This window comes from Diospyros lotus, chromosome 7 (genome assembly GCF_014633365.1).
Source record: "Diospyros lotus cultivar Yz01 chromosome 7, ASM1463336v1, whole genome shotgun sequence".
In the NCBI taxonomy this organism is placed as follows: Eukaryota; Viridiplantae; Streptophyta; class Magnoliopsida; order Ericales; family Ebenaceae; genus Diospyros; species Diospyros lotus.
This window is the reverse complement of record NC_068344.1, coordinates 18887115-19030471: the sequence shown is the minus strand read 5'-3', so window position 1 is coordinate 19030471 and position 143357 is coordinate 18887115. Positions and strand designations below refer to the sequence as shown.

General features: G+C 37.1%; 4 protein-coding genes, 1 long non-coding RNA gene and 1 other non-coding gene across 11 annotated transcripts; 4 read left to right on the top strand and 2 right to left on the bottom strand.

Moving 5' to 3' along the window:
* Positions 1-30303: 30303 nt before the first annotated feature.
* LOC127806628 (neutral/alkaline invertase 3, chloroplastic-like) lies at positions 30304-43021 on the top strand. 2 transcript variants are annotated; one of them, XM_052344028.1, is made up of 7 exons: positions 30304-30450; positions 34268-35070; positions 37938-38103; positions 38206-38417; positions 41167-41660; positions 41749-41797; positions 42433-43021. In XM_052344028.1, the coding sequence occupies exons 2-7, from the start codon at positions 34339-34341 to the stop codon at positions 42757-42759; spliced, it is 1980 nt and encodes a 659-aa protein (XP_052199988.1). In that variant the 5' UTR covers positions 30304-30450; positions 34268-34338; the 3' UTR covers positions 42760-43021. The 2 variants fall into 2 exon arrangements, with proteins under 2 accessions (XP_052199988.1, XP_052199989.1); XM_052344029.1 differs by having other exon boundaries at positions 30304-30486.
* A 4301-nt stretch (positions 43022-47322) lies between these two features.
* On the top strand, positions 47323-49779 carry LOC127806515 (serine/threonine-protein kinase D6PKL2-like). The gene is made up of 2 exons (XM_052343865.1): positions 47323-48011; positions 48934-49779. The coding sequence occupies exons 1-2, from the start codon at positions 47527-47529 to the stop codon at positions 49685-49687; spliced, it is 1239 nt and encodes a 412-aa protein (XP_052199825.1). The 5' UTR covers positions 47323-47526; the 3' UTR covers positions 49688-49779.
* A 6940-nt stretch (positions 49780-56719) lies between these two features.
* LOC127805741 (uncharacterized) lies at positions 56720-107762 on the top strand. The gene is made up of 6 exons (XM_052342499.1): positions 56720-56905; positions 57000-57130; positions 57236-57304; positions 58804-58875; positions 80310-80382; positions 107444-107762. The coding sequence occupies exons 1-6, from the start codon at positions 56846-56848 to the stop codon at positions 107471-107473; spliced, it is 435 nt and encodes a 144-aa protein (XP_052198459.1). The 5' UTR covers positions 56720-56845; the 3' UTR covers positions 107474-107762.
* Positions 107763-109320: 1558 nt separating this feature from the next.
* On the bottom strand, positions 109321-122581 carry LOC127806817 (uncharacterized). Of its 5 annotated transcripts, none has more exons than XR_008024504.1 (5): positions 122138-122581; positions 121543-121814; positions 121300-121425; positions 121061-121168; positions 109321-109960 (listed from the first exon to the last, which is right to left on the bottom strand). It is a non-coding gene; the product is annotated as an uncharacterized LOC127806817 (long non-coding RNA). The 5 variants fall into 5 exon arrangements; XR_008024503.1 differs by having other exon boundaries at positions 122326-122581; XR_008024506.1 differs by lacking the exon at positions 122138-122581 and adding an exon at positions 121926-122060.
* A 26-nt stretch (positions 122582-122607) lies between these two features.
* Positions 122608-124880, bottom strand: LOC127806816 (pentatricopeptide repeat-containing protein At2g27610-like). Its single transcript, XM_052344345.1, has one exon. It carries the CDS (start codon positions 124764-124766, stop codon positions 122649-122651), a length of 2118 nt encoding a protein of 705 aa, XP_052200305.1. The 5' UTR covers positions 124767-124880; the 3' UTR covers positions 122608-122648.
* Positions 124881-129487: 4607 nt separating this feature from the next.
* Positions 129488-129594, top strand: LOC127807042 (small nucleolar RNA R71). The gene has a single exon (XR_008024580.1). It is a non-coding gene; the product is annotated as a small nucleolar RNA R71 (small nucleolar RNA).
* The last annotated feature ends 13763 nt before the right edge of the window (positions 129595-143357 follow it).

The following is a 143357-nucleotide window of genomic DNA, read 5'->3' as shown; positions in this document are numbered from 1 at the left end:
GGCCTATTACCACATATATGCACAAATAGAAGGACGAATTCATCCATAGAACACTAAATCGCTTATAAAAGCTTTGCGTAAGTCTATACCAAATGTGAATTGCATCAAAAACTCTGAATGAAGACACGTTTTCACAAATTTATCTTGTGAATTCAAACACTGAAAGCATTCAAGGCTTGCTTACACCAATACACACGCAGATAGACGATTTGCAAATACATAAAACACCTAATAAATTTGTTGTACAACCACTACGAAACCTGAATTCCTTGAAAACAATGTCTAAGCCAAGAAAAATATAGTGTATGTAAGTTATGTTACTTTTCTTTTAATTCCCATAAAAGAAAAAAAAAATCCTCATTCTAAAACATAAGGCTAACATTTAAGGTTCATTCACAGAGATGCACGCATATAGATAAAAGTTCCGACATATCGACAGAAGACCGATAACCACATGACCACGCTCACGAGTTTTCCCAAATAGTTTCACTCAATTAGAACAACCAAAAATATCAATGTTTATTCATATAAAAAAATAAGCAAATAGATGACAGATAAAACATTCAATGAATGTTATTTATAAGGCAATAAATAGAATGAACAAACTTTGAATTCCGTTTAGAAAAAAGAAGAAAAATTGAATTCCGTCAAAATAGAGACTATATGATTGGTGAAATTTGTCTCCAGAAGTAATATCATGCAATTAGAACATTTAACATTAAGGCCTATTGCCCTATATATACACAAATAGAACGACGACTTCATCCATGGAAAACTAAATCACTTAGAAAAGCATTCCGTAAGTCAATACCAAATTTGAATTGCATCAAAACCTCTAAATGAAGACACATCTTCACAAATGTATCTTACAAATTCAGACACTGAAAGCATTCAATGCTCGCTTACACAGATACACACACAGATAGACGGTTTGCAAATACATAAAACACCTAATAAATTTGTTGTACAACCACTACGAAACCTGAATTCCTTGAAAACAATGTCTAAGCCAAGAAAAATATAGTGTATGTAAGTTATGTTATTTTTCTTTTAATTCCCATAAAAGAAAAAAAAAATCCTCATTCTAAAACATAGGGCTAACATTTAAGGTTCATTCACAGAGATGCACGCATATAGATAAAAGTTCCGACATATTGACAGAAGACCGATAACCACATGACCACGCTCACGAGTTTTCCCAAATAGTTTCACTCAATTAGAACAACTAAAAATATCAATGTTTATTCATATAAAAAAATAAGCAGATAGATGACAGATAAAACATTCAATGAATGTTATTTATAAGGCAATAAATAGAATGAACAAACTTTGAATTCCGTTTAGAAAAAAGAAGAAAAATTGAATTCCGTCAAAATAGAGACTATATGATTGGTGAAATTTGTCTCCAGAAGTAATATCATGCAATTAGAACATTTAACATTAAGGCCTATTGCCCTATATATGCACAAATAGAACGATGACTTCATCCATGGAAAACTAAATCACTTAGAAAAGCATTCCGTAAGTCTATACCAAATTTGAATTGCATCAAAACCTCTAAATGAAGACACATCTTCACAAATGTATCTTACAAATTCAGACACTGAAAGCATTCAATGCTCGCTTACACAGATACACACACAGATAGACGGTTTGCAAATACATAAAACACCTAATAAATTTGTTGTACAACCACTACGAAACCTGAATTCCTTGAAAACAATGTCTAAGCCAAGAAAAATATAGTGTATGTAAGTTATGTTATTTTTCTTTTAATTCCCATAAAAGAAAAAAAAATCCTCATTCTAAAACATAGGGCTAACATTTAAGGTTCATTCACAGAGATGCACGCATATAGATAAAAGTCTGACAGATCGACAGAAGACGGATAACCACATGACCACGCGCACGAGTTTTCCCAAATAGTTTCACTCAATTAGAACAATTAACAACATCAATGTTTATTCATATAAAAAAATAAACAGATAGATGACAAATAAAACATTCAATGAATGTTATTTATAAGGCAATAAATAGAATGAACAAACTTTGAATTCCGTTTAGAAAAAAAGAAAAAAGTAGAAAATTTGAATTCCGTCAAAATAGAGACTATATGAATGGTGAAATTTGTTTCCGAAAGTAATGTCATGCAATTAGAACATTTAATATTTAAGGCCTATTTCCATATATATGCACAAATAAAACGACGAATTCATCCATGGACCACTAAATCACTTATAAAAGCATTCTGTAAGTCTATACCAAGTTTGAATTGCATCAAAACCTCTAAATGAAGACACATTTTCACAAATGTATCTTGCGAATTCAGACACTGAAAGCATTTAATGCTCGTTTACACAGATACACACACAGATAGACGGTTTGCAAATACATAAAACACCTAATAAATTTGTTGTACAACCACTACGAAACCTGAATTCCTTGAAAACAATGTCTAAGCCAAGAAAAATATAGTGTATGTAAGTTATGTTATTTTTCTTTTAATTCTCATAAAAGAAAAAAAAATCCTCATTCTAAAACATAAGACTAACATTTAAGGTTCATTCACAGAGATGCACGCATATAGATAAAAGTTCCGACATATCGACAGAAGACCGATAACCACATGACCACGCGCACGAGTTTTCCCAAATAGTTTCACTCAATTAGAACAATTAACAACATCAATGTTTATTCATATAAAAAAATAAGTAGATAGATGGCAAATAAAACATTCAATGAATGTTATTTATAAGGCAATAAATAGAATGAACAAACTTTGAATTCCGTTTAGAAAAAAAGAAAAAAGTAGAAAATTTGAATTCCGTCAAAATAGAGACTATATGAATGGTGAAATTTGTTTCCAAAAGTAATGTCATGCAATTAGAACATTTAATATTTAAGGCCTATTGCCATATATATGCACAAATAAAATGACGAATTCATCCATGGACCACTAAATCACTTATAAAAGCATTCCGTAAGTCTATACCAAGTTTGAATTCCATCAAAACCTCTAAATGAAGACACATTTTCACAAATGTATCTTGCAAATTCAGACACTGAAAGCATTCAATGCTCGCTTACACAGATACACACACAGATAGACGGTTTGCAAATACATAAAACACCTAATAAATTTGTTGTACAACCACTACGAAACCTGAATTCCTTGAAAACAATGTCTAAGCCAAGAAAAATATAGTGTATGTAAGTTATGTTATTTTTATTTTAATTCCCATGAAAGAAAAAAAAAAAAATCCTCATTCTAAAACATAGGGCTAACATTTAAGGTTCATCCACAAAGATGCACGCATATAGATAAAAGTTTCGACATATCGACAAAAGACCGATAACCACATGACCACGCGCCTGAGTTTTCCCAAATAGTTTCACTCAATTAGAACAATTAACAACATCACTGTTTATTCATATAAAAAAATAAGCAGATAGATGGATGATTCGCTGACAGATAAAACATTTAACGAATGCTATGTGTAAGGCAATAAATAGAATGAACAAACTTTGAATTCCCTTTACAAAAAAGAACAAAAAGAAAATTTGAATTCCGTCAAAATAGAGTCTGCATGAATGGTGAAATTTGTTTCTAAAAGTAACATGATGCAATTAGAACGTTTAATATTTAAGGCCTATTGCCATGTATATGCACAAAAGAAGGACAAATTCATCGATAGAACACTAAATCGCTATTAAAAGCTTTGCATAGGTCTATACCAAATTTGAATTCCACCAAAACCTTCTAAATGAAGTTGATCGCACGCTTTCACAAATGTATCTTGGGAATTCAAACACTAAAAGCATTCAGGACTTACTTACACCGATACACACACAGATATACGATTCGCAAATACATGAAACACCTAATAAATTTGTTATACAACCACTGCGAAACCTGAATTCCTTGAAAACGATGTCTAAGCGGTGATGCTCAAACAGGGGTTTTCCCTTTTGCAAAATTAGGAAACTTAACAAGCAAGTCTTGCTAACACAGAGACTGATGAAATCACAGGCAAAATCCAACACAACCACTCATAAATTCTGAGTAGAAGGCAACAATTCAAGTCAATTAAACTTCAATTCCATCAAAAAACCAAAAAGCACAACAAAAAAGAAAGAAAGTTGCAAATGTGCAGATATAAGATCCACCGAACACATATCCGAGCAAAACAAAAGGACAAAATCCGCAGCACCACGCACAAATTGTAAAGAAATTCTTCAGAATTCAGAGATTACCTTGATAGCAGGTGCTCCTCCTCATATCTAACCTTGCAAGAAAATGCAATTCTGATAAGAACACAGAGAGAGAGAGAGAGAGAGAGAGAGAGAGAGAGAGAGGAGATAAAAGGGAAATGGATGCCGCTGAACACTTGCCTATTACTTGAATGAATGGACTTTGAGTTTGAGAGAGAGAGAGAGAGATGCATGTAACGGCAGAGTCTGTTGCAATATAATATATATAAATATATACGTGGATTTTGCGTACATCGGCCAGAGCCTCAAGTGGGTCCCACTAAGTGACGCCAGCCATGCAATCCAACCTTTTCAAGTTTTTCCAGACGGTGGCGCGCGCGATCCTCAATTAACTAACATAGGCGATCCTAACATATTACTGCCACACCAAAATCTTAGGCCTTGTTTGGAATGAATTATTTTGAAGCCTGTGATTCATTTATCATTACACCTTTATTTACTCTTATTTTAATAAATGAAAATCATTTTTTTCATTCCACACATAAAAAAATATATATATCTTTAATACATAGAAAATTAGATAAATATTTGACCAAATTTTATAAAATTCATTTCGAAAAATATCTTTAATGTTGGAGTCGACAAGTTAATTTTTATTTGCTGTCGTCCAAACACCACCGAAAAATAAGGTAAAATTTCTAAACAAATAAAATCTCGAGAAGTGTGCAAGCAATACTTTTTGGGCCTCTTATTATCGTATTTTTTTCTAAAAATGATATAAATTATTAAAATAAAATTCCGATGATTTTTTTGTTACACTAAATGATCATTAATGAGTGGTATAATTTCTTTACTTAATTATTTACAAGGAAAAGGATAATTATGGATGGTGATGAATGAATCTCAGTCCCTATTGTAAGCAAAATGGCATCTTTGTAGTTTGTTTAATTAAAGGTACCACATTAATAAGTCACTCCTTATGTTAAAATTTATTTTATTTCTATTTTTTTTTTCCAAATGTACATTAATAATTTATGAAAGAGCATATGGTTAAAGATTTTTCTATAAATAAATATAACCTCACAAAAGGGATATAAGTAACTTAATTGGCGGGCAACTACATTGAGTTGAGTAGGAGCATGCAATGGTTTCTTTGAACAACTTAGAATGTATTTTTCAAATTGAATCAATATTAACGATTTATCTATCTTATAGATCATAACTTGAACCCTCATATGTTTGAAATCATTCAAATCACAACTTATAGTGCTCTAGATAGTTTGGACAGTTTAAATTATAATAATAAGAATGACAACTAATAAAAAAAAATGAAATATACCAACAATTATAATATCGTTTATTTTTAATTTTAAATAAGAAAAACTAAAAAAAAAAAAAGATATGTTATTTTCTTGGGGGAAGAGTTCATCCAAGAGGGTAGCATGGATAAGAAAATAAATTTAGCAAAACATGAGTTTTTTGTTTTACAAATATCTGAACATGTTATTGAGCAAAGTAAACCAAGTCAAATTAAATCATTCACAGGTTTCCTATAAGTCTTGTAGAGTATCTCATCCTCCAAATCGATGGTATGACTTATTGATGGAAGAGATACAGGAATTGTATAAATAGGAAAAGGAGCTGATTGAAGAATGTTATCATAAATTCTTGCACTATCTATACAACTTCTAAGAGCTTCAAAAATTCTTCCTATTCTTCAATCATGCTTCTCACATGCTTCTATTTAATATCTTTCTGTGAGAATTCTTAGAGAGTGAGTTGTATTCAAAAATCTTGTAACTCTCTATCAAGAGAAAAGCATTTGATCTTACTATTCTATTCATTTTTCTCTTGAGATATTCTTTCACAATCTTTTGTGAATTTGTAAAAGGTTCCACCTTAGCCTTTAAAAAGTAATGGTTCTAGATTAACCTATTTGAAAAGCCAAGTGTAAAGGTTTGTAATGAGTCTGCTAAAACTATAAGGTAATAGAATATACTAGTGGGTGTGGTTACAAAATCCTTGGTCACGGATCAAGGTAGCGAACTGAGTAGTTGAGGTTGAACCACTCTACATCACGTGTACTATTTTCTTTATTTCATTTACAACATTTCTTTTTTTATTTCTTTTTGTCAAGTTTATTTTTGAAAAAGGGTGAAAAAGCTTAATTCACCCCTCCTCTTAAGCTAACTATTCTATCAACTATCTTTTATATTATCTTGAATCGCTATTAGACCCTTATCATAACATCTCTAATCTTCACTGAGATATGGAGAGATTCTTATGATGGGTCAAGGTGTTGGCCGGTACCAAACGGGATTTGGCGCTATCTATTTGCTAGCAGGCAGTGAACCTAGAAAGTCACACACCATGTAGTGTTGCATCTAGTGTCAACATTATGTACTCATTGTGTCCCAGATATGTCATCAAGTGTTAATGACAACAACAGGTCAAAAGTTAACTTGTTGGTGTTAGTATTGTGTGTCCTAATACTATATTTGGATGACATTTAGTGGACTTGTAATGTATACATTTATTGTATTTTTGTATCTATTAATAAAAGGCAAGTCATTATCATTCATAAACTCTCCAGTTTGATACATGAATGAATCCCTAGTTCTCCTATTTGAGAATCTTATTCTCAAGATGTTGAGACTGTGTGATAGGGCTTCTTAAATGATTATTGATCCTTAGGGTAATCAAATGGGGCTCTGATTAATCAAGTATGGATTAGCACAATGTTTACTATCTTGTCTAGTATGAGATATTAATAGAATGATGGTGTGTCACATGACATATGACATAGAGATGTCTCTAGTAAACCTGTAGGTGGTTGTTAGGGAACAACGCACTAAATGTGACACTAATGACTGATCACATGGTATTGTGAAAAATGGTCATGTCGTCTAGTTGTTATAGTGTAGCTGATCTTTAGATTTGAACCGACATGGTTGTTTTATATAATAGTGTCCAGGATTTCCTAATGAGCCAAACCATCCAATTGCGAGGTGGAAAGGTTCATTCATGTGATTCCATATTACTGGTATATGGAGACAAGTGTTGGGGATAGGATTTGTCACCCTCGTCATAACTGATGGGGTGAATGTCCTATGTGATCTACTATTAATGTGAAGGGACAATCTCTGGTCAGGGCAGATTGGTTATCAGGAAAGGTGTTTCCTAAGGTGTCCTCTAGTCACATTGACAAGGTTAGACACATAATTATTGAGTTTGTGAATTTATCACTCCATAGCTCTCGCTCAGTTGGGACATCAGGTGATGAAAGAATTATTACACACGGTAATTGTCAACTGTAATAAGTTCAATTGAAGTGAGACTTCACTATCACCTATATTGTCCTAGATCATTGCTAGGCACTATCCAAGACCTCTTGGATCATTATCGGGATATAGAAATATTCCTGTGATGGGTCAAGGTGTTGACTGGTACCAAAATATGTTTTGGTGCTATTTATTTACTAATGGATAGTGGACCTAGAAAGTCACACACCATATAGTGTTGCACCTGGTACCAACATCGTACATTCAATGTGTCTCGGTTATGTCATTAAGCATTGATGACGTGGTGGGTCAAAAGTTAACTTGCTAGAGCACTAAGAGTTGATTGCCCCATGTTTGGGTGTCAACTATTGTGGCAGTCGATTGCCTAATGGACAGGAGTCGACTCTCGATGTTGCCTTAGCCAAAATTGGTGCGCTCCATGTTGCACGCAATTGGGGCTACTTGTTGGATTTACTAGAGACGGTGAATTGAGGCATGAATGTTGAAGGAAATAACATAAGCCATGGACTGCTTGCTGCTCTCTATAATTCTTCTTTCGTTCTTCTTCTGCTCAGATCTGTTGAGATTAATTGTGCGTGATTGTCACGCTAGAAATTTAAGGCACATGTGCTGAAGATACAAGGAACCTCTGGTCTAGCATAGGTAGTGGTGACCAGAATGGTACCAAAATGCATACTAGGTGTGGACAGCCTAGAACCACCACAGTTTGATGTGGAATCAGTCTTAGTACAAAAACAAGTTTATGTACCCTAACCTGATATCGGACTTCAAGTCTTCATATATTGTATTTCATTTTGTGAAATGACGTGTTTCTTAAATATCCAAGCTGTGTATGGTGTGTGTTTATTACTTTCGTTGTGTGTATCTGATGCATGTAAAATTTTTATTTTTACTCGTATCACCATACGTGTATTCCTTTCAGCTGGAGCACTGAGAGTCAACTACTCCGGGTCTGACATCAAGCTTTAAGTGTTTATTTATTGTATTTCATATGATGAATTAATGTGTTGCTTAAATATCCAAGCTATATATGGTGTGTGTATTTATTGATTCCGCTATGTATATATGATGAACATAAAATTTTTAATTTTACCCACACCACCATATGTGAATTCCTTCACCACTGGGGTGACCAAGAACAACAACTCTTCTAGAGGGACGTCCTCCCTGTTTCAAAGATTTCCCAAGCTGTGAAAAATGAGGGTGAGCAAGGGAAGTATGCCTTGGAGGTGGATGATCGATGGACCAACTTGCTCTGGAGAATACTATTGGTTGGTATCTAGGTTCTCCTGCCTTTGTTGAGAAAGACTTGCTATAGGGCCCAATACACATGGCCCTGGGGAGATGACTGAAGGATATTTCTTAGTGGTGGTCCCCTATTGTCTAAGAGGACTAGTATGAGTAGCTTCAAGTTGTGACTCTCTTACATGAGATGACTTCACTATTCTCACCATCTCAAAAGACTTTGGGTGCCTTTCCCACAGATGACACCAAATTGTTGGTATTAGAATACAACAATCAAAACTTGTTTGTTTTGGAGAAGCTCAACAAGGAGTCAGCAGAGCCCAGTGAGAAGATAGATGAAACTTATGCTATAATATGGTGTTGGAAAGGGCCAAGAGCTACTCGAGGGATAACTTGATCCGTTGTCTTAAAGAACAAGAGAATACACAGGGTAGGGCTCAAATTCACTATTTGGGAGAACATGAAGGATACCTAGGAAATCACTCCAAGGAAGTCACTCAAAGAAGGGTCTTCAGAAGAGAGGGGACTCGAAGGGTTTTCAGAGGGTGTCAAACTTAATGAAGGTACCGGGAGTTGAGTCTCTAGGAGAGCTATGAAGGCTTCCAAGATGGGCCTTCCAAAAGAGTCTCTGCAGTTTGAGAAAGCTATTGGTGTCTGGAGGTGATGCTTGGTCTTCAAATCTACGAGGCATGAAGCAGTCAGAAGGCACGTGGGAATCTCTCTTGCGCAGGCCTTTCAATGCCTTAGTTAGGTGTAGCCATGATGCTGAAAAGATGATGCAAGTGCAGTATGATATGCGAATGTGGGTTTCAGAAGAGTAAAGACTCTTTGGAATAGGTGTTGTTGAGGTGTATATGTGTCTGGTCTTAGGTTTCAAAATCAAGATCCCTGAAAATGTAGGGTCACAGAGTATTTTTACTCATTGAATGACTGGGATGCATGGCACGCATGCACAAAGACATGTGGCAGGACCCTTCAAGTGAGGGTACACTAGTCTTTGGGTGTTTCGAGTTAGACTTAAAGGCAAGAAAAGACCCTTTCGAAGACTAGTCTTCAAAAGAAGAAATCTCGGAAGAGGGCATGCCATGTTACTAAGGAATAACCTAAGTCTAGTTATGGGAGAAAGGTCTCCCAAAGTCCTCCAAGAAGTAGCTTGACTGAATGGCTAGTTAGGCGGATGTGCTTAGCCTTCGGGGAAGCAAGTCCTCAAATGGTCTTTGGTAGTGCCCCAAAGACCTCCCGAGTAATGCAACCATCTCTGGGACAGGGGAGTGTTGCCTTTCTGAAAGGGTCCCCCGAAAGCTATGTAACAACACTACCAATGGACAAGGGTCATCACAACACATTCATGGCATTGAACTTTCACTACCAATAGATATTAAACCCATAATTTCAAGCAATATGTCCACATTATATACACATATTATGCATACAAGATGTCACAGTACACATTGTGCTAGCATGAAAATATTAATTACATACATCATAACATTATGAAAGAGTCATAATTGAGATCTTATGTCAATCAAGATAACAAATTCTCAAGCTCTTCTCAAGTTAAGCATAATTTTTTCACTTTCTTAATCTTTCTTTCATCTTCTAGCTATTTTTAAACACTTTCTCTCTATAAAATACTTCTTCTTTGAGAGACTCCCATTTTACACTTTCTCATCTAAGTATAGTGGATGGAAGAAGCTGGATAAAACTGTCATTTTCCTTGCATGCATATGAAAACACTTCTCCCTTGAGAAACTCTCATTTTACACTTTCTTATGTTAATGGAAGTAATTGGGCACAACTGTCCATTGTCATTTCCCCCTCTTGTCCTTTCATGTTATTCATTCAGGGAAATACTTCACTAGTTTGCTTCAACTTTTCTTCTGCCTCATGCTACTTCTAGAAACTCTTACAAACCTCTATAGGTTTGTCCACTTTTCTACATATGGGCATGTTTGGTGTTTGTTGTGTTGTAGTTGGTGTATTGTGCTATGCTTTGTATAAAAGTAGGGTTAATAAAAGTACCATTTGGTAACCGAGTATACTACCGTACTTACTAATGCTAGAAGCATGTAACAAGTGTTTAGTTAACATTTTCTTATTATTTTGTAGATATACAAAATAATGAAAGAGGACACAAGTGTTCACTAAGCATTTAAATAATTACTTTAAACTAAAGCTCTATTTGGTTTGACATAAAATATTAAATAAATGACCTAATATTATCCATGCACACAAAATAAACAATTTAATTCAAAGAGAATAACATAATTAAACACAAAAGGGTTAATTGGAACAACTAATTATGACAACAAGTAAACAATAATTGTTATCTCCCAACTCCCTCTTAATAGTCAAATAAAACATCTTACAAAATAATCAATCTCAAACCTAATATTCTCAACATATGTACATTTCTACTTCTCATTAAGTTAAATGTATTAATGTCTCCAACTGGTGTGGATGCACTAGGTTCGTCCCACATTGGTTGCCCAGAGGGTAACCACTAAGGGGCTCATAAGTGCGATGGGGCTCCTGACCGTTGAAAAGTGAGAGCTAAGAGTTGACCGGCAGTTGTGGGCCCCATGATGATGACACCATGTGTGTAATACCCCAAGAGCCCAGAGAAGGGTGTTATATATCGAGAATAATTAAGAAAGAAAATAACACCAACCGGATACCTTTTGGGCTGAATGTAGGCAAAGAACTCCAGGGTTAAGCGTGCTTAACCTAGGGAAGCCCAAGGATGGGTGACCCCCCTGGAAAGTTCGTATAAGCCCATCAGGGTAAATTGTCTCGGACCTTCCTATCGCTTGATGTAGGGTGTTACAAAAATATGTGTAAACATTTGGCGCCGTCTATGGGAATTCCCCCTAATGGTCCCTACAACCCCCGATAAGAGAGGGGTCGATAGAGCCCCACCACACCTGTCGTCGTTGAAGGACGAGAGCTAAGAGTTGACCCGCAGTTGTGGGGCCCATGATGATAACACGATGTGTGTAATACCCCAAGAGTTTAGAGAAGGGTAGTATATATCGAGAATAAGTAAGGAATGAAACAACACCAGCTGGATACCTTTTGGGGTGAATGTAGGCAAAGAACTCCAGGTTTAAGCGTGCTTGACCTGGGGAAGCCCAAGGATGGGTGACCCCTCTGGGAAGTTCGTGTAAGCCCATTAGGGTAAGTTGTCCTGGACCTTCTTATAGCTCGATGCGGGGTGTTACAAAAATGTGTGTCAACATTTGGTGCTGTCTGTGGGAATTCCCCCTAATGGTCCTTACAACCCTCAATAAGGGAGGGGCCGATAAAGCCCCACCACACCGCCAGGGGGGATGATGTGGATACACCGAGTTCGTCCCACATTGGTTGCCTAGAGGGTAACCACTGAGGGGCTCATAAGTGTGGTGGGGCTCCTGGCCGTTAAAGGGTGAGAGCTAAGAGTTGACCCGTAACTGTGGGCCCCATGATGATGACACGATGTGTGTAATACCCCAAGAGCCTAGAGAAAGGTAGTATATATCGAGAATAAGTGAAGAATGAAACAACACTAGCTAGATACCTTTTGGGCTAAATGTAGCCAAAAAACTCCAGGGTTAATCGTGCTTGACCTGGGGAAGCCCAAGGATGGGTGACCTCCCTAAGAAGTTCGCGTAAGCCCATCAGGGTAAGTTGTCTCGGACCTTCCTATCACTCGATGCGAGGTGTTACAAAAATGTGTGTCAACATAATATCCAATTGAACACAATAAGTCAAATTCAACACAATTAAATAGAAAAAAGTTAAATTAGAAGCATATATATAGCAAATGAAGAAGCATGTCCAACAAATCATTATTGAAATGCTATATATGAATGTGTAGCAAGTTGAATCTTTAATCCAACGTTGGGTTTATATGTGAATAAGTATGCATTGCGGACTATCAAATAATGTTAAGCCCAATTAAAAGTGATATATTAAGTTTTGGACTAATTGGGCTTTAATGTATCTGATAAGGTGTGGGTCTTTAATGTGTAAAGATTTAAAGGGTAATTTCTTTTTTGTTGATGGGTTGAAATAGAAAGGTCGAATAGAGTAATATATCCTGAACTTTAAATCAATTTTCAATTTTTTCAGTTTTGACCTTTGCTTCAATTTGATCATTGAACTTTCGCATTTGTTTCAATTTTATCCCCGATTGGCTAAGCGTGTGTCCCAACTTATGTGGCGATTGATATGGCTTACTGATGTGTCCATAACAAAACATCTGACCCAACCCGTCCTGCCTCACCCTGTTCGCTTAAAACCTATTATCTTCATCATTTAACTAGGGTTTTAACCCTTCTGAACAGCCGCCAATTCCTTCAATCCAGCCTATGTGCAAAGAGAGCCCTAGAGATCCAAGCTCCCTTCCTCTTCTCTACATCAGTCGTCAATTTCTTCCTTAGAGGCGTGGATCAAGTTTCCTCCTTCTCATCCCCCATTCACAAATTGGCAATCTGGCACTTTTCCTTCCATGGCAGCAACATCTTCCTCTCTTGCAAGATTTATTCAGCAATCAACTATATCTTTCTTGTGATATCTCTCTCTCTATCGCTTTCTCTCTCTCGATTTCTTCTTCTCAATGCTGTGGACGGTGGCAAAAAATTACAGGTAATCTTGCTCCTCAACAACACATCCATAATCTTGATAACCTCGTCGTTTCTTTGCTATCCTAATTGAGACGAAATCCCTTGCTGACCAAGGACTCAAATAACGATTATGATTGGGGATGGGGATCGAATTGGGATTCGGACGGAACCCTTATCCAATTGGGGTCGGGTTTATGTTTTGTTGTTAGGAATTCAACAATTTCTCAATTGTGCCTTCACGACGGGGTTGGAGAAGCTGGTTTCGAGCATGACGTGGCTGATGCTTGGGTCAATGCCCCTATAAGTGCATTGGAAATGGGTGGCTCGACGCCGAAGACGGCGACCTGGCTGGTGAGGAGTCACTCTAACGCCATGCTAAAGCAGAGCTCAAGCACGTGGCACTGGAGCGAGTGGGAAGAATTTGGGTGAGACCGAATGAAGGCTTGCTTGAGGAACTTGGACGATAAGCCCAGGACTATCGCCGCCACGTGCAGCGGTGGCGTCTGGCAGTGGTTCCGGTGACCAGCCTCCGCAATCAACAAGTTCAGCACGCTTGTCGCCTCCAGCGTTAAGGTTTGCAAGATCGTGCTTAGTCCGGCTCTCATCTCTTCTCAAACCTTCTCAGAAAATCTAGAACTTCTAGGAAGAGCAATCTACTCACCATTTTGTGTCATCTTTTCAATTTTTTATTCTTGTTTGTTTCTTTGACTAAATCAACCATAAACAATCCAAAAATAGTGTTGTTTTGCTAACGTGTTCATTATTGGGCACGTCAGCATGCCACATCTGCTACCACATAAGATGGGACACACGCTTGACCAGTCAAGGATAAAATTGAAACAAATGTGAAAGTTCAATGACCAAATTGAACCAAAGGTCAAAACTGGATAAAATTAAAAATTGACCCAAAGTACAGGATATATTAGTCTATTTGGCCAAATAGAAATACCAAAAAATAACAGGAAAGTTATCTATATACAAATAGCGGTTATGGTCCCTGGATCACATGAATCATTTTTTACTGTTTTTGTATCCCATCATTAGAGACAGGTTGCAAAGAAAAAGTTAAAGGGTTTTCTCAAAATTCGTGTTAATCTGGAAGGCTAACTGCAAGGCTCTAGAGAGAATAATCTTCATGGATTCAAGTACATTTCCACCTATTGTTTTATTTATTCTTGGTGGTTTGACATGAATATTCTTGGGATTTGGGTGATAGTTTTCACAAAGGTTTATTTCTCTCCAACAAGTGGTATCAGAGCCCTTTTCATGTTGAATCATTGAGAATCGTATTATTTTTCGATCTATGATTTACTTTTGGTGTCATGGTATTTGAGTTCTTTTTTGATATACCAATTTTTAAAATAAATTTTTGGATTCAGTAACTGCACAGGCCTCTAGCCATGCCAAAAAGGAAAAGTTACGGCCATCTGGCCATGATATAAGAAAAAAAAAACTTAAGAAAGTTGCAGCCAGTGGTCACATCAAGGAAAATTGTGGCCATCTGGCTGCGGCATTAAGCAGAGTCGTGGCCATGTGGCTACGGTGCTGAAGTCTCCCTAAGGAAGGAACCCCTAGGGTTTCCAAACACGGGTCCATGAGGCCCATGAAGCTTTAGGGTTGCGGGCTAAGCCCGGAGTAAATTAATTAATTAAATTCAGTAAATTAGTTTAAAACAGTTTTTTTATTAATTACTTTTTCACCATTTTTTTTAAAATATTGTTTATTTAAAAAAACTGTTTTAAGGAAATAAGGGATTGAGCGAGGCTGGTGCAAGATTCGGGACGGGTTGACCCGACCCTCTCTAGTCCTGACATTGTCAACAGTCAACCCAATCAATGTTTGACCGTTGACTGTGACCCATTTTTTTTTTAATTAAGGGATTATTTTGGTGCAATTTTAAATTCGGATATTGGCATAGTTTTATATATTTTTTTTGAAATAAATTAATTGAAACAACATGTCACCAAAGTGACCTCTCTTGTGAAAATTAATTTGTTTTGAAATATTAACAGTTGTGTGCATGTAACTTGTGTGAATATTTATCATCCCAAATGAAGGTTGATGTTTAATAGAATTGCATATGCACCTGTGGTAATAAATGTGTGATAATTGTTCGGTTTTACATGTGACCAATAAATCGACCCAAAGGAAGATTTATTGTTTGATATGTTATTATTATTAGTGTTTGATTACTACACCAAGATATCACTTACAAGTTAATAATTTGTCAAAAGACGAAATTATTAATGGAGTGTCCAGTATCTTGAGATGGATTTGCCTTTATTTGAATTTATTTTTGTTTTGAGTTATATGAGCTTGTTTTGTTTGTTTGTTGTTCTCTATTCAGAAATCACTCCTGCTAATATCACTGCCACCATCAATTCTATTCCAATGTTAAATGGCTCTAACTTCAAGTCATGGCAAGAGAACCTCAAGATAGTTCTCGAAGTCATGGATCTTAACCTTGTGATAAGGGTTGATTATCTCGCACCTCTTACGGATATGAGTACCTATGATCAAAAGATGGAGATGGAAAAATGGGAGAGATCGAATCGCATATGCATGATGATCATCAAGAAGGTCATTTCAGAAGCATTCAGGGGCACAATATCTGAAAAGATCACTATGGCTAAAGATTTCCTTGCGGACATTGAAAAAAAAATTGCCAAGAATGAAAAGGATGAAATTGGTACACTCTTGACAAACCTAATTTTAATGAGGTATAGGGGCAAAGGCAATATCAGGGAGTATATCATGGAGATGTCTCATCTTGCTTCTAAGTTGAAAGCACTCAACCTTGAACTCTCAGAGGAATTGCTGGTGCATCTAGTTTTAATTTCACTTCCAACATAGTTTAACTAGTTTAAGGTAAGCTATAACTGTCAGAAAGAGACTTGGTCTCTGAATAAGCTTATCTCACACTGTGTTCAAGAAGATGAAAAACTGAAACAAGATAAGGCAAAGAGTGCTTACCTAGCCTCAACCTCTAAGGACAAAGCAAGGAAATGGGAGAATGATATGGAAGTTGCAGGTACAACACCTCACAAGAATAAACAAAAGAAACCGACTGACTTAGTTGGTAAGGGTTGTTTCTTCTATGGAGCTGAAGGGCATTAGGAGAAACATTGCACCAACTATCATGCATGGCGTGCTAAGAAATGTATGCTTCTTAATTTGGTTTGTTTTGAGGTTAATTTAACTTCAGTACCTAGACACATGTGATGGATAGATTCTGGTGCTATAACTCACATTAGTGTGTCTATGTAGGGTTGGCTTAGTTGTTGAAAGCCAAATGATGCTGAAAGATACATCTATGTGGGCTATGGCAAGACGGTTCAAGTTGAGGCAATAAGAAAATTTAGATTATTGTTAAATATTGGATTTTATTTAGATCTTGATGAAACATTTATTATATCATCTTTTAGACTAAATTTGATTTATGTTTCTACTTTGGACGAATCTGGTTATTCTTGTTCATTTGGAAATGAAAATTTTAGTTTGTTTCACGATTCAAAATTTGTTGGTTCCAGATCTTTGTCAGGCTACGATAATCTTTATTTAATTGATACAATTGCTTTATATAATGAATCCCTACAATTAAGTACACGAGGTGTAAAGAGAAAATTAACCACTAAGAATTTGGCTACGTTATAGCACAAGAGATTAGGTCATATCTCCAAATGGAGAATAGAAAGACTCGTGTCAGACGAAATTCTAGATCCCTTAGATTTCACAAATGATGTTTGTGTTAACTATATAAAGGGAAAACAAACCAACAAAAGGAGATTTCAAGCCAACAAAACTATAGATGTCTTAGAACTTATACATACGGATATTTATGGGTCATTCCCTATGATTGCTTGGAATGGTCAACAATATTTTATAATGTTCAGAGATGATTTTTCTATATATGGCTACATATATCTCATTCATGAAAAGTCATAGCCACTAGACGTGTTCAAAAATTATAAGGCTGAAGTTGAGAACCAACTCAACAAGAGGATCAAAAGCATCAGATCTGATCGTGGTGGTGAGTACTATAGCAGATATGACGGTTCAGGAGAACAACGTCTAGGCCCGTTTGCTAAGTTCCCAAAGGAATGCAATATTGTCCCACTGTACACCATGTCAAGTTCGCCTACTATGAATGCTGTTGTTGAAAGACGAAACATGACACTTGAGGACATGATGAGGAGTATAATTAGTTATTCTACCTTACCGGAATCACTCTGGGAAGAAACACTTAAGACTGCAGCATATATCCTTAACAAAGTTCCAACTAAAGCGACTGTCAAAACCCCTTATGAACTCTGGATGAGCAAGAAGCCTAGTCTAAAGCACTTGCACATCTGGGGATGTCTAGCTAAGGCTAGGCCTTCTAGGCCAAATGAAACGAAATTGAACTCAAGGATGGTGAGTTGCTATTTTACTGGACAATTTGAAAGATCTAGGGGGTACAAGTTTAATGATCCCACGACTAAGTCGATTTGAGTCAGGAAATGCTCGATTCTTTGAGGATGTTGATTTTACGAGGAGAGATATAGGTAGGGACATTGTATTTGAAGAGGAATATGTTGATATTCCCACAAGTGTTATTGGTGTTGATCAAGATTGCATTCCTGATCTTATTCAAGACACAACAGATCAAGATAATGTCAGAGAACCTCCCATTCAAGAAATTATTCTAAAAGAACAAACTCTAAGACCTTAAGAACCTATTCCATTAATAAAATCCACCAGAGAGAGGAGAAGTGCAATGTCGAATGACTACATTATATTTCTTCAAGAACATGAGGTGGACATTGGAGTGATGGGAGATGATCCGATCAACTTTCATCAAGCCATGGAAAGTTCTAACTCTCAAAAGTGAATTAATACCATGAATGAGGAGATTAAGTCCATGAAGGACAATAACGTGTGGGATCTTATCCCATTTCTAGAAGCTACGAAATCCATTGGTTGCAAATGGATATTTAAGACCAAAAGGGATTCGAAAGGCGATGTGGAAAGGTACAAAGCTTGTCTTGTCGCAAAGGGCTTTACACAGAAAGAAGGCATCGAATATAAAGAGACTTTTTCTCCAGTATCTTCGAAAGACTCTTCCAAGATTATAATTGTATTGGTGGCGCATTTCAATCTTGAGTTACACCAAATGGATGTGAAGACAGCTTTTCTCAATGGTAATATTGATGAGACGATCTAGATGGTGTAGCCAGAAATCTTTGTATCAGGAGACCCAAAGAATATGGTTTGCAAACTTAAGAAATTCATTTATGAACTCAAATAGACATCTTAACAAGGGTATTTCAAGTTTCATCAAGTGATCATCTCGTTTGGTTTTGAGATGAATTTGGTTGATGATTGTATATACCATAAGTTCTATGGAAGCAAACATATTTTTTTGGTTTTATATGTCGATGACATCTTGTTTGCCAGCAATGATATAGGCTTATTGCACAAAACTAAGAGATTTCTATCTAAGAATTTTGAGATGAAAGATCTTGGTGACACCTCTTTTGTATTGGGCATTCAGATACACCGAGATCGCTCTCGAGGTATTCTTGGATTATCACAAAATGGTTATATCAAAAAGGTTCTCAAAAGGTATGGCATGCAAAATTGCAAACCAGGTGATCCCCTGTGGCTAAGGGAAACAAGTTTAGTCTGAATCAATGCCCTAAGAATGATTTTGAGAACAAGAAAATGTAAAAGATTCCCTATGCCTCAACAATAGAAGTCTAATGTATACTCAAGTTTGTACACGTCCAGTTATTGCGTACATTATTGGGATGTTGGGAATATGTTTAAGCAATCCAGAAGTAGACCATTGAAAAGCAGCTAAACGGGTCTTGCGATACTTATAGAGAACAAAAGACTACATGCTCAAGTATCGGAGGTCGGGTCAACTTGAGATCGTTGGATATACTGACTCCGATTTTGCTAGATTCCAAGATAGTATGAAATCTACGTCGGGCTATGTCTACCTGCTTACTGGAGGTGTTATCTCTTAGAAGAATGCTAAACAGTCAATTATAGCCTCTTCTACCATGGCAGCAGAATTCATAGCATGTTATGAGACGTCCAATCATGGAATATGGCTGTAGAATTTTGTCACGGGACTACGCATAGTGGATGGTGTTGAAAGACCACTCAAATTATTTTGTGACAATAAGTCAACAATTCTGTATTCCAACAACAATAGGAGCTCGACAAAGTCAAAGCATATAGACATCAAGTTCCTAGTTGTTAAAGAAAGAGGTCAAAGTGGACAGTTGTCTATAGAGCACATTGGAACAAACTCCATGGTTGCGGATCTGCTTACTAAGGGATTACCACCCAAAGTGTTTCATGAGCACACTACTCATATGGGTGTCATGTCAATCTAGGATATTCAGATTTAATGGGAGTTTGTAATTTTATATGCTTTTATGATATAAACACATTTTCAGTTATTTCAGTTTATGGATATGTTAAGGTTATTTTCTGCAGAAATAAAATTTCAATTTATTCACACTCTGATTTTGGTATGGTTTGATCTCACTAAGGTTTAAGGGTGGACCAGATGGAAATAGGCATGTTAAGATCACATTACATGAAATTTCCATGCTACACATCCACATCATGATCCATGTCATTTAGTTGTATCGGCATACGTGACCATTGATGGGTTGAGTTACGACAACTGTAACAAAGGTCGTTTTGATCCTATGTTGGTATGATTGATGGACGAGATTGGTTATAGATACATTTCGACAATGGCAACAAAGTTGAGCTCATTCGGTTATTTTTGTAAAGCATAATTATGAGGTTACACATATGGCCCAAGTGGGGGATTGTTAGATCTTTAATCCAACGTTGGGCTTATATGTGAATAATTATGCATTGCAGACAGTCAAATAATGTTAGGCCCAATTAAAAGTGAAATATTAAGTTTTGGGCTATTTGGGCATTAATGTATCTGACAAGGTGTGGGTCTTTAATGTGTAGAGACTTAAAGGGTAATTTCTATTTTGTTTATGGGAAGTTATCTATATATAAATAACGATTATGGTCCCCGAATCACACGAATCATTTTTTATTATTTTTATATCCCATCATCAAAGACAGGTTGCTAAGAGAAAGTTAAAGGGTTCTCTCAAAAATCGTATTGATCTAGAAGGCTAACTGCACAGCTTGAGAGAGAATAATCTTTATGGATTCAGGTACACTTCCGCCTATTGTTTTATTTATTCTTAGTGATTTGACATAAATATTCTTGAGATTTGGGTAATAGTTTTCACAAAGGTTTATTTCTCTCCAACATACCATTGTACTATATATACATATACATATATATATATATATTAAATAAAGAAGTATGTATTTATCAGTATTAAAAAAGCAAATATAATTTTCAATCAAAGTAAAAACAACTTCTAATTGAACCATAAAAAGAAATCAAAAAATAGCATTATACTAATAGTCATCCCAATTTAAGGAAAAATCTCTACACTTACTTAGAAAGGTTAAAAAACAAACAAGAGTGGAAGTAAAAAACATACCTATTTCGTTGCTTGTGAGAGATTCACAAAGATGAAAAAACGAGGAGAAGATTGTGGAAATAAAGATAAAGTTTGAATGACTTTTCATTTACTTGTAAATATGTTAAAAGATTACAAGTAAAATTGTAATATATGATCTTTAAAAGTGATAAGTCTCGCCAAAAGTTGTTGTGTTTTTGTTTAAATGTAGCTTAACTTGCTTTTAAAAAAAAAATAATTATGATTCAAAAGTACTACATTTTATCGAACAGTCATTTTCAAAAAGAATAGATAAAAGAACGATTATACTTCAAAAGCACAACAATATAAAACAGACTTTGGACCTTCACTAATCTTGTTTAATGAAATATATCAATTACCTTAATTAGGCCTTCAATCCAATTTTCACAAATCTCAACCAAGATTAATGATTTTTACATCATTATAATTCTCTCATTATGTCTAATAACATATTCCAACTAATTATCTTTTCATTTAGTCTCTCAGATTTGACTTTAAAGTCAAATACTTGAGTTTTAATCTATCTATTTCCTAAGTCGACTTTTCATTGTTGCACATAAACCATCACAATTAATCTTCTAGTAGTCAATTATAAGTCAACTCCCAACTTTCCTACCACTTATTTTCTTCTCTTTTTCTGATAGCAACGGCCAGGGTGTCACAATAAATTTTGGAAACTATTTCAACCACTCTAGTTATTTACAATCAAACTCCAACCTTCTTAGGAGATGTCCCAAATGCCCATGAGTTACTATTTCCTTCACTAAAAGTGCTTTCATTCTTTGTCAAATATAAGTTCATTATTTGAATAGCTTGGGTTGTAACATTAATACATTGGAGAAATATTGATGATGATGTTTGTGTAGCCCAAATTAACCTTAAGTTTAAGAAAGGAGGCCAACCCCCGAGTAGCTCAAATGGTCAGTCACATGGGATTTAGGTGTTAAGTGTCATAAGGTTGTGTATTTGATTCCCAAGAATGATGCAGTATCTGTATCATTTGCACTACATGGAGGGTCACGGGCACGGATCTTTGACCCGAATTAACTTGGCCTAGTTGCATTGCCTGGTTTAGTCAGTTGTCCGTAGATTATAAGGGAAAGTCGGGGTCTCTGCCAAATGTGCAAGTATAGGGCTTTTTTGATTCTTAAATTAGAAAAAAAAAAAAGTTTAAGAAATAAAGCCACAATTATAAGTCAATTTTGATAGAAATCCTAGAAAAGCCTTATTTTTGGTCTCAATATGAGGTGTTTTGTAATGTCTTAAAAGAGTCTATATTAGGTTGAAATGACTCGAGCGTGGGACTTAAATGGGAAAAAAATGTGTAAAAGACATGAGTTAAATGGGTGAAATTGGGCCAATTAAGGTCTTCTAGAATGGGCTGGCCCGAATTGGGAAAGGAGAGGGACAACCCCCAATTTGAATTGTATGGCCCAATTTCTAAATAAAGATATGAGAAGGTCAAGTGGTCCAACTTGGGGCCCAAAAAATATAACACTAAACTCAGAGTGAAATAAAAAGAGATTGAAGACCTAATTGGGTAAGGATACGAGAGTCCAATGTTCTTTGTTAAAAAAGAAAATGAAAATAAAATAGTAAAAGCCTCTCAAAATAACTAAACAGGTCGAGTCATGATTTGTTACTCTTATTTGATCTGTTAACTTATTGAGTTAAAGAACCTTCAATCATAACTTGAATCTATTAATTAAATAAATAAACAACTTAACTTGTTAAATACTTATTAAGATTAACATGTACAAATCAGTTTGATCTATTAATTTGTTTAATAATTTATTTAAATTTAAATACTAATTAAGATATTAAAACTAATAATAAAATAAAGTAACTCATAAATTACTAATTAAGTGATTTTTTGAACAATCCAAAATAGTCAATACTTAAAAGCAAGAACAATACATCTATCATCCATAATATAATTTGAAAAATAATCAAAATCCTACCTTATTATCGGATCGATTTTGTGTTTTTTTGAGTTGATTTATTATCAATTCAAATTCATTAAGTTATTACTAGGTCATCCTAATAAGAATTTGTCGACGTTCGAAATTGGTCGACCGTAGTTCGTCAGCCCACACTGAGAGAATAAACACAAATGCAAAGGAAAGAAACAAATAGAACAAATAACAAGCTGCACGCAAGAAAGTTTTACGTGATTTCTCCGGAATGATGATTAATCCACGACTGTTCTCTGGTTATTTCGGCAAAGTAACAGTATATTATTGCTCGTCCCTATACAATGGTTTTCGACCCATATTTATAGTATGGGGTGTTTACAATTTAAATAAAAATACCAAATGAAACGATAATATCATGAAAATAGTATTTCCTTATCATCTCCACACAATTAGGAATGGATTCCGCATTAGCAAGGATCTGATTTGCCTTAGATTGGGAAGGTTGACTCTTTCTCTAACTGTTTCCAATAAATTCACCATCTCTTCGTGACGCAAGCTGAGTAGCCTAGCGGCGGTGTGTCTCGCAACTTAAGACTTTCCGCGATCTGACTCAGTTGAATCAACTTGCGACCTCGCCATGACATCTTCAACCCGGGACTTACTGGGCTTTTGAGAAATTGGGTCGATCCACTGGATTGTTTCTAGCCCATAAAAATGGTCTAAAAAATACCCGTAACACAATCCAAATCCACTAATTTCATGTCAAATTTTGGTTGAATTATAGAGTCATGTGATCTTTTGATCATTTTAAAAATAACACAATTAATTTAAGACCAATATAAGATATACTCTAAGTCCAAACAAAGCCATGCGGGATGGATGGGCCTAAAAGTCAAAGCCTAGCGAACTTATGATGGAGGGGAAGGTTGGTGGGGGTGTGGTCGGTTGTGTAATATAAAATGAAAGTATTAGGACGAAAACTCTCCATTGAAGTTAAACACTTGTGTAGTTAGGATAAGGCTAAAATTGAAATATAGACACAATAAAATTTTAAGTTAAAAATTAAAAAAATATTTTTCACATCTAAATAGGCTCTGAAGTTGTAGATTTAATTTAAAATTTAATTTTTTTTTTTTATAAAACATTCATCTCTAGTCATCACATGATCGTTATAGAATGTTACAACACACCACATGCTCCAAATAGAATCTCGTCTTGCACCCTATGTGAGCTTTTATTGCTTAAATAGATACTTGATAAAATATAGATGATTAATATTTTTTAAAAATTATTATGTAGAGCTGGTCTGCCTTCAAATTTCATTGCGGTATGAGTGTTGTCTTTGGCGAAGAGCGATTGTCGACTTAGTTCATTTCTCTCAAGACTATTCTACTATTCTCTCTGACCCCTTTACTTTTTTGGAGCGGTTGTTGCTGGTCTCCTTTGTATTTTGTTTTCTTCATTACATATGGTTTTTGCCTCACATATTTGAGCATCGCTTTGTTGTTAGTTGTTGCTTCCTGTTTTAGCTAGTGTATTGTTGTATTGTCTTTTTGTTCTAAGCGGGGTATGCCCTAATTGGTTATTGTAAATATTTTAATATTTTTTTATTTAATAAATTTCTTATTTATAGAAAAAAGAAAAATAAAAACTCTATTTTTTTCACCATCAAAGTAATTGCAAGCACCATTCATATCTCTGTATCAACCAAAATTTAGAAAAATAAATTTAACCACATTAATCAAAATTAGTGAAAATAACTGAAATAATATAAAATTTTAAGTGCTAATGCCTAAAGGGCCTCTCACATCACATCATGTGTTTCAAATTTTGTAAATAAAGTTAGATATTAGGGATATTTTAATAAATGAATATAAATCTCAAATTATTTGATATCTTCACTCAAAATCCAACTATTATTTCTAAAATCAGAAACCAAATCAAACATTAAACATGTAATGACACTAATAACTAATCTTTGGCTAATTTAAAAGGTTAGTTGAATCAACTCTGTTCTATTCAAGAAAATGGACTTATTCTTGAGGATAGGCCCAAATCTAAAGAAAGAGACTCAAAAGCCTATTAGAAAAAGAAATTCATATAAACAAGTTACAAGAACATGAGGTCATGGTGAAGGAAATCTCATATATGGTGGTACGAGTAAAAATACAATTTTTATCATGTATTAAATACACATAGTGAAATAAAACATACACGTCATACACTGTTTGAATATTTAAACAACACGCATATTCATTACATGAATATAAATAAATATATACATGTAGTCCGATGTAAAGATGGAGTACAAAAATTGTTTCTGTACTAAAACCGATTTCACCTCAAGCTGTGGTAATCTTAGTCTGTCAACACCTAGTATATAGTCCAATATCATTCCAATCACATCTTCCCATACTAGACACAAAGGTTCCTCGTATCACCAGTACCCGTGTCTCAAAATTTCAATATGACAATCATGCACTTGAAATTAATCAGAAGTAGAAACAAAAAAAGGTTGAAGCAAAAATTGTAGAGTTGGGAAGAAAAAGCAAGCAATAACATATATATATATATATATTGAATTTAACCTGTGTTTAATTTTATCGCCCACCCCCACCAACCTATCCAATTTTGTGCCACGTGACAACCTAATTGATTGGAAGCTAGAGAATCGAAAATTGACTTTCCTAACTAGAAAAGTTGACTTTCGTTACTCATGAAAGTTGACTTTTTTGAAGGTAAGATATAACACCCCACTTTCTCGGGCATGTTATAAATTTAAGAAATTTGGGATATTTTTTTTTTTCCTTAAGAACAATCTCAACATTATATTAATTCCCAAACTTTTCATTTACTTACCTAGCATCATACATCATAAATGCTAGGCTAAGTATTCACCAATAGCGAAAGCATAAATCGAACCTAAGCATATATCGAACCATATTAATAATACATGATTGCTTCGGACATATTCCATAACACAAAACTGTTCGTTAACATAGCATAAGTTTTTTAACATGACTTGAAACCTAACATCACATAACCAAATCTTCATAAATAAGCAGAATATCGGATCTACATGTAGAATCCATTGGCCATGTCATCACGTGCCTTGAACCTTAACTTTATTATTAACCTTAAATAAGGTTGTATATCATCATTTCTCAAAACGTTCTTTATTTCGAAGCAGCAAAACTTAAACACATGGGCTACATAACATTCAATCATTTCATCTTGCACTTTCCTAAGTGTCATATCATGCCTCATTCATCCTCGTTTCTGCTATAATCTCTATCTAGAACGTTTGAATATTCCAAGGGCAAAACCCAAGTTAGATGATAAATCATCTAAGTAAAGGTACATAAACATATTTCGTGCATGAATGCAAAATGCAATATAACATCATTCCTTTTGTTTGAGTCAATCGCAGCTAACTGCTACTCTCCATTTTAACAACCTCTTTACCAGACCGAGGTGTATGGGTTCACCCTTGGCAGAATAGCGACACCAGTCCATAATCCCAAACCCCTATATGTGGCATGATCAATAATATCATCATGAACTTATGCATAATTCATCATCAATACATGTAAATGCACTATATATGATGCGTAACCTAACATAGCATGTTAATATGATATAATCATTTGCATAAAATTGATTTTGGGTTGAACCACTTACCTTTTGCACTAAGTTTAGAACACCTCGAAAAACGTGCATTTCCTCGATTTGCATGTCCGACCTCGATTTTTGTGCCAAACTTAGAAATCGCTTAATCTCAAGCCACAATGATCCCTAGACACCATATTTATTTCAAAGGAATATAAATATCTATTTGTCATAATTTTCCCATGATTTCTTCTATTTTTCTCCCATTTTTCTCTCTAAAATTTCAAATAAATACCTTTTTAACTATTTTCCCCAATCTTTTTCCACAATAATTCATGATATTCTAAGAACTTCAAAAGAAAATTCCAAAACTTACCTCAAACCTTCGTTTGCCCACAAAATAAGGCTGGTTGTTGTGGAAACCGAGAAATCAAGAAGGCAAACATCAAAACCTTGAACACAAACCCCCCTTAATTTATTTTTCTTGATTTTTTGGGATTTTTTCAAATGTTTTTAGCATGGCACACTCCCCCGTGCGCCATTTTTTGGTCTTCCACACGTCCCCACTCGCGGGGGCTGGCTAGCGCGTGCATTGCACGCGCCAGTTGTCTTTCTTGGGTAGATTCCGAACAACCCTAGTTTTTTGGTATTTTCTCCTTCGTTTGAGATCCGTTTCTCCCCCCGTTTGAACCTACGCCTTCCTCTCTTCATCCTCTACAAGATAATAGCTTCAAATCGCTCCATCGGAGACATTTTTTGACTGCTCAACTCAATTTTCTGTCAAAACTCCATATCTCCTTCATCTCTCAACGAAAATTGCTCAAATTTCACAAGAATGATCCTTTAGACTTGGGGAACAAAAGCCCCTTATCTGTTGCCCTCAATTTATTCCTAAACTCTTAGATCTGAGAGTTTAATTTTTCTTCTTTATTTCGGCATCTCTGAATACCTCTATTTATAAGCAATTTCGAGCCTCCAAATGCTCTTTCCCAACCAACCCAAAGCCCTTAGAGCTTGTACCTTCCTCAGATCGACCAAAAAGCATCAAAATCCAACCAAAATCGCCACTTGCAAAGCTTCAACAAAATGACAAAATTTTTGATCGATTTTTTTTGTCAAAATCCTGCCACTCTCGTGGCTGTTGTTGGCCAAGCTTTGACCACTAAGGCATCCCCGACCAAGCCCCATGGCTAAAATAGGCGGTCAGTGATCGGCAAGGCTGCTGGTCAGTTTCCCATTGCCAATATTTTCTGGATTTTGCACTTTTGCCTCTCCAATTTTGTCTCTTATGCTTTGGCCCATTTTCACCATGCCCCTGAACTTTCCATAATTGCCATTAAGACCCTCAAGTCCTAAAAATTCCATTTCACTCCCGAAGATTCCAAAAAAACATCATTTCGACCTCCCTCCAACAATTTCATAAAATTGTACTTAGGCCCGAATATTTATTTTGGCCGTAAACCCTTTTGTTTCTTCCTGAAACTGTTGAAGGGTTGTTCTACATGCCGAATATGAATCTCCCCAAAGTTCCTTTGATTTCCCGGAAGTCCCCTAAAATTATTCGGTTTCTTAACCTAAATCGCAACTATATTTTAGCTGTATCGAAAATCGTTTCTGATTCAATTTCTTTCGATGCCATAAATCATGCCTCAAAATACTCGTTAATACCATATTGATTTCCTTAGACATCTTAGCTCCAGGGTACTCCCTATAGTCAATTCGGTCGCTCATATTTGTATGGAAATTGTCCTAGAACCTCAATTTATCTACAAATTACATTTTTACCCCTAAGATATATTACTCTTAAGCCCTTTAAAAATTCTTAGGTATTACACAAGAGACGACTCTTGTGGCCTGTTGATCAATTTTTTATCAGCTAATCCCTGAGACGTTCGAAATACACAATGTCGATACTAAACGCAACACTATATGGTGTGTGACTTTCTAGATTCACTATTCGTTAGCAATCAGATAGTATCGAAAACCTTTTCAATAATGGTCAACCTCTTGACCCATCATCAGAATTTCTCCATATCTTGATAACAATCTGAGAGTTCCTAAATAGTGCTTAGCAGCGATTCAGGATAGTACAAGTGGTAGTGAAGTCTCACTTCAAGTGAACCTATTACAGTTGATGATTACCATCTGTTATAATCCTTTCATCACCTAACGTCCCAACTAAGGGAGAGTCATGGAGTGATAAACTCAAAAATTTAGTAACTATGTATCTGACCTCGTCAATATGACTAGATGATACCTTAGGAAACTCATTTCTTGACATTCAATCTATCTTCACCAGAGACTGTCCCATTACATTAATAGTAGATCATATAGGACGTTCCCCTCATCAATTACTGACAAGGGTAACAGATCCTATCCCCAACACCTGTCTCCATATACCACTAATATGAAACCACATAGATGAACGCTCTTACCTCCCAATTGGATGGTTCGACTCATTAGCAAATCTCGCACACCAATATATAAAACAACAGTGCCGATTCAAGTCCAAGGATTAGCAACACCATCATAATTTGATGACTTGACCATTATTTCTCATGCCATGTGGTTAGTTATCGGCGTCACATTTTGTTTATCGTTCCCTAACGACCACTCACAAGTTTATTAGTAATATCTTATGTCATATGGTTTGTGACACACTATCCTCCCATCAGCATCTCATACTAAATGAGGTAGCAACCCTTGTACTAATCCATACTCAACTAATTGGAGTCCCTATCCAAAGAATATAAGAACTATGAAAGTTTAAAAAGTTTTGTTACCAGATAATCCTATCATACAATCTCAACATCTTGAAAATAAGATTTTCAAACAGAAGATTTAGGAACTCATTCATATAATTGATTGGAGAGAATATGAATGAAGAAAATATTACCTTTTATTAATATATGCAAAGATACAATAAATGCATTAATTACAAACCCATTAAATGTCATCTAAATCTAACATTAAGGAACACAACACTAACATATGGGATGATCGACATTGAAAGACACCACTTCAAGTAACTAAGGGACCTAAATGAGATTTGTGAGAAACTAAAGTGGAAGACTCATAGGTGACCCATGAGAGACGTGAGATAATTGCTTTGTGAGAAACTTGCAAAAGACTGAAGCAAGAGATTTGGTTGAGGGACTAGTATGGCTAAGAGGCTAGTGAGGCCACTTGAGGACTAGTATGATCGAGTGACTGGGAATATTGAGCCAAACTTACCTTCGATTCTCTCGCTTACAAATCCAAAAGAGAGTCCAAAATATTCACAGAAGATTGTGTCTCTTTTTCCACCTGTCAATCTCTTCTCCCTTATAAATAAGAGACTCATTTTCTACTTAATGAACGCTCACAACTCTATAGAGATTATAACTTTACTTGCATTCTACATTCTATACTCTCATTCGAGTATTGATTTAAACATCGGAGGGTTTACAAGTGAAGCTAATCCGCACCCCTAACTAGTTATTTTCTTTGTAAGTCTCCAAGAGACTATACTTGAGATACTTTCTCATACTAGAAAATTTATTATTATATCTTAATTAAAAAAAACTCAAAAATTATTATTTAATGTATAAAATTGAACTTTTAGATACTTAAAACTGAATTTAACAAAATTTTAAAAAAGAAAAGATTGAATCAAATTAAATGAAATTTATCAAATGACAGTGATGTGCAGTAGTTATCCATGAAAATATAAGGGGAAACATGAGAGGCCAAGAACATGCCCCGTCCGACCATGCTATTCGTCTGACACGTGGCATGTGCTGCACTTTTCGATCCCACGTGAAAGTAAGTACCCTATAAATAAATATCTCTATACATTATTTGTGGCCCAAAATACAAAAAATTTAATCAACTGTTGAACGCTCACATCACCAAATCGCGTGCACTTGTAAGAAAGATTCATAAATCCACGCATTGTTGCTTGTTACGCTTTCTGATCTCCGATTTCCGATTGCTTCACGCGGCCCATTACTTCGTTTCGTCCCAGTTGGTCTTCGATCAGGTGCCGAGGGAAACTCCTTTTGCTTTTAATTTTCCGGTAAAATTGTCGTTTGTTCTCTTTCTGGAACAATTTTGGTGCATGGGTTGGGACAATGCATGCTTCTGTTACTTCTTTCTTTGTTGAATTTTACCGTGGATTGGTTTTTGTGTTACCTTCGTTGAATCAAATGTTGGTGAACGTGAAATGGTTATGCTGCTGCTTGCAGGTTTTCCTGAAGTAAGATGGAGACGGGTTTACTGCAAATCTGTACCCATTTGGGTTTACTTTTTCTAATAACTTCTCTTATAAATCATTTATTGGTCGTGTGATTGATAAATCTCTTTATAGTTGTAAATGTGAAGGTCTAGTTTTGAAACCCTGTGAAGTATGTGATGGATATGTTGGTAATATATTCTCTGGGAGTTGAAAAAATTGGGCTTTTTGCTAAGCTGTGTTTGGTTGAAAAAAAAAAATTAAGGAAAACCGAAGGAAGTAAAATGTTTGTTCCATGTCTATATTACTTTTGGAAAATTCGCCTCTGCAAAGGCATGTTGCTTTATTTGGCTCATTATAAAGTGTGGAATAGCAGAATTGCTCGAGTACAACGGAAAATGGGCGAGAGCCACTGCATTGGCACCCTGGATGTGGCATTACATTTCTATGGTTTTCTTGCATTTTTGCAGATTGATGCAGGTAAAGAAGTTAGTCCATGATCAAAAGTTCAGGATCAAATCATAGGATATTGGAACCTTTCCATGATCAAAAGTTCAGGATCAAATCATAGGATATTGGAACCTTTATAGGGAAATCAAGGGATGTTGTAGATGTGATAATTTGGAGAAAAATTAATATCATTTGCCTCCAAGAGGTGAATGTGTTGATTAGAACACTAAAACATTAGCTGAGCCTAGATATAAATTTTGGTACCCAAGGACAGACCTTATGAGAAATGAAGTGCCGATTATTATGGATAAAACTTTAAAGGATTATGTAGTAGATGTAAAAAGATAGGGAGATAGGATTATTGCATTTAAAGTGGTTTTAGGAGAGGCAACTATAAATATTATCAATGCACATGCACCACAAATTGAATGGGAAGAAGAGATAAAGGCAAGATCTTGAAAGGATTTAGAGAGTTCATTGCAAGGAATATCTAGAATCTGGAAGTTCATTACAGGAGGTGACTTGGATGGCCATCTAGGTAGAGAGGTGAATGAATATAAAGATGTGCAAAAAGCTATTTGGATAAAGAAACAATGAGCAAAAAGCTATTTGGATTTTGCCATGGCATATGATCTCATTATAACTAATGCCATTTTCAAGCAACATGATGAACATTTGATCAAGTATAAAAAAATGGCTTGTCAATTACTCAAATAGACTTCTTTCTTATGGGACAAACAGATTGCTTATTTTGTAAGGATTCTAAAGTTTTACTAGGAGAGTGCCTAAGCATTCACGATGGACTTATTTTTCTAGATTTCCATATAAAGAAATGGATAAGGAAGGATGATAAGAAGCAAAGCTCAAGAATCAAATGGTGGGATTAAAAGCCAAAAAACAAGTTAATGTCAAGAAAAAAGCGTGACATTAAAGATTGGATTGTGGATCGTGACACAATTCTGATGTGGAATGAGATGCTACTATAATTCGACATACAACAAAAATTAGTCCAAGAGAGTCAAAAGTAAAAGGTTTATAACCCTAAAGAAACTGTGGACTGTGGTGGTGTAGTAAAGAGGTACAAGAAAAAATCATGACTGATAAAACTTGCCATAAGTTTCGGCATACACACCCGAATGAGAAATTTTCAAGATGTATATTGTAGCTATAGAGAAGGAAAAGGAGACCATCGTCAGTGTAGCAAGGTTAAAAGTTTATAAGAATTGTACGACTGACTTGATACAAAAGAAGGAAGAAAATATATACATAAATTTGCTCTAGTTAAAGAAAAAGATAAAAATAAACTTCTCAAAGTTAAGGAGAGATGGAGTGTTTCTCAAAGTTATTTGATGAATGAGGAGAAACGAAAATTATGTTTGGACATCTTAATAATTGTAAAAAAGATAGAAATTATATGTTTTGTAGATGCATGTATTTGAAAGAAGTGAGACAAGCCATAAGAAAGATGAAGAATGATAAAGAAATTGGACTGTACAATATCTCGATAGAGGCATGAAAATGCATGGGAGATGAAAGTGTTTTGTAATCAGTAAAATTATTTGATGTTATCCTTAAATCTAAGACGATGCTTGACAAATGGAGGACTCTACTGCTTATTTATAAGAGCAAAAGAAATATTCAAAGTTATAGAAATTATAGATGGATTAAGTTAATGAGTCACACTATGAAATTTTGGAAGAAGGTAATTGAGTAAAGGTTAAGAAGAGAAACTGAGGTGTCTAAAAATTAATTTAGTTTCTGCATGGCTGGTTTTAAATGGAAGCTACCTGTATATATGCATAGGCCCCTAATGGAAAAGTCTAAAATAAACAAAGGGACATATAATATTTATAGATTTAGAAATTACAAAATTCTTGGAGAAGTGTTATAGAAGGTTTAAAAGAAGAAAAGTGTTTGAATTGCTTCTATACAAATTATTGACATATATCACGGACCAGAAATGCATGTTAAAACATTTGGACGAGATACTAATGCATTTCCAATCACAATTTGAGCCCTTATCTATTTGCCCTAGTGATGGATGAATTAACTAAACACATCCAAAACAAAGATACCTTGGTGTGTTGTAGATGACATTGTTTTGGTGGATAAGACAAAAGAAGACATGATACTAAGCTCGAGATATGAAGAGGAACATTAGAATGTAAAGGCTTTATGTTAAGTAGATCGAAAACTAAACATTTAGAATGTCAATTTGTTGAAAATATAAGTTTTGATGATGTTATGGTGAGACTTGAAGATCAAGTCATTTTGAGAAGAAATTAGTTCAAATATTTTCAAGCAATTGTCCCAAAAAATGAGGAGATCACATATGCTACTTATGGAATTAAGACAGGATGGTTAAATGGAGAAGCGTGTTTGGTGTTTTATGGAATAATAATATCCCATTAAATTTAAAAAAGAATTTTATTAAACAACTATAATTTCAATTTTATTTGTATATTATGAAATATTGGATAGTAAAACACTAACATATGTAAAATAGGATTGTAATGAAGATGAGGAAGTTATGATGAACGTATGACCATACAAGAAATGATAAAATTAAAAATAAGGTTATATATTATAAGGCCTGAATGGCTCCCATTGAAGATAAGATGCGTAAGCAATGATTAAAATGATTTGGTCTCATGAGAAGAAGATTGACAAATGCTCCTGTGAGGAGAGTGGATTGAATAGAAGAAGATTTTATTCAAAGAGGTAAAGGAAGGCCAAAAAATAACTTTGCAGGAAATTCTTAGGTATGATATGCATAATAATGACCTTATAGAAGATATGAGTTGTATGACCATGGATAGAGATTATTGTCTTGCTAGGATCCATATAGACGACTCCATCTAGTGGGTTTAGGGTTGATATGTTGTTATTGTTATTGTTGTTTAGTAGTTTTCTCTGTTTGCAAATAGTGAGAGGATTACTTGAAATTCATCTTATTTTCCTTCGCACTTGTTTTCCCTTGATCTAAAATGCAACTCTGCATTGTTTTATGTACTAATATCCATGTATGTTTACTCTTTCTGGTATCAATGATGTACTGTGATCCTACTTGCTGATACTCTAATTTGTTGGTTTTATACTTCATAGCTTTTACTTTTATCTTTCTTGATATTTTTCTAATTTGAGTTTTATTTCTTCCTTTTTCTTGTTTCCTAAGGTCGCTTATTCAGGGATATTGCATTGCCTTCAGCGTAAAGGATCAAAGTTGGTTACTGTTAACTTGATTAAATGGCAGTTATGTCAATGGGCACTTCTGAAGCAGTTCTGTACATGTCAGGGGATGCTGTACCTCGTTTTTTGTCTTCTGACCAATGCAATAGTGTACCAGACACAAAATTTCTTTCTAAATCCTTTCTTGAACATAGAAAGAAAAGGGGTTCAAGGAATATGCAACTTCTCATTTGTTCAAGCAAGTTGCGGAGTAGTTTTGGTAATCAGCATTATCCAGGCCTGGGCAGAGCCAGTTATAGAAATGTTTTCATAGATAGATCTGATATTTTCAGTTGCAACTGCCAGCAGGCTGAAGGTATGAGTGGAGTAACTGCTGGGAATGGAAACGGGACATGGTATGTGGATAATGCAAAGAAATTAAATACAATTAATGGTATAGTAAATGGATCAAACATTTTGGACTTCGAGAAGGTTCAGGAATCAAAGCAGGAAAAAGAAGTCCTTAATTCCAATGGTAATGAGCCTGCATTTGAAACGATCAGAGATGCTTCACACAACATTTATGTTGACTCTATTGAGGATGAGGCATGGGAACTGCTCAGGGAATCTGTGGTTTATTATTGTGGCAGTCCTATAGGAACAATAGCTGCAAAAGACCCTACCAGTTCCAATGTTTTGAATTATGACCAAGTTTTTATCCGTGATTTTATACCATCTGGCATAGCTTTCTTGTTGAAGGGAGAGTATGACATTGTTCGGAACTTCATCCTTCATACATTACAGCTGCAGGTAAGTTTGTGCTAATGATTCTGTTACCCACTTCGTCCTACAGACATTTTTTGTGGTTCTTTTTTTTTCCCCTGTTTTGCCTTTTTCTTTGTCTCTTTTTTATTGCATCTTGTTTTGTGGTATTATAACTCTTGTCACTTATGGAATGGTAAGTAGCAGCCCTGTCTTGTCAGTTTAATATGCTTTTGTTGTTTCTCCTGATGTATCAGCACTTCTGTATTATTGCCATGAATTTTTGTCAAGAATGTAATTATTTATTATTGAAGGCATATGGTTTCCAAAACAAAGATGTCTGGCAGTACTCTTCTTCTCTCTAACTCCTCTACTTGTGATCTGCATGCTTGTTATCTTCTTTGGACAGTGTCATGGTGGGAGCCATGTCATTTAGCAGCCCCATTTTAAGAAATAAGCATCTAAATTCATGAGTCTATTTTATTTGTCCTTGTTAGAAGTCAAATAACAATTTTATTTTGAATTGGTTAATTGGGGCAAACTAATAACTCTAGAGGCAGGTCCTAGATTTAACTAGATATTTGTTGGTTTTGGTGCAAAGATACAATCTACAATGATCACAGTCTAAGATACCAAGTGTTTTCCCAGAAGCTCATTTAGTAGCATGTGCCTATTTCCTTGCAAGATGCAGACGTCCATAGAACGAGAAAAGGGTAAAACTCCATATTTTCACTTCTGTACTATGCTATATGAACTTTTAATCTGTAATTTACCCATAAGCTCAAAATTTAGTTTCAAGGTATGTGTGGGTGTCTGCGTGGTTCTCAAAGGCTCAAGGCACACTTTAGGTGCAAGAGTGCTTGGAGCCTAGGCATGAGGTGTGTGCAGGCGTGAGCCTTTTGGATGTAAGGCGCACATTTATTAAAAATCTGTATGGAAATACTTATGCATCATTATTTTTAATATATACCTATAAAGAGGTAAATGCAAACTTATAAAATCATAAATAACAAATAACAAACACTATATTACTATAATAACAACTGATATTATTTCGACCACTATAACCAGTTAATAACAACTATGTTATTTCAAAAAAGTACTAGAAGTCTAAAACATTAACACAAAGCATTGTTTCGAATTGAAGTTTCAACACAAAAGACAAATTCATAAAATGACGTACAATTTGCAAACATAGCAAATCACAAGTAATATTTAGATCATTCTATCATAACAAAACATCAGAAAGAAGCATTGTTTCAAGTCTTTAAAGTTAAAACTACACTCATTCCTCATTCCTCATCAAAATAAAAAAGAAAAAAAAAACATATATATGTGATTATTTGTGCTTTCAGATTAATAAAAAACAGATTCTCAAATGACAATCATGCTAAAAAGTTTCCAAAATAAAAAAGAAAAAACAAAAAGAAAACCTCTCAAGTTTGCATCGACAAGTTTAATTTTGAGATTTGATGGTCAAATATGTTATTAGATCTCTTTCAATACTTTCTCCTTTCTCACTTTAGGGTTTAGGGTTTTATGTTAAATAGCTATTGAGATTTGAGAGGTTTTGTTTTAATGTTAGGGTTTTTTTATTAAGAGCTAATGAGATTTTATTGTTTATGCAAATTTCTTTTAATTTTTTTTTCTAGTTATTACTAGTTAGATTTTAACAAGTTTGTTAGGAAAAAAAAGAAAAGAAAAATGACATAGATGCAAAAGGTATGTGCCTTAGGGAAAGACGTTTGCCTTAGCCTAGGTGCATGTCTCATAGAGTGAAGCGCCCTGCTAAGACTTGAGCCTACCATCACAACCCTAGTGTTCAAGCCTCGCCAGCACCTGACCCCTAGAGGCTGAGGGGCAGAGCCAACCTTACCCCTTGGGTGACAAGCAATAATAACACAAATAGGCATCTTGGTAAAGCCACATACCTGCACCCATGCGGATATATATATATATAATATATATATATCAATAGGATAATGGAGACCACCCTTGGTTTATGACTACCTCTTGCACTGGGGAGTGTGGGGATGAGATACTACATGTACCTTTGACAACTATGGTTGGATCTCATCATTCTCTTGTTAGACGGTTGTGTTGGGAAGGGCATCCAGCATAAAACATTTTCACATTATTCTTTTGATTGCATTTGTATTGTCAATGTGACTTCTAGACATCAATTGACATTATAAATGTTGTGCCACAAACTCTAACTTGGTTAGAATAAGGTGTAGTTGATGATGAGGATGACAAAAAGTTCATTGAGCTATTTTATATACTAGCATTGATAAATGACAAATAAAAAATAATGTTGCATTGTACCAATGCCAATAATTGATATAAAACTTAAAACAAAAGGAAAAAAATAAAAAATAAAAAAGAGACTGCTCGGGGGAAAGTTTTGCATCTTGAACTATGGGGTTCAGACTAGTTAGCATCTAGTGAATACATATTTGTAAGGTATGTGCCACGTTCCTGCACCTATCCAATCAGTGCAGAAAAGATTTGCATGATGGTTTTTGTACTTAATGAGTCCTATCCCTTCCTATAGAGAACCTGCTTTTCTGGTAATATAATTACACACTGCTCACAATTGGTTTTGCTACAAGATAGATGAACATAGGAACATTTGTGCAGAAGATGTGGCTTTTGCTAAAGATAAGTCAATAAGGAACATTTTTCTGCTTATTTTAAATTTGAAGTTATATGGAAGCAGAGATCACACTAGATGCTAATGCACCTGCGTAGAACATTCCTAGTTGAGTATATGGATTTATTAGATATTTTCAGGTAACACGTACAACTGAAAATAGATGATGACATGGCTTAAGGATTACTTCATGAACATATATATCATATATTGATCATCCTAGTGTAGACCTGTACATGACTCCATGAGACTTATTTCACAGAGCTGGGAGAAAACTATGGATTGCCATAGTCCTGGTCAAGGATTGATGCCTGCTAGTTTCAAGGTGCGCACAGTCCCCTTGGAAGGTGATGACTCAGCAATGGAGGAGGTATTAGATCCAGACTTTGGAGAGGCAGCAATTGGTCGTGTTGCACCAGTTGATTCTGGTAAATAAAACATATATTTTAAAGGAGCTTACTGAAGAAAATAAAGATCAGTATTAGGACTTCACAAATGAACTTTTATGCATTTTATGATAACAATTGTAGGACTATGGTGGATTATACTGTTACGCGCTTATGGAAAATGCTCTGGCGATCTCAGTGTTCAGGAGAGAATCGATGTCCAGACTGGAATTAAGATGATTCTGAGGCTATGTCTTGCTGATGGCTTTGATATGTTCCCAACTTTATTAGTGACAGATGGTTCTTGTATGATAGATCGCCGCATGGGGATTCATGGTCACCCTCTGGAAATTCAGGTAAATAAATTGTTCAAGTAGTTCTTGATGCATCAATAGTCATCAAAAGAAAATTTTCTGGATATAGCTATTATGTTTATGTATACGCATCAGTCTGCTGCATCTGTTAACGTCTAATGTGATTGTCTATTTGCCTTTGGAATACAAAAAGACCCTTTTGCCGTAAATGGATACTCTGATATATGTTGATTGATAGGGAAGTTGACATACATCTGGGTTTCAAACAATATAGGAAAAAAAAATAAGAAAGAAAACAGAGACAGAATGAGAAACGACCAGTACTTAATAAAATGTTTTGTAAATAAATAAATTGTAATCAGTTGGAAACAGATCGCCTCTTTTTATGTCACACTGAAATTCTAATAAATTTGAATATATTAACTTTTACTTTTGGCCATTTTGATTATATTTTCATCTGTTCTTTCCTTGAAACTGTTGGCAATTTGAATATATTACTTTCGGCAATTTGCCAACTTCATGCAAGCATTAGATTCTCATTGGGGTCTTCTTTTGACTAGAATGGTGATATGCACACAGCACGAGCTCAACTACTCAATAAAGGCACATTGTCAATGCACAAGCACACACAATATTATGGAAGTTTCCTTTCATTTTATTTTTTTGTGCACCCTTCCTAGGTTCAAGCCTCATTTTCCCCTCGGCATGATTGTCACATTATTCGGCCCTAGGCCTTAGGCTTACATTAGCTAACATTTTCTACCATTACACAAGGGGACATTACTTCGCATTCATGGCACTGAAACCCTTTTACCAACATGTGCTACATTCAAAATTTCCAGCATACCCACATTATGCATACATATCATATTACACATTAGACTGCCATAAAACCATTTCATGCATAAATAACTCAACATGCCACATTTTAGAAACCATATAATGCTCCTTACCTTAGCCAACACGAGCTTTCTACCTTGGCTCCTTGATTCTCCCAACAAGCTCTCCTTTCTTGCAGAAATACTTTTTTCTATCCTCAGTTTTTCTCCCACTTTTCTCTTCTTTCCCTATATTTTCTACATCACGTTGGGAGCCTCTCTCTAGCTTGGAGAGCTTCTCTCTCTACCACATTGTTCTGAGACCAAAATGGTTGAGGCCTATTTATGGGAGAGTTCAAGCAGCTGAAGCTGACGACTGCTTATTATGCTATGCTGCCACACGTCCCTTTAAGGTGGCACTCTCCTATCTTGACACAGTATTCTGATTTGTAATTTTCTTTCCCACATAGAACCTTCTAGAAGCCTCCCATACATTCTAGAATAGCCTTAATTACCCTTAATTACTTTAATTATCTACTAATCTAAATTTCACAAATCTCAACCAAAATTAAATATATTTATCCCATTGAAAAGCTCATTATGCTCGACAACATATCTGAAATTCACTTAATTATCTCTTCATTTAATCACCCAAAATTGAGTTCAGATTCAGCTGCTTACCTGGACTTTATCCTGCTTCCAACAGTCTATCCAAAAGTCATTTGATGGTAGACTCTGCACATTAGTTCTCGCTAAACTCGGCCCTCCAGTTGACTCTCAACCTGTGCTCCATCTTTTTTCTTCTTTTAATCCTCAATTGAAGTATGGGTTGTAACAATAACAGCCTATGGGGTAGGTCATTATATGTGCTGCCTTTGAGTGTCCTTAGGGAAATAGGTGCCAACTTATCATGATTGAATCTGGAGAGACATGATGGACGGCTCAATCCAATGGTGGAGAGATTAAGAGATTCATGTTCCACCTCAACAAAGTTGGCATTTTGAGGATCATACATGGAGTGCTTGATCCCTTGAGGGAGAGATTGTGGAGATTCTAATAATTGACGTGGCTGGGATTTAGCATTCCACATTGGAGTATGTGATATATGTGCAAACATATTTCAACCATGAACAACAGATCAGAAGCTTAATGTCATCCAATATGGATCATAGTTTGATTGGAGTCTGATGGAATTGTTTGCTCTTCAAAAAGAGGAAGGCTGGCTTACATGTGCAAGGACTAATGGAATGGCTGCGAGGCTTTTTCCACATGTCAAGAGGTTGGTCTCATTAATAGATGCCTAAGATGTGCTATACTTTCAATAGAAAATGGGTCTTCTAACTTTAAAATGTGCTCCCTTCTGTTTCTATATTCTTTATTTCTGGTTAGTTTTAAGTTAAAAGACACTAGTTATAATGTATTAATTTAGTAATATGTTATTTGGGTTCATGAAGCATTCTAAACTTGGTGACAAGTGATGATCTGGGCCTCTGGAAATTCAGAGATGTGGTAACTTCCTGCAATGATCAAGAAAGGATTAGTTTAGAGCTTCATGCTTCACTATTTCCTAGATGATACAGTTGGTGGCAGATGATGAACTGAAAAAAATCTAAATCTAAAAATTCATATAGATCCTGTCACCCATGTGACAGATTGTTTTTTAGATATGACTACTAGTAGTGTTCATTAAATTGATCTGCTTGTGGAAAGTAGGACAAACTATTTGAAAAGGCAGACAATGAGGAGTACAAGATTAGGTAGAAATGTAAGCACAGACCTATATGCATTCCTTTTTTTTTTTCCACATCAAGTAAATGAGACCTGTATGCTTTTCATATATCCAACATGAATCTGAAATATTTTAACCATCTTGATCATGAATGTATGTTTTATCTCCTTCCTTTCTGCTCTATTATCAGCTTTCTTCCCAGTATACAAGCAGTATTATTCTGGTATGATGTATGGTATTGCAGGCACTATTTTACTCAGCATTACTGTGTGCCCGTGAGATGCTCGCTCCGGAAGATGGATCAGCTGACCTAATCCGAGCACTGAACAATCGCCTTGTGGCATTATCATTCCATATTAGAGAGTATTACTGGATCGATATGAAAAAACTCAATGAGATTTACCGTTACAAGACAGAAGAGTATTCATATGACGCTGTTAACAAATTTAATATCTACCCCGATCAGATTTCTCCCTGGCTGGCGGAATGGATGCCAAAAAAAGGAGGTTATTTAATTGGAAACTTGCAACCTGCTCATATGGATTTTCGTTTCTTTTCTCTGGGAAACTTGTGGTCAGTGGTGAGCAGTCTTGCAACCGTGGATCAGTCACATGCAATATTGGATCTCATTGAAGCCAAATGGGCAGACCTGGTTGCAGACATGCCATTCAAGATTGGTTATCCTGCTCTTGAAGGTCAAGAGTGGCAGATTATAACGGGAAGTGATCCAAAGAACACGTAATATTTCAACCGTGAACTAAAAGCCTTGTATTCTTTTTGTTGTATAAATTGGTATCTCACTGTCCATTTTGCTTCTTTTATGCAGTCCTTGGTCTTACCACAATGGAGGTTCCTGGCCAACTCTGCTGTGGCAGGTAGTTTGTTGTTATAAATCTTCAATGTGGTGCTAAATTCTGATGTTTTATTGAGGTCTTGAATTAGTTGATTTTTTTTTAGCTAATTTTGAATTATTTGATTTAGAGGAGAATGTGGTATTCAAAGTTATGACTTCATGTTATATAAAATTGTAAGAAGCCCTCACAATCCCTTATTATTCTCTTGCATGGTTCCTGAAATGGTCTATTGAATATTAATTTTCTGCCAAATTTGAGGTCTTTATTCTTTAAAGATGCTTACAAAACCCCAGTTTTCGAATAATGTGTCAGTCAGAACATGGGTGTATGCTTGAACATATTTGACTTTTTTCCATTTTGAAGCTGTCTAGGACCTTGTTGGATGACCAGCTGGTCATGCAATTATCATATAGAGCTTGCGTCATTATTACACTACACATTTTGGATTCTATATCTTATCGTTGACAGCCATGAACTTTTTTAGATGATAATAACCATTTATACAAGGGTCTCGTTGTCCTTGTGCATCTACGTTTTGGATGATCCAGAAATTATTGCTGAATTCCTCTTTTTCACTGAAGATTGATTTTAACATTGCAGTACCAGTTAAAAGAAGTTTTAAAAGATTTGGTGTAAATATAATCTGCATTTTGCAGCTCACTGTTGCATGCATTAAGATGAATAGACCCGAAATTGCTGCAAAAGCTGTGGAGGTTGCAGAGAAGCATATTTCAAGAGACAAGTGGCCTGAATATTATGACACTAAAAAAGCAAGGTTCATTGGAAAGCAAGCGCGGCTGTTCCAGACATGGTCTATTGCTGGATATCTTGTAGCAAAACAACTCCTGGCTAATCCTAATGCAGCTAAGATTCTGATCACTGAAGAAGATATTGAGCTTGTCAATGCATTCTCTTGCATGATCAGTGCCAACCCGCGCAGAAAACGTGGTCCAAAGAGGCCAAATCAAACCTATATTGTATGAGCACACCTTGTGACTCAGTATTATTGGGGAAAAAAAAAAGTTGATTTATGCTAGTTTGTAAAGAAGGGCTTCGACGAAGGTCTTAAAACGGTTTCCCATTAACCATTATTTATAGGCCATTAAGTGTGGTATAGTTTTCCTTTTCATCATTCCATGGGTGGGTAAGCACCAATATATAGCATATTCATCAATTACTGTAATCTATTATTGTAAAGATCATTCTGCTCCGATATAAAAATAGAGGCAGCATTACAAAAATCAACTTTAACATGTTGTCAAACCATTTCCTTTGAAAGCTTCTATAGGAGACGCATCACTGCCATGGATGAATTGTCAACCCTGATAGCTTCTCCCTTTTCTGTTCTTTTTCACTTTGCTCTTTTATCTCCCAAATTTTAGAAGTTATTGAAATCTTGTAAATGCACATGCAATATTCTCTAGTTTTCCCCATTCTTGGAGACATGTGAGAAGAACTCGCAGGAGGTCAAGGTAATGGATAAGCCTCTTTGTATCTTCAAAATGGCAAGGCTAGTTACCTCATGAGCTTTTTGAGTTGGAACTTTGCCACTATGTGCTATACTTAATGCTTGCTTGTCCTAATGAGTCCATTGCAAGAAAGAATTTGCTATAGATTTCATTGTCAATTAATTACTCAAGGGGGGAGAATGCCATATAGCTGCAATGAGCTAATTCTTCAGCTTTGCTCTCTATTCAACATTTCCGCGGCATAACTTTTTTGGATCTTGCTGCTCTTCGAGGACCCAACAATACCTGCATTTCTGAAGATCCCACCAGGTAAGAATAACTGAATTTCTGAAGATTGCACCAGGTGAGTTTAGCCTGAGTTTGCAGCGATGAAATTGATGCATACTTTACTCTTCTCTGATTAATAAATTTTGTTTGTAACATGGATAGTATGGACCTTTGTCATTGGTTCCATTTATTTGTCAGTAGTAGCTGGTGAACCTGACTTGTGAAAATTGTGTTTGACTGTAGTGCTTATCCTCTCTGGCTTTCCAGTGTGTTCACTCTTATCTTAACTAATCCCACCTCTAGCTCTCGTCAGTGAACAATTTGAAGATTACCTGTAAAGATGATAAGAATGGTAAAACTCTAGGTACAAGGATATTTGTGTTGATATGTGTGTATTTTTTGTATATTTCCATTCTTATATCTGGTGTATAACCTTTCCTTAAAAGGACCACCCTAATCTTAAAAACATAACAAAACTCTAACCCTAATCTCATGCAACAGCGCTGCTGCTGCTGCCGCCGACAGTCAGTCCTCGCCGTTGCTGTCGTCATCAGTCACTGGCTGTGTTTCTCTCTTTCGTCCGGCTCCAGCCCCCCCCCTGATTTGCCTCTGTTAGAACATGTATAGTTAACCCAACACAGTGGAGTTACGACAATATGTTGCAATAGCTCCATGGAGGATCCTCTCCACTGGATTTAAACGTCAACTAAACTTTAATTATAGGTCAATCATTTTGGAATCCTATTTTCATTGTAGTTACCCAATAAAAATGTTGTGGTAGTTCCATGAGCTAGAACTCTACGCAAGGATTCTTTAGTTTGTTAGAATCTAGTAGGCTTGAAGTTTGAGTTATAGATCAACTTTTTCGGAATCCTTTTTCTATTGTGGTTTCTGTATAAAAGTTATTTTACGCTTGTAGTAGTTTCATTAGTTCCATCTCCCCTATGGGAGGATACTGTATGACATTGGACTGTAGTAGACCCAACTAGGGTTTTTGTTCTGATCCTCGAGAGTGGGTAGGTGCTGTTAGGCTCATGCCGAGGGGGAGGAGGTTTGCTCCTTTCCTTTCTATAGTTTTGTATGCAAGTACTGTGAGCTGGTGTCAAAAAAGAAAGGAAAGATGGGCATAAGCCGGGGGGGGAGGGGAAGGTGAGCACCAAGTTTGGTCAAGGCTTCTCCAAATGGTGACACACGCACGCCATTGCATTACCCATTGGCTTCATACACCTTTAAGGACTTGATCTACTCTTGAATTGAAGGCATACTTCATACTACAGCTTTCAGTTTTCTATGAATAAAAGATCTACATATTCTTCATTCATGTGACAACTAAGATGTTGACTCAATTTTACTAGTACATTAATATGTTAGATTCTTATAGGTTGACACATTCTAGTAGGTGGATGCAATGAGCGAGGTTTGTGGCCCAGAGATAAAAGAAGACAAAAAGAAAAAGAAAGGTGGGCGAAAAAGTATGGGAATGGAACGAGAATGAGTAAAATGAGGTGTAAGATATGTTTTGGGTCATTTAGGAGTACAGGGGGATGAAAAATAATGAAAATGGATGGAATAAGATATTAAACAACAAATGGGCATTATATTATTTTGTGAAGTAAGTTTTCCTTTTATATTTTCCCTTGGATTGGGAGAGAAAATATAGAACTTCAAGAGAGGATGGATAGTGGTATTTTAGTCCTTTCCCATTCCATTCTCTTAATATGTCTATTTCAAAAAATAATTATTATTTCTTATTCAACTTCATCATGAATCATCAAACATGAAATCCAATAAGGAAATATCCAAAATGTCCTTGGTTTGCTTTTGAAGGTTGGATGCCTTGAAATCAGTGTACCGACTCGGCATTAATATTACATTCCACATAGTGTCGGACCTGAGTTTTTGGGGCCCCGAGGCGAGACGTAAAAATGGGTCCCGAATTGTATAATAAAATATAAAAAAATAAATAAATATTTATACCATAAGAATAAAATTAATTTTTTTTAAATTACCAATTAAAAATTACCATAAACGAAACGAAACGAATGATACTACCATAAATGAAACGAAATGAAGAAGCAACTAACAAAATAAAGAAGCAACTAACCGCTAAAAGTTGAAGCAGATCTGGAATTAGAGCATCTGAGAATCAGATCTAATTTGATGACCCAATCGGCAATCAAGAGGTAGCGAGCCACCAGCCACAACCCACAAGGGTGAGCGACGGAGGCCGATGGCGAGCCAGCGACCGAGCAGAGCAGCGAGAGGTGATGCTTGTTGGGTGAGCGCCTGAGCAGCGAGCCACCAGCAACGAGGGCGAGGCAAGTTGCTGAGGACGAGTCATCACCGATTGAGCAACGAGAGGCGAGAAAGCGAGGGCGAGGGCAAAGGGCGAGGAGCAGCAAGAAGAGAGAGAGGCAGCGAGTTACCGATGACAGAGCAGCAGCAAGAAGCGAGAGCGAGGGCGAAGGCGAGGCGCGACGGAGCCAAAGAAGTAAGGCTAAGGTAACGAGTAAAAGAGAGAGAAGGAGAAGGATCGCGAGAAGGGGGGCCAGGGCGAGGCGCGAGCCGCGCGACGGAGCCAAAGAGGTAGGGTTAGGGTAGCGAGCGAAAGAGAGAGAGGGAGAAGGGTCGCGAGAAGAGGGTGGGCGGGCGGAAAAAACATGGGGCCTAAGTTGTGAAATTTCCATAGGCTCTAGTTGTGAAATTTATGTGAGCCATTTTCAATTTATGGGCCCCTAAATTGTTGAATTTTCATGGGCTCCGAGGCAGTTGCCTCATGGAAGGTCCGGCCTTGATTCCACATAAAAAAAAAAAAAAAAATAGCAACGGTTAAAAGACAAAAGAAAGTAATTAGGAGTAAGAAAGATTGGGTGAAGAAAGTATGACACTTAGAAAAGTAACCGTTTTGTTGTAAAGGGGCTGCACTTTTGCGGCCGTTACTTTCATATTAGAACTTCCCCCCGTCCCGTCCGTGTCCCTTTCTTTTTGTTTCAAATCCTAACAGTAACAGAGACATGATGTTGAAATTAAGGTCCTTAAATTATTAGTCCAACAGTTGATGGCTTGGAATGGGTCAAGAAGATATGAGATGAGATGATTGGGTGATGCCAGTTTTAGCAGCTATTATTAACTACTAGGAGGAGGAGGTGGTGGTTTTGAGTTTGACTAATCATTCTTGGAATGTCTAATTATGGCTTAATCATCAAATCAGGACATTACTGTTCCCTCTTCTCTTTGGTTATGAATTAGGACAATGGGTTTAGGGAAGTAGTCAACTACTCATCATGCCAACTATACCCTCTCAACATCGATCAATATCATTGTAGATTGGATTCGCCTGACGTATTAATTATTAATTATTATTATTATTTTTACAAACTTAATCAAAAGAGAATAACTAATTATGCAAATTGTAATGGTGTTGTAGTAGAATTGATACAGAACTAAAAGTTTAAATGTAAAAGATTTAACATTATATTTTTAGGAATATAATAATAATATGAAAGCTAATTACTAAAAGAAGCAATAAAACAAATTTAACATACCTTGGGAACACACAATATTTAAGCACATATATTATCTGCATGAAGATTTGAAGAAAAATTTAACAACCATTCTGTGATATAATAATTCGAATATTCGAAAGAATTTTTTTATTTGGGACTTCCATTCCAATTTCCAAGCAAGCATGATGATGATGAATGACGAATGATGAAAGAAACAACCCCCCCACCCCCACAAAGGCCAAGGTTGAACATTCAAAATAAGGCAGAAAAATCCAGTCATTATGCCATCAAGCAAATTCCGGCCATTAATGGACCCATCCGCCGGCTAAGGCATCATGACCCTTACCCCACCCCCCGTTTTGCCGGCCATACCCATCAAAATCCCTTTTATTTCTTCCTTATATTTCCTCCCATCCTCCCCCATACAAACACTAGTCTCTCGCTCTCTCCCGTGCCCGCCAATTCATCAGTGTTATCTTTTATTTATTACTGTAATATTGTTTCAACCATGCAACAGTGTGTGGACGAACTTTCTGACGACGTCGACGCCCTTAGCTTCGAGTCGTCCAGCACCGGCACCGACTTGAAGCCCCATACTGCACCTTCCGGCGACCCACGTTGGGACGCCATCCGCCGCGGCCACGACCAGTCCCTGGCGGCCGCCTTCGCCATCGGTGACTTCCGGTTCCTCCGGCGGCTGGGAAGCGGTGATATTGGCAGCGTCTACCTAGCGGAGCTGAAGTGCGCCAGCGGGTGCCTGTTTGCGGCCAAAGTGATGGACAAAGAAGAACTGGCGAGCAGGAATAAGGAAGGGAGAGCGGGGGTAGAGAGGGAAATACTGGAATTGTTGGACCATCCATTTTTGCCCACTCTCTATGCCACCGTCGACTCTCCCCGGTGGTCTTGCTTGCTCACGGAGTTCTGCCCCGGCGGCGACCTCCATGTTCTCCGGCAACGCCAGCCCCTCAAAAGATTCGACGAAGCCGCCGTCCGGTAATATATAAATAGTTCAATAATATGCATATATACACGCCATGAGTGCGATGCAACACAATATTTGACAGCTTCATCATTGGATTTCAAGTAGACTTGTAAATGAGTCGAGCAGCTTAGGAGCGGCTCCACCTCCAATTCAATAAGAGCTCGTTAATAAGAGTTTGTTTGTGTGTATTATAAATGAGTTGAGCTTTGAACTTCAACTTAGAGCTTGATTCATAAACAAGATGAGTTTTAGCAACTAAAACTAAATTCAATTCGGGTTGCAAAATGCTCACAAACAAGTTTGTGAACAGGTATGTGAGCAAACTCACAAACAGCCTACTTATATTTGCTTAAATAATGTTATTGTATTTGTTTTGAGAATTTATAATTATATTTGTTATGTTTTTTTATGTAAAAATAAGTTTTAATAACTTTAATTTTTTTTAAAAAAAAATCTAATAAATTCAAACTCAATTTGTCAAAAGTTTGTTTATCATGTTAAACGCTTATTTATCATGTTAAAAGTTTATTTAACATAATAAATAATGTTCTAATAAGTCGAGCTCGGTCAATTCTTAACAAGCTCAAATTTGAATATATTTTTGAACTTGAGTCGAGCTCGAGTTCGTCAAAATTCTAATGAGCTAAGTTATTCGGATTATAACTTTAATTTCAAGCATGATCACATATATATACATGTTTAGGTTTTTTAGTCAATAAAGATTAATTTGGGTGTAATGATATAATTGATTTTATGTTAAATGAAAAAAAGTTATGAATTTAAATTTTAATTAGATTATAAATTAATTATACATAGCTTTAACACAAGAGGATAAATTAATATAAGTTTTAGAATAATAAAATTCTGGTTATTGAATGCCTCTTGACATTAGAGCGCATGATACATGATATGACATGGTGTTGGTGGTTGCAGGTTCTACGCATCAGAAGTGGTGGCCGCGCTTGAGTATCTCCATATGATGGGCATTGTGTACCGTGATTTAAAGCCCGAGAACGTTCTCATCCGATCTGACGGCCATATCATGCTCACCGATTTCGATCTCTCCCTCAGATGCCACACCTTTGCATCAACCACATCCACTGGCTACAACCTCCATGCAGCATTCGCCAATTCCTCTTGCATTTTGCCTAATTGCATTGTGCCGGCCGTGTCATGCTTTCAGTATCCGAGGAGCAAGCATCGGAGGCGTCGCCGGGACAGACTCTGCTCTGGCGGTGCGATGGTGGAGATCGTGGCGGAGCCGGTGGAAGCTCGATCCATGTCTTTTGTCGGGACGCATGAGTACTTGGCACCAGAGATTGTGGCGGGGGAAGGGCACGGCAATGCAGTGGACTGGTGGACGTTAGGGGTATTTATGTTTGAGCTGTGGTACGGTGTGACGCCATTTAAGGGCGGGGATCACGACCTAACCCTAGCTAACATTGTGGCTAGGGCGCTGGAGTTCCCAAAAGAGCCGGCGGTCACGACGCCGGCGAAGGATTTGATGACGCAGCTGATGGCGAAGGATCCGACGAAGCGGCTAGGATCCGCCACTGGAGCCACCGCCATCAAACGCCATCCATTCTTTGCTGGCGTGAATTGGGCGCTGCTGCGATGTACAGCTCCACCTTTCCTTCCTGGCGCTGCCGACTTTGACATTGATGCTGCTTCGGTCGAGTATTACTAGTTTCAAAACCACCCTTGCTAATTTTTTGTGTAATTTGTTACTAAAAGACACTTGGGGCAAATAATTGATAATTAGAAAATTATTATTATTCATATGTGTAATTTATTATTTATTTAGAAATTTTTTTATGTAATTATTATTATTTATTTATTTATAAGCAGTGTGCGTCTTGAAATTACTGTCCTTGTGCTGTCTCTCTGTCATTCGTGCTTTTGATTTTGATATATGAGATAAAGCGTAGTTAGAGATTTTTATCTCATTGTACAAGATAATGAATCGAATCCATGATCTAATGATGCGAATTTCAACTTATCGTGACACAATCACTTGACTTATGCATTGGGAATAACAATGAGCCTTTCTATCATTTCAAAGTGTCAAAATACTAGTTGAAATTTATTTTAAATCCAGGAATGTAGAAGAGAAGTCAAAAAAATATTTCTTAAATTAAAATTAAAAAAAAATATTAGGAAGATATACAAACAATGCAATATTAGCCAAATTGTGTTTCATTTGGAAGTAGAATTGCCCAAGGGTTCGCACTTGAAAAAAATTTCTCATAATCCTAACATCGATCACTGACAATGTGATAGTAGTAGGACTTAAAAGTGTTCAAAATTGTTTGCACCCACCACGGGAGAAAATCATGGTTATGTACGTGCCTTGTTAATCAAACCATATCGAAACTTGCGAGAAAAAAATTTCACCACGCAGTAATTATATGTCATCTCAACCCAATATACATGCATACATATACATATATGTATATATATACACACACATATAAACATATATGGAAAATGCTATTTGTACAAAAGCATCCTTACAGAATGCTTACAGGGATGATATATCACGATATTTTGACATCAAAATATCACGATATTTCGCGATATATTTTGTTCATCCCCTTCTCCCTCTCTCCCTCATTCCCTCACCGCTGCAACCTCACCTGCTGACGTTCTTCGCCTCTGCCTGCTTTTGCTGGCGCCTCGCCTCGCTGCCACCGCCTTACCTCACCTCGCCCCGTCGCCTCTGCCGCCTCGCCTCATCACGTTGCCTCGCCCGCCTTGCCTCATCGCCTCTATTGCCTCATCACGTTGCCTCGCCCGCCTTGCCTTGCCTCGCCGCTGCCGCCGCTTGCTGCTGGGGCTGACGGTGTGAGAGGAAGAGCGAGAGAAAGACAAAGGGAAAGAAATATGGTATTGGGAATTTGGGTCATTTATTACAAGGGCAAAATAGATATTTTAATTATCCTGTAAGTGTTTTTGTAACACATTTTCTGTACAAATAGCATGACTCAACATATATATCTTCAAGCCAATATGCATATGTACATTAACAAACATAAATATACACATGATATATACACATTCCTTTCATGTACATATAGATAAATTGAAGAACTTACATATACATACATACATATGTACATTTTTTTTGTTGTTGTTAAAATACAACAATGAATTTGTAATGTGGGAAAGATGATCTTGATAGTCTTGTGTAATTATGATCAGAAGACTTTGTGGTGAATGATCAAAATAATTAGGTGGCTTGGAGAAATGATGGCTTACTGATGTGTAGTTATTTGCTAGGGAACAAGAGACCTTTGATGACCGAGAGGCTTGTCAAAACGAACAAATGGTGAAAGGTGCGGGAGGTTGTTCTCGAACTAACCCTCCGATACTTAAATTAGTTTTCGAGTGCTTGAACACAAAAATAGAATCCGAGTATTAGAGTAAGCATACTTGAGAAAGGAGACGGGCCTTCTATCTATAGAGGAGGAGGATGGGGACATGTGACAGCTATCTCAAGTTTCTTGAGTGTCATATTTCGAGTATATTCATGGAATATTTTTGACATATTTTTGGCATATTTCACAGTATCTTAGAATATTTTTAACATATTCGATTCGAGAAACGCCCCGAGAAAGTTTGTCAATTATAGAAAAAACTCTTGAGGGTGAAATGTCGAGTGGCCTTTACGATCAAGCAGACACTTGGTCATTACTTTGCCACCACTTTGCTTGATCATTTTCCTTGTTTATATTGCATAATTGCTTTGCTTCACTAATGGATTGTACTTGCTCGCCCTTGTGTTCACATATTAGGGTTGAACACTTCAAAGAGTAAGTTGCTTGTCAAGCAATTAACTAATTCCTAAGTCTTCAATTGATCTCCAAAGCTAATTGCGATTTTGTGCACCTACTTTAATATAGATGTACTTTACCTTCGTTAATTTGAAGGTTATATTTGTAAATTTGGCCACCTTCACGTCTTTGCCATTTTCCAATTTTTGGAAAAAGAAAAGTTGAATTTTGGCAATATAAGATTTGTCCAACATAGACAAATTGAGAAGAGAGTCCCTACAACTTGCGTTGGATAACATAAAATTTGTCTAACGCAAATAACATAACAATCTCCTACCCTTATATTTAATTTTTTTTATTTTCTCATTTTTCTTTCTCTCACTTTCATGTTCAAACCTAAATCTATTTCATTTTTAAACCTAAATCTAAGTTCAAAAAGAACGTCTTAAACCTAAATCTAGACTCGAGATGCATTTGTTGTGGTGAATCCAAATATATTCATTGCTCTTTTAATTTTTTGTTTGTTATTTTAGGCTGCGTTCTCTTTATTTTTCAATTTTTAGTTTTGATTTTTGAATTCATTTTCAATTTTCTATTTTGATAGTCTATTTTTAAAAAATTGAAAACGTGTTTTTTTTGTCATTTAAAAAAATTATTTCCAAAAACAGAAAATTAAAAAACACGTTCTCTTTGAAATTTTGAAAATAATTTTTTAATAATATGAGATATTAAAAAAAAAAACTTACTTTTATTAAGAGGCGTTTCAAAAATAAAAATAATTTCTTATTAAAAAATATTTAAAATAATATTATTAATTCTTTAATCTCTAAACTCATGTATTATATAAAAACTACAATTTAATTTAAAAGGAATGAAAAACAAAAAGACTGTGTGAGTGGTATAACTAGTAGCAGCATTAGCACCACTAGTCACTAGGGTTGTCAATGGTTTGGTTTAGTTTTGATTTTTGTCAAAACCATAATCAAACTAAACTTAAACTAATAAAATTAAAAACCAAACCATTACCCATTGGTTTTAAATATTAAAAACTATAACCAAACCATTCGATTTCGATTTTAAGCATGATTTTTTTAGTTTGATCCATACCAACAAACAAAGACAAACTCTTGCAAATAACATTCATACAAATTTTTGATAACTCCACAACAAATAAAGACAAACTCTAATAAAGTTACCTTCTTCTTGCATAAAGTTACAAATTAACTTCAAACTTCTTAGATATAATTATTTGATTGATAAAAATAAAATAATTTAATATTAAGTTTTATTTTTATTTGTTAATTACTTTATAAATGTTAAGTATTTTATATATTTGTAATGCATTAGTTAAAATACTTGTAAAAAATGCATTAGTCAATATATATATTATGTGTATATATAATATATTAAATAAATAAATATATATATTATATATATGTATATTCAGTTCGGTTTGGTTCGGTTATCCACATATTTAGTTCGAGTTTTGATTTAGATTTAGTAAAAACCATAACCAAATTGTACTTATTGAAACAGTATTCGATTTTTTTCTAAACCAAACCATTATCCAGTCAAACGATTTTTAATCACGTTGACCAGTTTAGTTTCGATTCGATTTTCTATGATTTCGATTACAATTGCAATCCCTAATTGGAGCCCATGAGATGACACTTCAAAACCATATGACTTTACCAACCATTTAATCAACTTCTTATATATGCTATTTTTAGGCCCCCCAAAAAAAACTTTAAAAGGAACTTTATAAAAAAATATTATAAAGACATGCATATTGTTTTATTTTATATATAAAATATTACAATTAATAATTCCAGTTTATTTTGTGAGTTATTAATTTTAATTTCGATTTGATATAGATGAACTCTTAAGGTAGAAATAAGAAAGTAGCTTTCAATTTCTTTTTTTCATTTGTAATTCTTATTTATTTATTTATTTTAATTTGTATTGAATAAATTGATAGATATATGCATGCTTGGTAGCACATAACCCCCCTAATATATGCATAAAGTAAACTCACAAAATAAAAAATAAATAAGAATTAGCTGGAGATTTAGCTGTTGGATCTTGTTAGTTTTTTGGTATGTTGGTCGATTGAGATAAGGGTGTCGGGTGGTTGCTTCTAATCGCCGAAAACCACTGGCCATGGTGACTGGTAGTGCATTGTTTTTTTTTTTACTATAAGTACTGCATTTATTTAATTTAATTGTTATGTAATTTGGGTTCACCTGTTCGACCCTACAAGGCCTGGGCCTCGCAGTAGTAGTCCGACTCGGCTTGTCCTTCGGATCACGTATTTTTTCAAATGACAAAAACATTTTATTTGATCTATAGTAGTTTCATATTATGGCTATTTGTTTCTTCAGTATGATGCTTCATGTATTTTTTGTCAATGTTTATCAGTCAGATTAATTTTTCAGCCTTCAAGTTTTGTGACCTATGATAATTTTTTGAATTCCAATTATGGAGTAAATTGAGCCTTAAGATTTTATCTTTTATCTTGCAGGTCCATTGCAAGTTCCATTGCTATTTTCAATCAAGCTTCAAAAGTACCCATATTTTCACTTGTTAGTATTACCACCACCTCTTTTGTTGCTGAAGAAGATATTGTTGGACTCCAAAGAGGAGAATGTGGGAAAGACTTCAGCCCATAACATTGAGATGAAACAATTGATGCTATGCTTGATTTTGTGACCTATTATGTATCTCTTATTTAGATTGTTGTGGTCAGTATTTAAGTATGCCACATGTGAGATTGAAAAATAATGACAATTTAAATTTATTATGCATCTTTTACTTCTTATTAGTATATAAAAAAAAATATATTTATATAGCTTATAAGAACAATATTATTGATTGTGATACCAATAATATTATTAGGAGTAACAAATAAGTGATCATATAAAAGTATGTTGACGCCAAGGCAGTCGTAGTGATTAGATTGGGTTGAGTTGGCACAAATAACAATGGGATCATGCTACTTGCATATCAAGGGCTATGGATTACATATGCCTGTAAATGACTAAAATACCTCTCGTGTCTCACAGTTTTGGGTGAAGGGTATTTTTGTTATTTTAACTGCATTGTGTAGCACAATGTATAGTCTAAGAAGTGCAAATAACATTTTTCAATAACAATGTCTATATTTTAAATATGTTACCATATTTATCAAATCACTATATGATTATAATCGTGACATCATTAAATATAAAAATTGTTACCATAATTATCCTAAATTAATGGATTTGTTTAACAACGTCGGTATTTTTGTGTTCAATTTTCATTTCCATCTAAAAAATATAACTTTACTAGATTGTTTGATAATTTCAGTTTATATTTAGTTTGAGTAAATTTTTGCACGATATTTTTAAGAATTGGAAAAAAAATGCAACCATCCCTATATTGTAAAAAATAACACATTATACACACCTTCTTCCAATTCTATAATCATATATCATATTTTCTTTATCGTTAATAAATGGCTGTTAATATTATTTTTAATTTTTTAAAATATTTTCCCCTCAAAATCCGATGTTAAATTGTTGGATTTTAGGTAAATAAAAGTCCCGCCAATCTATTTAGGTAAAAATCTCAAGATGTTTGTTTAATAAAAAACAAACCAAAAAAAAGTAATGTTAATTTAATAAAAAACTCGGGGAGGGTGGAATGATGTATGATTTACATTTGTGTCATTTTTATTTGCAGGGGGTGTTGGGTAAGATTAATGAGAGTTGATGGGGCGTAGGTGTAATTTTAAAATTTTTATTCCACTTCAAAACTCGGGGGAATGATGTATGATTTTCATTTGCAGGGGTGTTGGGTAAGATTAATGAAAGTTGATGGGGGCATAGGTGTAATTTCAAAATTTTTATTCCACTTCAAACTCTTAACGGCAGACTATGAAAAGGACGTTCGCTGCTTACATGGCCACGGTTCATGAACCGCCGGTTCCGGTTCATGAACCGCCGGTTCCGGTTCAAGAAATCTTTGAACCTGAACCGAACCGCCCAAGGGCGGTTTGGGACGGTTCGGTTCCGGTTCCGGTTCGTGCCGGTTCGGTCAACGGTTTGGACCGGTTCGGTCAACGGTTTGAGCCGGTTCGGTCAACGGTTCCGGTTCCGGTTCAAACCGAATTTTTTTAATTTTTTTTAAATATTGTTGTATTCAATTTTGGTCCTTGTTCCGTTGTTCGGTTCGGTTTGGTTTCGATTTTTAATTGTTAAATGTAATTGTAAATATAAATATTCTCAACCATATTTTTAATAAAAAAACACTACTAAAAATTGAAGAAATATAAGTAATAATTTCATTAAAAATAATTAAAACAACTAAACAAGTATGTAATAATGTAATACAAGTAATTAATTTTTACAAATGTGAAAAATAAAAAATAAAAAATAGAATTAGACTTAATTTCATTAAAAAATAATTACAACAAAAATGTAATACAAGAAATTAATTTTTACAAATGTGAAAAAAAATGAGTGGAGGAGGGAGGGGTATATATAGATAAGAATTATAAAATTAAAAAAAATTAATAAAATTAGCTTGGGGGGGTTTTTTTCCGGTTCCGTGGAACCGGAACCGGAACCGGAACCGGCGGTTCCGGTTCCGGTTCCGCGGAACCGCCGGTTCCGGTTCCCCGGAACCTTGAACCGGAACCGAACCGAATTTCGCCGGTTCAGTCCGGTTCCGGTTCCGGTTCCGGTTCGGCCGGTTCCGGGTCCGGTTCCGACCAGTCCGGTTCCGGTTCGAACCGCCGGTTCGGTTCAATTTTGGCCATGTCTGGCTGCTTCAGAGAGTCGAGGAGGGAAGGAAGCAAAGGGCGCCTTCTTTTCCCAATGAAACGAACTTTCGAGAATCCATTCATTTTCTTGTCTCTTTCTGCTGAATGCATGAACGCAATTTTTAATGGCTTCGCAAGGCCTTTGTATGCATTTGCATTTACTCGTGCCCACCATTGGATGATTTTGCGTACATTACATGCCTTTGTATATGCAACTCCCATCTCTCGGCAATTCCCATCTCTCTGTTAGGGTTTCATCTCTGGAGGAAAAATGGATGCCGAAGCTCTCCAAGATCAGATCCATGCTCAAATTCAAGCCTTGGAAAAACAAGTAAGGCCCTCCCTCCCTCTATCTCGTTTTTTATTTTTGTCAATCTTGGGAATTGCTTGAAAACATCATGTTTGAGGATTGGGTATGGTATCAGGGCTTCATGAACGGGCAGCTGCAATATTGTTACACTCTGAAGAACGTGACAAGCCAGACATTTTTCGAGGAATTGGTGACTCGCTTTTTAATGGATGGTCGCACGGCCGTACGAGCCATGTCCGGGCTTCTGTATGTCTCATCCATTATACCATTTTGCCTATCAGTAAATTTAGTTTCTGTTTGGTTTGAGTTTCTGCTACATCTTTTCATTTTTTTCTTTTGACTTGTTTGTAGGGAGCAACCTACTTTGGATTATGTTAAGCTGTTCCAGTATAATATGAAACTCAAAGGAGGTGCAATGAGGTAATGGCAAAGTTTTTGTACTTACTTTTATCCCCTTTCTTTCTCCCATCTAATGAAGAACTAAATTTCAGTACTTGAAATGAATTAAACAAAATTGTTTTTAGTCAATGTATTCATGAAGTTTGCCGGAATATAAATATGTAACTATATTTCAATTACATAAAGTGTTATCCAATTTTTTTCCTTTCCAGAACAAGTCTTGTTCTGGAAACCCTAGCTACTTGTGGTATGATATTGCAGAAGAATAAACCTTAATCAGTTAGTTATGTAATTTAATAGAGAGAATGCATAATTTCCTAGTCACGTGGTAACATAAATTTATTCTGTTATTTTAAAGGGACCATCATTTTCTACATCTGAGGTTTTAGTATGTGATTAACAACAGTCTCTCCTAAGTTCCAAGTTCAATAAAAGGCAATTATGAACCCCTAGAGGAATTATGCAAATGCAGGCTGTGGTTAAGAAATAAGTAGGGTAGGAAGGATCTCATTCTTGTGGAGAATGATTCTTATAAGAAAAAAATGGTAATGTGGCACATAATGCATACCCGTCCTTTGCTGTTTGTTTATCCCCCCAGATTTTACGCAGAATCTTTTGTGTTTACTTTTTAGCAAAAATATTTGAGGAATACAATATTGTGAAATTTCCGTTTCTTTAGGGATGTCTATAGGGGCAAAGTTTGGGGCTCAGGGCCAACTTGTGGTGATAATGGCCTCTTCAGGCATACAGAAAATTTCAGCATGTAGAAGAAAAATAGAAGAATTTATGTGCTGCCTACCCAATTCCCCAATAGTAGGATAAAGCTTGATAAGTTGTTGTTGTCACCCAATTCACCTCTGCCTTCCAAACCCCCAGTTCAGAAGCTTATAGTCTTTTGCGATATCAAGTTAAAAAAAAAAAAAGAAGAAAGCATTTTGACCAGATTCATTTACTTTGTTTTTTGGTGGCCATCTACTCCCTACTCTTGGAGTTCTTTGAAAGTATATCTTTAACTGATATAAATTAAACAAATGCATTATTATTTTGAAATATAGTTGTATGATCTATTAATAATATTTAGAATGTGATTGTGTATTTGTACCATTAATGTTGTGTAGAATTCTTTACTTCTTTCTTTTTTCTTTCTTTCAATTTTTCGTATTTCTTTGATTATTTTTGATGTTACACATTTATATCAACTTTATTTTTTAATAAAAATATAAATGAAGACCTCTTCAATGTCAAGAAAGTATGATATTTTTATTGTACTTTTGATTGCGTATACACCTGGCTGCCTCGCAGTTCTGAAGTTCCTAGGTTTGCCTTTTGATGTATGTCGTCAAACTGGTCATTAAGGATATTGCAATTACATAATATGGATAAATGCACACTTTTGTTTATTACTATTGAACCATTTGCTATTCCATATATGATGGTTCTCAATAAGATGCGTCCCTTTCCTTTTTCTTATTGACTTACCATTATGCTGATTGTGCATGTTGTTTAATTTGGTGTTTCAGCATTGGTGCATGTCAGGTGACAACTGCATGCAGTAATCTTTGTGAAGCTATTGACAGTAGGAATAAAGACAGGTAAGAAGGCTTTTTCCCAAAATGACCCCATGTCCTTTCTGCACTCTTTCAATTTCTATTATGCATGCAGCATGCCAGTTAATTTTTTTAATCCCTAATTTGTTTTATGAACATAGTTCTGAACATATGGTGGTCCTTATTTAGTTTTCCTACAGATTTATTATAGAATTGTTCAAAGACATCTTATATTTTAGGAATTTTTGGGTGCTAAACTATGAATGTAAATTTGCACACTTGGAAGAAAAAAAAAAGAGAGAAAATGGAGTCCTAGAGAGCTCAGTCAGGGGTTTTTATTGGGTCCCTAATTGGCAAAGAAAGGGTAAGGAAAACAGGTTAAAATGAATCTTAATCTTGTACCTAAATAACCCCTAAATGGCTGTCGAAAAATTTTACATATAATGGACTGAAGGAGGGCTTGAATGGCTAGGCTAAGGGAGGGAAATCTCTCTGATTTTGAGCTGCCAAATTGTGATACAATGGGCCTTAAGTAGGACTTCACATTGGGCCAGAAAGTTGATAGAATCATGCTTGCTTAATTGATTTAAAGAGAGTTAAACTCTTTAAGAATGGCTTAAAAATTGGGCTCAAGTAAACTGACCAATTGGACCTAAAGTGTACTGCACTAAGACATTAGAAAGAGGTTCAAAAGGGTTGATAAAATGGGCTCAGTATGGAAACCTACCTCAGGCCAAATTATAAGAATGGGCCAAGATTAGAAGAAATAGAAAGGGAAAGGGAAATGTGTGGCACCCCATGCTGAACTTCTTCCTTTGGCACCATTGTGTCACACAACTAAAGGGGCCTTAAACTCCCTTGGCTAACATTCCATTCCATCTCTCAAGGGCCTTAAGAACACACTTGGCTAACATGTTCACATGCACACACATTTGTCATACATTCCTGCATGCCATAATGCACATTAGGATGCCATAAATCAGTTCATGCATGATGGCATTAATGAAAACTCCGTAACCATGCACTTATCTCCCTAACTTATTTTCTTTTGATTCTAGGAAAGCCTTCTCCTCCAAATTTTCTTACTTCCTCACTTCTCAGCACTTTCCTACTTCAACACTCTTTCTCTTGGAGTAGGGGCACAACCACCCTTTGTTCAGAACTTGTATTTTCCTTTGTCATATGTGTAGAAATTCGGTAGAGGAGATAAGAACTACCGTGCCTTTTCTCCATTACCTCTGAAAATATAAATATACAAGTCTTCTATGTACATAAGACTTCTATTACTCATTCTTCTCCTAAGATATCTCCTAATTTATAGCACTAGATTACAATAGAACTTAACTAATTTATAGCTAGAATAACTTGGGATAACTCGGGTGAATTATCCTCATTTATAAGTGTTTGAATAGCTGGAATAATTATCTCCTCTGGAATAATTACCTCCTAGCCTCTCTATCTCCTTGAAGCCTTATCATCGTAAGCCTTATCTTCCAACACCCCATTTCAAGCTAAGGAATATATATCAAATATTCCCAGCTTGCTGTGAATTGATTCAAAGTCTTGCTTTGGCATTGCTTAATTTGGTCAGAATATCTGCATGCTGGTCTGCAGTTGGAATATATGTGAATCTGATATCTCCTTCTTCTATCTGCTGCTTTACAGATATATTTCAATTCAGACATATTTCATCCTGTCATGTTGTACCGGATTGTTGACAATGTTGATAGCTAATTTGCTATCACTGTATAATAGCTTAGGAGAGGACACTGGCATAGAGAGATCTTCCATTAGCCTTTCTACCCATACCATCTCACAAATTGTTTGGGCAATAGCTCTATACTCGGCTTTAGCCTTGTTGCGAACTACAACCTGCTGTTTCTTACTCCTCCAAGTTACTAAATTGCCCCACAATGTTGTACAATATCCAGAAGTAGATTTACTATCTTTCACTGCCCCTGCTCAGTCAGAATCAACATAACTAATTATTCCTTTTTCTCAGTGAAGGAATAACTGCCCTTTTCTCAAAGTCCCCTCTAGATATCTAAGAATGTGATAGGTTGCTTCCAAATGTCTCTTAGTGGGGAGATGCATGAATTGACTAACAATACCTATAACATAGGTAATGTTCGGCCTTGTATGACATAGATAAATAAGCTTGCCTACCAAACGTTGGTACCTCCCTTTGTCAACTTGATAATCTTCATTTTCTTCCCTATTCTTCCAGTTAGACTCTAGAGGTGTGCTTGTAGGTTTACATCCTAGCTTGCTGGTTTCTTGTAGCAAATCTAGAGTGTATTTTCTCTGAGATACAAAGATTCCCTCCTTGCTTCTTGCTACTTCCAATCCTAGAAAGTATCGTAGTTCCCCGAGTTCCTTCACCTCAAAAGTCCTTCTAAGCTGCTTCTTTACCCTTTCAATTTCTAGGTGGTTGTCTCCTGTAATGATGATATCATCTACATAGACAATAAATATTGTTCTCTTCCCATTTTTTGCACTCTTGGTAAATAGGGTATGATCTGCTAAGCCTTGTTTGTATCCAAGTTGGTATAATGTATCACCAAACCTCTTAAACCAAACACGAGGTGATTGCTTTAGCCTGTATAGGGATTTTTCCAATTTACATACCTTGTTTCTGGTGTGATCCATCTCAAATCTTGGCAGTATCCTTATATAAATCTCCTCTTCCAATTCCCCATTTAGGAAGGCGTTTTTGATGTCCGATTGATGTAGCTTCCAATCCAAATTTACTGTCGGTGGATAGCAAAACTCAGATTGAGTTTAGTTTTGCTATAGGGGCAAAAGTTTCTTTGTAATCCAAGCCTTGAGTTTGAGTGAACCCTTGTGCAACCGACCTGGCCTTGTATCTCTTAAGGGTCCCGTCTGATTTATACTTCAATGTGAACACCAATTTGCTGCCAACTGCCTTCTTTCCTTTTGGAAGATCCATGATTTTCCATGTGCCATTCTTTTCCAAGGTTGCCATCTCTTCCATAATAGCTACTCTCCATCTTTCATCCTGCATGGCTTGATGGATATTCTTTGGAATAGAGATGTTATTGAGACTAATAGTAAATGCCTTATATGAGGGAGATAATTTCGAGTATCCGAGGAATTCTATGATTGGATGTTTGGTGCATGTCCTTCTTCCTTTTCTTAGGGCAATAGGAATGCTTAGATCATCTTCATGCTGCTGTTGGTGAGTTTCATCATCACTCATGATCATCTCTCCTACACTTACCTTCGGGTTGGAGTGATTGGTTGGTTGAAGAGCTGGAGGTCGCCTTGAGTAAACCTTAAGAGGAGGTTTATGTAGGCCTTGATGACCTTGTTGAATCTTGGTCTCCTCTCTCTCTCTCTCTCCCCCCCCCCCCCCCCCCCCCCCCCCTTCTTGATGGTTTAGGAATGGGGAGGTCAATTCTGAAGTTGAACAATGTTTAGGTCTAGGTTGATGAATTGCAGTAGTAGGGATTGGACTGAAAATGGGATCTGTAGGTGAAGGAGTAGATGGATGAAGAGGCATAGATATGACTTCACTCCAAAATTGTTGGATTTAGTGTCACAGAAAAAAAGGCTTATTCTCAAGGAAGGAAACATCACACGAGACAATAAATTTTTTGGTAATTGGATGATAGCACTTATATCCTTGCTGAGTAGGGGAATATCCAACGAATACACATTTCAGTGCCTTTGGGTCAAGTTTGGATTGGTTGAGCTGATTTTGATGCACGAAAGAAGTACATCCAAATACCTTAGGGGGAGAGCGTTTAAGGCCTTGGTATAGTGAGGAAAGAATTCAAGGAAAACATTCAAGGGAGTTTTGAATTGAAGGACTTTTGAGGGAAGTCGATTGATTAGATAAGCTGCTGTAAGGATTGCTTCTCCCCAATAGGAGTTTGGAACCGATTGAGTGAACATAAGTGCTCTTGCTGTTTCAAGCAAGTGTCAGTTTTTCCTTTTGGCTATCCCATTTTGTTGGGGATTATAGGGACAAGAACTTTGGTGGACAATACCATGTTCATTTAGGTAATGATAAAAGTTGTTTGAGAAGTATTCTCGGCCATTGTCGGTTCTTAAAAGATGAATAGAGGATTGAAAAACATTTTTGACCATTTGATGAAACTTTTTGAACACTAGATAAGTTTCAGACTTGTCCTTCATTAAGAAAACCTAGCATACCCGTGTGTGATCATCAATGAAAGTGATGAACCAACAAGTATTTGTTAGGTTTGGGATTTTTGCTGATCCCCAAATGTCACTATGTATTAAGTGAAACGGTTGTAAGGGTTTATAAGCTTGCTTGGTATGAGTACTTTGAGTTTGTTTTGCAATGATACAATTTTCACAAGAGAAATTCTAAATTTTATTGATAAAAAACGAAGGGTACAAGACTCCAAGGTACTCGAGGCTAGGGTGTCCTAATCTTTGATGCCATAACATTAAATCAGTTTCAAAAACGATAGCTAAAGTGGATTGAACAAGTGACCTAAATTCCTCTTGGTGATCATGCCTTGATATTTGATATAAACCTCTTTTTTCTTTAGCTTTGCCAATCCTCTTCCCTGAAGATATGTCCTGAAAAACACAATGAAGGGGAGAAAAAATCACTGAGCAATTTTTATCTTAAGTAATCTTGCTGACTAACAGAAGATTATATTTTAAGTTAGGCACGTAAAGCACTGATTTTAGACTTAGCCCTGCTACATACGCTGTCCCTCTACCTTGGACTAAAGACTTAGTCCCGTTATCCATAAATACTGTAATACTCTGATCACAAGGTTCATAATCTGATAAAACTCCAAGATCACCGGTTATATGGTCTGAAGCACCAGTATCTATGATCCAAACCCCAGTAGATAACCTTTTAGAGAATAGAGAATGATTGATTTTACCTTGCTTAGCCAAGAGAACTCCTGAGTTGTTGTTATCGTCCGGATTTTCAGCCGTCTTTGAGACCTTGTTTTGATTCAGCAATTGTTGGAGGACTTCTAGTTGTTCTGGTGTTAGAGAGAATGAGGCTGAGGCCCTTTTTTCAGATTCCACCATGTAAGTTGACTGTCCCACCTTTCTTTGGCTCCTAGGTTTCCAATTGGCTGGTTTCCCATGCAGTTTCCAGCAGATCTCTCTAGTATGGTAGGGCTTGTTACAATGGTCACACCATTGTTTATCTTTCTGGTTCTCTCCCTTAGCTGTAATAGGAAACCTTCTGCGAGTTGTATTCAAGGCAAAATTCTGAAGTAGTCCTTCATTTGTTGAATGGCCGGGCAGCATTACCTTCTTTCTGCTCTCCTCTCTTCTTACCTCAGCAAACACCTCTCTCATAAAGGGAAATGGCTTGGTTCCAAGTAATCTTCCTTTTACTTCATCTAAATCCGAATTTAGACCATATAGGAAGTCAAATATTCATTCTTTTTCCATCATTTTTTCAAACTTCACTCCATCAGCCGAGCATTCCCACTTGATCTCATGGAAGAGATCCATCTCTTGCCATAACTCGGTCAATGTATTGTAATACTCGGTTATAGAACTATGACCTTGCTTTGTAGATCAAATCATGGACTGAACTTGGAAGCTTTGAGTCGTATTCTTAAGATCTGAATAGGTCTCTCGGACTGCCTTCCATATTTCACTAGCCGTCTCATAAAAGAGATAAGTCCTTCCAACCTTCGGCTCCATTGAATTTACTAGCCAGGCCATGACAATGGTATTCTTAGCTTCCCAAACTCCATAGCTTGTTGATTCAGGACTAGGCCTTGCCGTGTCTCTGGTAAATAGCCTACCTTACCTTTTCCCTTGATCACGAGCATAACTAATTGAGACCACTCTCGGAAGTTGGTTCCATTCAACTTATGCAAAGTGATATGTAGGGAAGGTCCATCAAAACCCGTTGCAACCACTGGAACTTGGCTACCTTTTGATGGAAGAGCGGTTGATGCAGAAACCTCACTAGGTGAAGGATCTTCAGCCATTGAAGATGAGTTCCTTTATATGTCGAACTCTATTTTATTGGATGCCACAAGATCTTGTGGCTCTGATACCATGTAAAAATTCGATAGAGAAGATAAGAACTACCGTGCCGTTTCTCCATTACCTCTGAAAATATAAATATTCAAGTCTCTTATGTACATAAGACTTCTATTACTCATTCTTCTCCTAAGATATCTCCTAATTTACAGCATTAGATTACAACAAAACTTAACTAATTTACAGCTAGAATAACTTGGGATAACTCGGGTGAATTATCCTTATTTATAAGTGTTTGAATAGCTGGAATAATTATCTCTTTTGGAATAATTATCTCCTAGCTTCTCTATCTCCTTGAAGCCTTATCATCGTAAGCCTTATCTTCCAACAATATGTACTTAAAATTTGACATTTATTATAGTTTGACCCCACTAAAAAATGAAAATTTTCATTACCCCCTCATTAAAATATTACAATAAGTAATTAAAAGAAAATAACATTCGACTCTTCTAAACCAAAAAAATCAATTGTTAAACTACGTGTTTATAAGTTTTTGACATTAAATTAGTGTAACTGTTGAGTTATATGGTTATAGTCTAGGGTTTATCCTATGTTAGAGCCCATGGCTCATGGCCCATTGTATTTGTATATATATATAGGTGTATAGTCTATGAATTTAATTAAGTGGAATATACATATTATAAGCTAGGTTTTCTTCCTAAGTTTCACATGGTATCAGAGCCAAAATACAAACCCTAGCAGTGACGCCGCCGCCATAGCTGCCCACATCATCGACAACCACCGTCGGTCGTGTCACCATTGACTACCTCCTGCCGTGCCACCGTCGTTGCTGCCCACTTCGTTTCCGCCGCGCGCGTGCGCTTCTGGTCAGTAGCGGGTCTTCATCATCCAACCACCGATCATGCACACCACCACCATCGTTGCATTCGTCGGCCTCCGATCTGTTGACCCCCGAAGGAACGTCGCCGTTGCCGCCGCCACGCGCCGCCTCTCTCGCATTGTTCACGGAGACGTTTTTGCTCCGATCTCTCTCACCAGTGCTCCGATCGCAACGCCGTCTTCACCATTGGACTCGCCTCCTTCAGTCCATCCTAGATCCGGTGGTTTCGTCGCCATCCGCTGCCATCCGTTGTTGCCGGTCATCGGCATCCGCCATCTGCTGTCACTCCAACGAGCCTGTTCTCTGTGCTGGATCATCCAACCTTTATTTTTTGGCTTATTTCACCCTTTTGTTTCAGATTTGTTGATCATGTAGGGCTCCCTTTGATCCAACATGGCTGGTACTAGTAAATCTGGCTCATTCTTTGGTATTTTCTCTCCCTCTCCAGCAATTGCTACTAAGAAGTTGATGGGCAGTTCCAATTATATCTCTTAGTCTAAGGTGGTTGAACTATGGTGTATGGGTCAAGGTTTACAGGATCATCTAACTACTAAGGTCGAGAATGTGACCACAAATAAATCTGAGTGGTAGAGAGCTGATGCTCTGTTGTGCAGTCTCCTGTGGCAGTCAATTGATCCCTTTCTTCATCTGATCTATACTAACTATACCACATGTTGTGAATTGTGGGCTCAGGCCAAGACGTTATACACTAATGACATTCAACGCCTGTATTCAGTGGTGTCTAATCTGCTCAGTTTACGAAAGCAGGGTTTGACTCTTCCTGATTTTCTTGGTCGAATGGCCTCTATTAAAGCGGAATTTAACTCCTTGTTACCTGCTGGTAAGACTGCTGCAGAGGATCTAGCTTGGCGGGATAAGTTCTTCATGGTGTGTACTCTTGTTGCCATTGGTCCTGAGCTTGCTCCTATTCGTGATCAGATTCTTGCTAGTCCTACTGTACCTACTATGGATGAAGGGTTACAATTGTTATGACCCTCTTTCACATAAATTATATGTTAGTCTTAGTTCATCTCTCCCGCTTCGTGTTTTTGGGTCCACCGTGTTTGTCCACATTCATGCCTCCCAACGTACTAAGTTGGATCCGAGAGCCCTCAAATGTGTTTTCCTTGGTTACTCCCCTACTCAGAAGGGTTACAAATGTTATGACCCTCTTTCATAGAAATTATATGTTAGTCTGGATGTCACATTTTTTGAGCATACTCCCTACTACTCGCTTCAGGGGGAGTCCTTGAATGAAGCTCGATCCTCAGACATCGACTTCGATGTTGCGATCTTTGAGTCTACCCCTTACAGTATATCCTCTCCTTCTTTGTGCAACACTGAAGGAATCTTGAACTCAGGGGGAGATGTGGGAAACCAAATAGACAGGGAACCACTTGTCTACTCAAGGAGACCTATATCAAAGCCCGATGAGACTCTTGCATCCGAAGCACCAAAAGAGTTTGAACCGGTGATAGCTCCGACTACCCATGAGCCTAAACCCAATCCTGACCAGGTAAAAAATCTTGATGACTTACCCATTGCTCTTAGAAAACAACCTTGTTCATGTACTCTCCATCCTATTTCAAAATTTGTATCTTACAATGCTCTTTCTGCCAAGTGTCGTATTTTTACGTCTAACCTTGACAGAATCCAGATTCCTAAGAATATTCAAGAAGCCTTGGAGATTCCAAAACGGAGAGAAGCAGTGATGGAAGAAATAAGGGCATTAGAAAAAAATGGAACTTGGGAGGTGATGACGTTGCCAAGGGGGGAGAAACCAGTGGGCTGTAAGTGGGTGTTCACGGTGAAGTACAAGGAGGATGACACAGTAGAGCGGTACAAAGCCCGCCTAGTTGCAAAGGGGTTCACTCAAACATATGGTATTGACTACACCGAGACATTTGCACCAGTAGCAAAGTTGAATACTATACGAGTTCTCTTGTCCTTGGTAGCAAACCTGGACTAGCCACTCCATTAGTTTGACATCAAGAATGCCTTTCTGAATGGTGAGCTAGAGGAAGAAGTATTCATGACACTACCACTAGGATTTTACAAGGAGGGAAAAGAAACCAGAGTATGTAGGTTGAAGAAATCTCTGTATGGGCTCAAGCAATCACCAAGAGCTTGGTTTGATAGATTTGCGAAGGTAATTAAGAGTCAAGGATATCAACAGGGACAGTCAGATCATACTATGTTTTTCAAACAATCCAATGATGGAAGGAGGACCATTCTGATTGTATACGTCGATGACATCATTCTCACTGGAGATAACATAGGAGAGGTGGAGAGGTTGAAGAAAGTCTTTGCCACAGAGTTTGAGGTAAAAAACCTAGGCCAAATGCAATATTTTCTGGGAATGGAAGCCGCCAGATCCAAAAAGGGAATTAGTGTCTCTCAAAGAAAGTACGTTCTTGACCTTTTGACTGAGACCGGTATGCTTGGTTGCAAGCCAAGCAATACCCCGATCGAGGTAGGGAAAAGCATGGAAGACGTTGGAAAGCCTGTGGATAGAGAAAGATATCAGAGGCTAGTAGGTAGATTGATCTACCTATCTCACACTAGACCTAACATTGCGTTATCTGTGAGTGTTGTCAGTCAGCATATGCATTCACTAAAGGAGAGTCACCTAGAAGTAGTGTATAAGATTCTCAGATATTTGAAAGGCTCACCAGGGCGAGGTCTATTTTTTAAGAAAGGAGACAGTAAGAAGATAGAGATCTATACAGATGCAGATTGTGCAGGCTCAGCAGAAGACAAAAGATCTACTACCGGCTACTGTACCTATGTTTGGGGAAATCTAGTAACATGGAGAAGTAAGAAGTAGAATGTGGTTGATAGAAGTAGTGTTGAAGCTAAATTCAGAGCTATTGCACAAGGGATGTGTGAAGGGCTATGGTTACAAAAGCTTTTGGAGGAACTACATATCACAGTAGAGTTCCCCATCAAACTCTACTGCGACAACAAATCTGCTATCAGTATTTCCCATAATCTTGTTCAGCATGACAGGACTAAACATATAGAAGTTGACAGACATTTTATAAAGGAAAAAATTGAGAAAGTGACAATCTGCATGACCTATATTCCTACTAGAGAACAATTGGCAGATATATTCACTAAGGGGTTACAGAGGTCTAGCTTTGAAGAGTTTATCTGCAAGTTGGACATGATCAACATCTATGATCCAACTTGAGGGGGAGTGTTGAAATCCTGAATGATTTGAAGGGGATTTGGAGGAGATTGTGGTAAGAGATTGAGATTGAGAGATCCAATATTTGGAATGTTTAAACTGATTATTTGGGGCTGATTATTTGGGTGTAATTTTATGTTTCCATATTTGTTCTCTTTGTTCATGTTAAATAGGGACTAAGCATGTAAAGGGATGTAAGTCTTATGGAATAAAAGTCTGATTCGATTTTACATTCTCATCGTCTTCAGTGTTCCCTCAGGTAGTTGCAAGATTGAATGTGTGATCTTCACTGCTTCCCATATCTCCATGTATTAGATTTGATACATCCCACTAGCACAATGTTTATGAATGCTCCACCAAGTCATTTTTATCTCCAAATTGATGCTACTTCAAACTTTACATAGACATATCAGTTCTTTATCATATTTTCTTTGTAATGCCATTCATCTGTATCAACACTTTGAACATTTTTTTGAAATTTGATGTTTATAAATTTATTTTGACATGTAAATTAGCTGGCTTTACACATTTTCATTTCTCTTACATTTTATGTCTCTTGGTTCCAAAATTCTTCTTTCTCATGTTAGAAGACGACAAAATTCTTATGTGTAGCCGCCTTCTTTATATGCAAATTTCTTTTATTGTTTGTATCGTGTATTGCCTTTTCTTATTTCTTTGTTTTTTGATTTGATTGTATGTGGTAGCTGTAGTTTTCTTTTCTATAAAATTCTTTCCCTATACATATTTCCTAAACTAGTTTAAGAAGCTGTCTAATTAGGAAATCTCCTAATTAGCATTAGGGAACTAATACCTATACGATTGATAGGCGTGTATATATGCGGCTAAGGTTATTGGAATGAATAAGATTGGTTTTTCTCCCTTCTTCTTCACATGGTATTAGAGCCCTAGGCTCTACCCTAGAAGTAAGGCCTTCCTCGATTGTTTGTAGCCGAAAACCTTCTTGATCCAATCTTCGTTCATAATTTTAGAATTATGGCCCAAGTTGTAGAATTAGTTAGCACAACTGAAGTCACTTTCATGGGGAGTTCCAGCCATGGTGCGATCACCGGTGGAGAACTACCAAACATACAAGCAGCCCATCGGCTGAATGAGAAGAACTACCTCAAATGGTCCCAATTGATTAGGGCGTTCCTGAAAGGCAAGGGAAAATTGAGTCACCTGCTTGGAATCGGGCCTAGGGAGAGTGATCCCATGTATGCTACATGGGATGAAGAGGACTCGTTAGTTATGTCCTAGCTCTGAAATTTCATGATTTCATAAATCAGTGACACCGTGATGTTCCTCACAACGGCTAAGGAGATATGGAAAGCAGTGAAGATCACCTACTCAAAGGTGAATGATGCTGTACAAATATACGAGATTAGAACCGAGGTAGCAACCACCAAGCAAGGATCTCGGTCCATTACCAAGTATGCTAATTTGCTGCAGACCTTGTGGCAAGAATTGGATCACTATCAGTGCATCCAAATGAAATGAAGTTAAGATGCTGCCATTCAAAAAAGGTTTGTGGAAAAGGAGAGAACTTATGATTTCTTAGCTAGACTAAACTTGGAGTTTGATGCGATTAGGGTCCAGATTCTTCGTAAGTCAAATTTGCCCCCTTCAAATGAGGCAATATCCATAGTGCGTGTGGAGGAAGACAAAAGAGGGGTGATGCTAGGGAATAATCACTTGGAGAGTTAAGCCTTTTTAACCCTAAAGAGTCTTGGTTAGGAAAGGTGGGCTAGAGAAGATAGAAAGGCTATGGACCCAAGTAAAACCACAAACAAAGATAGTTTGTGGTGTACATATTGCAAGAAGCCGAGGCATACCATTGAGAAGTGTTGGAAGCTTCATGAGAAACTAACCAAAGGAGGACAACCTAGGGGACAAGCCTATGCTGCCAATGGCCAGCAGGCTTCCTATGTGACTAATAGCTAGCAGGTTACTAAAGGGAAAGCTCCAGAACAAGTAGAATTAATGGAGCTTAATAGGGAGGAAATAGAGAAGCTAAGGAACTTGTTGGGAACTCTTGAAAAGGAGCAGGGGGCAGGTACTTCAAACCTTGCCTTCACAGGTATCACTTTCACCTCTCTTAACTTACATGCTTTAGATTCAGCTCTTAAAAATACTTGGATTCTTGACTTCGGAGCCACAAACCATATGACCCCCTCCTCACACAAATTTTTATCCTACAAGCCATGCCCTAGTACTAAGAAAATTGTTTTGGTCAATGGTTCCTTAACTACTGTAGCTAGGATTGGGGATATTCTTATAAACAACAACCTAACCCTGAAGGATGTCCTTCACGTCCCCAAGCTTTCCACCAACCTTGTTTCCATTAAAAAACTAACCCAAGATGCTAACTACCATGTCATATTCTATCCTACTTTTTGTGAATTCTAGGAAAAGGACTCGAGGAAGATGATTGGGAATGCTAGGATAAAGGAGGGACTTTATCATCTTGAAGATCTTAGTGGGCAGAATATTAGGAGACAGATTTCTCCTATTGCATTTCTAGCTAAATCCAATAAAGATGTACTTTGGTTCATCATTTTTGCTTAGGACATCCATCTTTTGGAGTTCTTCAATCTATGTTTCCCTTTTTGTTCAAGGGATTAGATAGTAGTGATTTCCAATGTGATGTGTGTCAGTTTGCTAAACATAGAAGGGTTTCATTCCCTCTTAATAATAACCGAAGTTTTGTTCCCTTTACTTTGATTCATAGTGACATATGGGGTCCCTCTTCGATTCCTAATCTTTTAGGTGCAAGGTGGTTTGTGTTATTTATAGATGATTGCACACGAGTGGTGTGGTTATATCTATTAAAAACCCAATCAGAAGTATGCACCATCTTTCCAAATTTTTACACTATGATTAAAAATCATTTTGGTGCTGAAATTAAAAGGGTTCGAATAGATAATGCTAAGGATTTCTTCAACCAAACTTTATTTAATTTTTTCCAAGAGAAGGGTATAATCCATGAATCTTCTTGTGTCTATACTCCTCAACAAAATGGGGTGGCTGAGAGGAAAAATGGCAATAACAATGTTCCTAAACATTATTGGGGAGAGGCTATCTTGATAGCAACCTATCTTATCAATAGGTTACCTTCTAGAAGCCTTGACTCCAATAGTCCAATTCAGCTTCTTTCCAAGGTCTTTCCAAAGTTTATGCCGTCTAATGGTCTTCGTCCTCGAGTGCTTGGTTGCCTAGTCTTCGATCATAATCATTCTCCTAATAGAGGGAAATTGGATCCTAGAGTTGTGAAATGTATCTTTGTTGGGTACTCCTCCAGTTAAAAGGGTTATAAATGCTTCCATCCTTTATCCAAAAAGTTCTTTGTCTCAGCTGATGTGAGTTTTGTGGAGGAAAGCTCGTATTTTAATAAGTCCTATCCTCAGGGGGAGACTGAATTCTTAGAAGGGAAAGATAGGGAATTGTATATTCCTACTTTTCCTTCTCCTTCCTCTCATCAATCTCGGCCTCATCTAAAGGATACTTCTCAGGATTTTCTAAATATGGTACCTAGAGAAAATGTCCAGCCTACTTCTAGTCCACCAAAGGTATACTCAAGGAGAAAGGTCCCAGATCATCAACCTAAGCATGCTAAATTATCTGAACTAAGTCCAGAACCTGAACTTGTCTCAAACCCTATCCAGCCTATGAATGAATCTGATCCAGCTACACCAGAGCTTGTTTCCAGTGACCATCAATAGTCCGAACCTAATCTTGATGACCTTGACATTCCAATTGCCTTCAGAAAGGGAACCTAAACCTGTAATAAGCATCCCTTGCATCTGTTCCTAACTTACTCCAATTTGTTTCCTGCACACAAGGGCTTCCTCTCTAGCATTCATTCTATCCCTATCCCAAAGACTTTGTCTGAAGCATTAAGTAATGAAAGTTGGAACAGGGGCGGAGCTAGGATTTCTTAATTAGGGGGGCTTTAAAATTTTTTTCCAAACCCTAGTGGCTTGCAATTATCACATGGGCTTGGTTTTCCTTAGGCCTTCTTAAAAATAAGGCCAAAATGTTAGGTTGTTTAAAAGAAAAGGGTCTGCAATAGAGGGGGCAATAGATTTGGGGTTGGGGGGGCTTGGGAAAAATTCATTATTTTTTAGGCTAAAAAGTCTATTTTTTAAACACCCCCCCCCCCCCCCCCCCCCTTGCCCATGGGCTAGATACGCCCTTGAGTTGGAAGGATGGATGCCATAAGGGTTGAGATGGCAGCCCTTGAGAAGAATCAAACTTGGGATTTGGTTAAGTTACCCAAGGGGAAGAAATCGGTAGGGTGTAGATGGGCAGTTATAGTGAAATACAAGTCTGATGGGTCCCTAGAAAGAGATAAAGCTAGGCTAGTGGCTAAGGGTTATACCCAAATGTATGGGGTGGACTATCTTGAAACCTTTGCTCCTGTAGCAAAGATGAATACTGTCAGAATACTATTGTCATTGGCAGCTATCTCTGATTGGCCACTATACCAATTTAATGTAAAAAATGCCTTTTTACAGGAGGATTTAGAAGAAGAAATTTATATGGAAGTTCCTCCTAGGCTTGGGTTACAAAGTTAAGAGGAGAATGTGGTATGCTAGTTGAGGAAGGCTCTCTATGGACTGAAACAGTTACTAAGAGCCTAGTTTGGGAGGTTTACAAGGGTGATGCTTGGTTTGAGATATAAGCAAAATCAAGGGGATCCCACACTTTTTGTACATCATTCAGTAACAGGGAAATTGACTGCATTGTTAGTCTATGTTGATGACATAATTGTTATCGGGGATGACTAGGAAGGAATGGAACTCTTAAAGGGTTGTTTGATTAAAGAATTTGAGATAAAGGAGTAGGGGAAGTTAAAATATTTTTTGGGCATTGAAGTAGCTCGGTCTAAGGAAGGAATACTCATTTCCCAACACAAATATGTGCTGGATCTTTTGACCGACACTAGTATGCTGGGTAGCAATGCCCTTGACACATCCATTGAGCAAAATCACAGAATTGGTGATAATGTGTCACGAAATGATCCATTTACCCAACATCTATTTCCGTTGCATTTTTAAATTATGCATTTATCTTATTTCAGTAGTAGTTTGTAGGCTAAGCACTGCCATTTTGATATTTAGGTATTAGCTGAATTAGAGTAAGGATCGGCCAGGTGGAAGGGAGGCAAAGGGAATATAGTTTGTTAGAATTGTACCAAGTGTGGGCCCACCTCTGACAGAGGAATATCCCCTCCAAACTGCCAATCTCATCTGTTGGCTGTCATCTCTCATCGTCGATGTCGTCTTCCTCTGGTATATATCCATCTTCCTCCGCCTCTGGTTATTTAGTAAAAAACATTGCTTGCTGCAACAGCAAGCTTGCGTTGTTGCTTGCTGCATGCTGCAGCTGCTCGCTGCAGCAAGTAGCAACAACTTGCTGCTTGTTGCAGTAGCAAGCTTGCGTTGTTGCATGCTGCATTTGGTTAATTGTGTTTCATTATGGTCTTATAGAACGAAAGTTACTTAATTTGGCTTGAGCAAGAATCAAAAGAACAAATGTATCCATTAATTTTAATATTTGTTAATGTATTAATAAAAAATAAAAAAAATTCTAAGCGGCCTAGGCACTAGGCGCCAGTCTGCCGCCCGACTAGCGCCTAGCGCCTTTTAGAACACTGCATGCAATGGTTTTTGTTGGGAGATGCAAGGGGAGAAGTTTGAAACCGACTTGAGATTGCTACAGCTGGGAGGGTGCCATGTGGTCCTAGGAGTGGATTGGATGAAAGGGGTGAGCCCCATTAGCTTCGATTTCAATAGGATGGAGGTATCCTTTGAGAAATATGGTAAGAGGATGACCTTATCTGGGGGAAAGGAGATGGGAGCTTGTAAAATGATATCAGGAAGGAGGCTGCAAAGAGTGTTGAAGGGCAAGTGGAGTTAGATGGCTCACCTCTTCTCAGTTGTGGCAGCAGAAGGAGATCAAGGAGAGTAAGCAATGCAGGGGCAAATGGGGTTGATAGTAAGCACACCCCAGGGAATGCAAGACCAGGTATGCCATTTGGATTCCCTTAATAAATTGTTGGTGGATTACAAGGATCTTTTTATGGAACCCCAAACCTAAACCCTACCCCTACCCAAATGTTCGACCATAATATCAACCTTAAACCAGATGTCGAACCAGTCAATATTAGAGCATACCGATATCCTCTCAACCAAAAGAATGAAATTGAGAAAATGGTTAGAACCATGCTCGAACAATCCCTCATTAGACCTAGCCAAAGCCCATTCGCTTCTCCTGTCCTTTTAGTCAAAAAGAAGGATGGAACATGGCGGTTTTGTGTCAATTACCGACAACTAAATGCCATGACCATCAAGGACAAATTTCCCATACCCTTGGTGGAGGACCTATTAGATGAACTTAACCATGCCAAATTCTTTTCTAAGCTAGACCTAAGGGCGGGATATCATCAAATTAGGATGAAAACTAAAGATATACCTAAAACTGCCTTCAAAACCCACAATGGGCATTTTGAATTCCTAGTGATGCCCTTTAGGCTCACCAATGCCCCAGCAACCTTTCAATCCCTCATGAACAGAATTTTTGAGCCTTATCTCCGCAAATTCATATTGGTATTCTTTGATGATATACTTGTTTACAGCCCTACATTCGATCAACACCTAGCCCACCTTAAGCTTACCCTTGAAATCCTAAGAAACCACCAGCTTTTTATTAAGGAGTCCAAATGTGCTTTTGCCCAAAGGCAGGTGGAGTACCTCAAGCACATGATATCAGATGGTAAGGTAAGTACTGATCCAAGGAAGGTGGTGGCAATGGTGTCCTGGCCGAGACCCACTACCGTGAAGGCCTTGAGGAGATTCCTAGGGCTAACAAGGTATTATCGCAGATTTGTGCAAAATTATGGAGTTATCAACAAACCATTGACCAATTTGCTGAAGAAGGGAGGTTTCAATTGGGGATTGGAAGCAGAGGAAACCTTTGAGAACCTTAAGGGGGCTATGAGCAGAGTACCCATGTTGGGGCTCCCAGATTTTGATAAGTCCTTCATTCTAAAAACTGATGCTAGTGGAACCAGGGTAGGGGCAGTGCTAGTTCAAGAGGGGAGGCCGCTAGCCTTCTTGAACCAAGTATTGAGTCCAAAACACTTAGGACTCAGCATCTACGAAAAGGAAAAGGAACTCTTAGTTGTACTTATGGCTGTAGACCGTTGGAGACACTACTTGGAGGGAAACAGATTCATCATAAAGACGGACCACGAGAGTTTAAAGTTCCTATTACAATAGAAACTCCTAACACAGCTGCAAAGGAAAGGGATGACCAAGTTGATGGGTCTAGATTACAAGATTCAATATCGTAAGGGAAAGGAAAATAAGGCCGCCGATGCACTGTCCAGATGTCATGAGGAGGGAGATCTATCAGCTATGACCACCATGGTACCCGAGTGGTATCAAGAAGTTATTGACAGTTATGAAGGAGACAACAAGATTAAGGTAGTGATGGAAAAACTGACAATGGGAGCTCAGGAGACGGAAGGCTACACACTGAATCAAGGGGTGCTGAGATTTCGTGAAAGGATTGTAATTGGGGAGAACTCAAGGATTAAGGAAAGGATTTTTCAAGCCTTGCATGAGTCCCCATTAGGAGGGCATTCGGGAGAGCAGAATACTTATCTTTGGGTTAAACAAGTGTTCCAATGGCCAAAAATGAAGGCAAAGATTAAAGAGCTAGTCCTAAGGTGCGACAAATGTAGGAGATGTAAGTTGAAGACAGTGGACTACCCTGGGTTACTACAACCTCTACCCATCCCAGATCAGGCTCAGTTTAGTGTCTCAATGGACTTTGTAGAGGGACTTCCCCGATCGGAAGGTAAGGACAACATCTTGGTTGTGGTAGACCGGTTTACTAAATTTGGCCATTTCATTGGGCTGACTCATCCTTACATGGCTTAAGATGTACCTAGGATTTTCTTAGATAGGGTGATTAAATTGCACGGGGCCCCTAAGACTATAATCTCTAATAGGGACAAGATTTTTACCAGCTTGATGTGGCAAGAGCTGATGAAGTCTTTGGGGACAAAACTGAATTTGTCCATTGCATATCACCCTCAATCTGATGGGCAAACCGAGAGGATGAACTAGAGCCTTGAAACATACCTGAGATGTGTCTGCTTGCTGCAACCTAAGGAGTGGCATAGGTGGTTGTCCCTAGCTTAATGGTGGTATAACACCAGCCATCATTCCTCGATTAAGATGTCCCCTTTTGAGGCCTTATTCGGGTATAAACCACCTATTCTACCGGTAGTAGAAGGAGGCTTTAATGTGGCTTTAGTTGAGGAATATTTACAACGGAAGAGGGAGATAACACAAAAGTTAAAGCAAGAGCTAGCCTCGGCCCAAAATCGTATGAAGCAGAATGCTGACTGAAGGAGGAGCGAGAGGGAGTTCAAGGAAGGGGATCAAGTGTATCTCAGGTTGAGGTATAACCACTTAAAGTTAATTTCTCGAGGAAAGGTCACTAAGCTTAGCCCTAAGTATTATGGACTGTTCCTGATTGAGGCTAAGATAGGGAAGGTGGCCTATCGGTTGGAGCTTCCCCCAGGGTCACAAATTCATCCTGTTTTCCATGTTTCACTCGTGAATAAGTCGGTGGGGGCTCAACCAACGAGTTCGGTATTACCAGCTCTTGCCAAATAAATCAGTGTAAGAACTGAACCAGAGGTTGTTATCGACAGGCGGGTAGTATATAAACACGGAGCTCCACTCATCCAAGTGTTGGTCAAATGGTGAGGCAACACTTCGGAAGACAACACATGGGAATACCTTTCGAAATTCCTCAAGCAGTTCCCACGAGCTGCCAGCCTCCTTAGCATTTCTTGATGACAAGAAATGGCTAATTGTGGGGGAGCTGTCACGAAATGATCCGTTTACCCAGCATCTATTTCTGTTGTATTTTTAAATTCTGCATTTATCTTATTTCGGTAGTAGTTTGTAGGCTAAGCATTGCCATTTTGATCTTTAGATATTAGCTGAATTAGAGTGAGGATCAGCCAGGTGGAAGGGAGGCAAAAGGAATATAGTTTGTTAGAATTGTACCAAGTATTGGCCCACCTCTGACAGGGGAATATCCCCTCAAAACGGCCTATATATATCTGCACCCCTCCACAATGAGGGGGCATGAATGAGAGTATCACATTGTGTTTTTCCTTCCTACTTTCTACTCTCTCTCTTATTTCTTTTCTCTGTACTCTAACCTCTGAATCCTCCCCAAATTCCTACCGGAATAGGAGTAATTCCTATCACAAGAGTGAGGTCGTGACATAATGTTGAAGAGGCTGTAGTTGATAAAGAATCCTATCAGCAGCTAGTAGGGAGACTCATCTATTTATCTCATACATGGCCGGACATTGCTTATGCAGTGAGTGTGGCCAGCCAATTCATGCATAGCCCTAAGGAAAGCCATCTCAAGGTTGTGTATAGGATTCTTCATTACCTTAAGAGGACTCCCAGTAAGGGTATTTTGTTTAAAAAAGTAGGAGACATGTCTTTGGAAGCATACATTGATGCTGATTATGCAAGATCTCTTGTTGATAGGAGGTTCACTTCAGGATATTGTACATTCCTAGGTAGAAATCTTGTCATTTGGAGAAGTAAAAAACAAAATGTGGTGGCAAGATCCAGTGCTGAAGCTGAATTCAGGTCTAATGGCCCTAGGTATTTGTGAGTTGCCGTGGCTTAAAATTGTTTTGGAGGATTTAAAGGACAGCTGGTCAGATCCTATGAGGCTCTATTGTGATAAGAAATCAGCCATCAGCATTGCCCATAACACGGTTCAACATTATAGGACCAAACATGTTGAAGTTGATAGGCATTTCATTAAAGAAAAACTAGAGTTTGGTTTGATCTGCACATCCTTTGTCCCTACAGGAGAGCAGCTTGCGGATGTTTTAACTAAAGATTTGAGCAAGATGGGAATGCATGATATACCCTCTCCATCTTGAGGGGGAGTGTTAGAAGATGACAGAATTCTTATGTGCAGCCGCCTTCCTTATTTGCAGATTTCTTTTATTGGTTGTATCGTGTATTGCCTTTCCTTATTTCTTTGTTTTTTGATTTGATTGTATGTAGTAGCTGTAGTTTCCTTTTCTGTAAAATTCATTCCCTGTACATATTTCCTAAATTAGTTTAGGAAGCTGTTTAATTAGGAAATCTCCTAATTAGCATTAGGAAATTAATGCCTATACGATTCATAGGCGTGCATATATTCAGCTAGGGTTATTGGAATGAATAAGATTGGTTTTTCTCCCTTCTTCTTCACATCTAATTTATCTTATAATTAATCAAAGTTGGTCACTGGAGTAATAATCAAGTCAAGTATTGATTACCTTTATACATGTATAACATATATGTCATGGTTACCTTTATCAAATCAGAAACCAAACTAGTGAAGATTAGTCAAATGCTCATTGGTTCAAACAATGTCATATAATTAAATGTGTTTTATAATTCAGATAACCAGATATATGAATATAGTTTTGTGCAACAAAGAAGTAATGAGCTGATGAAGTGGCAAAGTGGTTATTTATCACTTGTTCCAGCCACTATTCACAAGTTTGAGTCGTGCTAGTAGCAAAATAATGTTTGTTCAAAAGCCAATTCAAGGCTTATCATTGAGGTGCACTAACTTGCCCCCGACTTTGTAGCAAATTGATTCAAATACTAAAAATGAACAACCAGAGCTCAAACTAACTAGTCTAATCTGGTGTGATAACTATGAGTATATACTCTCTTTTGTCCTACTAATCTAAACTCTTTTGATCCTAAAGTAACCCAAGATTTTTACCTAGAATCCACTCATTTGTTTCTGTACAATCTTGTTCACAACAAAATAACTAGGAGACATCCACTAGTAAAGTTCCTAGTGAATTCATCCATCTATATTGCAAACAGATAAGGTCTATATGCTGACTCTTGGTGGAATCCCATTAATTTTGCAAATTCACTTGTTTTCCCTTTCATTGTCCTCAGACTTAGCCATGACTAGATGATCTGGATTATACTTGTTTTTATTCTGCTATCTAATTGATTTCCTTTTGTATCCTAAGATAGTTCAGTTTTCTTTTTTCCTGGAATGCTGGCATATAATATTTTCTGGTTAATAAAAACAGAAGGCTTTCATTCTTTTTTTTTTTTTTATCAAAAGGCAAATATGTATAAATGATCAAATGAATGTACAAGTACATTCTTTGTTTTTGGGTATGTTTGCATTAACATCACGAACACAATAAGAGATTTCATAGTAGATATCCTGGGTATAAGATAAAATAAAATTTGATGGTACATTACTTGGTTATGCTCTAATGTTTACCATATATTGGAATATGCTTTCTGATTCAGTAAGTTATTTATTCTGTAACTTTCCACTCCTCAGGTGTCTATTAGCTTTCAATAGTCTCAAGCGTGAATACTATACTTCGCAGGGCAAGTTGGAGGCAATTATTCAGGTTAGTCAATATTTATGTTTATTAAGTTTCTTTGTTAAGATCCCTATATGTATACTTTAAATATTGCCCAAAATGCCCACCTTTTCTTTGTGCTGAAAAAATTATGTTAGTATGAATATTCAGATGCTTTCTAATAAAATTGGTATTGTATTGTTAATTATATGTAATTCAATACTTACATACCCCCCCCCCCCCCCCCCCCCCCCCAAAAAAAAAAAAAAAAGAAGAAGTGAGGCAATAAGTCTAGCATCTAATTTAGGTTCTGCCAAATGAATCAACAATCAATGAATAGGGGGGAACCAAGGAAAGAAACAAGCACCATGCTAAAGATTTAGGAACCCCAAGTGTTCATAAGCATGATATGGTTAATATAAAACATATGGGCATGAGACTTGTTGGTGATTCATACCATTTGTGGAACATGATATCTGAAGAATCAAGTATCTTGAGCCTCATACTTAGTCTAAGCTGCAATGAATCTTTAAGTTTTCCTTCTCCTTTGACCAAATATCCTGTATGGTACCTCTTCCATTTTCTTCTTTCTCTTGATTGTGGCTTCTATAGCTTTTCAAATGGGCTATCTTGGGGTTTCTCTATTGCTTTTATGTGGGTCAGGTCCAATCTAAATGGACTGTCTTAGGGGATTTTTATTTAGAACTAGTTGTCATCATCATCAATTGCACCTTATCTTAAGTTCTTAACCATGTTAGGGTTGGTGACACGACATTCATAATGCCAATTGACAATACAAATCCATGCAAAAAAAGAATGTGGAAAGTTTTTATGTTGGATGCCCTTGCTGATGCCACCCTCTAGCAAGGGAATGATTAAAATTCCAGCACCATTTTCACATGGAAAAGTATAATGAAATGATGGTGAATGAAGATAAAAATTGATATGGTTGTGTTCCATCACATAATTCATATTGTGAAACAAACTTGTAAAATATGGAAATCTTCAAAACAAGTACTATTTATTAAAATGAAATCCTAAACTACTACCCAAACTATATTAATTACCAACCCACTACCATAATACCAAGTTTGGCCTAGGTAAGCATCGCTGGTTCAACTAACGGTTTTTTACTTTTTCTAAAAAAAGAATGATGCCGTTCAACCAGAATTTTTATGCTGAACTGGAAAAATCAGTAGTGTTTTTGGATTTTTTTTTAAATTATTAGTTGAGAAAAAAAAAATCATCTTGGGGCTCATGTTTGGACATCATCAGAAAACTTAAGCATTATCCACATCATTTAAAAAAAAAATTACTTTTAGGTTTGTTACATTTTTTGTCAAGAGAGAAGTGAAAGGGCTTTCAATCTTATTTCCCTTTGAAGGGATAGATGAAATTATATACAAGACTTCCTGCTAAACTAGGAAGTTTCTAAAAAACAGAATAATAAAATTTCCAAATCTGAATTTGGAAACCCATACAATTTAGGATACAACAAACTATAGAAAATTACAACAATCTGTCTTCTAGAAGATACGCACTCTTGTTTTAGAAAGAAAAGGTAATCAAATAACAATCAAGTTGATCTGATCTTGCCTGAGAATTCGGACAAGATCAGCTCTTTCATCACTGACACTCCCCCTCAAGATTGTGAGTGGATGTCATACATTCCAATCTTGCTGATCAACCTGTGAATACAACTGCAGGTAATCCTTTACTTAACACATCCGCTAATTGGTCACTTGAGGAGATATATGGGGTTCAAATTAGGACACTGTCCAATTTCTGCTTAATGAAATGTCTATCCACTTCAACATGTTTTGTTCAGTCATGTTGGATTGGATTATGAGCAATGCTTATTGCTGATTTATTATCACAGTAGAGCCTCATAGGAGCTCTCCACTTGATTCTAAGATCATCCAACAATATTTTCAGCCACAATAACTCACACATCCCTAGAGCCATAGATCTGAATTCATCTTCTGCACTTGATTGAGCCACTACACTTTGTTTTTTGCTTTTCCACGTCACAAGGTTATCCCCTAGAAAAGTGCAATAGCTTGTTGTGGATCTCCTATTGATAATGGATCCTGCATAATCAACATCCGTGTAAGCCTCAAGTGGCATAGTCTCTCTCTCTCTCTCTTCTTAAATAGAATACCTTTCTCGGGTGTTCCCTTCAAGTATCCTATACACTACCCTTAGGTGAGTCTCTTTTGGGTTGTGCACGAATTGGCTGACCACACCCACTGCATAGGTAATGTTTGGTCGAGTATGAGCCAAATAAATCAGCCTTCTAACCAGCCTTTGATAAGATCCCTTATCAACCACACTATCTCCAGGAACTCCCCCTAACCTGTGGTTAGGTTCAATGGGAGTGTCTATTTCCTTACAACCCAGCATTTCAGTTTCAGTTAAGAGGTCTACTATGTACTTTTGCTGAGAAATAAAAATTCCCTCCTTTGAATGTGCAACTTCTATGCCCAAAATATAGTTCAATCTCCCTAAGTCTTTAATTTCAAACTCATTGATTAAACACTCCCTTAGAGCTTATTCATGCCTTCCTCATCATTGCCGGTGACTACAATGTTAGCCACATATACTATTAGCACTGTCACTCTCCTTGTGGTCGAGTGGTGGATGAATAGGGTATGATCCCCTTAGCTTTGCCTATATCCCATACTAAGCATCACTCTTGTAAACTGGCCAAACCAGGCCCTTATGGATTGTTTTAGTCCATATATAGCCTTTTTTAGTTTGCACACTTCCTTCTCTTGTGTTGTTAGGCCATAACCTGGTGTTAATTCCATGTAAACCTCCTTTTCTAGATCTCCATGCAAAGATGCATTTTTTACATTATATTATTGCAGTGGCCAACTTAGATTAGCAGCTAAGGATAGAAGAACCCTAACTGTATTCAACTTTGCAATCAGTGCAAAGGTATAACCAAACAAAACAATATGGAATACAATGATATCTTCACGTACGCCATCTAATCTACATACAACATCTTAAATACACACCAAAAGATAGAAAAGTAAAACCCATAAAACATGGATACATGTAACCCATGAAACATGGATACATGTTTCCTCAATTTGTGGGATCCCATAAAGTATTGATCCATTGTCCCCATTTCCTACATTTCTACACTCCCCCTCAAGTTGGCTTGAAGATATCTTTCCATGGAAATCTTGCTTACTAATTTTTTAAATTGATTTTTGTGTAACACCTTTGTAAGAACATCGGAGACTTGATCAACTGTTGGAATGTAGGGCATACAAATTACTCCATTATCAATTTTCTCCTTAATAAAGTGCTTATCCACTTCTACATGCTTTGTCCTGTCATAGAGTACTGGATTATGGGCAATGGAAACCGCAACTTTATTATCATAGTAAACCTTAGCTGGTAAGGGAGTGGAGACCCTTAAATCATCTAGAAGTCTCTTTATCCACATGACCTCACAAATCTCGTGGGCAACTAAACGAAATTCAACTCCAGCACTACTTCTGGCCACCACGTTTTGTTTCTTACTCCTCCAAGTGACGAGATTACCTCCCACAAAGGTGCAGTATCCTGATGTAGATATTCAATCAATAACATTGCCTGCCCAGTATGCGTCTGTATAAGATTCTATGTGAAGATGTCCATGTTTTCTGAAGAGCAAACCTTTTCTAAGAGTTCTCTTTAGGTACTTGAGAATTTTGTAGACAACTTCAAAATGTTGTGAACCTGGTGAGTGCATAAATTGACTTACTACACTTACTGCAAATGCTATATTAGGTCGAGTGTGGGACAGATAGATGAGTCTGCCCATAAGCCTTTGATATTTCTCCTTTTCTACCACATCTTTGGCTTTGACAAGTTGTAACTTTAAATTAGATTCGATGGGAGTTTCAACTATCTTACACCCAAACATTCTTGTTTCAGTGAGTAAATGCAGGACATACTTACATTGGTCGACAAAGATTCCCTCCTTAGATCTTGCAAGCTCCATCGAAGTACTTTAGGGGTCCCAAGTCCTTGGTCTCAAACTCATATGCTAGTTTCCTCCTAAGTTCTTCAATCTCTCCCTTGTCATCACCAGTCATTATTATGTCATCCACATAGACAATTAAAATAGCTTTCTTACCGTCACCAAAGTGCTTGAAGAACATTATGTGGTCCGCTTGGCTCTGAGTATAACCATAACTTTTTACCACCTTTCCAAACCTTTCAAACCACGCTCTTGGAGACTGTTTCAGACCATACAAGGATTTTTTTAGATTGCATACCTTGTTGGTACCAAGGCTCTTTCAAATCCAGGTAGGAGGTCCATATACACTTCTTCCTCCAAATCACCATTTAGGAAGGCATTTTTTACATCGAGTTGGTGTAGAGGCCAATCTTGGGCCATCGCGAGAGAGAGGACTCGAATAGAGTTTGTCTTTGCTATTGGAGCAAAGGTCTCTTGATAGTCAATGCCATATGTTTGGGTGGACCCCTTGGAAACAAGTCTTGCCTTATACCTCTCTATGCTTCCATCTGCCTTACATTTTACAGTGAAGACCCATTTACAGCCTACAGTTATCTTGCCTCTCCGTAGCTCCACAATCTCCCAAGTCCCGTTCTTTTTAAGAGCATTCATCTCCTCCTTTACGGCTAGCTTCCAATTCAGATCACTTAGAGCATCCTGAATTGTTCTTGTTACATGCAAGTTAGAAATATTTGAAAGAAATACCTTGTGGTTATTAGACAGTTTTTGATAGGACAAGTATTTGGCAATAGGATGTTTAGTACAAGATCTTACTCTGTTTCTAGTGGCAATGGGATATCAAGATCAGACAAATCAACTGAGAAAGAATTTAAAGGAGTAAGTTTAGAATTTCCTTGAGTGGAAGAAGGACCATCATTCGAAGATGCCAACTGCTCAGTTACTAGAAGGATATTCGGATCAATAGCATTTTCTGAGATTTTCTTCTGATATAAAACTGAAGCTCAGGTTTCGGATTGCTTTGATCCGTTTCTAGTAATTCTTCCCCTGGTTCTGACTCCATTATGCTTGGCACCTGTGATGTAATATCCCAAAAGCCCAAGGTCAGGTATAAGAAGGGACTCTAGAGAAGCTAGTATATATCGAGGATAGTAAGGAAGGAAACAACACTAGCTGGATACCTTTTGGGCTGAATGTGGATAAAGAACTCCTAGATTAAGCGTGCTTGAGCTAGAGTAGCTCAAGGATGGGTGACCCCTAGGAAGTTTGTGTAGACCCATTAGGGTAAGTTGATCTAGTCCTTCCTATCGTTCGATGTGGGATGTTATAGGTGGTATTAGAGCAGACCCTTGGAGAAGGCGATTTGATGAAGGCAGGGATTGGTGCCGGGGCGCGAGGGGTTGAACAAAGAGAGACTCCTAATAGGCTTCTAGGATGGCAGCCCCTAAAGGGGAGAAGATTTGGGACTAGTTGTAAGGTCACATGACGATGACGTCATGTGCTCAAAGGGGGGGGGGGGGGGGGGAATTAATACCCAAGAGCCCAAGGTCAAGTCTAAAAAGGGACTCTAGAGAAGCTAGTATATATCGAGAATAATAAGGAAGGAAATAACACTAGCTGGATACCTTTTGGGTTGAATGTGGATAAAGAACTCCCTAGTTAAGTTTGCTTAAGCTAGGGTAGCTCAAGGATGTGACCCCTGGGAAGTTCGCATAGGCCCATCAGGGTAAGTTGATCCGGTCCTTCCTATCGATCGATGTGGGATGTTACATGTGAACTAGACGCATCCTGTTCTTTATTGATTTGAGCACCAGTTTCCTTGGATTGTTTACCAGAGTGGAATGCAGTGTCAATCATATCAAATATATTTGGAACAGATTCATAAATTTTCAAAAGATTATCTTCTTCTACTGGTTTAGAAATTTTAAAAAAAAATATCTTCTTCCACAATATTCTCCCCTTGAAGATATTTTTGGTAAAATAAGGTTGATTCTCCATGAAAGACACATCCATGCTTATGTGAGTTTTTTTTATCAAAGGATTAAAGCATTTGTACCCTTTTTTCTTAGGAGCATAACCAACAAAAACATATTTTTCAGCTCTTGGATCCAATTTGGATCGGAAAATTTGTGGAATGTAAACAAAGCAAGTACATCCAAAAAATTTTAAAGGTAGCTCAGAGTACAACCGACACATAGGAAAAGTCTTTTTTAGGGTATTTAAAGGTGTCTCAAAGTTTAAGACTCTAGTAGGCATTCTATTGATTAGATAGCAAACAGTTAAAACAGCATCTCCCCAGAGGTATTTTGGGACATTATTAGAAAACATAATAACCCTAGTTACCTCAAGCAAATGTCTATTTTTTCGTTCAGCTATTCCATTATGCTAAGGAGTTTCACGACATGTTGATTGATGGAAAATACCTTTTTCTTTAAAAAAAAAAACCCCTAAACATTCACTGAAGTACTTTGTTCCATTATTAGATCGAAGAATACAAATTTTTGTTTGAAATTGGTCTTCGATCATGTAAAAGAAATCTTTAAAAACTCTTGTCACTTCGGATTTCTTGGTAAGCAAGTAAATCCAACATAGTCTAGTATGATCATTGATAAAAGTTACAAACCATAAAGTGGTTATCTTTGAGGGTCCCCAAACATCACTATGAATCAAATAGAATGGTTTTGAAGAACGGTAAGGTTTGGGAACAAATTTAATCCGATGATCTTTAGACAAATGACAGCTTTCACATTGAAACTTAGAACAATCCACTCCTTTAAACAATTTAGGAAATAAGTGTCTTAAATAAGGAAAACTAGGATGGCCTAGCCTGAGATGCCATTGCATTATTGGATAAGAAACAGATATTGAACTATTATCACTTAATCCGCGAGCTTTTTTATTACTGAAGAAATCCTCATTGAAGTAGTAAAGTCCGTTTATCTCTCTAGCACTGCCAATTGTCTTTCCCGAGTTCTGGTCCTGAAATAGGCAATAAGAATCAAAGAAGATAATGCGGTAATGCGATAGTTAGAATCTTTTGAGAGTTTACTGACAGACAAAAGATTACAAGTAAGTTTAGGAACATGAAGTACTGATTGAAGATCAATACTTTCAAAGATTTTAATGAGGCATTTGCCAGCAATAGAAGAAAAATTGTTGTCTGCTATCCTTACTTTCTCACTACCTGAACAAGGAGTATATGAATAAAAAAGATTGGACAAGATGGTCATGTCATCAGATGCCCCTGAATCAATTATCCATGGAGCATATTTCAAGGAACTTGACAGGGCTAAAGGAGTTCTACCTGAATGTACCAAAGAACCATTAGGTGTACCAGGTAACGAATTGGACAGTAACAATGTTAAGAGTTGATTGAACTGCTCTTTGTTGAAGAAACTAGATGTGGAGGGAACGTCCGACATGGTGGCAGTAGGGACTGATGATCTGTTGACTAGTAAGTGACTACACATTGCAGATCCAGTCATCCTTCGCCTTTTAATCTGAGTTGGCTGGGTTTGCTGGATCTGTCTGGCGGATCTGACAATTGGATCTGGCTTAATGAGTCAACTTTGGTTGACCAAATCTGAAACGAGTCGTAACTGGGCGGGTCGGATCTGACCTAGATTTGGCAATGATTTGGATTTTCTTAAAATGTGGCCAACAACAATGGAGAAATCCCACCAGTAGTCACTGGAGAACCGACCAAGTTGGACGGCGATGAGAAGTGGCCGGCGGCGGATAGCAACGATACCATAGGGATCTGGAAGATTTGAGAGAGACGAGTCCAACAGTGGCGACGACGTTGTGATTGGAGTACCAAAGAGAGAGACCGGAGCAACAAACAGTGGCAATGGTTAGATCTAATGGCGGTGCGTGGCGGCGACAGTAATGGTGGTCGGACTTCGGGGGTAGGTTGATCCTAGGTCGACGACATCAATGGTGGTGGTTGTAGGAGCAAACGATGGCCGGAAAAGGCCTATGGAAAATGACAGGCGTGACAATGACTGGGAGGGAGAATCTGGGCAGCAGCGTGTGCCAACGCGTGGAGGCTCAACGACATATGTGTTTCGGGGGGGGGGGGGGGGTGGCCGATTTGATGCCGGCGATGGTGGTGGTGGTGGTGCGCAACTGGAAGGCAATGGTGGGTAGGTCTTGGCCATTGATGGCAGAGGCTTACTGTGACAGAAACTGAAGATGAGCGCAGCTTTTGGAAATGACGGATAGGAGAATCCTTGTCTTCTCCACTCTTGGCACTTGACAACGGTGGCAAGTTCGTCTGCTAGAACGATGGCAGATTGACTACGGCTGTGGGTGGCTCTGATACCATATAACCAAACAAAACAATATGGAATACAATGATGTCTTCACACACACCATCTAATCTACATAACACATCTTATATACACACCAAAAGATAGAAAAGTAAAACCCATAAAACATGGATATATGTAACCCATGAAACATGGATACATGTTTTCTCAATTTGTGGGATCCCATAAAGTATGGATCCATTATCTCCATTTCCTACATTTCTACAAAAGGTATCTAGGTAATCTACCCCATACACTTGTGTGTACCCCTTAGCCACCAACCTTGCTTTGTACCTGTCCAATGACCCATCAAAGTTTTATTTCACTATATAAACCCACTTACATCCCACTGGGTGTTTCCCTTTAGGCAACTGAATAAGCTCCCATGTTTGGTTCTTTTCTAGGGCTATTATCTCGGCCTCCATGGCATTCTTCCAATTCTTATTCCTTATTGCTTCAGAAAAAGTTTTAGGAATAGGAATGGTATGAAGATTGGTGAGAAAGGCTTTGTGCGGGGATGGCAATCTGGAATAGGATAAGAACAAGTGTAAGGGATGTTTGGTGCAAGTTTTAGTACCCTTTCTAAGTGCAATAGGCCAATCAAGATCTCACTTAGAGATTTTTGTTTTAGGTATGGGTTCAGTAGGCTCATCATTAGGTATTAAAGGTTTAACAAATTAATTACCTGGTGAGTTGTCAGGAGGGTTATCAAAATTGTTAGTGCTTGCAGCAACAGGATTAGGACTTGAATTGGATGTCGAGGCTTGCATAGTGGAAGAAGCTAGCCTTTTTCTCTTTGAGTAAACTTGCAATGGATGAGGAGTATCTGGTGAGGGCTCTTCTGGTGTCATACTTAGTGAATCCTTTGGAATAGTTGATGAGAGAGAAAAGGATGATAAATTAAGATCAGGAAGAGTAGGAAATTGATCCTTATCAATTAAACATGGACTCTGTCCTTGAGGATTAGGATGGCCAAAATAAGGGATATTCTCTGCAAAGGTTACATCGGCTGATACAAAGAATTTCTTGGAAGGAGGGTGATAGCACCGGTAGCCTTTTTGAGTAGAGGAGTATCCAATGAATATACACTTTAGAGCACGGGGGTCTAATTTACCTCTGTTAATAGTGGGGACGTGAACAAGGGATACATGTCCAAACACCTTAGGTTTCCAACAACTAGAAACATAAACACCAGGAAAGTGCTTGGTTAAAAGTTGAATTGGGCTGTGAGATTCAAGAGTTTGTGAGGGCAATCTGTTGATAAGGAAAGTAGTTGTTAGAGCTATTTCTCCCCAATAATGTTTAGGAACATTATGGTGGAATAGAAGCACTCTGGTAATAGCTAGGAGGTCTAGGAGGTGGCCATTCTTCCTCTCGGCCACTCCATTCTGTTAAGCAGCATAAGGGCATGAGGATTCATGAATGATGCCTTTCTGTTGAAAGAAAACGGATAAGGATTGGTTGAAAAAATCCTTGGCATTATCAAACCTAAATCTTTTTATTTCTACCCCAAACTGATTCTTAATCATGTTGTAGAATGAAGGAAAAATGTTGCCCACCTCAGATTTAGTTTTCAACAGATATAGCCACACTACCCTTGTGCAATCTGTTGAAAAGAAGAATAAAACATCCAATCTTATTCATTTTGAGGGAAAACTTTAGCATATATACATGCCTATCACTCGTATAGGTAGTTTCCTAAATCTAATTAGGAAGATTCCTAATTAGATAGTTTCCTGAACTTGCTTAGGAAATATGTACAGAAAAGGAAACAACTTACAACTGTAAAATACAATCAAATCAGAAAGATAATCAGCATAATACACGATACCAACAATATTAGGAAGGAATATACTTGCTTTCTAACACTCCCCCTCAAGATGGTGAGTATATATCACACATTCTCATCTTGCTCAATATCTCGTGATACACATGACCCAGTAAGCCTTTAGTCAAAACATCTGCCAGCTGCCCTCTTGTAGGAACAAAGGGGGTATAAATCAATCCACTCTCAAGTTTCTCTTTAATGAAATGCCTATCTACCTCAACATGCTTTGTCCTATAATGTTGAACAGGGTTATGAGCTATGTTTATGGCTGACTTGTTGTCATAATAGACCCTCAGAGCGGTTGACCACCTGATTTTCAAGTCGGTTAGAACAATTTTCAGCCATAGTAGTTCACAAATACCTAGGGCCATAGATTTGAATTCAGCTTTAGCACTAGACCTAGTCACCACATTCTGTTTTTTACTTCTCCAAATGACAAGATTTCCACCTAAGAACATGTTATAACCTGAAATGGACCTCCAATCCACAGGGGACCCTGCATAATCAGCATTTATGCATGCTTCTAATGATAATTCTCCTATCTTTTTAAACAAAATACCCTTACACGGAATGCCCTTAAGGTAGTGAAGAATCTCGTGCACGGCCTTTAGATGACTTTCCTTAGGATCATGTATAAATTGGCTGGCCACACTCATTGCATAAGCAATGTTTGGCCGAGTATGAGACAAGTAAATAAGTTTCCCTATGAGCCGTTGATATGATCCCTTATCTACTGTTCTTGCTTCCAAATCAACACTAATTCTATGATTTGGTTCAATCAGTATATCAAGTGCCCTGCTTCCAAGCATCTCGGTTTCAATCAAAAGGTCTAGCACATATGTGTTGAGAAATAAATATTCCTTCCTTAGACTGAGCTACTTCTATGTCCAAAAAGTATTTCAATTTTCCTAACTCCTTGATCTCAAATTCTCTTGTCAAACACCCCTTTAACTATTCCATTCTTTCTTTGTCGTCACTGATAATAATAATATCATCAACATACACTAACAATGATGTCATCCTTCCTATAACTGAATTATGAACAAATAAAGTGTGGTCACCTTGAGTTTGCTTGTAACCCAACCCAAGCATAACCCTAGTAAACTTCCCAAATCAGGCCGTTGGTGACTGTTTTAGCCCATAGAGGGCCTTTTTCAATTTGCATACAACATTCTCCTATTTCGTTTGCTACCCAAATCTAGGGTGAACTTCCATATAAATCTCTTCTTTTAACTCCCCATGTAGAAAAGAATTTTTTACATCAAATTGATGTAATGGCCAGTCATAATTAATTGCTAAGGACAACAACACCCTGACAGTGTTCATTTTTGCTACAGAGGCAAAAGTTTCAAGGTAATCTATCCTATAGGTTTGGGTATACCCCTTACCCACCAGCCTAGCCTTGTACCTTTCTAGAGACCCATTATACTTGTATTTCACCGTAAACACCCATTTACACCTATGGGCTGCTTCCCCTTTGGCAACTTAACCAACTCCTAGGTTTGGTTCTTCTCAAGGGTTGCCATCTCAACCATCATGGCATCCTTCCAATTTTCATTACTTAATGCTTCAGACAAGGTCTTTGGGACAGGAATGGTATTCAGGTTGGTTAAGAAGGTTTTATGGGCAGGAGATAAATAGGAGTAGGTCATGAACAGATGGAGAGGATGTTTAATGCAGGTCTGGGTTCCCTTTCTGAGGGTAATGGGAATGTCCAGGTCATTAAGTTCAAGATCAAGTTGAGTATAATTAATCGGGGTCAGGCTCTAATATAGATAGATCAGGGGACAACATAGGCTAAATAGGCAATGAAGTAGGTTCAGAATTGGGATTGCAAGTTTCTGGACCTGGTTTAGATGATTCAACATGCATAGGGTTAGGAACTGAGGCTTTTCTTCTTGAATACACCTTTAGTAGACTAGAAAAAGGCTGGAGATTTTCCTTGTGTATCACATTTAGAGAATCCTGTGGGATATCCTTTGGATAAGATAAAGAATGATTAAAGGAAGAAGAAGGAAGAATAAGAAGAAACAATTCCCTATTTTTTTCTTCCAAGAATTCAATATCCCTATGGGGATAAGAATCACTGAAATATGAACTTTCCTCCACAAAACTTACATTAGCTGAGACAAAAAAATGTTTGGATGGAGGATGAAAACATTTATAACCCTTTTGAGTGGAGGAATACCCAACAAAGATGCATTTAAGGGCTTTAGGGTCTAGTTTACTTCTATTAGGTGAGTGATTATGAACAAAACTCACTCAACCAATACTTTAGGACAGAGTCCATTAGATGGCATGAAGTCTGTAAAAGCTTTAGAAGGAAGTTGAATTGGGCTGTTTGAGTCAAGACTTCTAGAAGGTAGTCTATTAATGAGATAAGTTATTGTCAAGGCAACTTTTCCTCAATAATGCTTAGGAACATTATTGTGAAATAACAAAGCCCTTGTAACAACTAGCAAATGCCCATTTTTCCTCTTAACTACCCTATTTTGCTGAGGGATATAGACACCAGAAGACTCATGGATTATACCTTTATGTTGGAAGAAATTGGATAAAGTTTGGTTGAAAAAATCTTTAGCATTATCTATCTGACCCTCTTAATTTCAGCCTCAAATTGAGTTTTAATCATGTTGCAAAAATTGGAAAAGATGGTGCACACTTCTGATTTAGTCTTTAAAGATAAAGCCAAACCACACGTGTACAGTCATCAACAAACAGAACAAACCACCTAGCCCCTGATAGATTAGGAACCGAACAGGGACCCCATATGTCACTATGAATTAGATCAAAAGGAAGTGAACTTCTATTATTGAGAGGGAATGAAACCCTTTTATGTTTAGTAAGTTCACATACATCACATTGGTAATCCCTAGCATTTAATCCCCTGAAGAAAGAGGGAAACATAAATTGAAGAACTTTAAAAGATGGGTGTCCTAAACAAAAATGATGAAGCCAAAGTAAATCCTTATTAGGTTTAACTAAAAGTGATATGGGCAAAAACTACAGTTTTTTCAATCTATCCACTAAGATCTTCAAGGTGATAAGAGACCATCGTTTACCCTGGCACGCCCAATCATCTTCCCTGAATCATTTTTCTTGAAATTCACAAAATGAAGGATAGAAGATGGCACGACAATTAGCATAATGGGTTAATTTTTTAATGGAAACTAGATTCGTGAAAAGCTTAGGGACATTTAGGACATCTCTTAGGGTTAGATGGCCGTTAATGAATATATCTACTTGTACAACTACAGTTGTTAAGGATCCATCGGCCAACACTTTTTTTCATGTACTAGGGCATGGTTTATAGGACAAAAATCTGGTAAAGGAAGGGGTCATATGGTCTGTAGCCCTAGAGTCAAGGATCCAAGTATTTTCTAGGGCTAAATTTAAAGCATGTAAATTAAATGAAGTAGAAGTAATGCCTGTGAAGGCTAAGTTAGAAGTACCTGCCCTTGGCCCCTTTTCAAGAGTTCCCACCAAACTCCTTAATTTCTCTATTTCCTCCTGATTTAGCTTCATTGAATCAGCTTGATTTGGAGCTTTACCTTTTGCACCCCTGTTGGCTGTTAGCTACATAGGCCTGTCCTTTTGGTTGTCCTCCTCTAGCTGGCTTACCATGAAGCTTCCGGCATTTTTCAACAGTGTGCCTGGGCTTCTTGCAACAGGTGCACCACAAATTATCCTTGTTTGTGGTTTTAGTTGAGTGCGAATCCTTCCTCTCTTATCTAGCTAATCTCTCCTGACTAAGGCCTTTCAAAGTTAATAGGGTTGAACCCTCCATAGGATTTGTCTCCAGCATTACCCCCCTCCTGCCTTCCTTTGCACGCACTATTGATATTGCCTCATTTAAAGAAGGCAAATCAAACTTGCCAAGGCTTTGGACCCTAATTGCATTATGCTCTACATTGAATCCTAGAAGAAAGTCATAGGTTCTCTCCTTCTCCACAAACCTCTTTTGGATGGTAGCATCTTCACTACATTTCATTTGGATACACTGATAGTGATCCAATTCTTGCCACAATGTTTGCAGTAAGTTTGCATACTCGGTTATAGACTAAGTCCCTTGTTTAGTGGCTGCTACTTTAGTCCTAATTTCATAGATTTGAGAAGCATCATTTACCTTAGAATATGTGATCTTCACAGCTTCCCAGATCTCCTTAGCCGTGGTAAGAAATATCACCGTGTCACTGATTTCTAGAAACATTGAGTTCCAGAGCCAGGACATCACCAGTGAGTCCTCCTCATCCCAAGAGGCGCACGCAGGATCACTCTCCTTAGGCCCTGTCCCAAGCAAGGTACTCAACTTTCCCTTGCTTTTCAAGAACCTTCTAATTAGTTGGGACCACTTGATGTTTTTTTCCATTCAATCGGTAGGCTGCTTGGATATTTTGTAACTCACCACCGGTGATCACACCACTACTGGAACTGCCAGAGAAAGAGACTTCATTGGTACTACCAAATTCTATGGTTTTGGTCATGACTCAAGTTTATGAAAGAAGATTGGATCAAAGAAGATTTCAGCTACAAACAACCGAGGAAGACCTTATTTCGAGGATAGAACCTAAGGCTCTGATACTGTGTTGAAAAGAAGAATAAAACATCCAATCTCATTCATTCTAAGGGAAAACTTCGGCATATATACATGCCAATCACTCGTATAGGCAGTTTCCTAAATCTAATTAGGAAGATTTCTAATTAGATAGTTTCCTAAACTAGCTTAGGAAATATGTACAGAAAAGGAAGCAACTTACAATTGTAAAATACAATCAAATCAGAAAGACAATCAGCATAATAGATGATACCAACAATATTAGGAAGGAATCTACTTGTTTTCTAACACAATCATCCACAAAAATAACAAATCAACGCGCCCCTCTAATATTGGGAACAATTGAAGGGCCCCAAACATCGCTATGAATTAGAGAAAAAAGAAGATTAGCTCTTTTATTGGATGGAGGAAAGGACACTCTCTTGTGCTTTGCAAATTCACGTACAACACAATGAAAATTTCTAACATCAACATCACCCTAAGAGTAAAAAAATAAGGGTGACCAAGTCGATAATGGTGCAGCCACAATTGATCTTTGTTGGACTGAGCTAGGCATGACACAAGACGAACTTTCTCCTTTTTGTCCTGCTCACCCGGTTCCTCAAGGTGGTAAAATCTAACCCTAGCTCTAGTAAGACCAATCATCTTCTTTGTGCCTTGTTCCTGAATCTCTCAGAGAGTTGAATGAAAAATAACAGTGCAATTAATGTCTAAGATGAGTTTTTGGATAGAGAAAAGCGTAGTGAATAATTTAGGAACATGAAGGACATTTTTTAGGGTGAGATGTTCATTAAGAAGGACATCCCTTTGGCCGGCAATAGTGGTTAATGAACCATTTGCCATTATAATTTTTCTAGAGCTTGAACAAGGGCTATAGGTGATGAAAAGATGGGAGAAAGGGGTCATGTGATCCATAGCTCTAGAGTCTAGGATCCAAGAGTTAGGGTGAACAATTTCTTAAGCATGTAGAGTAAAAGAAGGGGAAGAAATACCTATGAGTGCAAGATAGCAGAGTGCAAGATAGCAGGTACCTTTCTCAGCCTTCTTGTCGAGGGATTCCAAAAAACTCCTCAATTTTTCAATCTCATCCCTATTAAGCTCTAGGGCATCTCCCTGTTCTAGACCCTTTTGCTTCGATTGTTTGTGGCTACTAGCCATGCACGCCTATCCTTGCCCTTGGCCCTTCAGTTGTCCTCCTTTGGATGGTTTTTCGTGGAGCTTCCAACATTTTTCTATGGTGTGCCGGTACTTTTTGCAATAGGTACACCATAAGAAATCCTTGTCCATAGCCTTCTTCTCCTCTCTTTTTGCAGTAGGTTGTTAGGACTCCCATTAGTCTTACCTATCAAAGACGTAAAAGGAGAGAAGCGATAAGGGCAGCCAAGGAAATTGGGTCAGGGGAAAAAGAGTCAGAAGTTGGTTAGAGGAGAATATTATTTTACGTGGCTGAAACAGAATAGGGGAGAGATATAAAAGGGGAGAGTGGAGGAGAGAGAAAGGGTGGAAAATTTGTTGAAGAAACCGTTAGAGAGTGAGGCCCTCTCGAATAGGCCTGATTTCTTGTGTTTTCTTTCTTGTTCTTTACTATTCTCCATTATTGTAAGCTACTGTAAGAGCTGAATTCAATCAAACAAGAAAGGTTATATCAATTTGGTATCAGAGAAACGATCCATGGGGGTGACCGTCTTGGAGAGAGTGGGGGATCTGGAGGGAAGGATGGAGAATTATCAACAGCAGATTGAAGGGAAGATGGAGGGACTACAGATGGGATTAGAATCCATGAAAAAAGAATTCCAGAGGGTGCAGAACATTGAGAAAAACATGGCGATGATGATGGAACAATTTAGCTTGCTGATGGAGAGATGGGAGGCCCAGGAGAAAGGGAGGAAGGGGAAACAGTCGGGCGAGCACATACTGATGGGTTCGACACTCACTGGGGAGGCCACGCCGGAGCTAGGAAATCGGCATAGGGAAGCTGGTGGTGAGTTCGATCCATATGGGAGGTTCAATGGAAGGGTCTGACGCCTGGAGATGCCAGTATTTGAGGGTGACGACCCAGATGGTTGGGTGTTTCGGGCTGAGCGGTACTTCACCGTGAATCAGCTATCGAATGCGGAGAAGTTGGACTCCGCTGCTCTTTCCTTTGAAGGAGCAGCTCTTGCTTGGTTCCAGTGGGAACAGCGAAGGTGACGGGTGAGAAGCTGGGAGGAGCTTAAGGCGATGATGAGAAACAGATTCAGGCCCACGCAGGAAGGCACGGTGGAAGAACGATTCCTGGCGCTCCGGCAGTGGGGGTCCATCAAGGATTATCGCCTCCGTTTCGAGACCTTGGCTGCTCCTCTCGAGGACATGCCAGAGGCGCTGCTGGAAGGCCATTTTATAAATGGATTGAAGGCCGACATAAGGGCGGAGATGAGAGTTTTGAGGCCAATTGGGCTGGAGGAGATGATGGACCTAGCCTAACGAATTGAGGAAAGGAATCTGGTGGTGCGAGGGGGCCATTCTAGTCCAGGCGCAGCCCGATCATAGGCCCCTGCAATTCCAGTCTCCAACCACCAACGAGTGCTGCTCTCTCCTTCCTCGGTGGCATCACCCCGATCGACTACCACCATTCCCGGCTTCTCTCACCGGCCACTTAATACCGGTAAGTGGAACAATTCCCCATTTAAACGGTTAAGCGAGAGTGAACTACAAGCTAAACGAGCTAAGGGGTTGTGTTTCCGTTGTGACGAGAAATATATGATTGGGCACAAATGTAAGAACAAGGAGTTGCAGGTGATGGTAATTCAAGAGGGGGAAGAGGAAGAGGAAGATATAGGTGAAGTTGAAATAGGGGAGAATTCAGGGGAGGAAGGTGAAATCGTCAAAACAGGAGAGGTAGTGGAGCTGTCCATCAACTCGGTAGTTGGTTTAACCCCTCCACAAACCATGAAGATCAATGGAAAAATAGGAGGCTAGGAGGTGGTGGTTCTCATTGACAGTGGGGCTTCCCATAACTTTAGAGCGTCAGATTTGGTGCAGAAACTAGGACTGGTCAGGTCGTAAACGAGGGGCTATGGCGTGATCATGGGGTCGGGCATGGTTGTTCAGGGGGCTGGAGTGTGTAGAGGGGTAACCTTAACGTTGCAAAATGTGGAAGTAGTGGAAGATTTCCTGCCATTGGAGCTAGGGAGCTCGGACGTTATCCTTGGAATGAAGTGGTTGGCCACTCTCGGGGAAACACAAGTGGATTGGGGCTCATTAGTCATGAAGTTTAGAGCAAGGGGGACTACTATCACACTATATGGGGATCCTAGCCTTAGCAAAACTTTGGTAACATTGAAGTCAATGATCAGGGCATTTAGAAAGGGTGGAGAAGGGGTGCTGTTGGAATTGGGGAGTTTAACTACTCAAGAGGAAGTTGCTGGCTGGGCAGTTCCTAGCAGCTTGTAGGAGCTTTTAGCAGAATTCGGGCATGTCTTTGAGGAACCGTGTGGGCTTCCCCCACACCGGAGGCAGGATCACATGATTACATTGCAGCTGGGAGCGTCACCTGTGAATGTGCGGTCCTACCGGTACCCCCATCTTTAGAAAAACGAGATTGAAAGGCTGGTTCGAGAAATGTTGACAGCTGGACTTATTCGACCAAGTGTGAGTCCGTTTTCCAGCCCGGTGTTGCTGGTCAAGAAGAAGGATGGTGGTTGGAGATTTTGTGTTGACTACAGAGTTTTAAACAAGGTAACCGTTCTCGATAGATTTCCAATTCCAGTTATTGAAGAACTTTTGGATGAGTTGAATGGGGCTGCTATTTTTTCCAAGTTGGATTTGAAATCAAGATATCATCAAATCCGAGTAGCACCTAATGACGTTCCTAAGACTGCATTCCGCACACATGAGGGGCATTATGAATTTTTGGTTATGCCGTTTGGGCTAACGAATGCCCTCGCTACGTTCCAATCGTTGATGAACGAGGTCTTTAAGGAGCATTTAAGGAGCTTCGTGTTAGTATTTTTTGACGACATTCTGATTTACAGTAAGGATATGGCTGAACATAAGAAACACTTGAGATGTGTGTTGGGGCTCCTAACAGTCCACCGGTTGTATGCCAATGCGAAGAAGTGTCAGTTTTGGCAGCGGGAGATTGAGTATTTGGGGCACGTCATCTCTCAAGATGGGGTGGCTGTAGATAGCTCTAAGGTTAAGGCGGTGATGGAATGGCCCAGCCCCAAATCCTTACATGAGCTTCGAGGATTCTTGGGTCTTACGGGGTATTATCGGAGATTTGTGAAGGATTATGGGAAGGTGGCACGGCCATTGATCGACCGCCTCCGGAAGGGTAATTTTTTTTGGGATGAAGTGGCGGAGCAAGCTTTTCAATCCCTCAAATGGGCAATGGCCAATCTGCCCGTGTTGGCTTTGTCGGATTTTTCAAAGGAATTCATGGTTGAAACTGATGCATCAGGGCAGGGATTAGGGGCAGTGTTGATGCAGCAGTAGCGCCCAATTGCTTTTTTCAGTCATTCCCTAAGCCCCACGGGTCGAGTTAGATCGGTGTATGAGCAGGAATTGATGGCAATAGTATTTGTAGTGAGAAAATGGCGACATTACCTACTTGCGCGCAAGTTTGTTATCAGAACGGATCAGCGAAGCCTTAAATTTCTTATGGAGCAGAGGATGGTTAGCCCGGAGTGTTAAAAATGGGTCATGAAGTTGATGGGGTACGACTTTGAGATTCAATATCGTTCCAGATTGGAGAATCGAGCAGCCGATGCTCTCTCACGCCTCCCTTCTTCTGCCACCTTGATGGCCATTTCCATTCCCCAAATAGTGCAGCTAGACCAACTCAAAGAGGAGGTGAAAGGAGGTGCTACACTCCAACAGATTGTTAGAGAGCTGCAGGAAAATCCTTCCAGCAGAACCCACTATGCGCTGGTGGATGGCCATCTGCTCTTCAAGGGCAGATTGTATCTTCCTAAAGGGTCGGAATTAATTCCGTTAATGCTGAAGGAAGGCCATGATGGACTGGTTGGGGGTCATTCCGGCTTCCTCAAGACTTATAAGAGGGTAGCCGCCAATGTGTATTGGGTGGGCATGAAGAGAGACATTCAACAATATGTTCAGCAGTGTCAAGTGTGCCAGCAGCATAAATATGAGGCTCTATCACCTAGTGGACTGCTACAGCCATTTCCGATTCCTAGTCGAGTTTGGGAAGATGTGTCCATGGATTTCGTCGAAGGGTAGCCTAAGTCAGCTGGGATGGATGCTATCTTGGTGGTTGTGGACCGCCTAAGTAAGTACGGACACTTTATTGCCTTGAAACACCCTTTTACAGCAGCTAGCGTTGCTGGGATTTTTGTGAAGGAAATAGTCCGATTACATGGGGTTCCAAGTTCTATAGTTTTCGATAGAGATAAAATTTTTGTTAGCCATTTTTGGGAGGAGTTATTCAGGTTGCAAGGCACTAAATTGAGAAGAAGTACAGCCTACCACCCTCAGTCCGATGGCCAAACGGAGGTCCTAAATCGCACTTTGGAGACCTACCTTCGATGTTTTTCCTCCTCCAAGCCCAAGGCATGGTGCAGCTGGCTACCATGGGCGGAATATTGGTATAACACTTCTTTCCATGTCTCATCGAAATTGACCCCATTCCAGATAGTTTATGGGTGTGAACCTCCCCTACTTTTGAGGTTTGAGAAAGGCACCACATCTGTGTCGATGATTGAAAAGCAATTGATGGAACGAGATTCTGTTTTGGAGGAGCTGCAGTCCCAACTATTGCGCGCACAAGCGAGGATGAAGGAGACAGCCGATAAAAAAAGGAGGGATGTGGAATTCAAGGTGGTGACTTGGTTTATGTTAAACTTCGTCCCTACCGGCAGAAGACCTCGGCTATTCGGATGAATGAGAAGCTGTCTCCTAAGTTCTACGGGCCTTACGTAGTAGAGAAAAGGATCGGGAAGGTGGCCTACAAGCTGTCCTTACCACCTTCGCGTGCAATCCATCCGGTATTCCATGTCTCCCAGCTTCGCAAAGCGGAGGGAGCAGTGCAGGAAATAGCTGACTTTCCTGACTAGCTAACAACTGAGTTGGAATTGAAGGTACAACCAGAATTCTTGTTGGGGGTAAGGCCGGGCCGGGGAAAAAATCTATGGAGCCTTGAGGTTTTGATACAATGGAAGGGGTTGCCACCCCTAGAGGCCACTTGGGAACCCTATCAGCAGATCCTACATCAATTTCCAAAATTTCACCTTGAGGACAAGGTGAAACTTGTGGGCAGGAGTATTGTTAGGACTCCCATTAGTCTTACCTATCAAAGACGTAAAAGGAGAGAAGCGATAAGGGCAGCCAAGGAAATTGGGTTAGGGGCAAAAGAGTCAAAAGTTGGTTAGAGGAGAATATTATTTTACGTGGTTGAAACAGAATAGGGGAGAGATATAAAAGGGGAGAGTGGAGGAGAGAGAAGGGGTGGAAAATTTGTTGAAGAAATCGTTAGAGAGTGAGGCCCTCTCGAATAGGCCTGATTTCTTGTGTTTTCTTTCTTGTTCTTTGCTATTCTCCATTACTGTAAGCTACTGTAAGAGCTGAATTCAATCAAACAAGAAAGGTTATATCATAGGTACACTAGGAATCCCTATCCACAACCTTCTTCTCTTTTCTAGGTCCTTTACTCTGATTAGGAGCCTTTAGAAACACCAAGGCAAAACTTTCTATCGAGGAATTTTCCACCATAACTCCCCTTCTTTCTTCTTTTGCACGAACTATAGAAATAACTTCATTTAAAGACGGTAAATCCTTCTTACTGAGGATTTGTACCCTTACTGCATCAAACTCTATATTGAGGCCAGCTAATAAGTCATATGCCCTCTCCTTCTCCACAAACCTCTTCTGTAATGCAACATCTTCACCGCACTTCATCTTTAGGCATTGGTAATGGTCCAATTCCTGCCATAGGGTCTGCAACAAGTTTGCATATTTTGTAATGGACCTTGTACCTTGCTTGGTGGGTGCCACTTTAGTCCTTATCTCGTAGATTTGTGTTGCATCGTGAACCTTGGAGTAGGTAAGCTTTATTGCCTCCCGAATATCCTTCGTTGTTGTTAGGAACATCACGGTATAGCTAATCTCTGGGACCATGGAGTTCTATAGTCAGGACATCACCAGGGAATCCTTCTCATCCCATGCTGCAAACGTGGGATCTCCCTCTTTCAGACCTATTCCTAAAAGATGGCTCAGCTTCCCTTTTCCCTTTAGGAACATGTTGATCAGTTGGGACCACTTCAAGTAGTTCTTACCATTCAACCGGTAAGTTGCTTGAAGATTCTACAATTCTCCCCCTGAGCCTTCACTATTGGTTCCAGCAAACAGAATCTCCGTTATACTATTGGAATCAGCCGAATCTGGCATAGGGTTATGAGTATTGGACATATTGTCCTATGAAGAAGATTGATGAAGGCCACAATAGTCCTAAAGAATGGTGACTATAATCCTATGGCTCTGATACTATGTTAAGAAAGACGTAAAAGGGCTTTCCATCTTATTTCTCTTTGAATGGATAGATGAAATTATATACAAGACTTCTTGCTAAACTAGGAAGTTTCTAAAAAACAGAATAAGAAAGTTTCCTAATCTAAATTTGGAAACCTATACAATATAGGATACAAGCTGATCTGATCTTGCCCGAGAATGAGGACAAGATTAGCTCCTTCATCGTTGGCAATTTTAAAATAAACTTTTAATTTTAGCAATTCACTAATTGATTGTAGAACATAGTTAGAAACTGTTAGCTTTTACTGTTAAATGATGACTTGGCATATGAGCTAGATAGAAGGAAAGATGACTTGGACAATAATGTGGCTTTGATTGATGACTTGGGGGAAAACTGAGGAACATGGTGGAATATTGTTGAGGGATGAACACAAATTGAGGAATGATGTGGCAATCAGAAGCTTTGTGTCAGTGTCCACATCACCTTTCCTTCAACTCATCCACCAAGTCACCATTTTACGATAAATGCTAAAAGTTTCTAATGGCATTCTATAATTGTAACAAACTAAAAAGTTCAATTATTGAATTGCTAAAATTAAAAGTTCACTCTAAAATTGTAACAAACCTAAAAGTTTAGTATTTTTCTAATTTACACAAACAAGTCCTAAATTACTACCCTAACTAAATTAATTCCAAACCTACTACTATAATACTGAGTTTGGCCAAAATAAGCACCGTTGGTTCAACCAACGGTTTCTTACTGTATTTTTTTTTTCTCAAGAACTTGAACTAGGGTAGTATGTTGTTGTTGTTGTTTGGTATTGTGGTTTGGGAATTTTTCCTGAAGTGGAATTATTTTGTGAAAAAATCATCTTGGGATTCATATTTGGACATCATCAGACAACTTAAGCATTATCCACATTCCTTTTCGATCCTTCCTCAATAATCATGGTTTCCATAATTTGGATAGTTTTGAAGGATCAAGCTCATTATTTCGTTTTCTTGAAGCTTGATGTATGTAAAACAATTTCATAGAGAGAAGATGGATAGAGAGGAGGTGGGGAAGGGTCATGAATTACAAATAGGCAAATTTTGTGTTCAAATAAGATTTATGCACAAATTTTTTTTTTTTGCGCCAAGCAAACACATGTATAGGACAAAATACTGCTTTAGTGGGAATGAATCCTGTACAAAAGAATGGGTAACAAAGCAGGGGTTATCGCTATCTAGCTATGACAAATCATGCAAAAGCTGCACAAAGATGGACAAACAAAACATCGTGTCCACTTTTAGCTGGAAAAAGTGAGAAGATAAAGCTAAAACTTTGCATGAAACAAAGAACTCCTTGATATAATAATTGTATAGCAATGGCACCAATACCACCCAAGGGGAGGGGGGGGGGGGGTGAATTGGATTGTTTAAAAATTTGTTTGAAAACTCGAATTCCTCTTTATGCAAAATGAGATTTTAATGCAAATGAGGATTAATGAAATGTTTAGAGTAATGAATGAAACAATGAACACAATTGAAAGAGGTACACAGCGATTTATAGTGGTTCGGTTTAACCTAAGCCTAATCCACTCCCTTAACTCCCCACTAAGGATTTTAAAACCAATTCACTATACTCCTCCTATCACTCCGGATAGGCCGTCCAACATCAAGTTGGTAATGTACAACATTTTGCCTTGACAAGCAAGCCCTCTAACAACAAGCTAGGCAAAAATAATACTCCTACAAACAAGTGTAGATCCTCTAGCAAAACAAGATAGGAAAAACAAACCTCCTACTCAAACACAAGTAAGTCCTCTAGCTAGATGAGCTAGGAACACGAGATTGATACAAGAAGAGAGAATCTAAGAGTATACACTCTTAGTTGCAATTTCCCTCAAGAATGAATGCAAGACTTGAAATAAAATTATACAAAGTGAATACAAAGTCTTAGAGAGAAAAATGAATAAGCAATGAAGCACAAAAATGAATGAGCACTTGAGAGCTTGTAATAAGATCACTTGAGCAGTTTGAATCATCCATTTGGTCTCTATTTATAGTACTTGATGAGATCTTACAAGAATATAGTCATTGGTAGTAGAAAAAACACTTTGGATTAGTGGACAAACTAATTGTTGGAGATTTCTGCGATAGAAACGGTCGACAGATGCAAGGCATTAGTTGACAAATAAGCTCAAATTAAAAAATCGATCAACAGCTTATTAGAAATTGTCAATAGTTCCTCATATATGCATTTTGTCGGTATAGATGATATTGTATCGATCGACAGATGCAAGTCATATTTCAGGAACATTAAAACTAGACATTCTGCCGGTTGACAATTCATTGAAAAATGGTCGACAAATTAGCTAAAATTAAAGGATCGGTCGACAAATGATATCATATCGGTTGATAGATGAAGGCAAGATTCAAGATATTAAGAACAAGCATTTTGTCAGTCGAAAACCCTAAGGCAAACGGTTGACAACCAAAAGCTTTTCAAGAAGAACAGTCGAGAGTCTCTTTCGAACTGTCAACAGTTTGGACTAAAATTGAAAAATGGTCTACAGGTTTCCTTAACCGGTCGACAAAGGACCCCTTTTTCCTTTGAAAAGATTTGCTTCATTTTAGTCCATTTTGACCAACGGTGCAAGTCAATCTTTTGAAACTAATTTAGGAGTTTTAACATGAGACTAATATTTGCAAATTTCCATGCATAAGAATATAGTTTGATTAATTATGTTGACAAAGTTCATGAAACAGTGTTTCCATTGTACGTTAAATTGATTTTTGTTTGACTTAGGATTTGAAACCAATTGTTGTTTTTCATCATCAAAACCAATCACGAGTAAAACATCACTCCCTACATCCTAAAAGGCTCTTGTATTCCTCTCTCCAAAGGTCGTCCCTGGTGTATAAAAGGCTAGTGACTGAAACAAAACTTATTGGATAATCAAGCACTTCCTCTGCCAACAACTCAAAAAAACTGCTACAAAGGTGACCATCTCGTTTTTTAAACCTAGTGTTTGGAAAAATTCAAAAAAGCCCTACTTTCTTTATTTATTTCTTCAAATGTGTAACCTTCATGTACATCTCTATACCCATTCCTTTCTCTGTCCACATGACAATTTAAGTCACCTCCTACAATGAGCTTGTCTCTTCTAGCTATTTCTTGCACTAACCCCTCTAAATCTTTCCAAAATTTTGTCTTTATCTCATCTACTAACCCAATTTGCAATTCATATGACCTAAGCATATTCATAGTTTTCTTGGCAGCAATAATCCTATCTCCTTCTATTCTCTTCACATCGACTATTCCATCCTTTAAAGTCTTGTCCATAACAATCCCCAATCCATTCTTTGCCTGATCTTTGCTTGAGTACCAAAGTTTATACCCACATTCTGTTAACATTTTAGCCTTTCTTCCAACCCATCTTGCCTCTTGAAGGCACATAGTATTATTTTTTATCCTAATCGTCACACCCACCACTTTCATAGATTTTCTTGTCAAAGTCTCCATATTCCATGACCGATACTTAATTTATGATCTTGGACTATTTACTCCTGTCCATTCATGAAAATGCAAAAATATGTAGACACTGATGCAGCAACTAACTCTTTTTTCACCACACACAAACAGTGCAGCGTGTTGCTATGAAGGGTTATGTTGACTGTTGGATTGATTAACATAGGTAATTCAAAATAAATAAAGTTAGAATCTTAGGGAGATCAATTGTCATCTAGGTCGACTCCTCAAGCTTCATTAGAAAACAAATTTCTTGGAAGGTCAACTGAACCACTTATAGTCGATTGTTAAGTTGACTGTAGATCCTACTTCTAGTGACCAAATTACCTCAATTGGTTTTGACTGACAGTTGACTGTTGGGTTGACTGTTCTTGTGACATCAGGAGATCCCCTGGAAACATTGACTCTAATGCGTGAACAGATTACTGTTGGATTGGCTGTTAATGTTAGAACACAAACCTGGTCAACTAGTTCTTCACAAAGTAGACTGGGGTTTGACTACTAGGACCAATGACCAAAAGAATTCAACTAGACATCTATCTAATCAATTATTGGATCAACTGTTGAAACCAATGACGAAAGAATGTCGATTGAAAGATAACTGTGGAGATCAACAACCAAAAGAGATTGATTGTTCCATCCAACAGTTGACTATTGGCTCCACTGTTGGAGCCAGTACTTGAAAAAATTTGACTGTCACCTTGATAGATGACTACCTGATGTAGAACAGAAGAGAATGGAGAAGAGAAGAGAGAAAAGAGAGAGGAGTGAAGAAGAAGAAGGTTGGGGAGACAGAGACAGCAGTTGAGAGGGAAAATTCTGAGAGGACTGTGTCTAATAACTGCCTACCATTCAAAATACAAACACACACACACACATATATATATGTGTGTGTGTGTTTGTGTGTCCAATATAAAATAAAAAACTACCCACAAATACTAGAAATTAAAGAAACAATTCCCAACATAATCACAAATATAAACGTCTTAAAATCTACTACTTCGCCTAGGATACACCCGTCCGAATCTTCCTCGAGACTGTCCCGCGTCACCACTACCCCTTAGCTGGCATCCAGGAAAGACTTATGGCTGAAAAGCACTCAAATTTAATTTTGAAAAAAAAAAAAACCCGTTAAATAGGCTTCATAAGTTTTGTTAGTCATCAAAATAATTAATCAGATGTCCTTGACCTTCAACTAATGCTAGTTAGCTTAACGTGCTCTTCTTATAATCAGCTTTTGAATTGCTGATAAAAGTGGTTTGAAACTGACATTACAGAATTGAAGTAACTGGGGTCTTTTGTCAATCATAAATCATTTAGACTTTAGCTCTGTAAATTTTGCCCCACTCATTCTATTTGTTATAAGTATGTTTAATTTGACTAAAAGGAGTTGAAATGACCTTTTTCTGTATTTCTTTACTTGTCTTTTATCTTTTTAAATGCGTAATTTTCTGCCATGCAGCTGGAGAGGATCATGATTTCTCAGGGGTAGAAATGAGCATTGGTCGGTTACCGCAAGGTGCTTTTCTTGAGGAATATCTTTGAGATGGAGTTGGTATCTGACATCTAGTGGCTGTGCTCTGATTGTCCAAATTTGTAGTTTTAAGTTTTTCAAGTACCCTGATTTTACCTTCTTCAACAGTAGTCCGTGTGCTTTGTTGCTTTTGTGCCTTTTGAAATGACATGTTTGATGGTTGCTAAATGTAATCCCACCTTCCCTTCCAAAAGTTAAATTTTGTTTTCCTTAGTTTGGATATTGATCTACCTGCTTGCCATGGGTATTACCGTTGCATTGAATATTTCTCCTGCTTATGAGGGATTATTATAAGCAACAGTCATCAAATTGGGAAGTTCTTTCCTTTCCCTTTTCATTTTTGCTTAATATAACGGATAAGAGAGGGCATAACTTTGTTAAAATGTGATTTAAATAACGGCTATTTCTATTAGACTTTAAGAACTTTGAAAAGTTACAAATATACTATACATTTGACCAAATCAAGGGATACCTGAATTTTCCCTTTTAGTAGTTTTGTTTATTCTAGTGGTTTTCCCCTTCCCATATTATTTTGAAACGGAGAACAATAAACTTTGAAATACTATCATCACTTTAAAAAGTTTCTTTTTACTTGTAAAAAATATTTAGAAGTTGCAGAGAATATTCTTTTGATATTTCTCAAAATTAAAGAGTTCAAAATTATTCTTTTATTTTTTTAAAATAGTAATTTACATCAATAGTTTAAGGTAAACTATGCTTGGCATTATAAATATTTTGCTACCATTTTATTCCACATGCAATATAATGACATTATCAAGGCACTTGACCCATGCAGTAAACAATTACACAGATAATGGAGAAAAAAAAACACACAAAAAAGCTATTGTATCAAGTTTGGCATAAAAACCTCTTATTGTAGCATTTTAGTCATATCATTAATTAAGGATGCTTGGGGAATCATAATAATTTCCAATTAACTAATAAAAAATCCACGGATCTCAAATTTTACAAGTTCATTCCTTGTTGTTATAGCTCTATAAACAAGAATTACTATGAGAAAAATTCCAGTTGTTGGAGCCCCAAATGTGTGTTGATGTGGTAGCATACTGTAGTGGGTTGCCTATTTTTTTTTTTTTCAATTTTCTTTGCCATTTCGGTCATTGCCTTGCATGGACGAATATAGTAGTACCCTACAAGTTTAAGCTTCTATGGAGGAAGAAGCAAATAACATTAACCCTTTTAAAGGTGGAAGCAAACGTAAAGCTAAAAGACCGTATGGAAGCAGCAGATTCAGTTTATGTTCACTGATTCTTAAGATAAAAAGAAGTGAACTTTCCACCAACACATGATGGTGCCCACTCAAAACGGTCATAATCTAAGAGATCAATTTTCCCAGCCCCCAGTCACATTGTCAGGTATTAGGACAAGCAAAACATGCCACTGTGCAGGGGATGTTCACAAAATGGCACTAATATTCGATTTGAAATCGAAATTGAACCGATTATCACTATTCCAAACAAAATGGACATGTTACGTCTCTTGTGCAGGTTGGACATTGGAGATGGAAGAGTAGTTGATCTTAAAGAAAAGTTCAGGGTTTCAGCAACAAGAATCATGCTAAGTGTACACCTATTTTGTACATCTTGCACTACATAAGAGGATATTATAACTAAAATACCATGTGCCTCACATGCGTCTCACGCGCCTCTATGCGCCTCATGAGGGGTTTTTTTTTGTCATAATACCCCCTTATGTAGCTCAAAATGTATAAAATGGGTGTACCAATAGCATTTTTCCAACAACAATGCAGCAAATGTCCTGGACCTGCAGACTCCTTGCTGCTCACTCAATTATACTTCTGAACTCTAGTTTTCTTTCTGCAATTCTCTTCAACATTGTAGCATCAACCTAAGACAGACTTCTCTGTATCTTTGTTTCATGCATATCATGACTACAGATCATTGCAAGGATCTCACGTTGACACACCTCATCCTGCATCTGTAAAATGAAGGGCATTGCAGTTTCGTAAGGTGTTGACACGGTTCTTAGTATCACGATCACCTCTAACCTTCCTTATTGTTTCGCTGTAAGCAGGAGATGGAACATTATGATGAGTACATAGCAGTTGAAGAGATAGTGGTGAACACAGTGACCGGGGCTGGATCTCTTGAAACAAGTCAAGAAGTGCGAGGTCCAAAGGTATGATTTTGATGAGTAGTAGAAAATGAAATGCTGGCCAGGCAAGAATCTAACATATTATTGATGAACACTTCCGTTACATGTTACCCTTGCTTTCAAATGCTTTCATTTTCTTATTAACATAAGAACCAATATTCTTTCTTCATCAAAAATTGGAAAGGATCATATAGCCATCCCAGCTTCCATGTTGGAGATGCCACTTCAGCTGCTGAATGACTTGTGCCTGAATATGGGAAGTTTCGGACAAATTGCTGACATTATCAGTATTTACAATCTGCACTGCATCTGAAGACATTTGCAATAGTGAGAACAGCAAATCAGACTTACAAAACAAAACAAAACAAAACAAAAAGAGAGAGAGAGAAAATAAGAAAGAAAATAGAGAACAATAAAGACAAAAAAAAAAAAAAAACAAAGGAAAAGAACTTTAGTATCATGATACAAGCTGCAATCTTGATCACAAATGACTTGGAGACTTAGGGAAAAGGAATTTGGGAGGGAGGCAGCACACAACCCCTTCTACGAGGAGGAATACAAACTGATTGGAATCTATTTTGAGTCAATGCTTAAAATACCACCTTCTCCAAACTTATTCTTAAACTACCACCTTCTCCAAACTTATTCCTAGAATACCACCTTCCCCGCCACCTGTGTGCCACACTCAATGAGCACTAAGCGATAGAACTGCATGTGACAGAACAGGAGTGGCTATATATAAGACCCGCTTATGCCACAAGTGGCTCTCTGTCCGATATCCAACACATACTTGTTCACGTAACAATTTAAGGAAAGAAAAGGCTGCTTCTTGGACAAGGAGAAATAGGTTAAAAATGCTCTTCCATAAGTGGTTTGCTAAAGATAAAACTACACCATTTCGTTTGACCCTGACCCTGACCCTGATATATCCTCGTGCCGTGCCCTTGTTCCTCACTTCATCATTTCTGCTCACAGCCGCTGAAGAGACCCTAGAACCGCTACTCGTGTGATCAGCACATTGCTGTTTTGATTGACTGGTATACCCCCTGCCTTTATTCCTCATTTCATAATTTCTGGTGAGAGAAGCTCAACGTGTTCTTCTCCCACAGCCGACGATTGACGATTGGCAACCCAATTCCTTGTCTTCTCCGACATCTCATTTAACTTTCACATAAGATTTTTACTGCATATCAATTTCAAAGGTTTTTTTTATCTGATTCTTGTAATTTGTAAATGCACAACATTATGCATGTAAAAACACATCATCACAAACCACATAATATTCAAAATTCAAATTTAACATTTAATTACTGGTCCAATGGCTTACTAACTAAAGAAACGAGGATTTAGGCATGTGAATGTCTGGGTGCCTCTATAGTTTTGTTGTGAATTAAATGCAAAAGGATAAAGAAAGAAGCTTTAGAATCTATAACTAATTCAAAGCTAAAGCAAATTATCTAGACTATAAAAAATACCTAACCCACTTTGCTGCATAAGTAAATCTTGATATGGAATTTAATGGAATTGGAAGTTTAATGGGGCAGCTAATACTAGTAACATTTTTTTGACCTATTTTGAGGCAAGCATATCAAACAAGTGGCATAATATGGGACACTTTTTTGATTTACTAGAGAGATCTCCTAGTTAAGATATTTGGGCAAACATCTCATACCATTCTCTTTTTATTTATTTTTAATTTCTAATGAGTGCATCCCATACTCTTATATAAATATACTTGCTATGTGTCTAAGATAGGTGCTTCACAATTTTGAGATCCATACTCTTTATGCTTTTACTCCGACATTGCTTTATCAATGAACCTTGTTATTGAAGCCTACCTCTTCAGGATAACTAATATTTGTTTTCATTATCTAGCAAGACTACGGAGGGCATGCATGGATCAGGGCCCATCAATAAGAGCTTGTTGTACCTTTAGGACTAGCGTTGCTTGTAGGTCATAAGGGACGGGATGCGATGGGGAGAGACAACTAACATGCTCAACTAGAAAATAGTTCCAGAAGAGGCATTGTGTACCCCATGGTTGAGCCATCAAGCACATTAAAAGGGTAAGGTTTGGATATGTGCACTACTTGGGTGCAACCTTCCAAATAGATTGGGTGCTCATGATTGCCCTTATGGAGAGATGGAGGTTAAAGACATACTTTTCACCCAATTGTTGGAGAGGCCCTCATCACTCTCCAGGATATGGCCATCATCATGGGCCTTCGAGTGGATAGGCCATTAGTTACAAGATTGGCACACCAAGAATGAGAGGCATTATGTTAGGACTTACTTAGAGTGAGGCCTCCACGAAAGGTTATGCACAGGTCATTGGTAAAGCTCACATGGTTTCAAGACACATTCTCTACCATGTCGGATGATGCTCTTGAGGACACGTTAGAGGGGTATGGACGAACCTACCTATTATATGTCTTTGGCGAGTAGTTGTTCCCTGAAAGTCAGCCTAGTATGCACAACTCATCTACTTATAGTGCTAAGAAACCTAGACGCTTGTGGGAGAGACTTGTTGGGGTGGTGGTATTTGCCTATTTGTACAGAGGGTTGTGTTGTGCTTTTCAACATGGTGTCCACAAGATTTGTGGGGCCCACTCTCACTATTCCAGCTCTAGGCATGGAAGCAACTCTAGGTTGGATGTCTGACTATTGTGTAAGTCTAGAGATAGACCTTGAGACAGATCCACTAGGATTTCAATGGAAAGTCTAGAAGACCTCCATCAACAATCTTAAATCCCATCACCTAAAATGTATAGAGATGAGTTGGACTATCAATTTGACAATTAGGTACAATTTCAAGATTTAGCAATATTACTTTATGCATGACATGTAACTATCAGTTTTTAATATATGTTTTCTATAAATCACTTAACAACCCTACACTAACAATGTTCTACATGGTTTGCTGATGCTCAGCATTGAGGCGTGACATATTTGGATGGTAGAGGTGCTCTTAATATGTTTTGGCATTATTGAGTGGCATTATTAGGGTTGGGTTATGCTAGTTAGGTATGGTGTAGATCATGCTAGTATTCCCCAACATAGACTAGAGGCTGCATGACAAGGATAGTCAGGGCCAACATAACACAAACTAGGTGATTGCCCACTCTTAGTACATAGAGTTATGGGCTCATTAGGGCAATCATATTTCATTTCTATACTAGGTCCTCTTGTTTGTCTAACACATTTGGGGTACCTCACGTGGTACTGGCGCATCATTGTGCAGATCATATCGTCGCTACGGAGGGAGCCACAGTTGTTGAGATTCCATATGGTAGGGGTAGATTATTTGATTGTGGTAAGAGATTGTTAATTTACTTCTTCATATCATAGTGTACCTTGCATTAAATTGGCATATTTAATATATCATGTGGTTATGTTGGTACTTATGGTTTGAGACTATTAATAGTGTGTACAAGAGGGCAATTGCTAGCATTGGTAGGCTTACATTAAAGGGTACTTATGCAGTCTTGGTGTGTGTTGTGGCTGACCTAAGTAGGTGAAGAACATGATCTTACATGTTGTGGTCTGGCTGAGGAAAACAATACTCGTTGCAGGATAAGCACAACCATAAGACAAGAATCACATGCCAACTATTGATGACCAAGGAGATGGGAAGGAGGTTGAGCATGAGTAGGAGTAGGAGGTTGAATATGAGAGAATACTTGCACCCCTAGCACTAGATAGTGTCTTGTATGCAAGCCATACACAATCTTGGGAATAGATTGGATAATGGTTTGCATAAAAGGAATCAACTCATTGCATGCATTGTCACAATCACCTAATATATAGTTATGGCCCTTTGCTTCACATCCCAAGACTTTTTGTAGGAAATTTGGTATTTGTACAACTCAACAATATGTTGTTGCAACATTATAATGGACACGTCCAAGTCCCTTTGAACTAAACCCATAACCATGTTGGCAACAAAAGGGGCGCTCAATTCTCGATGGTCCTTATCCAAGTTTGTATTCACACAAGTATGGAGGCCATGTACAGGAGCAATTTTCCAAAATCCTAACTATGCTTGGTACAACACCTTAATTTCTCGGGGTACCTATTAGACAACTAGCATTTGATGGACTATTGCATTGTGTCTAAATGAGAGACCACATGTGTTCGCCTTTCTTGCAAATAACAATCCTTCATGTAATGTACCAAGTCCTTTTTTGGTGTTGTACCTCAACCCTTTCTAGAGATTGCCACTAACATGAGAGGATCCCTGCACCATCCATCTCATTGTTATAAAATTCCCGAACGATCCAATCCACGTTCATCAATCCAAGTGTAGGACATGCATTGAAATGAGAAATTGATACATCACCTTCATCATTAATAGGGTTATCATCATCATCAGATTCTACTTCCAAGTGAGCATCCACTGCATCTATATCATCTCCATTGTTGTTACACTAAATTTCATAATGTGGGGAGAGGGGTGCCCTATCATCCTACTACATAATCATTTCTTTAATATTGCTATAACACCACCTATAGCTGGTGTCCACCATTAGACTCCCCACCAACAACTACAGGTGGCGACAACCCAATATCCATGGGGTGATCCGCTTCCATAATAAGGACACTATAGAAAGGAGTGTTCGCCATTGTATTGGTTGCAACACATCCCTAGAAAGGAGTGTTCGCCATTGTATTGGTTGCAACACATCCCTGCTGTTGATTGATTCGTCATACTTGTCATCTACGTTATGGCTTCACAACAACATGCATCCAACCAATCCGCAGGTTGGCCCATACTTTGATTGGTATCTGTAGGGAATTGCCATCATGTATGGGAGAACATTAGTCTAACCCATCATGTCATAGGCAATCTAACCGCAATGTTGAAGTTGTATTCAAGCATGAATCCCAGTTTTTACATATTGTGGCCAAGAGTTCATCACAGTTCCCCCCACGTGATATGTGAAAATACTACACATTTCCACCATCATATGTCGCACCGTGTTGCCCCTAGCCCCACTTCCCACCCCATGAATAATGGATCATTACAATCTCACTACCCATCCTACAAATGGACAACAACATGAAGTTATATAGTGTCATTCACAATTTCTCCACAATCGCATTGTAATACCACCCACAAAAAAAAACATTTATTTTACAAAATTTTAGTATTTCCTAGTTATTACACAATAGCCATGTGTAGAAGCATTTTAGTACATATTATTTTCTACATTACACATTTTTGTCTTACATTCCACAATATATATACACAAACCATCAAATATATATACATAGAAACACAAAATGTTGTGGACAATATACATATTTTTGCGGAAAAGAGACTATGAAGTTTGAGAGTAGTTGGTCAAATGTGATGTTGATTCAAGAAGAAGTAATGTGAAAAATTGGAGACTTGGAGAGGAAAAGGGCTCCGATTTGGCACACAGCTGAACTGCAATAAAAATTTGCAATATGGAGAAAAGACTTAGGGTTTTATGGGCTTCGTGATCAAAACATCGTCGTTTGGGTGTTAGCACAATCGCTGGTGGGATTAGTAGCTTTCAGAAAAAGGAGCTAATGCAACTAGTGGTTTTATTATGATTTGTTGATGTTGAGTGATGTAGAGGGCATAGAGAACCCCTTGTGGAAGAAGTGACTCTGTAATATAGTTGTTTTTGTTATATTTGGAGAGGAAAAAGTATTGAATTTTATTATTCACAATGTGGTATATATATACCAATGTACAAGGTACAACCATGGGACATAATATCTTCTTAATATATATGTACAACACTATTTAGCATATATATAATATATGTACAACACTAGTTCTAACACTCCCCCTCAAGCGGATGCATATATATCATATGTGCCTAGCTTGGTACAAATGTAGACAAGCTATGGACCTCATAATGCCTTGGTAAGAAGATCTGCTAGCTGGTCATTAGAGCCAACAAATGAGGTACTAATCTTTCCATAAATCAATTTTTGTCTCACAAAGTGAAAGTCTATTTCTATGTGTTTGGTTCGCTCATGAAAAATTGGATTAGAGACAATATGAAGAACTGCCTGATTATCATAAATAACAGAGAGTCTAAGAATTGACTTACCACACTAACAACAAAAGAGATATATGGCCGTGTAATGGTGAGGTAGTTAAGCTTCCCAACCAGTCTCCTATATCGCCAAGGATCCTCTAATGGCTCATCCTGTCCTGGTACAAGCTTAACATTAGAATCCATAGGAGTATCTATAGGCCGGGAATCAAGCATACCAATCCTTTCCAAAATATCTAAGGCATACTTCCTTTGAGAGATGCACAAACCATGGGTAGATTGAGCTACCTCAATGCTAAAAAAATACTTCAACCAACCCAAATCCTTGGTCTGAAAATAAGAATGCAAATAAGTCTTTAATTGTCCAATACCAACGTCATCATCTCTTGTAATAACAATGTCATCTACACCACCAATAATATGACTCCACTGGGAGAATGGCGAGAAAATAGAATGATCAGCTTCACTTCTACTCATACCAAAAGACTGGATGACCGAATTGAAGCTACCAAACCAGCACTGAGGATATTGCTTCAGGCCATATAAGGACCTGTTCAAGAAACATACCAGTCGAGACTCCCACTGAGCAACAAAACTAGGAGGTTGCTCCATATATACTTCCTCTTGAAGGTCACCATGAAGAAAAACATTTTTAATATCCAGCTGATAAAGAGGCCACTGTTGAATAGTGGTCATAGCAAGAAAAACATGAACATAAGCAATTGTAGCCATGGGAGAGAATGTATCACCATAATCTAAGCCAAAAATTTGAGTATATAGCCCTTAGCAACCAACCGAGCCTTCAGACAATCAATAGAGCCATTTGGACCAACCTTAACTGTAAACACCCACCGACAACCAATAGTAGACTTCCCTAGAGGTAAAGGAAATAGATCCCATGTCTCATTAGCCAACAAGTCAAACATCTCCTCATCCATAGCATGTCTCCACCCAAGGTGAGAAATAGCTTTGTCATCTGTCTTAGGAATAGAAATATAAGAAAGAGCACATACAAAAGCAGAATAAATAGATGACAAATGGTGATAGCTCACGAAAGTATAAATGGGATGAGGAATGCGAGTGGAATGTGTATCACAACGAACAGGAGCTTGGGCAGAGTCGGAGGGAGACGGCATAATGGCACCAACTAGAGGAAGACATGAATTTGGAGGAATACCATCATCTATAATAGGAGGAGCAGGAGATGAAGGCACTGATGAAGGCTTAAAATGACGCTGATAAGTTTGGAGAGGAACAAGAAAAACAAAAACAAATACCTAGACTAGAAGAGGAAAAGAAGGGACAAGAAGAACCTCATGAAGGGAGGAAGAAGATCATTAGACGAAGAAGAGAAAAATGGTGTAGACTCAAAGAATGTGACATCAGAAGAGAGAAAATATCTACCAAGTTTAGGGGAGTAGCACTTGTATCCCTTTTGATGACGAGAGTAGCCTAGGTACACAAACTTGATCGAGCAGGGAGACAATTTATCACGACCATAGGAAAGAAGATGGACAAAACAAGTTGATCCAAAGACACGAGAGGGGATATGATAGATGGGATCACAAGGAAAAAGTACAGTATGTGGAATGGCCCCATTCAGATCAATGGATGGCATCTGGTTGATCAGATAACTAGAAGTGAGAAGAGCGGCATCCCAAAAGACAATAGGAACATGCATGTGAAGGAGAAGTGTCCAAGCAATCTCAATGAGATGACGGTTTTTACGTTCAGCCACCCCATTTTGTTGCGGAGTATAAGGACAAGAGAACTGATGAACAATACCTCGAGATAAGAGAAAGGCTTGAAATGTATGAGAACAATATTCCTTGGCATTATCATTGCAAAGGATCCAAATGGTACGACTAAATTGAGTAGAAATTTCATTACAAAAGGATGTAAATAAAGATTGAAATTCAATACGATCTTTCATTAAGTAAAGCCAAATACAACGAGAATGATTATTAATAAATGTAACAAAATAGGAAAAACCCTGTTTAGACTTAACTCTACTAGGACCCCAAATGTCTCAATGTACAAGATCAAAAGAAGCACCAGCTTGTTTATTAAGATGACTAGAATAAGAAGAACAAACATGTTTCCTAGTTGACAAGACTTGCATTCTAGAACAATCAACGAAGACAATGAAGGAATCATCTATCGAAAAGTAGATAAGTGAGGATGACCAATCCGAGAATGAATTTGAAGAGGAGATGCTCCTATAGTAGCATAAGTAGCCATCGTAGATGACGGCAAGGCAAGATGGTAAAGTCCCTCAAACTCACACCCAATGCCAATCATCTGTCCTGTACCCCGATCTTGCACAAGAACATAATCAGAATCAAAGATAACATAACAATTCAAAGAACGAGTAAGACGACGAATAGAAATGAGACAATATGGACAACTAGGGACATGTAAAACAGAATCGAGAGAAATAGACAAAAGTGGATCAGCCCTACCAATACCAATGGGAAGGGTTTTAGAGCCATCAACCACAGTGATAGGAGGAATGGACATAGAGGAATCAAAATGAGAGAATAAGAATTGATTGCCAAAAATATGCTCTGAGGCAGTAGAATCAAGAATCCAAGGACTAAGCTGAGCATGAGTAAGACATATATGAGAAGTACCATGGGTGATTGAGCAAAAGAAAGAGGTCCCTAGGCAATAGAAGCTACGGGAGATGAGGCCTGCTAAGTTGCTTGAAACTGACGATACTCAGTGAACTCCTCAGCAAAGATCGTATATGTAGAAGCTGATTGCTCAGTATGAGAGGTATCGAGTACCATGGACTATGTGTCTGCACCTTGAGGAATTGCAACATTGGCCTTGGGTGGTCGACCATGGAGTGCATAACATGAATCCTTATAATGAGTAGGGCGATGATAATAATTACAATAAGGGCATTTACCACTGCGACCATGCCCAGCACCTCTACCACGACCACCTCCAAGTCCAATCTCAAAGGAAGATCCATGAGTCTAAGAGGCAAGGATAGATCGCTCTCCAAATGAAGCCTCAAAAAATGTTTGTGTACTATGAAGGATCCGGGCAAATACCTCTTCCATGGTAGGTATAGTGGGACTACTGAGGATCTGAGTGCAAACACCTTCCATATCGGGCCCAAGGCCTGCAAGGGTAAACACCATAAACAACTTGTCTCTCTGCTTTTTCTTCTTATTGAGATCAACTATAACCAGGAGCATAACGTTAAAATCTATCACAATAGACTGAATACGACCCAAGTAAGTAGGCACATCTGAGTCCCCCTTCTGAAAACAGAACAAATTACTAATGATAGTGTATAAACATACAATATCATTAGTATATAGCTGCTGAGCATGAGACCAAATATCGAAACAATTCTCGTAGACACAAAATAAGGGGAATAAATCAACATCTATTGACTTCCACAACAACGTAACCAACTATGCATCTATGCGATCCCATACAGTACTATCTACTTTAGCAATTTAGAAAGCCTTGTAGTTAAATGGTCACTAACACCATGCCCATGAAACCACATTCGAACAGACGCTGACCAAGGCATATAGTTTTACCATTCAATTTGTCAGTGGTAATGGCTGTAATACCAAATAAAGACAGTACAGGTACAGTCATAGTCGAAGAGGAACTCACCACTCCAAGATTTGAAAAAGGCCATAGTGGAAAACCCAAGCCCAACCAGATAGACAGATTAGAAGCTACTGCAAACCAAATCTGACCCCAGATTTGAAACTAGAGAGTTGTTGCAAACTAGATCTAAAACTGCAAAACCCAAATCTAAAACCAAAGAGTTGCTGCAAACCAAATCTGAACCTGTAGCCTAGAACTAGTTTAGGTGTCTAATGGGGACGAAAGAGGCTAACGGTCTGATAAACGGCTAGGAAAATGAAGAAGACCGTCCAGAAACGGATATGAGGTCGTCATTGACGAAAGAGGCCAACAATTTGATAGACAGCCACGAGAATGAAGAAAAAGACCGACTAGAAGCGAATCTGAGGTCGTAATCTGTTGCATTGCATGAGGAAGACAAGGTGGGGATCGACGTAGAAGCGGTGTGTCACTTGCGGTGGTGGCGGTCAAACGGAGGCGAGATCTGAGACCGAACACAATGGAAGGAGCAGCGGCGACAATGGCCGATCGACGAAGCAACAATGGCGGCAGCAATGATGGAAGATCGACGAAGCAATGGTGACGGTAGATAGAAACAATCACGCAAGATCTAAGTCACGATGCACGAGATCTGAGAAGCCAAAGGCGGACGAAGTGACCAGAGGTGGTGGCATCGATCAGCGACAGCGATAACAAGCGATGGTTGGATCTAGGGTTGGGTTAGGGTTTGAGATTCTGATACCATGTTATATTTTGAGAGGAAAAATATTGTATTTTATTATTCACAATATGGTATATATATACCTATGTACAAGGTACAACCATGAGACAAAATATCTTCCTAATATATATGTAGAACACTATCTAGCATATATATAATATATGTACAACACCAGTTCTAACAATTTTCACCTCCAAGCAATTTTATTATAAGGTAATGCCTCGTTTAGCATGGCACAAGGGTGGCAGGGAATGTGGTATTTTGGGAATAAGATTGAAATAGATGGTAGTTTGGGAATAAGTTTTCAAAAAGGTTGTATTTTAGGGATTGACTCTAAATTTTTTTGCCCACAACATTATGCAAACCTCTTCTAATACTATGTAACCTTAGTAAGAGAAAAACTGTCAGATTCGCAAGGATTTGGCAATGTTTGAAGATTGATATCTCCTAGATGGTAGAGATCACATTGGGAACAAAAGGAATCTCGTGAAGTAGGGGGAGAAGAATTAGAAAAACAGAGAGATAGAGAAGGATAAAAGAATTGAGAAGGAAATTGAGAGAGAATCAAGATTTCATTCAAATTCCAGATAACTCCAACAGTAGGGTCAGCCACAATTTATAGCCTTCCCACACATGCTCATCCTTCTCGCCAGAATAACTGCCTAAGTATTACACGCCACTATTACCTGTGTAAAATGGTTTATAGCACCTACTACCATTAAATTCTGTTTATTACAGTATGCCCCCCAGGTACATGACAAAAACATATGTAAACAGAGTATGGACATATTTTTTAGTATTCAGAACACTTCAAAAATTTTAAATAACTCCTATTTTTTTTCTTTCAATGTGCCTCAAACTGATGAACTCTTGCTAAATTTTAGTTGATACATTCCACTCAAGAAAGTTTCTTAAGAACTCTAGACATTTCAAGCTTGATTACTGAGGATAAGCACATCCTTTTTCCCAAATACCATTGTTGTGCATGACTCTTCTATCATACTCCTCTTTACATATGTCATTTTATTTCCATACCTGCAGTAGTGTGAAGTAGTGCAGTCCCACAGTAGAAATGTAGTTGCTCAAACAGATTCTCCAATTCCTTATCATTCAATTGAAGGCGTCCCCAATGCTCAGGACTTCCTGCATTGACAATAGAAAAATAAAAAAAAACTACACAATTTGTAACTTGTAAGGAACATGACTTTATGACTTAGTAAATCCTTCAAGATGACTTCGAGTATTGAAAGTTTTGGTCCTGATCCTTGAATTACCTACACAGATTCAGAAGAGAGAGAATTTCCAAGATTGAAGTTCCAAATTATGCGCAGATATAATTACAGCTTTAGCGTTGCTTCCTAAATCAGACTTTTCCTCCCTATATTCTTGTTGTTCGACCACTGGCACCATAGACAAAAAATATGATCATATATGCACATTAAAAAAGAAAAAAAATACAGCGTAAAGAAGGCAGTATAATATATATATATATTTTTGTGTATTTGAAACTAGATTACCATAATATGATAAAGGAAGTTTTCCATTTGAGTAAGAAGACAATATGTCAATGTGTTTATAAGCCTGTTTTGAAATCTCATGGCTTCAACTTCTATATCTGTGACATCTACACTTCCATATATCTTCTTCATTTCCAGTCTGTATCAACATGAGGCACACATTATCAGCAACTGATGAGAATCACAGCAGGTTTTTAGCTCTCCTGGAGGGCAATGGGATCAATCTCGATGAAGTTCAGGTAAGCAGATCATACACCATGCTGTTATAGGACCTGCCATTTATGGTCGCATTTTCAACCCAAACGTGCAGTTAGATACATTTGGGCCACCAGAGCAGATACAATAAGCACAGAATGATCAGGACAATAAATGAACTGAGTGACCTTTTCTCAGCATGATTGCTTTATCTTGTGAGAATACCCACAACCTAGACAAGCTAAGCAACATTTTCTAATGGCAAACTTCAATGAGAAAAAAACTCATTTGAGCTTTTCCTCCTATAGGTAGGTAATTTGCCAAGAAGTTGTCAATTCAGACATTCTCATGTTGAAACTCTCAAGTTTTATGCATCAAATGGAAATAAAAAAGGAAGCACCTGAACAAGTGCTTAAGACTGATTGGCCTAAAAAGACCTCATTTGATAATGTCCAATGTCCAAAGACAAACAAGAGATATTGCAGGAGAATTAAGGCCAGGTAGGAAGCAAAGTTCAAATCAAGTACTGGACCGTCTCCAAAATGGTTGATGGGGGCAGGACCAAGGATAGGATAAGTAGCAGACTACCTTCAGAATGAAGGACACATGAGGAGCAATTTGTTAACCTCTCATCCAAAGATTTCCCACAGCACCAGCCTCCCTGACTGCTGCTCTCACTAAATTCACAGCTCTCCATGAGGTAATGTGACACCTGAGTCCTTGACTGTCGACATGAACTGACAATTACACTTGCTAGGCTGACTTAATTTGCTTTTTGTTTCAGTGTAGTTCACTTATCATTTGTCAACCCACTCAAAGAGTAGCAAGTGTAAACTTAAGTCAATGAATGATATACAGAAAAGAAAACTCAAGTCAATGAATGGACTGAAATAGTTTGTCATCAAGCACTTCTATGTCAACAGTTCCTGGTGTACAGACTTCCCATGATGGAATTGCAACAAGGCAGCAGGCACATATCCTGCATCAAACAACTGGGCAGTCAATCCATTCAAAATTTTTTGGACACTACATCCATGAATATCCACATTATGTCCTGCGCTAAATGAATATACATTGTTTTTCAACTCAGTCCAACTGTATCCAGGATCCTTCTTTAATGCTTTCTCTTTCATAATCCTCCTCATTTTTGCTGTTTCATTCCACATCTTTTCCCCTGCAAATATATTTGAGAGCATTATAAGGGCTGAAATATCATCTGGATCAATGCTTAAAATTTTCTCAGCAGCATATTGTCCTAGCACTAAGTCTTTGCTAGTTTTGCATCCTGACAAAAGACAGCGCCAAACCACCTTATCTGCAACTTCTGGGAAATGCTTTATGAAATCTAAAGCTCTTTTTGTTTGTCCTTTGCGTGCTAAAAGACTAACCATACAAGCTAAATGATCCCTTCTTGGGGTGATTCCATAATCTCTTTTCATGGAATCAAAGTACTGCAATCCTTCCTCCAAAAGACCTGCATGCCCACAGGCAGACAACACTCCTATAAAAGTAATATCATTTGGCTTGACCCCAGATTTCTGCATCACATCATATATGTCTAAAGCTTCCCTACCAAATCCATGTTGGGCATACCCCACAAGCATAGCATTCCAAGAAACTAAGTTCTTTGAATGCAGATTATCAAAAACTTTCCGAGCATCCCTTAAGCGCCCACACTTAGCATACATGTCAATCAGGGCACTTCCCACCACAACAGCAGAATCAAAGCCAGGTTTTAAGATGCGGCAATGGGTTTGCCTGCCCCATTCAGAAGCTGGAAGATCACCACATATGTTCAAAAGGCTCGAGTATGTGTAAAGATTAGGTTCAAATCCTTCACATAACATGCAATTCAAAAGCTCAATGGCTTTTCCATAGTGACTGCAATTTACACATCCAGATATCATGGCATTCCAAGAAACAATATCACGTGCTTCCATGTCTTCAAAAGTCTTCCAAGATTCATTGAGAAACCCACTTTTTGAGTAGAAGTTCACAACTGCATTGCCCACATGTGTAAATGAGTAAAATCCCGATTTCATGATCAAACAGTGGAGTTCTTTTCCAACTTCAACTTCCATTGCATCGGCAAATGCTCCAAGCACAGATGAGAATGTTATCTCATTTGGTCTGAAACCTGAAGAATGCAAAATAAGGAAAAGATCAATGGCTTCCCTTCCCTTCCCTTGTTGAACATACCCTAGTATTAATGCAGTCCATGTTGTCAAATGCGGCTCATTTACTTCACAAAATGCTTGATGGGCTAAGTCCAATTCACCACATTTAACATAAAAGTTTGTTAACCCAGTCACAACAAACTGATCCATTCTGATCCCACCCTTTATGGCATGTGAATGCATTTGCATACCAAGTTCCAATTTTTCTAGCGCAGCACAAGCGCTTAAAACAGTCACACAAGAGAATTCACTGATCCTTACTCCTGCCTCCAAAGACCTCAAGAAAATCTTCAGGCCCTTCACATTTTCTCCACACTGGCAATAGCCTGAAAGTAAGGAATGCCAAGAGACTGAATTTGGCTCAGGAATGGCATCAAATACACACTGAGCCGATTCCAACAGTCCACATTTCCCATACAAATTGACCAAACTGTTGCTTACAAAGCTGTTTAATTCTTCCCCACTCCTATAAATTCTTGCATGAATTTCTTTACCAGCCCTGGAATTTCCTCTTCTAGCACAAGCAGACACTGCGCTCACATAATTGTATTGATTCAGGTCAAAACCAACGGAAATCATTAGCCTAAGAGAATCCAGTGCTTCTTCCACAAAACCTATTTGTGAATACCAAGATATCAGAGTTGTCCACGTAATATGATTTCGTTCAGGCATTCTGGCAAACACTTGACGAGCATCATCAATAAGATCAGATTTCAGGTACAGCGACAACAAATGGTTGTTTGTGTAAATATCTGGACGAAATCCAGATGTGATAAGCTTGCCGTGGATTGTTCTGCCTTTGAGAACGGACCCTGTGTTTCCATATAAGCGCAAGAGCCGAGAGAATGACATTGGAAGATTCTGAATTGGCAATACTGCCTCAATTGATCAACAGATATCCTCAATCATCCCATCACATCCAGATCTGGCATACCGCCTTCTTCCTCTGCCGCCATGATCCAGGTCTCGACTGATTATTTCTCGGTTGATTCACACAAACACACACACACACACAGACACACACACATATATATATATATATGGGGGATGTTTTCCAATACATTCTCACAAATTTTTTGTATATGACAAATTACGAAATTAATTAAATGTTCTTCATTATATATACATATATACAACATAAATAAAAAAAATTGTTTAAATAATTTCACATTCCGTCCTAATGAAAAATATATTAAGATATTTTAAAATATATTTTTCTAACTGAAATAATTTTCATAATACTATTGCACTGATGAGTTGTATATTTGCATTGAATGCCATAAAGTCCACGCATCAATGCATCAGTCTTTCTATATTTTCAAAAGTGTCAAATCGAGTATCCAAATAGGAATTTCATAATTATTATTTTCGATCACTTGCCAAAGGGGGTAATCGAATATTTTCACTACAAGAAATTTTAAAGGATCTAGCTTTGAAAATATTATGGAATGCATTTAGAGTTAGCTCAGGGATCATTTTTGACTCCCGATTGGAGATTTTCACTAGAACACTTGTTTAGGGGTGAAATAATAATTTTATGTTTAACCCTATATTTCGTCAAGAGATCTTTCAATTGCCAGTTACAAAAATGCTTTCCTCCATCACTTATAATAGTCTGAGTAGTTCCAAAGTGAATAAAATTATTCTTTTTAAAAAAACTCACCACTGCCCGCCCATCATTAATAGATAATGCCACTGTTTCTACTCACTTGGAGACATAGTCTACTGCCACTAAGATATACAAATTAGAGAATGAGGGCGAAAATAGCTTTGTGAAGTCAGTGCCCCAAATGTCAAACAATTCAACTTCAAGAATGCCATGTAAAGGCATTTATTGCTTTCTTGATGTGTTCCTTATACTTTGACATCGATCACACTTTTTCACCAAGGTATGAGTATCTTTGAATAGAGTTGGCCAATAAAACCTGAATTATAGTACTTGGTTGTAGTTTTCGTAGCCTCAAAGTGTCCACCATATGGTGAAGCATGACATTGCTATAGGAGTATTTTCATCTCATCTTTTGGAATACACCTTCGAATTACTTGTTCAACGTCTCTTTAATAAAAAATAGGATCTTCCCAAAGTAGTATTTAAGCTTTGAAAATAATATTTTTCATTGCTGGTAGTCATAATCAGAAGACACAATATTACTTGCAAGATAATTCACATAGTCAACATACAATGGTGCATTTGTTTCGCTATTTGCCTATTCCATCCCAAAAATCTATTCATCTGGAAACCTTTTATTTATGCATTCTTCTTCAGTTTGATAGGGCTAATCCACTCTAGAGATGTGGTCGGCTACCACATTCTCAAATCCGTTCTTATCCTAAATCTCCAAATCAAACTCTTAAAGAAATAGTATCCATCAAATTAGCCTTGGTTTTGCATCTTTTTTAGCAAATAGATACTTCAAAACTGCATTATCTATATAGACAATCACTTTCGATTCAATGAGATAGGATCAAAATTTCTCGAATGCAAAGACTACTGCTAGTAGCTTTTTTTTTGTAGTGGCATATTTCATTTGAGCGTCATTGAGAGTCCGACTAACACAGTAAATAACGTGTAGAATTTTATCCATTCGTTATCCCAAAACTGCCCCAACGACATAATCACTAGCATTGCACATGAGTTCAAATGGTAGGTCCCAATTTAGTGCCACAATCACAGGTGCTGAGGTCAACCTTTTTTTTAAGAATGTTAAGTGAATTTAGACACTCCTCATAAAAGTTAAATTTTATGTCCTTTTTCAACAAGTTACATAAGGGCTTTGTAATCTTGGAAAAATCTTTCATAAATTGTTTGTAAAATCTAGCACATCCCAAAAAGCTTCTAATACTCGTGACTGATCTTGACGGGGGTAGTTTCCCAATGACTTGAATTTTCACCTTGTGGACTTCTATACCCCTGACTGAAATTTGATGTTCTAACACAATTTCTTCTTGGACCATGACTTCTCCCAATTAAGCATCAAATTTGTTTCTTCACAACACTTTAAAACAAGAGTTAAATTCTTTAGACATTCATGATATAAAGATCCGAAACTGAGAAATCATCCATGAATATTTCAATAAATTTCTCCACCATATCTAAGAAGATTGACATCATGCAATGTTGAAATGTGGTAAGAGCATTACACAAGCCAAAAGGCATCTTTTTATAAGCAACGTGTTGCATGGGCAAGTAAATGTTGTTTTCTCCTGATCTTTTAGAGCTATTGGAATTTGATTGTATCACAAATAACCATCAAGGAAGCAATAGTGAGAGTGACTTGCTAGTTGCTCCAACATTTGATTAATGAATGGCAAGGGGGAGTGATATTTTTGGGTTGATTAATTTAACTTATGATAGTCCATGCAAACCTGCCATCCAATAGTTGGTCAAACTGGTATGAGTTCATTGTTTTCATTCTTTTCCACTATAATACCTCTCTTTTTTGGCACCACCTAAATAGGACTAACCCATGTACTATCTGATATAGAATAAATAATCCCAGCATCAAGTAACTTCAATACCTCGACTATTACCACTTCGTGAAGATGAGGATTTAGTCTACGCTAATGTTATACTGCTAGCTTATACGTTTCTTCCATGAGTATTTTGTGCATGCAAATAGATGGGCTAATGCCTTTGATATTTGCTATAGTCTATTCAATGGCTTATTTGTATTCCCGAAGCACCCAAAGTAATTTATCCTCCTCTTCCTAGCTAATAAAGTTTGCAATGATAACTGAAAAAGTAAAGGATTCACCCACATAGGCATACAGAAGATGAGAAGGTAGCTGTTTTAGCTCAAGTTTAGGAGCCTACTGAATAGAAAGCAAAGGTTATGGAGGACCTGTGCCCAATTCCATGTACTATTTTCCCTTTATGATGGGTTCTGATCCCTACAAGTATCTAACACACTTTTCAATAATAGCTAAATTAGAGTCCTCATCATGTGAATGCATGTTGCATGATTCCTAAGGATCTAACGAGTTATTCAATGTGAAAGTGTTAGTTGCTTCTCTATCTACAATATCAATCTAGAAACAAGAATCTAAAGGGCTAGGGAATTTAAGTGCTTTAACACGTCGAATGCAATATGTTCCTCATTTAGCCTTAGCATTAGTTGCCCTTTTTGCACATCAATTAATGCTCGTCTGGTAGCTAGGAAGGGTCGACCCAAAATAAGTGGGATATCCATGTCTTCTCCCATATTCAAAATGATGAAATCAACAGGGAATATAAACTTATCTACTTTTACCAATATCTCTTCACCAATTCCATGCGGATGTCTCACAAATCGATTTGTAAGCTGCAATGATATCGTTGTGGGCTTTGTTTCTCCTAACTCAAGCTTCCTGAAAATAGAGTAAGGCATTAAGTTAATACTAGTACCCAAATTGCATAAAGCTTGTTCAATGTATAAACTATCAATGGTACAAGGAATAGTAAAACTCCTTAGATCTTTTAGTTTCGATGGTAGCTTGTTTTGCAACATGAAACTGCTTTCCTTTGTTAACATGACAGTTTCATGCTCCTCTAGTTTTCTCTTATTTGATAAGATTTTCTTCATGAATTTCGCATAGCTAGGCATTTGAGCTAGGGTATCAACAAATGGTATGTTTATGTGGAGCTTCTTGAATACCTCTAAGAACTTCTCAAATTGCTTATCCAATTTGTTTTTGTGCAACCTCTGGGAATGGAATTGGAGGAACTTAAGGTTTTACCAGTAGAGGCAATACTTTCTCTTGTTCAGTTCTTACTTCAAGTTCTTTAGGTTGATCTACTTTCTCCTGGACTATCTCAATTTCTTCTTCCACACCTGATCATTTGACATGAATTTTTGGTAGCTGGACTCCATTCCTTCTTGTGATTGCATTTACTTGCTCATTTCAATTAACTTATGTGTTTCTAGGCCATGTGTCTGGTTTCCTTTCTGTGGGGATTTTAGCTAACTATCCAATCTGATTCTCTATATTCTTTATAGCTGCATTAATCTATTCTTGAAGCTTTGAGACAATTTCTTCCCATCCCCCATTTTCCTCTTGTGGCTGTCCTTAATTTGGTGATTTTTGAATATTTTGATTGTTACCATAGGAGAAGTGAGGATGGTATCTCCATCCTAAAATGTATGTTTGAGAGAACGGGTTATTCCGTTAGCACTAAAAATTCTTTTAGTGTTGAAAATTCTGTGTATATGCTTCTTGCTCAGTCGGTGAAGGGTCAGTGATAATTAATGGGACACTCGAATGACTGATGATTTACCCTACAAGTTACACAAACAGGGAGAGGTACTTGCACTGTATTAGCAAATGAAAAGTAGTTTAACACTTCCATCTACTTTGACAATGCATCAATTTTAGCAAGCATCAACGTATTCACATCTACTTCATGCATTTTAGCTGTTCTTTTATGTGAACTCATGTCCGACCACATTATAAACTACTCACTCATCGTTTCGTATAGATCATGTAATTCCCTGACTAATTTGCTTCAAATAGAACCACCAGTTGTAGAATCAACTGTTGAGCGCCTATAAGGAGTCAGCCTAGAGTAAAAATAGTGATTTTGTGCTAGTAGAGGGAAACCATGACTGGGGCACTTCCTAAGCAACTCTTTGAACCTTTCTCATCCCTCGTGAAAGTTTTTAGACTTAGCTTGCTAGTAGGTTGAGATCTCATGTTTGAGCTTGTTAATCTTGGTAGGTGGGAAATTTTTCAATGTAAATTTCTACAGATCTGCCCATGTAGTAATGCTATAAAATGGTATGGAGAATACATTAATCACATTCGGTCTCAACTGAAAGTTATCATGACCATATAGAGGGTAGATTATAGTGGATCAATTTTTAATGATTGGAGGTATCATAAAATCCCCCATCAGAATATCTTTTTCCTTTGTTCACGCCATTTTCGGTCAAAAGTTCGTTCAATCTCTGGAATAAAATCAACAATATCAAGACTTTTTGAACGACTCATGCACTATCTCAATTCTAGCACAATAAAAATCAAAACAGTTTAGCATTAGAAAATAATGGAAGCAACACAAAATGTTAAAGCTAATCTTAATTAAAGCAATAATCAAAAGAACCAATCCCCGACAACAATGCCAAAAACTTGTTCGTCAATTTTATCTGGCAAGTGGATGGCTCGTAACGAGTAATATATTGATAAGTAGCGTGTTGAACCCATAAGGATTGGCTACTTACTCCTACTTTAATCATGCTTAACTTTGACGAATCACATACACAGTTATAAGACTATTAAAAGTTGGTTTTACACTAACTGGAACTAATTCACTAATTACGAACACACAAGAGCACTTCTTTTAATTTTAAACTCAATAACCTAGGCACTAGGGTTCATGAATTCACCATCGTTCTTTGTATGGTTTATCTATTCATTACTCGAATTTGCTAATTCTGAATCTAAGTTGAAAATCAATGATCCCCTATTAATCAAAAACCTGTCTCAATGGTCACTCGGTTCTATACATATATATGAGATTAATTATCTCTAATCAACCTACGAATCTATAAGTAAGCATTCACTCTTATCGATCATCACATAACGATTTCACAAGGCACAATAGCATCTCTATCTATTATAGGACCTTATATTGTTTATTACCATGTGTTAATTTACATTTAATCTCTCAAAAGAAATATAAATCACAAACAAGCTTTAATGGTGATCAAACATCAAAATGGAATTAGAGTATAATAAACAATTAACTTGGAAGAAAAAACACAACAAAAATGAGCAACTTCAAATTAAACCAAAAAGAAACGAGGTTTCATCGTTAACCCTAGTTGCAAGAGAGCTAGTTGGACGTGATTTCAATAGATAGAAAAATAATTCAACCCAAATCTTGAGTTTCTCTAAAATTTCTTCTCTCATTCTTTAACTTGATCTCTTCTAACTACTTCGTAGTCTTCCCCTGAGTTATGGAGAATAAGTCTTTATATAATGCTCTTAAGGCTTTTAAAGTCGTGCACAAGAAAGACATCCATCCTTATTCAATTGGAAGAAATGGGCCTGAAACAAACTTTATTTAGGATGAACTCGTGCCCTACCGCGGTCCTACCGTGGTATGCATGCAGCGATAAGTTGCAAACACTAGTGGGTTCATCCCATTGTGGTCCTACCATGATATGCATGTCGTGGCAAGCCATGAACAACTATGGGTTTCTCCTACCATGGTCTTACCACACTATGCATGTCGCGGCAGGCCACGAGCTATGTTGCTTGAACCCTTAACTCTTCAACTTCCACTCTTTGCTCTTCAAGCCTTTTGAGTTCATTCAAATTGACCCTCAAAAGTATCCAACCATGACCTCACCACCTGGTTTAGCTCCAATCAAGTATCAAAATCATATTTTCTACTTCAAGTTCATCTAAAATAAGCTTTGCACCTACATCACCCAATATTAATCCAAATTAGGTAGAAATCCACCTATTAAATGAATATATGCTACATTTATAGGCTTAGATAAGTGTGTAAAAGACACTTATCAATTAGCCACAACTAATGCCTTTTACAACGATCAGGCTTAACCTTTACAATTTCACAAGAGAATGTGAATAAAGAATACAAGAGAAGGTATAAACTGATACAAGATTACAGACACTTCTCTTGGATTTACAAAGAGATAGAAGGATAGAAAAAGATGAGCTCAATCTCTCTTATCTTTCAATGGATGTAAAGTAGTGAAACACTCTTAAAGGCTTAGGATTCTTGAGATGTTCTTTTTCTTTTCAAATTCTTAGCTTTTTTCTTTCTTCAAACTTTCAGATTCTTATATAGTGTTTCATTCTTTAATGCACCTCAATGCTAGGTTTTCCCTTTATCATTTTGGTTATTCTTGTATTTTTTGATTCCTTGGATAGTTCTTGCACTTTAGTTTACCGTACTCACACCTTTGCCCTTTAATTTTTTGGACCATTCTTGTGCCTTTCTGCTTAGGCTTTTGAATTGTTCTCATGCTTTAACACTTCAATTTTTGGACCATTCTCATGCTTTAGCATTTTTTGGAATCGTTCTCACACTTTACCACTTTGATTTTTGGACAGTTCTCACACTTAACCGCTTTGGTTTTTAGATCGTTCTCATGCTTTAGCATTTTGATTTTTGGAACCATTCTCACATTTTAGCGCTTCAATTTTTGGATAGTTCTCACGCTTTAGTGCTTCGATATTTGGAACTATTCTCACGCTTTAGCACTTCAATTTTTGGAACTATTCTCATGCTTTAACTCTTCGATTTTTAGATTGTTCTCATGCTTTTGCATTTCTATTTTTGGACCTTTCTCACGCTTTAGTGCTTCAGTTTTTAGATAACGAGCCCTAGATCGTTCTTGTGCATTCCACGCTTCAATACTATGTTTTTAATTGATGAGGTTACTCTCGTATATTCTACACTTTGATACTAGACTTTTCTTTTTTAAATAAAGTTTCGACCCTTTTTAGTGCATTCATTGTCCTGAAAAACAAAATACACAAAAGGAGACTACAACAATATGGAAGTTGTTTTATTCATACATCATTGAATGATATATATATATATATATAAATGTTAGGAAATCTAATCCTGCCTATGATACTTTCTTGAAGCAAGCATATGGATTCTGAATTTTTTTGTGTGCTTTGGGCCTTTAAGCAATAAAACATTCTTCTCGAGAAGCTTCTGTTCTTTCACTGCTATTTTCTCCTTAAATATGCACCTATCCTCCAAGGTAGTCAGTTTATTCCTAATTTTAAAGGCCAACATGTCAACCGTTTTTGAAAAACGGTCGACTGTTCTTCAAGTTAGATAGTTTTTATGCAAGCTCTTGTCCAAATGTCGTCGACAACTACTACATCATTTCTGATCAACCATTTTCTATCCTATTGATTGTTTATGTTGAATTTGCACTAATCAGTCAACCAATCCATTTTTTCAATTGATCATTTTTGTTGTAGATCACTTTAATGGCTAGTTTTGCAAGCTATAAATTGCTAGTTTCTTTGAAGTTTTGGATAAGCCTATAAATACAACTCATGGATGCTCTGGAGAAGACTAATGGATGTGAATGAATTGATTTGATCTTACAAAAGCTTATTCATCTTCTCACAAGTGCTTGTGCTTTAACTTTTCTCTTTAAAGGCTTGTTTTTCATTTATATCATTTTTGTTTAAGCTTCGCGTGTATTTTGAGAGATCTTGTAACTAAGAGTATCTACACTTAAATTATCTCTTTGTAATCCATTTTTGTATTCCCTAGCTTGTGAGCTAGAGGGCCTACCGGGTTTTGGTAGGAGGTTGTAATTCCTAGCGATTTATGCTAGAGAGTCTACTTGTGAAGTAGGAGGTTTAGTGGATTGATTTTGAAATCCTTAGTAGGGAGCTAAGATAGTGGAGTAGACTAGCTTTGAGCTGAACTACTCTAAATCACTTGTGTCTTTAGCATATTTTGTTGTTTCTTTTGGTTGCGTTTCATTGTTTCCATAATTATCTTTCAAAACCTCCTAAAAAATTTTACATTCTTAAACACCCAATTCACCCCCACTCTTAGGTGTGTCGTTGCATTCATTATGCCAAACCCAACAATTGGTATCATAGCTTGGTCTCATTGTTTTTGTTTTTTAGGTTTAACCCCCTAAGGAGGATCCAAAAGATGTCACAAATCGTTGGAAGACAAAGCATCGTAAGGCCACCCTACTTTAATGGGTCTAATTACGTTTATTGGAAGAAGATGATCACTTGCTATGTGATGCAAGACCTCAAAAATTATGAGACCATCATAAAGGAAGTCATTCTATCCCCAATGAAGAAAATGGAAGAATGGACAAGAGAAGACATAGAGGTTGTGGAGAAAAATGCCAAAGCTATGAGCATTCTCTTTTGTGCACTTGGACCGGAGGAGTTTAATAGAATATCAACATGAAAAACAATCAAGGAGATTTGGCACAAATTGGAGGTTATTCATGAAGGTACAAGTCAAGTCAAGGAAACAAAGGTAAATTTACTAATTCATGAGTATGAACTTTTCTCTATGAAATCTTGGGAGCCCATTATTGACATGTTTACTAAGTTTAATGATATTGTCATTTATTTAGAGGCTTTAGGGAAAGCTTCTTCAAACAGGAGAAAGTTAGAAAATTTCTTAGGAGTCTACCCAAGGAATGGGATCCTAAAGTGAGAGCCATTCAAGAGGCTAAAGATTTAGATAGTTTATTTTTTGATGATTTGACTGGATCTCTAATTACTCATGAGATCATAATGAAAAGAGATAATAATAAGGAGAAAAGAGATAAGTCTCTTCTTTTCAAAGTTTCACATTCTTCTAGTGAGTAAGAAAATGATGATGATGATGATGATGATTTAGTCACACTTACTAGGAAGTTCAAAAGATTCATTAGAGGAAATAAGTTAAAGAATAAGGTAAAAGAAAGAAGAAGCCCAAGGAAGAAGAAGAGTAAGTTTGAGGGGGAGAAACATAGAAAAAAAGTAAAATGTTTTGGGTTCCAAAAGTTTGGGCATATTAAATCCGAATGCCCATTATTTAAGAAGAGTGAGAAGAAATTCAAGAAGAAAGCCCTTGCAACTTGGAGTGATGAAGATGAATCCACATCAAGCAATGAATCAAGTGATGGCAATCTATAATTGATAACACAAAATGAAGACCGTGAGGTAACATCTCAATCTTCTACTAGTTTAAATGATGATTTTTCTTTTGAAGAATTACAAAATTCTTTTAAAGAATTAGCAATGTTTAAAATTATCTCTTGAAAAAGTCAACAAGGAAAAAGAAGAAATGAAAAATACCCTTAAGATTCAAAGAAAAGATTTTCATAAAAGAAGAAAAGGGCAAAATAGTTTCGTAAGAGGAAAACAATTTTTTTCCTCACATTCAAAAATCATTTGTCATTATTGTGGACAATGTGGGCATTTTATAAACAAATGTTTTATAAGAAACCATCCCATAATATATAAACAAACATGGGTTCCAAAGGGAACTTTCAATGCTAACTATGGTGACCCCAAAGAGGTTTAGGCACCAAAATCTTGTGGATGAGTTATTTTTGTAGGAATGCTTGACATCCAAATGGGATTTCAAAATCAAAGCACTTATGGATGAATCAAGCATGAAGGAAAGATGAATGAAAAAGAAAATCAACCCCAAATAAAGTATCCTCATTTTTGCCAACCAAGAGTAAGAAATGTTCAAATTTCATCAATGGTAGTATATCTCTCAACTCTACATGTTTGTGATAAATTTTGATGATTTGTAATCATGGGTTTACCTTTATATTTTTTATTACAATTTTCTCATTCATATTAATTTCTCAAATTAAGGAGGATTTATAGTGTCAAAATGATTTTAAAATTTTTGATATATGCATTGATTAAGGGGGAGTCTTAAAAGTTTTCTCTTTCCCCAAAATGTTCTTAAATTGTTATTTTGCCCAATTCCTACCTTGTCAAATGGTAAAATCTTTTCAATATTTTTTCAATTTATCCATTTTGAATTATGACAAAAAGGGGGAGAATTTTGGGTATTTCGTGGTAGTTTTGTCATCATAAAAAAGTGAGAGATTGTTGTTTTGCCTTTGATATTTTGGCTTTGATAAAGAAAAATAATATTATTTTTATGTTGAAAAATTTTGTTCTTGGTGCACCTAAATTATTTTATAAGTTCTATATGCACCATCATGAAAATCAATTTCAAACAATGCCAAAAATTTCATTCTCAAATCTCTTAATGGCATTTGACTTGAAAAAATAAGTGTTTATTGTCAAAAAATCGTTTATATATCAAAATTGACTATATTGCATTTAAATCTCAAATCCATGTTTTAATTTTGAAGGCTAGCATGTCAACCGTTTTTGAAAAATGGCCAACCAATCTTAAAGTGTCAACCATTTTTTTTAAGTATATCAATCATTTTTATGCAAGCTCTCGACCAAATGCAGTCGACAACTACTACATCAATTTCAGTAGACCATTTTTTGTTCTGTTAATCGTTTTTGCTTCTCAAGTTGACCTTTTATGTTGAATTTGCACTAATCGGTTGACCGATCCATTGTTCCAGTCGACCATTTTTTTTGTCACAAATCACTTTAATGGCTAGTTTTGTAGGCTCCAACGACTATGAACAGTTAGTTTCTTTTGAAGCTTTGGAGAAGCTTATAAATACAACTCATGGATGCTCTGAAGAAGACGAATGGATGAGAATAAGTTGATTTGAGCTTACAAAAGTTTATTCATCTTCTTACAAGTGCTTGTGCTTTAATTTTTTCTCTTTAAAGGCTTGTTCTTCATTTATATCATTTTTGTTTAAGCCTCGTGTGTGTTTTGAGAGATCTAGTAACTGAGAGTGTCTACTCTCAAATTATCTCTTTGTAATCCTATTGTTGTCAAACTACAACAATTAAATTTATTTATCTTCAAATCGACGAAAGCAAAGTCCTTTGTTGAAGTAGAGACTAGCAAGGTCAATTGGATTTGGATAAGGTCAGAGCCACAGTCTTAGAAAGCTGGATCTACAAGAACCTAGATAAGGGGTCTTCAGGGCCTTCGAGACTATTCACTCGGAAGAGTTTTTGAGGCAATGATGGATGGGGGCCTCAATGGCTCTTTAGGGAAATGAGCCTTCGGGGTCTTTTTGAAACAAGGCTTTTCCTTAACATATGAGCACAAATGACGTCAGAAAGGCACTCGGGAGACTCCCTCACATAGGCCCTCCGATGCCTAAGTAAGATAATAGTTTGAGAATGATAGGTTTGAAATGCTATGGCACACACCCAAGAGGGGGATGAATTGGGTAAGTTAAAAAATTGTTTGAAACTTGAAATCCTTTAGATGGAAAATAAAAATTTAATGCAAGTGAGGATAATGAAATGCTAGCAATGATAAACAAATCAAATAACAAATAAGAAAAGAACACAAAGAATTTATAGTGGTTTGGCTTAACCAAGCCTAGCCCACTACTTTAGTTCCTCACTAAGGATTTTCAAACAATCCACTAAAGTCTCATATCACTTCAGATAGAGGGTCTATAACGTAAGCTTCAAGTAAAATGATTTGCAATCTTTAGATCAACTCATTCTAATTCATTAGCCTTCTCAAGTTCATCCATGACTTCTATTTATAAGCATTCCAAGAGTCTTGCCCAAAACTAGCCATTTTTTTATCTTTAGAGTTTGAAAAACTAACCATTATGGTTTTCTGCGAAAAGAGTTAGTCGACAAAAGACAAGAGATAGTCGACATAATTAAGCAATAAAACAAGAAATAGTCAACAAAATGATACATTTAGTCTACAAAATGAATTTATTAATTTTGTTAGTTGACAAAATAAAAGGCATAGTCGACAGATTGAGGCCAATGAAGAATCATATAAATGCATACACACTGTTAGTCGAAAAAATGGAAAGCTTAGTTGACAAAATGAGACTAATAAAGAAATCTATACAAAATAGCTTACTGTTAGTTGACAGAAGCAAGCATTAGTCGACAAAAACTAAACTTACACTCTGTTAGTCAACAGAATGTAGAAGATAGTTGACAGCAGGAAGAACTTAGTCTACAGATGCAATGCATTTAGTTGACAGATGAAGCACTTAGTCGACAGTTCAAAGGCACTCAGTTGACAGATGAAGACTTTGAAGATACAATACATTATAACATATTTACATAAGTAAATGCCCATATTTTCTTTAATTTATATTTTACCTTCCATTTATTTTAATACATAAATGTAAATAAGAAAGTACACCCCATTTGGATTCAATAAAAATATCTAAAAAATCAAAATCTATAACCATAAGAAAATAGAATTTTGGTTTTAGTACAAATTTGGGATTTAGCAAATTTACCACTCTCAAAATACATACTTTATATTTCTTGAAAAATTCATTAAAAATGATTTTAACAACAATGAATATTAGTTATCAAAATACTAGGAGATAGTTTTTCAAAATGAAAACATTTTCTTACATGTCTCCTTATAATGTGCTAATCTTCTAGACTTAGAGAAATAACATGTCTTGGTTCATTTTGATACACGAAATACTATAATACTTAAAATATGTTTTCCAACTAATATGATACAAGAAATACTATAATACACATATGTTTATCCAATGATTTAAAATCAATTTGCAAAAATCATTTAAGAGATTCTTTTAAATCTTAAGACTTGTTTTTGCTAATCTCCAACTAATATAGAAAATCATAAATCATTTTGATTTTCATATTCTTGACAAATCATAATCTCCAACAAATCATATTCTTGACAAATGACTTAGTGAATAAATTGATTTTGTTTTTCATCATCAAAACCAAACACAAAAGTAAAATATCATAGAAGTATGTCCCAAAGTATGCGGATGAATGTCCAATGTATGTGTTCAGATATCACAAAAAGTGGGGATAAAAGTAGGTTTCAAATGGGTTTTTAGAGAGAGAGAAATAGTTGGGTCCAAATGATTCCAAAAAGATCTAAAGATGTCTATTTTCCTAGGATGAGGCAAATATATATAGACATTATGTAGGACTCACAGTCGTGTTCGAAGACTCTTTAGAGGAGTACGACTAGAGAGGATGGAGGGTCTGGAGACGTTTTCGAGGTAAAGCCCTAATGGCTGTCTTTGAGTGGTCCTGAATAGGGCTTTGGGGCCACCGAATGGTGTCTTCGAACTTATTGAAAAATGGATGGGCCAGACCATTTCAAAGGGACCTTTCGAGGGCCCGGGAGGCTATCATCCCGGAGACTCTCCGGGGAAGGACTCATCAAAAAGATACTTAAGTCTTGGAAAAATTTTAGGGCACCCCACTTTCTGGGGAAGAACTTATTAAGGAACTAAGATAGTGGAGTAAACTGGGTTTGAGGCGAACCACTCTAAATTGCTTGTGTCTTTAGCATATTTTGTTGTTTCTTTTGGTTGTGTTTTATTATTTTTATAATTATCTTTCAAAAATTCTTAAAAAAATTTAGATTCTTAAACACCCAATTCACATTCCTCTTGGGTGTGTGGTGCCATTCATTGTGCCAACCCAACAAGCTCCCAAGGGGTCACTCAATCGTTTTTGGGTCCCATGCATGGCTTGATTACATGGTCTTATGGCTTAGTTTGTAGGTCTTAGCATGATTAATGGCAATCAAAAGAAAGGGGGAGACTTGGTTATAACCAAGTGACTTCTTGGCTAAGCCCTCTTTATATCTTGCAACCCATTTGGCCCTTGTCCAGCTTTCTCGCAACCTCACTTTGTTATTTAACCAAAATGATTGAGTGACCTCCAAAAGATCGAGTGAGTATTAAATAACCTAGTGACTATGGAAAGATTGAGTGATCATTTAATTGGTCTTTAATCGATCCTCCCCAAGTCATTTTTTCCTTGGCCCATTTAGACTCCGTTGGCTCAAATTAATCTTCCAAACCATCTTTGTTGCTTGGCCCATCCTCTTAAGTTGCAAACTAATTTTCTTGCACCCACCCAGGCCGATTATTTGGCACAACATTTAATACTTGAAACGAAGAAGGAGAAACACGGCCTTTCCTTTTTATTTCGAACCACAAATGAGGAATATGAAGAATAAATAATTGTTTTTTTAAAAAAATGTTCTTCATAGAAACACCTAATTGGACAAAAGTTATGGTTGAAAAAGTTGTCATATAAAACCAACCATAAAAACACCTACAATAGCAAGGTACAAGTAAGAAGGTTTTGTTACCAATGTAAGTAATGTTAAATACACACAACGAAACAATATATTATTTATATATCTTGACACTTCAGGATCAAGCTTATACCATGAGCCTCTTGACATTCCAAATAGCAAATTCTCGATGCCTTTGGTGTGTCATTATTACTAAAACAACCATTAACACCCACGGCATAAATGTTACTAAACTTGACTCTTAGAGTAAGGTTTGTATATAATACTGTATATTAAATTTGTGAAAAGAGACATCTATTTATAGGTAACTAATGATATAGATAAATGACGCTCTTACTTGTCCCAAATAGGTGAGGAGATGAATCCTATCCTTGATAAGAGAAAAAGAAAAATAAAAATCAAATCTCTTAATTATCCTAGATAAGACAAATCATAAAGAGATTTATCTTATATCTATTTATCTAGTGTACAAGTAAAAGATAATAATTATCACTAATAGATAATTGAGTTTATTTGGGCACAATCTTATATCTATAACAAGGGCATATTTGTCGATAGATGCATGTTTGGTGACTTTAATAGTCTATTGTCTTTTATTATGAATTATCCAAAGTGTCTTTTCCTTCTAAAATACAAAATAATAATAATAATAATAATAATAATAATAATTATTATTATTATTATTATTATTATTATTATTATTATTATGAGTAGAAACAACATCATTTTGGTAGAGTTAGGTAGTAGTTGTAAGACTACGTTCCATTTTATATGTTCCTCCATATCCTGTTAGCTTTGGTGTTTATTTGTTTTCCTTTTTTGTATCATTTTATCTAGTAAGAGAAAAAGTACTCAAAACATTTTTTTGGCCAAACTTTGCCTAGATTCAGCTAAATTTGCTCCATTCTTTCACTTGTCATTGACCTTTCCTTCTTCCAACCATATGTTTTATGCGATTGCAACCTCCTTTGTTCTTACCTTGTCATCAAACCTCTACGCCTCTGATTGGATTCATGGAAGCGTTGTTGTTGCTCCAACCATAAGACCCTAGAAATGTCTAAAAGGTTTCGAGCCTGCACCTCTAAATCAAACACTACAAGAAATTCGGGATTTAGCGACGAATTTTTAATGATGGATATTTCATTCGCTATTTTGCAACGGAATAGCGATGGATTATGATTTTTTTTTTTTTGTGACAATTTGCAACGGATTTTAGCGACAGAAAAAATTTCGTCACAAAAGAATAAAAAAATTAATTTTTTTGCGATGAAACAATAATTCGTCACAAAAAATAGTGACAAAAATAATTTTTCGTAGCTTAATTTTAATAATAATAAAAATTAAAAATTAAATTTTTATATAGCAATAGAATTTATTTCTGTCGCTAATTTTAGTGACGGAAAAAAAATTCCATCGCAAAATTTTAAAATAAAAAATTAATTTTAATATTAGTATAAATAATTAAAATAAAATTTTAAATTTAATTTTTTTATTATTAAAATTTAGTGACGGAAATGTCTTTCCATCGCTAACTTTAAAATAAAAAAATTAAATTTAAAATTATTTTAAATTAAAAAATTAAAAAAATTAAAGTTAGCGACGGATTATCCAAATCCGTCGCTGATTTAGCGATGGATTGAATATTCCGTCACTACCATTAATTTTTAATTTTTATTTTTTTATTTAATTAATTTATAAATATTTAAATTTGGAATGAATATTAATATACAAATATTTAAATTTTATAAAAAATTAAATATACATTTAACCATGAGATGAATATAAAAAAATTAATTTATAAAATTTAAATAAATATATTAATATTAAAAATCATAATATTGCTAAATTCTAACTATATCAATTAATATATTTTATGTGCATAAAATAAAAAATATTAAATGTATAATAATTAATTATTTATAATATTTATTAAATGTGTACAAAATCTAAACAAACACTATATTTGAAAAATAAATAAAAAGTTTAAAACTATAATATTATTGAAATTTTCTTTATTTTAAATTTTAGAAATCATAAAAATGAAACAATATTGAGGGATTACATTATATAGAAAGGAGTCTAGGAGTTATCTTGTCAATCTTTTTCTCTTTATAAATAGGAGAATTTTTCGCTAATCTAAAAAGTTTAAAAACCATAATATATGGACGACATTGTGTCTTATACTTGATAACAATATCATATGTCACTATCTAATATAAGTGTTATGTATAAAACATTAATGTTGACAAATATATATATATATATATATCTCTTTATCATTTGTCCTCTCTAATTTTGTCTCTAAGTTATAGATGAAATTCAACAATCTGAAACCCACTATGTTGATCTGATGGGTTTTTCCATTAATATTGTTCTACTCTGTAATTGAGAATCCTAAATTTGGTGGATGTTTTGGATTTTTATTTTTTAAATTTTTTTATGAAACTCGAAATTTACCCTAGTAATTTATAGATGTTATGTAGATCTCATTTAATATAATTTTTATTTATAGAAAAAATTAATTTTTAATATAAAAAAACTATTAATAAATAATTCAATATATCAAATTAATTTATTATAATTATTAGATTTATAATATAATTAAATTTTTAAATAAATATTAATTTGAAATGCAATAATTTAAATTATTTTATTATCACATTTTAGATAATTACAATAAGATTTTATTTAAATTATTGCATAATAAAATTTTATTTAAATTACATTATTTTTATCAATTAAATAATTATTAATATTATTTTTTATATAATTATTAAATATTAAAAAAATAAATAAATTCAAGAGACCGGAATCTCCTCATCTCTTTCCTGCCAAATCCCCCCCTTCCCCCCAAAAATCCCTAACTCCCCTTCCCCCCCTCCCAAAAATCTCTAACCCTCTTTGGCTCTCTAGCTTTCTCACCCTCACCTTTTGCCCTTGCTTTCTCATCTCGCTTCCTGCCTCGCCTTCCCTCGCTCTCGCTCTCTCATCTCGCTTGCTGCCTCGCCCTCCCCCGCTCTCGCTCTCGTTCGCTACCTCGCCCTCGCTCTCTCTAGCTGCCTCACCTTCGCTCTCGCTTGCTGCCTCGCCCTCGCTCTCGTTGTCTCACCCTCGTCTCTCGCTCGCGGCTCGCCCTCGTCTCTCACTTGCTCACTTTGTCGCTCTCGCCCTTACTCGCGGCTCGCCCTTGCTCGCGGCCTAGCAAGTGTCTCTCGCTTACAGCCCCTCGCCCTCGTCAAGGTTCTCTGTGGTTAAATTATTTTTTTATTTTTAATTTTTTAGATATTTACTTTACATTTTATTTTTAAAATTTATTTGCTACTCATGTTAAATTTTGTAAATTTGTGGTGTTTTCAGTATTAGTTCATTTTTTTGGTTTAATTTCTTTTATTTTTCTTTCTTTCTTTCTTTTTTGCTGCTCACGTTAAATTTTGTAAATTTGTAGTGTTTGTTGCTTTTTTTTTAGTGAATTATTAAAAATATTCTTTTATTTCTTTTATATGTTTTTTTTATGTTATTTTATTAAAAATCTATTTATTGTGTTGTTTGCTCTTCATATATTTTTTATGTTTTTTTTTTGTGTGTTATTTTATTTGTTAATATATTTTGTTTATTTTCAGTAAATTATTAGAAATGTTTGTTAAGATTGTAATTTTATTATATTTTTGGTTATATTTAAAGTTTAAATATTTAAGTATTAATTTTTAATATTAATTAATTATCTTATTTTTTAATAATTTTATGTTTGTTAGGATTGTAGTTTTTTGTTTTCTAACGTAGTGAAAATATTT

Coding starts and splice junctions, on each gene's coding strand:
- LOC127806816 (XM_052344345.1), bottom strand. CDS start 124,766: ATGTCATTCTCTCGGCTCTTGCGCTTATATGGAAACACAGGGTCCGTT.
- LOC127805741 (XM_052342499.1), top strand. CDS start 56,846: ATGGATGCCGAAGCTCTCCAAGATCAGATCCATGCTCAAATTCAAGCC. Junction 56,906..56,999: donor TTCAAGCCTTGGAAAAACAA/GTAAGGCCCTCC, acceptor GTATGGTATCAG/GGCTTCATGAACGGGCAGCT. Junction 57,131..57,235: donor CGAGCCATGTCCGGGCTTCT/GTATGTCTCATC, acceptor ACTTGTTTGTAG/GGAGCAACCTACTTTGGATT.
- LOC127806515 (XM_052343865.1), top strand. CDS start 47,527: ATGCAACAGTGTGTGGACGAACTTTCTGACGACGTCGACGCCCTTAGC. Junction 48,012..48,933: donor TTCGACGAAGCCGCCGTCCG/GTAATATATAAA, acceptor TGGTGGTTGCAG/GTTCTACGCATCAGAAGTGG.
- LOC127806628 (XM_052344028.1), top strand. CDS start 34,339: ATGGCAGTTATGTCAATGGGCACTTCTGAAGCAGTTCTGTACATGTCA. Junction 35,071..37,937: donor TTCATACATTACAGCTGCAG/GTAAGTTTGTGC, acceptor CTTATTTCACAG/AGCTGGGAGAAAACTATGGA. Junction 38,104..38,205: donor TGTTGCACCAGTTGATTCTG/GTAAATAAAACA, acceptor TAACAATTGTAG/GACTATGGTGGATTATACTG.